The sequence below is a fragment of the Muntiacus reevesi genome, chromosome 9, assembly GCF_963930625.1.
Source record: "Muntiacus reevesi chromosome 9, mMunRee1.1, whole genome shotgun sequence".
NCBI lineage: Eukaryota > Metazoa > Chordata > Mammalia > Artiodactyla > Cervidae > Muntiacus > Muntiacus reevesi.
The window spans coordinates 15,605,362-15,749,540 of record NC_089257.1 but is presented as its reverse complement, the minus strand read 5'-3'; the positions used below and the strand labels follow the sequence as shown (position 1 = coordinate 15,749,540).

General features: G+C 43.2%; 4 protein-coding genes, 1 non-coding gene and 1 pseudogene across 13 annotated transcripts in view; 3 read left to right on the top strand and 3 right to left on the bottom strand.

Annotated features, from left to right (window-relative positions):
* Positions 1-16,167, bottom strand: part of ARHGAP1 (Rho GTPase activating protein 1) — an 18,319-nt gene extending 2,152 nt beyond the window's left edge. The window contains exons 1-7 of one of the 2 annotated variants that reach the window (XM_065944728.1): positions 16,037-16,167; positions 12,189-12,370; positions 11,840-11,935; positions 5,258-5,345; positions 1,101-1,232; positions 647-733; positions 355-453 (exon numbers count right to left, since the gene is read on the bottom strand). In XM_065944728.1, coding sequence (XP_065800800.1) covers positions 355-453; positions 647-733; positions 1,101-1,232; positions 5,258-5,345; positions 11,840-11,935; positions 12,189-12,321 — 635 coding nt within the window. In that variant the 5' untranslated portion in view covers positions 12,322-12,370; positions 16,037-16,167. Of the gene's footprint in view, positions 1-354; positions 454-646; positions 734-1,100; positions 1,233-5,257; positions 5,346-11,839; positions 11,936-12,188; positions 12,371-16,026 lie in introns of both variants that reach the window. The other variant, XM_065944729.1, reaches the window with a different exon arrangement.
* Positions 16,168-16,256: 89 nt separating this feature from the next.
* On the top strand, positions 16,257-22,118 carry ZNF408 (zinc finger protein 408). Its single transcript, XM_065945151.1, has 5 exons — positions 16,257-16,591; positions 16,878-17,155; positions 18,170-18,231; positions 18,455-18,714; positions 19,803-22,118. The coding sequence occupies exons 1-5, from the start codon at positions 16,543-16,545 to the stop codon at positions 21,323-21,325; spliced, it is 2,172 nt and encodes a 723-aa protein (XP_065801223.1). The 5' UTR covers positions 16,257-16,542; the 3' UTR covers positions 21,326-22,118.
* An 8,391-nt stretch (positions 22,119-30,509) lies between these two features.
* On the top strand, positions 30,510-44,830 carry F2 (coagulation factor II, thrombin). Its single transcript, XM_065945427.1, has 14 exons — positions 30,510-30,667; positions 30,986-31,149; positions 31,748-31,772; positions 32,006-32,056; positions 33,459-33,564; positions 33,669-33,805; positions 35,066-35,380; positions 35,685-35,813; positions 35,898-36,024; positions 37,005-37,172; positions 37,694-37,867; positions 38,108-38,289; positions 44,344-44,414; positions 44,548-44,830. The coding sequence occupies exons 1-14, from the start codon at positions 30,589-30,591 to the stop codon at positions 44,683-44,685; spliced, it is 1,866 nt and encodes a 621-aa protein (XP_065801499.1). The 5' UTR covers positions 30,510-30,588; the 3' UTR covers positions 44,686-44,830.
* A 3,039-nt stretch (positions 44,831-47,869) lies between these two features.
* On the bottom strand, positions 47,870-142,714 carry CKAP5 (cytoskeleton associated protein 5). Of its 8 annotated transcripts, XM_065945421.1 has the most exons (45): positions 136,492-136,564; positions 136,346-136,399; positions 108,736-108,829; positions 108,065-108,258; positions 106,095-106,301; positions 103,355-103,526; positions 102,620-102,752; positions 102,270-102,370; positions 100,313-100,426; positions 95,158-95,262; positions 91,569-91,658; positions 91,299-91,463; positions 90,677-90,805; positions 89,767-89,949; positions 87,085-87,198; positions 86,691-86,801; positions 85,628-85,720; positions 83,148-83,333; positions 82,567-82,661; positions 78,773-78,830; positions 78,563-78,688; positions 77,937-78,076; positions 77,636-77,810; positions 76,591-76,704; positions 75,403-75,531; positions 71,879-72,073; positions 71,365-71,500; positions 70,068-70,156; positions 67,756-67,881; positions 66,356-66,505; positions 65,668-65,871; positions 65,325-65,460; positions 64,427-64,620; positions 63,037-63,209; positions 61,694-61,867; positions 61,060-61,180; positions 55,073-55,252; positions 54,169-54,356; positions 53,575-53,650; positions 52,679-52,867; positions 52,449-52,586; positions 51,952-52,035; positions 51,703-51,862; positions 48,736-48,887; positions 47,870-48,585 (listed from the first exon to the last, which is right to left on the bottom strand). In XM_065945421.1, exons 3-45 carry the CDS (start codon positions 108,790-108,792, stop codon positions 48,343-48,345), a joined length of 6,099 nt encoding a protein of 2,032 aa, XP_065801493.1. In that variant the 5' UTR covers positions 108,793-108,829; positions 136,346-136,399; positions 136,492-136,564; the 3' UTR covers positions 47,870-48,342. The 8 variants fall into 8 exon arrangements, with proteins under 8 accessions (XP_065801493.1, XP_065801490.1, XP_065801495.1 ...); XM_065945418.1 differs by lacking the exons at positions 136,346-136,399; positions 136,492-136,564 and adding an exon at positions 142,632-142,714; XM_065945423.1 differs by lacking the exons at positions 136,346-136,399; positions 136,492-136,564 and adding an exon at positions 142,632-142,714 and having other exon boundaries at positions 47,870-48,582.
* Positions 56,488-56,654, top strand: LOC136176162 (U2 spliceosomal RNA; annotated as a pseudogene).
* LOC136176144 (small nucleolar RNA SNORD67) lies at positions 65,108-65,218 on the bottom strand. Its single transcript, XR_010664519.1, has one exon. It is a non-coding gene; the product is annotated as a small nucleolar RNA SNORD67 (small nucleolar RNA).
* Positions 142,715-144,179: the final 1,465 nt, after the last annotated feature.

Here is a 144,179-nt window from a genome sequence, read left to right as displayed (position 1 = left end):
CCCCCATGTCCACCAGGGAGGGAGGCTCCAGGATGAGGGACCTGTACTGCGTCCATAGAGCGTATTCACGGGGCTGTACGACAGAAACAAACACAACAGTGTGAAGCGGTCACACGCCACTTAAAACTAAAAAGAAGATGAAGATTCAGTGACAGCTGTTCAGCGGCAGATATGGGACCTGAACTGGCTCACTCTGACCCCATGTGCTGCCTCTTTCCCATTACATCTGCATCCTCGGTGTATCCTGGGGGTCTCAAGGCTGCTTCTCCCCTCAGCTGGCACGCGCTCCCCCCACAGCCATGACCTGTGTGTAGAGTGCCCGCTGGGCACACACAGCCCCCACCCCGGCCTCACTTGAGCACTTGGCGGGGGATCCCCAGTTGCTCCAGCTTCACATGCTCGCTCAGCTCGCTCAGGTAATTCACGTAGAAGATCTTCTGCCCGAACTTGAAGCTGTCAGTGGAAGAGAGCGCGTGTGGGTCCAGGGCAGGCCGGCTCCAGCAGGCCTTCACGCTCTCTCAGTGGCCCTCTCAGCTGCAAGGTAGAGGCCTGACTAGTCTGTCCCCAGGATGGTGGCTTCCTGGGGACCTGCGTCACAGCTCCCAGAGGGGCATGAGAGATCAGTGCCCACCCGGGACCCACGCACCTAATGATGGGCTTGAAGAGGATGAGCAGGGTCTTGATGAACATGGTGGGGTGCACGATGTAGAGAGCCTTGATGTTCTTCTTGTACCTGCAGAGGCGGAACAGGCGCTCGGGGGACAGGCACAGAGCCGGGCCTTGATGTGTTTCCTGACTCGATGACTCCCAGTAAGCTTGCCAGGTGTATGCCACTGCGGCACTATCTTACATGTTAGAAAACAGGCTCGGGGAAGTTAAGGAGCATGAAAGGTCACGGAGCGACTCAGCAGAGAAACTGGGATTCAAGCCCAGGCTGTTCCAATTTGAGAGTCTTAGTGTTCCGTCACCCAGGTCGGGGGGGCACCCACCTCCCCCGGGCATGGAGTACACACTCCTGCCTGAGCAGAGGGCAGCCCATTATAGGGCCGAGATGCTAGCCCCCCAGGGGCCCTGGCGCTTCCCCTGAGGCCCCCACCCACTTGCGGTCAAACTCCCGGTAGGCGTCCCGGAGCCAGCTGAAGGAGGGCTTGTTGTCGCTGGTGAGGCCGTGGTGTAGGTAGAGCAGCGTGTAATCACTCTCCACGTACTGGTCCAGGGTGTGCTTCAGGTACCTGCAAGAGACACCCCCACTCAGGCGTGTCCACAGGGGAGGCCCGGGTAAGATAGACCCCGAGCACCCAAGAAGCTGCCCCTCCCGCCTCCGCCCGCGAACAACTGGTCACCGTGTTGTGGTGGATGAGGAACAGCTGGGCTGGAAGAGGAATAACAGTAACAACAACAGTTCTCCTGAGCACTGACTAGAAGTTAGGAGACCAGGACTCTTAACTGGAGCCACCTCACATACCTCCAGTCAAAATGGGAATAGCCTTTCCCCTCACGGGGGTGCTGTGAGTCCATGGTGATCAGGATTAAGCTTTCAGTGTCCACCGAGCACTTTGCATACACTATCTCACGCCTTCCTCATTATAACGGAGGCTGACACTATTCCCTTCTTACAAGTGAGGGCAGTGAGGCTCAGAGAGGTCAAGCTTGTGGGAGAGCCTGGAGGTGAACTGACTCCAAGTTTGGCCGTGTTGATCATAGGACAGGTCTGCCTTTTACACCCGCAGGGCTGGCTACAGAACACTGTAAAAGGGGATCAGAGTGGATACAGAACCTCCTCTCCTGCTCCAGACCTTTTTTTTTTTTCAGGACATCTTGTGGACCAAGGACCCACAGTTCAAGTTCCCAATCCTCACAGCACAATACCTACCATCTAATACAAACACACACGTGGATGCTGGGCTCATCTGAGGTGGGGAAGTAGGAAGTGAATGAATATGAATTCCAGAGAGGGAGAGGAGCCCTGGGGAAAACCCTCATCCTGCCTGGCCAACAGCTCCCAGGTCCCAGGAGGAACGCTGCTCCAAGCTGGGAGGCTGGGCACGCAGGAATGCTAAGGGCTTCCAAGGAGATGCGGGGAAGGAGGAAAGGAGCCAGGAAAAGTGCCCGAGGATGGGACTAAGTGCCCAGACACAATCTGACCTAACCCAGAGAGGGTAACCTGAACACTGGTCCACAGGTGCCAGGCTGGGACAGCACTGGTGGGGGTGTGAGGTGTCTGATGCCAGATTTACTATCTTAATTCTGATCATCGTCACTGCACAATAATTTACCCCTCATACACATTGAGCACTTTGCAAGAAAGCTGTCACATAAAAAGAGGGCATTTTGCAACTGGAAAACAGCAAAAGTGAGGGACTTCCCTGGTGGTCCAGTGGTCAAGACTCAGAGCTTCCACTTCAATGGGCATGAGTTCAATCCCTGGTGGGGGAACAAAGATACTGCATGCCACAAAATTGATTTATTTACAAAGATAAATAAGTACAACAGCAAAGGTTGTAGTGAAAATACACTCATCCTTTGATAAATGTTAGGACATTTGGGAGGGCAATGAAGTGATGTTTATCAGAAACTGTAAAACATTCATACTGTTTGACCTGGTAAAAATGTGTCCAGGAATTTATCCCCAGTAACTAATCAGAGATAGACAGGAGTGTTTTAATAAAAGGCTGTTTATATAGCCTGTTTTATAATGGGGGGAAAAATGAGCAGCAAACTAAGTGTCCAAGAATAGGGAATTGGTTAAATAAATCACAGGACATCTATAAACAGAATACCCCACAGGATGCTTCTGCAGACAGACCCAATCTGTGAAGCTTGATGTGAGAACAGTGGTTACACTTTGGGGCAGTGACTGGAAGAGCGAAGGGAGGTTTGTGGGTGTGGATGATATGGGTATATTTAATTTTTGAAAATTTATCAAGTAGTATACATAATGTGCTTGCTTTCCTGGATACATATATATCAATAACAAATTTTTAAAAGGATGTCCTTGAGGAATGTCTAATGCTCAGAAGATAAAAACATTATGTAACATATAAAACTGACTATAGGGTACAATATATGTTACAGAAAAAAAAAACAGGACGTGAATACTAAAAATATTAACAGAGGTTTTTCTCTCCAGGTGGTTGGTTTAAGGGACACTTTATTGCACTTATACTTCTTAATCGCTATCTACATTTTTCTAAATCCTTGGAATCTGTGATACAGATGAATACAATAGCATTTCATGTATATTTTCTTACCTAAGGCCCACACCAACTCGGTAAGCACAATTATTTTTATAGGGCTCAGGAGAGACATGACCCAAGCACACAGCTAGTTAATGGCAGGGCTGAAGTTTCATTGGTCTTCTGCATCCAAGCTTCAGGCACTTTCTATTTCAACCCCCAGATCTGACTGGACAGCTGGGAAAAGCCAAGCCTGAGATAATCAGACTAGAAACAAGATGACAAGACTGATAAGAGATGAAAGTGCCTCCTTTCAAGGCCGGGTGGAGGGGGTAAGATCCTGCTGGGAAGGAATGCAGGACGGATGGATGGGTGACAGAGGGCTTCCTGAAGCCCCCAAGTCGGGGGCGGCCTTACCCAGCAAGCTCTCTCCTGAAAACTGGGTGCGTTCCCACCTTCCCTCCCTCTGACTTCCTCCTACTCGGACCATCATCCAGCCAGGGGTCTGTCCCATGCCTTGCCAGTTGCTGAGATGAAACCAGAGAGAAGGGCATGTGACTCAGCCCCCCTCAGGCGGGCCGCAGGACAGGCCCGGGCAAGGCTGTGCCTGCCTGCACGGCCGGCAGAGGAGCCCCGGGAGGAGGGCTCCGGAGACCAGAGGGAAAGCAGTCACACAGGACTGCAAAGACTCTGCAATCCACCACCCCCCGCCCCGCCCCCGCGCCTTTCTGCTGCCGCAGCCTCAGACTGTCCCGGACCCCACACCAGCCCCTCCACATACACAACCATTCAGGACCCCCAAAGAGCCAGTAAGGGCAGGGCAGACATTATCAACCACAGGGAGTGCTTTGAAGTGGTCAGGAAAGGAGGGCAAGATAGGAATCTGTGCACACACGGAAGAGGAGCCTCAGGAGGAGGGCAGCCATGGCCTTGCCGCTGGGGGTCCCGCATGCGCTGTGGACCCAGCGCAGGCCTGGTGGGGGCCCAGGGACCCACACTTAGCAGGACAGAGCCTGTCACACTTCCGCTTTCAATCAGCCTTCGAACTTGCCTCCGGAGATTTCCAGACCAACCAGAGCTATTTCATGTACTTAGCATTCAGAACCCACATAATCGTTTCACCAGATGTGGCACAAAATACAATTAATGGTAACTACTCATGTAAATGGTGAACAACTGCAACCGCCTCAGACTGATCATCATCTTAATCAGGCCTCGCGTTTGGACGGTATTTGACTTTTCAAAGTATTTTCACATGGGATATCTCACTCCTACGAGGAACGAGGGCTGTATCATGCCCTAAGAAAAGTGAAAAGAAGCTGGAAGAGATGAAGACACTTGCCAAGGTCACACAGATGGCTTCCAGGACTAGAAACCAGGTCTGATTCCTATCCCACCCACCCCCCAGATGTGAAACGGCTGGCTGAGGAGCTGCAGCTAGTGCAGCCTGTGCGCCCACGAGCCTGCGGACCACAGTAGGAGAAGCCACGGCAACGAGAAGCCCGTGCACTGCCAGGAGGAGACTACAGAAAAACCCACACGGCAACGAAGCCCCACCACAGTCAGACTCCAATAAAATTATTGAAATAAAAAAACAGGGCTTCCCTGATGGCTCAGTGGTAAAGAATCCCCCTACCACTGCAGGTTCAACAGCTGGTCTGCGAAGATCCCAGATGCCACGGAGCAGCTAAGCCCGTGCACAGCTACTGAGCCTGTGCTCCAGAGCCCGGGAATGCAACTCCCGAGCCCACGTGCTGCACTCCCGAAGCCTGGGCACCCTCGAGCCTGTGCTCTGCCACAACAGAAGCTACTGCAATGAGCAGCCCCTGCGCCGCCACCAGAGAGGAGCCCGCGCTTGACGCAAACAGAGAAAAGCCCATGCAGCAGTGAAGACCCTGAGCAGCCAAAGACGAATGAATAAATAAAATGAAACAGCCCCCTCAGCAGAAGAGGGGAGGCCTTGAGGGAGGTGGCTGGCTTGGTACTCCCAGGGCAGGAAGGGACAGGAAGGACAATGGCCTCCCGCAGCAGGAGGGATCCAGGCATGGGGCCCACCACTCCACCCCACTGTGGACACTCACCCCAGGAGCTTGCTGTGGTCCAGCTGGTGGCTCGGGGGCATTCGGCAGGCGCTGAACACAATGATCTTCCGCCCGTACTTGTCATCTCCTAGGTGTGGAGAAAGACGGAAGATAGCAGGTGCGCCATCAGCCACGAGAAGTCAGGCGAGGATCTGAAAGGGGCCAGGTCTGGAGACCCAAGCCGTTTAGCACTGGGGCCAGGCAGACAGCCCTCTGCACAGCTGCCTGCACTCGAGGGCGTGTCGCTGAAGAAAGAGGGACAAGGTGCTCTCAGGGCTGCTGACCCAGGGTACAAAAAAAACAATATGACTTTCTGAAAAGTCACGCCTGGTGGAAAACAACCCAAATGTCCGTCAGTGGATGGCTGGATAAAGAAGATGTGGTGTCTCTGTGCAATGGACTACTGCCTGGCAGTAAGAAGGAATGGAGCGCTGATGCACGCTAGGCTGTGAGTGAACCTTGACACCAGGATGCTCGGTGAAAGAACCTGAATGGAAACACGTGGTTTGGTTCCATTTATATGAGCTACTTAGGTAAATTTGTAGCAAAGGAAAGCAAATCAGTGGTTATAGGTACTGGGAAGAATAGGGACTGATGCTTATGGTTATGGGGGATTGGCATGGGTGAAACTATGGATGAAATGATGGAACCTTGACACCAGGATGCTCGGTGAAAGAACCTGAATGGAAACATGTGGTTTGGTTCCATTTATATGAGCTACTTAGGTAAATCTGTAGCAAAGGAAAGCAAACCAGTGGTTATAGGTACTGGGAAGAATAGGGACTGATGCTTATGGTTATGGGGGATTGGCATGGGTGAAACTATGGATGAAATGATGGAACTAGACAGAGGTAGTGGTTGTTCAACAGTGAGAATGTACTAAACACCACCAAGTTAAACACTTTAAAACAGTTAATTTTACGTTATGTAAATTTCATCATAACTAAAGAAAACAAAACAAAGTCACAGCCACCAAAGCAACTGCCCCACATCTTCTTATAATTCCACGATTATCCCAGAAGCAACTGCTCCGAGCAGCCTGTATGTGAAAAACTTTTTAGAGCCACCTTCTTAGAAAGCCTGGGGCCACCAAGGAAATCAGTCTGATGACTTAATAGTCATGTCTTGCTCTTGACTACTAAACAGCACTTTCTGATTTTTACTATCAGTATTGGCCACAGTTGATTGATCTCTGGGCATTTCTACAAATCATTTCTTTCTCATTAAGGATATTCTAAAGAACGTGGCATTCAGAGGAGTTTATAATGCTTTGGAAAAGTGCTCATGGTGTAAATCCCTGAGGAATGTCTGTCCAAAATGAGTCACTATTCTATGGTCTGACCATCTGGCCTTGTCATGAAGCCGGGGAGCTTCTGAGACACGAGACAGCCTCCTGAGGCGAGATGCTCTTCCAGGGTCAGTGTCGACCAGGGACCCCAAGCAAAGCCGGGTGGGGATAAGGCCCGGTCCCCCATCCCCCATGTCCCAGGGCCCTGCCCTTCATCTTTAGCCTCAAGCTCTCCAGAGTCACCAGACCACACTCACCTAATGCCCCTGCTTCAGAGGCAAATAAAAAAACCATTTACAGAGCCCACACGGCCTGTCTGCCTCTCACCTCTGAGGACTAAGGGATTCCTTGACACCTAACTACTGAGTGTCTTCTCCGTGTTTAAAGAACCATGGTCTTCATGATCCTTCCGGTCAGTGACTTAACCCAGGACTCAGTGCTTTTCCAAAGTGGTTGCCAAGGCTCTGCCCTTCTTCTCAAGGCTGAAGCAGGCTTCTGGAATGTGGGTGGCATGGCCTCAGTCTCTGCTGGGGGTCAGCCTGGTGCTTTGGCCTGAGCCCACATCTGGCTCCCACACCTGACTATCGTGTCCAGCCTCTGCATCAACCCCTCCAACAATCCCATCTCCACTCAGAACACTGCCAAGCCTCTGTTGGCCCTGAAAGGTGCCAGCTGGGACCCTCCCAGAATGTCCTGGGTCAGGTTTCCCATCCAGCCCAGAGACAGGCTCCGTTCTCCTTTTGAAACGGCCCCACCTCCCAGCCGTGGAGAATTAGAAACATCTCCCTGTGCCTGTCCCTCCTGCCGTGACGCCCCTTTCCTCCTGAACCCCATGCTGAGCTGTGTAAAAGCCCCTCAGAGCGCTCACAGGGCTCTCCAGGCTTGGCCCCATCTCCCCCCGCAGCAGGCTCACACTCCACACATTCAGGCCAGTGCACAACAGGCAGCTTTAGCATCTGCCTCTCATGCCAGACAGACAGGACTTCCTCCAGGCAATTCTGCTCCTCTCCTCTAGGCTATCTCCTCTGAACCCTTAAGACTCGTCCCAAGCAGAAGCCTGTGTGTCTCTTCCTTCCCTGGGGCAGGCAAGGGGTCACTGTGTGAGCTGTCATGACGATTTGACTCTCCTGTATAACTATCTTCGTGTCTGTCTCTCCTGGAGGTGATGAGCAGCTCAAAGACAGGTGCTGCCTTGTTCGTCTTTGAATGTCCAGTGCTGGTCCAGAGCCCAGAAGCGTGACGGGTGTTCACTGAGCGCCAGTAGCCTGGCACAGGTCAGCCCGGCGTGGTTCTATTTCCGAGTTTGCTCGCGGTGCTATCTGGGTTATGAGCCTGCTCTAGGCAGTCTCCCAAAGTGTGGGGCGGACTTTCTCCAGACTTCACGAGCCGAGCTCCGTCTGCAGGCGTTCCTGAGGCAGACACGGTGCAGCTCCGTCCAGCAGCAGGTCTATTTTGAAGGAGCAGGTGTCACCTGTTCTCCTTCACAGCCTGGCCCAGACCCTGAGGCAATGGGTTCCTTAGCGGCCAGCGGGGGGTGGCTCTGCTGCCTGCTCTGATTCACTTCCCACTGACTCCGACAGAAGGAAGAACAGGCTGGCAGGGGGCAAGGACGAAGGTGAGACTGGCCAGCCCAGCCGTGTGTACAGTCTGGAGCTGAATAAAGCCCTTGGCCTCCTACTAGGAGCCTGTGGCTGGGGGGCGGGGGAGGGGGAAGGAGGGTTTGGGGGGAAGGGGAACACATCATCTCTCTTCTCTGAATGGAGGGAACACCCAGGGTGCAGGGGAATGCTGGGAGGAGCATCGAGGACTCTGAAAGGCTGTCATCGCTGCCTTCCAACAGTAAGGTGACCCTCGTCGGCTGGTGGCTCAGATGGTAAAGAGTCTGCCTGCAGTGCAGGAGACCCAGGTTCTATCTCTGGACCAAGAAGATTCCCCTGGAGAAGGGAATGGCTACCCACTGCAGTATGCTTGCCTGGCAAATTCCATGGACAGTGGAGCCTGGTGGGCGACAGTCCATGAGATTGCAAACAGTTGGACAGACTGAGTGACCAACACACACACACTGGCAGACTTGAGGACTTCGGCAGGGCGGGAGGGCTGAGCTCACAGGGCTCTGGGATTTAAAGAGCTGGTAACTGATTTAGCAAGCGGCCGAGGTGAGAGGCCAGAGGCCCGTGGTTTCACCACTCAGCTGCCCCAGCACCTTGTAAATAGGACACTGGATCCTCAACCAGGGTTCCACCAATGGGCACCCACCAGCACCATGATGTTAGAGAAAAGATATTCCCAGCTCGTGCGTGTGTTTTCTGCAAAAGAGGGCCATACCTTTCATATCCCCAAGGAGGCCTCCTGACCACTTCAAGAACCACTTCACTGGACTGTACACTCCGTGAAAGGAGAAGTGTGCATTTTTCCTCAATGAATCCTCAGTGCTGACTACTGGGCTTGTTCCAGAGTAAATGTTTTACAAATGCAAGTGAAATCAGGATGGGGATGAGGGACAAAGCAGGGGGGAGGGTGCGATCAGGGAGACACAAGAATCTCAGACCAGTAAGGAACGAGACATGGGTAAGCCCAGGGCCCGGCCCCTGCCCTCTCCTCCTTGGAGTGGAGCCCCAGCTGCCCATGTCCTGCGTGGCTTGGGCATCTGCCAGTAGGCATGGTAACTGCTCCTCCAAGACGCATGCATAAAAAAGGCCTGGGAGTGCCCCGCTGATCTCAGAAGAGAACAGATTTCCACCCTGGAGGCTGGAGGGAAAGAAGGAGCTCTGTCCCCAGAGCACTGAGGGACAGGGCTCAGAGGGCAGGCCGGCACTTGCAGAAAAGCACCAGGAAAAGACCAGCTGCCTGAGAATGAAACCTCTGCCTTCCCCCGACACCGATCAGGAACTTCCCAGGGGCACCCGGGGGTTAGTCAGCCTCAGCGCGCCTCCTCCAGCAGGCATTCTTGGACAGGCCGGACCAGCACCTTCCCACAACCTGAGAGCAGGCCGCCAAGGAGATGGGAGGTGGCAGCTGGGGCACATTCGTGCAAAGGTTAAACTGTCGGCGATACTGCAAGCCAGTGATATCACTGTTGGTGGCTTGAAATCTACTGACAAAATTTGAAACTGCTACAAATATTACAATAACAGTTTTTGTTTTTGTTTTTTTCCTTTCTGGAGGGCCAACTATTAAACATTTACCAGCATGCCACTGGAAAGAACCCATGTGGACCAGTCAGGTTTGACCGTGGAGCATGCCACCCATGCCAGCAAGGACAACAGAGGACTGCAGAGGAGTTGGGGACACAACTCACTTTCCCTTGCAGGAGGGGCTCCAAGGCCAGGAAACTGGACTCCCCGGACATTGCCATAGGCTTCATCAAACAACTCTTGCTTGGGCAGTGCCAATCCGAACACCTCTTGGCAATCAGGCACACACATGGAGGATGCGCCCCCAGAGGGGCCCTGAGTCAGCACTCAGGCCAGGCCATGGCTCACAGCCAGCCCCATGACCCCTCATGGACAAGGCCCCCTCCGTCCTCTGGGGTGCCGTTCCCTTGGGGCTCTGCATGTGTCTCCCGGCACAGCCCCCACGCTGTCAAACCTCCTATAATCCTCTGCAATCTCCACACCGCCCCCCGCCCCGGCCCCGGCACCACCAGCTTCCAGCTCCCGGGAGTGGGGCTGTAATTAAGCTGGTCCCACCTGGCCTCCACCAAGAGCCCTTCTTGATCCACAGCCCAGAGAAGGCCAAGCACGGACAGCCAGCATCGCACCTACCTGGCTGGGCCCCCTCAGGCTCATCACACCCTGGAGAGACAGAAACAAGTTGCCGCTCTGCTCGCGGGGGTCACACCTGCAGGGGGCTGGGGGCAGCCTACCCTGCTCTGCCTGTGACTTGGGCACGCGCGCCCGGAGGAGGTCAGGAGACAGACTCCTTCACATCAGACACTCCCAACCAGGTCCATCTCTGGGAGCAGGGACAGAATGTTATAAACCTTCAAGGGAAACTGCCTGTGCTCAGGGCAGGACCAGATCACTAAAGAACTCTCGGCCTTGCTTTAAGTAGGGCTGAGAGAGGCCACCGCCAAGTTCTCCAACCTGGACCAGGGCAGGCGTCAGGGACATCGATGCCAAGGAAACACCTTGAAATGATAGGGACAACCCTCTCAACTTCCCCACCCCTCCCTAAGCCCAGCATTCAGGAGAGACAGGGCTCCCTGCCCCTTCCCTGTGGCCGGATGCCTCCAGGTACCCCTTGGCCAGCACGGCGCAGGGCTCCAGCAGCCAGAAGCCATCTGGCTCCCCTAGTCCACCCCAAGACCTCAGAGCAGGGCCATGCTGTCACCCTGCTTACAGCTGAAGCAAAGACAAAGGATCCCACAGTTTCAATTTCCTCTTTCAGCAGGAGGACTAAGGGCAGAAACCAGGTCATCTACGTCTCTGCTTCCTCCCTGCTGCAGGGGTTTTGTGGGCCCTGTGTTATGAACAGCAGGGCAGGCGCTCACTGCGGCCAAGACTCGAGGGAGCCACTACACCCGTTCTTCCCAGGTAGCACATGTGTGGGCAACCCGAGGCCCCAGGAGTCACATGGCTCCTAACTCCCACAAGGAGGCTCTGCCATTCCAGACTTCCTTAGAGTTGGGGTTTCCCCAGAGGGACTGGCACCTCCCTGGGACTCCTAGTAACTCCTGGGGTAGAAAAGTTGACCTGAGGGCAAAGGGAAGGGAAGCGAATGAACACGTGTTCAGGGCTAACTACGTTCTGGCTGTGGGCCAGGCCCTGACATATGTTCACCGCTATCATCCTCTCAGCAACCCTGGGAGGAGGAAAGGCGCTCAGCGAGCAGATCTGGGAATCACACCCAGGGCTTTCAGCATGCCTCCCACACGCCATCCACCAACAGAGACCAGGTCACAGGTCGGCAGGTGGCTGCGGGTGACCAGACCCAGCGGCCATCACAAGTGAGTGTGCCGCTGAAACTGCTGAGAGGGGCGAGGCGGGGGTGGGGGACGAAGGGAGGTCCGAGAGGGAGGGGGTGTGTGTATACACATATACTCCTGGCCGATTTCCGCTGCTGTATGGCAGAAACCAGCGCAACATTGTAAAGCAATCATCCTCCAATTAAAAAACAAAAAACAAAAATAAAGTGAACTCGAAAAGAAAAAAAAAATGGCACATGGAACCGGAAGAGCTCCCGGGTCAGGGCTGAAGCCTGCCCCTCCCCTAGCCGCTTGCCCTCAGGCAGGAGGGGCTGGCTTCCTTAAGCCAGGACTGTGGGGGACAAGGTGCAAGGCGGGGGGCGCTCACCTGCCACCTCCACGATCTGGTGCCGGGCGATGTCGTAGTAAGGGTCATCCCACTTCAGGTGTGTGACAGGCTCTGGGGAGCTGCTCTTGGAGTCATCTGAGGAACACAGCAACGTCAGGGGACGATCTGGGGGCTGGGACAACACCCTCCCCCGAGATTCGTGCTCTCTGGCCCTTCCCCAGGTAAGGCCTATGCTCCAGCCCCACCCTCATCTGATCTGATCAGCTCTGAGAGGGGGAGCTGATCTGTTTGCCCCCACCCCATCCTCGCAGGGTCTTCCTTCCACAGGAAGTGCAGGGGGTCTCCCCTTCTAAGGCTCCCAAGGCTGCTGCCATCCAGCCGTGCCCACCTGACTTGGGAAAGTCAGGCATTTCGTCTGAGGGCCAGTTCTTCTCATCGATGGAAGCTAGCTTCAGCTGGTTCAGAGCCTGGCTGGGGTCATCCAAGGTCAGGTCATCCTGCAGCTCTGAGAGCGGGTCCATGGCCAAGCCTGCACCCCACAGCTCCACACAGCAGAATCCAGAGAGAACCCTGAGAGGCAGAAGGGAATTGGCTGGTCAGCGAGACACTCTCTTCACCCACAACCTCTACGGCAAGCCCTCTGGCCCCACTCTTTGCTCCCCTGTTCTGTCCCTATTCCTCAACATCTCTCACCCGTGCCAAGAGCGCCATGGAGCGCCTGGCTTTCCTGGCTCCACGGTTTTCTGGCACGTTGTCAGGAAAGGCAGCTGGGGCAGAAGAGGCACGGCTCAGTCCCGCCTTCAGGGCCCTCCAGCTGGATGTGGAAGGGCTACGCCACACCCTGCACGGCCCATCACCCCGCCGGGTCAGCTGTGCCATCCCAGCTGCAGAGGGTTGAGGCCCATGCCCCTCTCCTCCAGGGTCATAGAGCACGGAAGCCTCCCAGACCCCAGCAGTTACCGGGAAGAGATAGCACAAGAATCTAAGGAGCACAGGGTTGCTCCAGACCCCTGCCTGAAATAGGTCAGTTGTGGTCCCGGGAGCAGGAGGTGACCAGAGGCAATAAGGCCGAAGGAAAAAGGCCACCGCCAAGGGGCCCAGCTGGCTTTGCCCCAGAACAGGATCGAGGAACAGGAAATGCAATCTGCCTGCCAGTCACCGCGGACAGTCTGCAGGCTCCTGGAGGCTCCTAAGCCCACTCTGCTCTGTGGGGAGTTCCTGATGCTGGTTTCAGACCACCTTCAGGCTCGGAGGGTACAGGTGGGGAAGGAGGAAGCCCACGATACCCAGAGTGCAGAGATCCGGGAGGCGGAAACTAGCACAGCAGCAGCCACAGGCGGGCAGGGAGAAGAGCCAGGACGTTGGGTCTGCTCGGGTCTGGGGTCTGGCTTTAGGGACGCGGCTGCCTGCAGCCTAGAGGTGGCACCTTCTGCCTTTGGCCCTAAAGAGAAGCCACCGCTTCTCCCTTCACCAGCTCACTAGATGTGTGAGGGAGGGGAGTTTTAATTCAGTCCATTCGGCCAACCCCGCAGGAGAGGCTGCTCTAAGTCCACTGCATTCCTGGAGCCCCGAAAAATGACATATATGGTCAGAGACTCAGCGGGGCAGATAAGGAGTGCAGACAAGACCCAGACGCGGGTAGCAGAGAAGCGGAGAGAACTGTGAGCCCAGATCCAGACCCTGGACACCTCTGAGCGACGTGACAACCTCCTGTGCATGTCTCGGCAAAGATTCTGGATGGCAAACCGGCGACTCCCTACTTCCTTATGTAGCAGCAACCTAGCAACAACTACCCTGTTACCGGAGCAACCACACTGCTTCAGTGGTAAAAGCTCTTTGAAGGTCTGGAGCCAAAACTGAGCCGCCAAACAACTCTCCTGCCCCACCCAAAAAATACACACCACAACTTCTTTTTCTTCCTCTTCCTGTCCTCTGGCCTTACCTGCTACCCTTATTCACTGCTTATCACCAGAGCACAAGTCCCTTCCCACAAACACAAGAAAGATGTCCTTTCTTGTTTGGGAATGCATTTCTCCCGCTGAGTGCTGCTGGACCCTCACCCCAGCTCCCTAATTCAGGAATAAGTAGCGCCCCAACATTCAGCCAGGAGGCTGTGAAGGCTCCCCCAGCGGGGGCCCCTCTGGCCAGGTATCAGGGGCAGAATGCAGCCCACAGAAACCCTCTCCAGGCCCAAGCCTTCTCTCCATCCCTTCTGCCGGGGTATTGCCCAGACACCAAGAGTTCCTTCAGCCTTGCCTCCAGCTGTTCCAGAGAAGTCTTCCTGCTCAGGGTGGGTATTTGATGCTGTGAAAAAGGCCTAGGATGAGATACACCGAGACCTGGGCCATAGAGCTGATTGGGTTGCAAAATGCTGACCAAGTCCTCTTCCTATCTAGGCCTAATTTCCTCATCTACAGAAGTGAAGGTTCCTCCCTGAAATGTAATTGTCCAGCATCCTAAAATACTTATGCTAAAGTGGACGCCGGGATAAGAAGAAACAGCTGGGAGTTGAAGTATGTGTGAGGGAGGGAGAGGGACACTTTCTGAAGGGGAAATGAGCTTAACCCCACCTCTTCCAGTAACTTCTATTTTGTCCGTTCTTCCAAACTGACCTCTCCCCTGCCCCATAACCTCTTTTTCCAGCACAACTAATCGTTCTTATTTCCACCTCCCAGCCAGTCTGGCCTCTCTCATCACTTTCCAACCAATAGCTCTTGCCCGAGTGAGCCCAGAAGCTCAGCTCCCATTCAGTGGGAGGGGATGGGAAGCTAGCACAGGAAAATTGGAACATAAAATAGTGGAAAAGAAGTATCCTGGCTGCCCAAGACTCCCCGTCGCTTAAAAGTCCTGCACCACTCTGCAAAATACTTCTTTTGTTGTTATTCACTCTTTTGTGACCCCATGGACTGCAGCCCGCCAGGCTCCTCTGTCCATGGGGATTCTCCAGGCAAGAATCGTGGAATGGGTTGCCATTTCCTTCTCTAGGGGATCTTCCCAACCCAGAGATGGAACCCATATCTCCTGCATTGCAGGTGGATTCTTTACCACTGAGCAACCTGGGAAGCCTTTACTCTCACAGTAAATTTTCCCTTCTCAGTTGGTAAAATGTCGACCTTTACAAAAACCTTCAAGAATCACTTTAGGCAGAAGTATTAATGTTTGGGAAGACCTGGAACTCTCTGAAATTCTGGAGAAATTAGTGGTTTTTTCCCTCAGCAAAATCAGCACGTGTGTGAAATCTTGCATGAAATTTAAGGGATTCACAGGCCCTCTGAGAATTCCTGTTTAAGACATCCTGCCTGACCTACTCAAAATTACATTTGGCACAGAGTAGATGCTCGGTTATTTTTTGAGTGACAGAACAAGTCAATTTGTATCCTCAAGGGAAAAGGGAACCAACCACCCATGAGCTGGATACAATTTATCTTTTCACAACAGCACCAGTGAGGTATGTAAAACAGGAGAGGTATGTAAAACCCATGACAGTTTGAGAAAACTAGCACCAGAAAAAAAAAAAAAAAAAGGCCATTGCTTAGGGTCATACAGCCAAGTCCAGATTCTAATCTATGTCTACCTTAACGCGGTCCCTTTGTGCAGGTCAATTCTTTCAATACTTCTCTAAGGGACTGCTATTCACGCGATTCTCAAAGTTCTACAAAAAGGGCAAAGTAAAGCTTCTTCCCTAATCTCCTCCGTGGACAACTGGAATAAACAACATGAAATCGTATTCTCGGGCGTTGGGATCGCCCTCCTCGGTGGGACTCCAGAATTGTGAAAACGCAAAACCCACACAACACAGCGGCAAAACTTCCAACTACAATGACATCTGCACAGAAACTCATGGTTTACCAAACCCGGCTTGGGTGTCATCATCCCATATCACGAATACGAAAATGGGACCCGAGAAGTGGCAAAGGTGGAATACTTCTTCCCCCAAACCTCTTGGTCTTACTGCTTGCCCAGATGAGACCAGGGAGATTTCCCCTCCCACGAGCTTGCTCGATGACAGTCAGCGAGGAAGCCAGGAACGAGGAAGTCAAGTCCTCTCACTTCAGACGCGAGCGGAGCAGAACCCGCGCAGCGGGAAGGCCAGGTTCCCAGGCCCTACTCCACCTTCACTCCCGTCCGCGGTTCTGCTCCGATCCTCCCCATCCGAACCCCCTTCCTTCAGAATATCTGACGGTCCCTTTCCTGCCCCCGTCACCCCCCAGGGAGACCCCGCGCACCGCAGCTCACCGTGGAGGGGCACCACTCTCCCTGCCACGCCTGTCAAAGATCGGCAAACATCCGGCTCCTCTGTCTCACGGGGAACCGCCCCCTCCCGGTCCCTTCACTCCCCAGCCACTTCCGCCACACCTCCAACCTACTTCCGACCTGCCAGTGGGTCCCAAAGAGGCCTGCCCGGGAGCTCCGCCCCTTCCGTACGTGCCTGCGTACGTGCCCGCCCGGAGGAGGAACAGTATCACTGTCCGACTGGTCCCTCCCGAGGGAAGCGCCTAGAACAATTAGTTCCTCTTCACCGGATACTCAGATCCCCGGGAGGACCTCCGGAATTCTAAGCTCGTATGGTTCTCGGACAGAGATTTGCCTCACCAAGTACTCCCAAACCCCCGGTCCTGTGTACCCATGAGGTCTGACTCTTTGGATTTCCCGAGAGGAAATTTGGATGTCCGTGACTGTTTCCGGGGGGGAGCTGAGGAGGCGAAGCTCACTTCCGGCGGAAGGAGGCTTTCTGACCCGGGATGGAGGCGACCGAGGATCTGCTTTTGGGGAGAGGGAGACTGCAATTTGGTGAGTGCCCTGCGGATATCTCCGACCGTCCGCCCTGGTCTGGCAACACTGAACGTTCTTTGGTCAACTCTTTCTTCCCTGACCCGTTTCCTCCCGAACCTGGCATCCCCCTCCGGTGCTCTTCGAATCGCTGGGGCCTTCTTAAGAGCCTTCGAGCCGCAGGCTCCTCTTAGAACCCTTAGAGATTCCTCAGACTCCTAAGGCCTAGCTGGACCTCGGGTTTCCCTCCTCATCCCACCTTTCGGCACCCCTACCACCTCTTGGACCGCTTCCTCTCTCCCCGCAGCCCCCGATCCACGCCTGGGCCCGGACTCGGGATGGAGCCCTCCCAGAGAAGACTGTGCACCGGGACTCAAAGATGTCCCGCCCGGACAGACCCGAGCCATCCTCGCTCTAAAGAACCTCCCTCGGGGCTTGGCCCTTGGCCCCTCACTCACCGCAGAACAGCGCTTGGGGGTCTGGTGTGTCGGGGAGCCCTTGCAGCCGGGACTGCTCTGGGGGCCGCTGGAAGAGGAGTCTGTCTTCAAGCAGAAGGGGAATGGAGTGGAACCAAAGCGGAAGGAGGTATTGAGGGATAGGGGTCTCCACATTGTGGTTGCCTGGAAAATCCCATGGACGGAGGAGCCTGGCAGGCTGCAGTCCATGGGGTCGCGAAGAGTTGGACACGACTGAGCTACTTCACTTTCGCTTTTCACTTTCATGCATTGGAGAAGGAAATGGCAACCCACTCCAGTGTTCTTGCCTGGAGAATCCCAGGGACCGTGGAGCCTGGTGGGCTGCCATCTGTGGGGTCGCACAGAGTCGTACACGACTGAAGCGACTTAGTAGCAGCAGAGCAGCAGCGTGGTTGAAAATCAGATGTTTCCAGATAACGTTCCAGTTTGTTAGAAGGTGCAGAGTATTTCAAGAGATAGGATGTGGTTTGTGCCCCTCTCTCAGGGATTATTGCTTCCCCTCTCTTTGGTAACCAAGGAGGTGCAAAAAGTTGTTAAAAGGTAGGTTAGTAGAGGGGACTGACGATCCAGAGGTTAAGACTCTCTGTTTCCACCGCAGAGGGGAGGGGTTTCATCCCTTATCCTTTGGGAACCAAGGTCCCACATGCCACTGTAGCACGGCCAAAATGTAAAAAAGAAAAGAAAAGGTGAATTAGTGGAGTGTCAGGAGTCCCAAAAGTTAAGAGCAAAGGTTTTTGGAACTACAAAGCCATAGAGTTAAAACCCAGCTTTGTCACATAACTAGGTCGATGCCATGCCTCATTGAACTCATATGTAAGTCTTACTGCTTGTGCTGTTCAGTTTAGTAATCCTCCACACCTTGGGAGGAGGTGAGGGGTAATTTTTTTTTGGCCTTTATTGAATGAAAACTCAAACAGTATAGTTCTGGAGAGTCAGACCAGTGACCATTAACCTTCCAGGGACTTCATCTTTTTTTTTTTTTTTTTTTTTTGGGCGCCTGAACAGGGAACTTCATCTTAGATCTGTCTCAGGAAAGCTTTCATCAGGGTTTTTTTTGTTGTTGTTTGTTTTACCCTGGCCCCCTTCAACACATAGGAGAAGGACTTTTGTTGGTTTATTTCAGGCCGTGTCACTAGACTCATGGGGAGACGTGTGTGCTTGTGAGCAGAGTGCAGGTTGGACTAGGTAAGTTACAGGAGAGTGTGTAGTGGAGATGCTCCTCTGAGGCCTGTTGTAGTGGCATGGGGTGGAACCGGAAGTGGTCTGTAACTCCCACCCAGGGATCTTTTGCAGTGAGTGTTCCCCAAGGCACGGGGTCCTGTAGGACTCAGACTGCTGAGGAGCTGGGGCTTCCTGGGAGGGCCGCTGGAAAGGGAGCTCCTGGGCTAGCCCATGCTCTGCTTTGCAGTTTGGTGCAGCGGGGCAGGCTGGAGGGCGAGGGGAACGTGGCCCCAGTGTGGATCAGCGAGAGGCTCCACCTGCAGGTGTCCCGGCTCGTGCTGCCGGGCTTTGAGCTGCGGCTGTGGCCCCAGCGTCCCTCTGAGGGCCTGAGCCCCACCCAGCCCAGGCTAGAGGAAGTGGCATCCTCAGCGGCAGTGACAGAAGTGGAGTCTGCTGTGCGGCCGGAAGTGGCCTCCCCCAGGGAGGATGCAGCGGAACCTTGCCCAGGTATGTGCCAGATAAACGCGGGCTTCCCACATTGTCACCTGAGCAACCTGTGTTGGTAAGACAGAGCAGAGCTCATGGTGTAAGACGGCAGGGGAGAACAGTAGCTTTTCTGAGGGGAAAGGGCAAAGCTTTGATGTTTATTGAAATTTTAAAGTCTGGTATAAGGTGGATTTTTCAGTGTGGGACTGGGGTGGGGCGTGATCAGGCTTGGGGTAAGGATCATGACTTATGGCAGTGGCTTAGGATCATGGATGCAGCAAGACTAGAATTTTCAGGTGAGAGGTTTGAAGAGTTTGGGCATGTAAACTGTCACTGGATGCTTCTTTTGATGAGTAATGAGTTTTTTCCATGGAAAGAACATTATAGTTGACTCTTGAACAACACAGGAGTTAGGGACGTTGGCTCTCTCTGGGCAGTCAAAAATCTGACTATAACTTACAGTTAGCTCTCCATATCCAATGTTCCATATGTGTGATTCTGCATCTACAGATTCAACCACGTATGATTGTATAGTGCTGTGGTTGAAATTTCTGTTGAAACAAATCCATGTATAAATGGACCATGCAGTTCAGAGCTATGTTGTTCAAGGGTCAACTGTATAGGTATTTGCGTGTTTTATCTTCCTGAGTTAAGTTTCCTGCAATAGTAAGATCGCCTAGATGAAGACAGCAAGCTGTGTGTAAAGTTTCCAATTTTCGTACATTTTTTTTTTTTCCTGTCTGGACTGGGGGTGTGGGTTCCTTTATTTTCAGATGAGCTAAAGTGAGGAGGTTGTGGTCTCAGCTCATCAGAAATGCCTGCCTGTCCCCAGAGGGAGCACAAGGGCACTTGGATGACCTTCCTCTAGGAATCACTCAGATGTCTAGAACACTGAGGTTCTTAGGAGAGCCTCCCCAGAAGGCCCCTGAGTCTGGCCAGAAGGATAAACAGAGCATGTGGCTCATGCTCCAGGGAAGAGATTGGTGTCATGGCTCCCTCCGCAGTTCAGGGACTGAAGAGAAGACGTATTCTTATAACTTCCTGGTGAGATCACCATGACCACCTGCTGCAGACTCTACTCAGCCCAGTGCCCTACTCTTGCCTTGCAGATCCTGGTCACTGGTCACCCCCCAGCATCCAGGCAGAGAGTGTGGTGAGCCCTGGACTTACGCCCCAGATCCTGGCCCCTGTTTCCAAGGAGAGACAGCCACTCAGCCCGCTGCCTAAAGATGGCCGCACGGGTGAGGAGGGCCCGCCCCAGACCCCACCTGGACCTCAGAGCAGCTCCGCTCCCCAGCAGGGCCCTGCACGGGGTGAGGCCGGTTCCGCTTCTTCTGACAGGGCCCCCCAGCTCTGTGCTCCCCTGGTCAAGAAGCTGCGGAGCCCCAGCAGTCCTCGCCCACCCAGGGGGAAGACCTTGGATCCTGGGGCCCAAGCGACTGCAGGCCAGCAGCAGGCTGGCTTCCCCGCATGCCTGCGGAGCCTCCCTGGCCCAGCGGGAGGCCCCCCGAAGCAGGGCCGGCGGCACCGCTGCGGGGAGTGTGGCAAGGCCTTCCTGCAGCTCTGCCACCTGAGGAAGCACGCGTTCGTGCACACGGGCCACAAGCCCTTCCTCTGCACGGAGTGCGGCAAGAGCTACAGCTCGGAGGAGAGCTTCAAGGCCCACACGCTGGGCCACCGCGGGCTGCGGCCATTCCCCTGCCCGCAGTGCGACAAAGCCTACGGCACCCGGCGGGACCTCCGGGAGCACCAGGTGGTTCACTCTGGCGCCCGGCCCTTCCGCTGCGAGCAGTGCGGCAAGGCCTTCGCCCGCCGGCCCTCCCTGCGGCTGCACCGCAAGACGCACCAGGCTGCGGCGGCCCCCGCCCCGTGCCCCTGCCCCGTGTGCGGGCGGCCCCTGGCCAGCCAGGGCTCCCTGCGGAACCACATGCGGCTGCACACGGGGGAGAAGCCCTTCCTGTGCCCGCACTGCGGCCGCGCCTTCCGCCAGCGGGGCAGCCTGCGCGGGCACCTGCGGCTGCACACAGGCGAGCGCCCGCACCGCTGCCCGCACTGCGCCGCCGCCTTCCCGCAGCGGCCGGAGCTGCGGCGCCACCTCATCTCCCACACGGGCGAGGCCCACCTCTGCCCCGTGTGTGGGAAGGCGCTACGGGACCCGCACACGCTGCGCGCCCACGAGCGCCTGCACTCGGGCGAGAGGCCCTTCCCCTGCCCGCAGTGCGGCCGGGCTTACACGCTGGCCACCAAGCTGAGGCGCCACCTGAAATCCCACCTGGCCGACAAGCCCCACCGCTGCCCCACCTGCGGCATGGGCTACACGCTCCTGCAGAGCCTCAGGCGGCACCAGCTCAGTCACCAGTGCGGGGCCCCCGCCAGCCCGCCCGGCGTGCCGCCCGCCACTGCCGAGCCCACCGTGGTGCTCCTGCAAGCCGAGCCAGAGCCGCTGGACGCGGGCAGCGAAGGGGACGGCGCCCCGACCCGGGACATCTTCCAGGTCACCATTTCCGAGAGCCAGGAGAAGCGCTTTGCGGCGCCTGAGGAGCCGGGCCCTGCCCCCGGCCTGGTGCTCGTCCACAAGGACCTGGGCTTCAGCACCTGGGCTGAGGTGGTGGAGGTGGAGACGGGGACCTGACAGCCTCGCCTCACCCCACAGAGCTCTGTAGGGAGGCTCGGTGGTCTGAGCTTGGGTGAACTTCCTCTCCGGTTCCCGATAGAGGCCAGGCTGTGAGAAGCAGGTCAGGGACTTCCCTTCCCGTTTGCAGACAACCACGCTGTTCCCCAAGACCCTTAATGAGGTAAACCACTTACGGATCTTCTGTGAAATTCTCCTGTTAGCCTACAGGGGGGCTTGTCCTGCCTCCTCCCTGGGGGCCTCGGCGTGCCTGTCTGATCACCGCGGAGGTGACCCTGCTCAGGCTCTCGGTGCCGGCCTCTGTCTCTCCCGTCCAGCTCCCTGAGGGTCGTGTACTTCTCTGTGGTCCTAAACAGAATGACTCTGAGGGTTAAAAGGCCAGAGAGACTCGGCTCACAAGTCTCTGAGTCAGACTGAAGGTTATTTTGGCAGCTTTTCTCACCCCTAAGGGCTGTGAGGGTGACTTCTGTGCTGAGCTCACCAGACTCGCTGGAGGTGCTTGGGGCCAGGTCTGCACTTTCTGTGCGTCTGGCCAAAGGCAACCCTGTGAAGGGAAGGAGCGAAGGACGAACGTGTTTTGAATCAGCTGTGGGCCTGGCCTGCCTGAGTTGCTGGGGACACAGCTGTGACCGAGGCAGAGCAGAGCTCTTTGTAGGGCTCAGGTCTGCAGGGGCAGAGAGCGCGGGATGAATGCAGGGAGGAGTGCTTCCCAGTGCTGGCAACGTGTTTAATGGGTGGGTCAGCTTGGCGTCAGGGAAGGTGCCCACAGGAAATGGCAATAAACATCCGTTTTTGTGGGCCAGTCCGTTCTGTGAGTGACTTATGTAATCCTCATAGCAGTCCAGTGAGGTAGCTAAGACAAAACTGAGGAATAAAGAACTTTGAGTGTCCTGTCCAGGGTGACAGAGCTGAGGCTCAGACCCACGGAGCCTGGTGCCGGAGTCAGGCTCTTGCCCTCCTCGCTGTACTGCCCTGCGTTTCAGCTGCCACGAGGTGGATGAGTTGGTGTGGGGGAAGGTGGGGGTGTGGGGAGCTGCGTGTGAAAATGCCCCGGGTGAGGGTCTGGGTCAGGAGCCCCCGAGATCAGCGTGGCTGGAACGGAACGAGGGGCAAGAAGGCAGGGCCAGGTCACACAGGCCTTGCTTTAGGAGTTTGGGGTTTATTCTTAAATAAACTTGTTGAGGGGCTCTTTGAAGGGTGGTGAGCAGGGGCATGGTGAGATTGGTATTTGAAGACACCCCTGGAGAGGACCGAGCGGGAGAGGTGCAGGTGTGGGAATCCCGTGGGGGGGAAAGTTGGCAGCAAACAGCGCTTCTTGTTCAGAGGTGGCAGTCACAAGATCTGTGTAAAGAGCCAGGGAACAAACACATCAGATCACGGTCCTTGCAGCGAAGAAGAGTAATGCAAGGAGGGGCTGGAACAGGGAGGAAGGCTCCACAGAGGGTGGTTAGGGAAGGCCTCCGGTAAGGTGACCCCGCACCTTGGGGAGGCGGAACCAGGTCAGTGTCTGCAGACAGAGCCGGGCTCCAGGCGGAGGGAGCAGGGCCGCCAGGGCCCCGCGAGCTCGAGCAAGAGCAAGGGCCAGCGTGGCCGTGGTGGGATGGGGAAGGAGGCGAGGGCTAGGCCTGTAAGTGTAAGTGGTGGCAACAGCTTGGGGTGACATGTTCTCTGGAAGGTAGAAGCGACTGAATTCAGAGAGGGGGAGAAAGCTCTGGGTCCAACTTTCTGACTTGGCAAGTTAGGTGGGCGTGGGGTGGGAGCAGGGTAGCTGTGATCTGAGCTGGGCAGGGTTGAGGACGGAGAGATTGCCAGTTAGCAGGAGTGGCACCGCCTGCCGGGAGAGGGGAAGCCCTGCAGGAGGGACTAAGGCAGCCTCTGATGAAACAGGAAAACCTGCCACGTGTGAGTCATGGAAACTGATGGAAGAGCATCTCGGCAAAGGAAGAAAAGGAGAGCACCAATTCCTGCTGAGAAGGTGGAAATTTGCAGAAGCTGCCAGTGAGCTGAGTGAGGGCAGCTGGAAGCCAGACTGGAGATTGCTCTGAGAGGGGGGAGGCAAGGGAGACAGGGGAGGTCACATTCTTGTTCCATCCTCCTCCTGTCCTGCGAATTGGGTGTCGTGCCCCCATTTCACAGACAGAGAAACCGATTCAGGGCAGGGTAGCATCAGCCAAGACCACACAGTCAGAGCCAGGATTGCAACGTGGCCTGCCCTCTGGCTCCCCATCACTCCATCACGGCGCCACAAAGCAGCCTTGTGTCTCCTGCTTGGCCACGGACTAATTCATCCACCCACCCAGCCTGAATAACTTCTTGGCAGAGCGTCATTCTGAGATTGTCCAAAGGAGAGGGAAGACAGCGAGAGACGGTGACGATCTGTGGAAAGAAAGCCCTCACCATCCAAAACCTGAAAAACAGCTTCTAATAATAGTTTTGAGTCAGCCAACCGCCTGACTCAGCCTGGTAGGTCTTATTCTTTTCTGTCTCCAGTTTCGGGCAGGTCATTCCAACTCAAGTGACCACTCAGCTGTGTCTAACCAGTGTTAGGTAACCTGGGATGTGACTATCACTTGAGATTGAAATGTGCGGGGAAACGGGGGTACTTTGGGTTGCTGGGGAGGCCTGTCGATGCCCACAACCATCCTCAGGCCAAAAGCTGGGGCGTTTATCTCCCCCTTTGGTACATCCTCAAACAGATGGGGACCTTTCCTCTCCACTGAGATTGTCACTGGTGATGCAGAGCTTTGTCAGATCATGTCACCAAATGCAGAAGCACCTGGATTAGGAGCCTGTCCTCAGCGCTAACAAGTGGGAATGGGTATCGAAGAGCATCGTCCAAATTCCTCCCATTTCAGATAAGACAGCAGAGGCCAAGAGAGAAGTCCCCCATGGAGGCATGAGACAGTGAAGAGCAGAACCAGGACAGAGTCCCAGGCCTTCTGAAGCCCACCTTAGTTCCTCTCCAATGGAAATAAAATACAGGGATAGTTCTTGGAAAAACTGATCACGGGAATATGGTTTGAGAAAATATCCCCTCCCCCATATCAAAATTGTTCCTGTTTCATTACAATGTTGGAAGTCCTTTATTCCCTACTTTTCTCCATCCACCGATGAAGTCACTTTGAACTGTTTGGTGTATTTAGCACCAAATTCGAGTGCTGCTTGCTGTAGAGCAAAGTTGCAATGAAAATGTTGCTGGAATCCTTTTTACAGATCTAATCACGCAATATGTATAGCTGCTGAGCCAAGCATCAGAAAGGGCGGGAGACAAAGGATCTTTTATCCTGACTTACAGCTTTAATACTGTGAGAAAAATCTTCACAATAGAATAAAATTTGATTCGTGGACTAGACAAGTGCAGGTGTGGATCACAGCTCCACCCTGAGCTAGCTGCATAAACTCAGGCAAGTTACTTGTCCATGCCTCTGTTTCCTCATCCATAAAAAGGGACTAGCCGTAGTTCCTGCCTCATCAGTACTACATATCTCGAGCATGATGAGCACCTAATAAGTTGCAGCTGGTTATTAATAGTATTAGAGGGACTTCCCTGGTGGTCCAGTGGTGAAGACTGCACTCCCAATGCAGGGGTCTGGATTCCATCCCTAGTCAAGGAACTAGCTCTCCCATGCTTCAACTAAAACCCGGTGTAACCAATTAAAAAAAAAAAAAAGTCTTGGAACCAGCCCCCTTCACGTGGAGGACAAGGTTGAGGTCCATGTTGCCCATAGGTAGTGCTTGTTGGGCAGGTCAGCATCACTCAGTACTGTTATATTCAGGTACACGTCCTGTGGATATACGGTAGTCCCCACACACACACCCCCCCCCCAACATCGGTTTCACTTTCTATGGTTTCAGTTACCTGCAGTCAACTCCCATCCAAAAGCATTAAATGGAAAATTCTGGAAGTAATTTGCAGATTTTAAGCTGTGAGCTCACTCTGAGTAGCACAGTGAAGCCTCTTGCCCTGCCACCCAGGGTGTGCGTATCACTGCACCCAGTGGAGACGACCTCCCCGTGAGTGTAGGGAAAAGCAGCATGGACAGGGTTCAGTGCTGTCCATGGTCTCAGGCATCCCCTGAGGGTCTTAGAACAGATCCCCCTCGGGTAAGTTTGTAGGCAGCTAGGCTCTACCCTGCCAAATGCCAAGACGGGGTTGTGTGAGGAGAGTGATGGCCCAGGAGGCAGGAAGTAGGTCCTGGTCCTCGCTGGATCACTACCTGTCTGTAAGACCTTGACCGTTAGCTTCCCAACTCTCAGGCTCCCTTTCTTCAATGACCTGGGAGAGGATCAGATCAGTGGACCCCAATCTCAGCTTCATCATGAAGCCTTTTTTGGCTCACTTTTTTTCTTCTGTGTGTCATATTTTTTTAAAAAATCTTATTAAGAGAAATTTATATATATTTAAATCAAAATAGAAAATGCGGATCAGCTTAAGGAAAAAAAGACAAGGCAACCACCTAAAAAGATATAATTTCAGCCAAAAGGGAGAAAATTCCTTTTTAATTTTTTGGCCACACCATGTAGCTTATGGAATCTTAGTTCCCCAATGAGGGATTGAATCAGGGTCCTCGGCAATAAAAGCTTGAGTCCTATCCACTGAACTGCCAGGGAATTCCTGGGGGAAAAGTTATAAAAATTACTTTTAGAATTTTTTGAGTTTTTTTTTTTAATATGCAGAAAGATAGGCCATCATGTAGTCCATACCCAGAGGCCTAGGTTTCAAAATATCTGGATTTAGTAATATCTGATCTCCTTTCAGGCTCTGAAATTCTGTAATTCTATGTCCTGGAACACAATTTGGCTGATTTGAGTGATTGTAGAGCTTCACTTTACAACATAATGTTGGCTTCAGCCATGATTTTCTTTGATGCCAACATGCAACCCCTCATTATGACCTTGTTCTCAGAGAAAAATTCAACCTGCTTGAAAGGTACACGTATGTGTTTGTGGTGAAAGCAGGAATGACAGGCTTGAGGATAGGTACCTCCTGGCCCCAGAGAATTCCAGGGAAAAGATCCCTGGAGGCTGGGCGGCTTGTGGTGGGCCCTGAGGCCTGAGCCTGTACTTAGTCTGCTGGGGTCCTTTGCCCATGGAGGTGCTACCCTGACCCATAGAACTCTCGGATCCCCCCAGAGCCACATTCACAGAGCGGCGTACTCCCCAAGTCCTCTCCACAAAATAGCGAGTGAGTGCATCTTGTGTTCACTCAGGAGAGCAGGGAGGCTGTCCAACTAGGACCCACTTGATAACCCTGGCCTCCATTTCTTAAGGAATTAAGCCCACTTTCACCATGAATGTTTTCAAACACAAAACAGGTAAAAGAATAATGTAACAACCCCTACTGCCCAGATTCAATGATCATTAACATTTTGCCCTGCTTGTTTCATCTGTTTATTATAAATCCCTAAGTATAATCTATAACTTATAAGGATTTTAAAAAATAAAACCATATGTCAGCTAACACTTGGCAAACTAAAAATAATTATTCCATATCATTGCATATCTAACCTATGTTTGAACTTCATTTGTCCGAAAATAGTCTTTTTACAGTTGATGTGTTCAAAGGTCTGAACCAATCGTGGTCATTCTGTTCCCCTGTGCATTTATTGTTAGGTCTTACGTTTCTGCTCTGAACAGTCTCTGCTGCCCACCCCTTTCATTTCCATGTCACGGATTTGCTAGAGGAACCAGGTCGTTTGTCTTGTCGAATGTGCCTCCTTCCTCGTGGCTGGTGTCTTATTCTTCTGTTGTCTGTCCTTCCTCTAAACTAGTAATTAAATCGAGAGGTTTGATCCAGTCCAGGTTACTCTTGTAGGAAGAACCCTTCATTGGCATCACTGTGGATTTCTTGTTGCATCATATCCCATAATCCATGCTGTTGATTGAGTGCTTACTGTGTGACAGGCCTTGTGAGACTGGGGGAGTAATTTAGTTTTGACTTTACACCAGTAAACTGAATCCAACTAGGCCTGGAAGGAGACAAGAAGTATTTGGAATTCAAAGAATTACAGTGAGAGCACAAACATAGCAGGATTTGAGAGCTGGGAGGTGGTCTCTGCAGGGACAAGAGGAACCATGGAGATAAGATAAAACACAAAATCAAATTTATCAAATGGGAATTCCCTGGTGATCCAGTGGTTAAGACTCTATGCTTCCAATGCAAGGGATGCGGGTTCAATCCCTGGTTGGGGAACTAAGATCTCACAAGCTGGGTGGCATGGCCAAGAAAATACTACCAAAAAAAAAAAAAAAACAGAATGACCAACAGTCTTCTTGTTGGTCTTGCCCCTGGCTTCAAGTGCTCATGGCCTCCACAGTATCTATGTGTCTCTCTCCTGACCAAAGAACCCAGTCTGGCCATCCAACTCATTGTTGTTAGCTGCGCTAACAACCAACCGAACCATTTGCATTGGGTCCAGCATTTGCCAAGGACCAGATGTCTGGATATGTTCAAAATGAAGTTCTCATCAGAAAAGTTCTCCCCCCTAAATGGATGTGGCTGTGGGTACTATCATGGCTTGTATCTTCATCCTGATTCATAAGTCCAGGAACAAGCCTGGGAAAGCAGGGATCCTTACACCCAAATCTCATATTTTCTCCTTGGGAACATCGTCTGAAAACAGCTCGAGGAAGGCATGGCCAAGTCTTGCCCCTGCACGGCCAAGTCTGTGCACGAGCGTGCCATGGACTCAGCAAGGCTGCAAGTCCGAAGAAGAGCCTGTGGAGAGGCCAGTGTGACCTGAAGCTTTTCAACAACAGCCTTGTGCAGTGAATGTTGTTAAAGTTCTGTCTTTACAGGTAGTGAGACCCAGGACCAGCCTCCCAGGCCAGCACTCTCCTGCAGGCTGCGGGCCTTGGCTGCTGGGATGGGGGTTTCTGACCGTGAGGGAACAAGGCAGGCGCTCGGCCGGACCTCTCCAGAGACGGGGGCCGCTGTCATGAACTGTGTCCTTCTCCTGGCCAGCACCCCCTCCTCCCTCTCAGGATGACTCAGCACTGGCCCTGGCTGCTGCTCTGCAGGAGGAAGAGCCCTGCCTCTGAGCAGGCAGGATGAGGACTTAGTCCAGGGGTTAAGACCACTGCAGGATCCGCAGGTTCCATCCCTGGTCTGGGAAGTTCCGCCGCCTTCAAAAAAAATCCAGGAAGGATGAAACTACATTCCTTTTCAGCTCTCCCCCTTTCCTTACTCATATGGAGTTTTTAAAGAAGTTAATGAGGTGAAATCTTTTCACCATTCCACTACAAGAAAAGAAAAAAACACAGAGTTGGCTCAACATCATAAGTCAACAGGGAATACAAATTAAAACCACAACGAAACACCAACACACCCCTCAGAATGGTCGCTGTAAGTGGATAGATGAGCTGGTGTGATACAAGCTGCTGAAAGTCTTCAAACATTGCTGGTGGGAGTGTAAACCAGTACAACCACTCGGGATGACTGTTTGTCAAAGTGTCTTAGTCAAGACAAATGCCTGCCTTGGGACCCATTCTTGGATCTTCTGTACACAACAGAAATCAGTGCTTATCTACACCAGAAGACCTGTCCACGAATATTCACAGCAGTACCAGTCATTATAGCCCCATGTGGAGGCCTAATTCTGGCTCCTCTGTCCTTGGGATTCTCCAGGCAAGAATGCTGGAGTGGGTTGCCATTTCCTTCTCCAGCAGATTTTCCCAACCCAAGGATCGAACCCGTGCCTCTTATGTGCCCTGCATTGTCAGGTAGGTTCTTTACCACTAGCACCACCCAAGAAGCCCACTGACAGGTGAATGTATAAACGAAATTACAATATTCATGCAATGAAATACTACACAGCTTTAAAAGGAGCAGATTGCTGATACACACAGCAGGAATGAACCTCAGAAACGTGCTGAGCCAGAGAAGCCAGACAAACAGGTATATGCTGGTGGTTTCCACTTATATGAAGTGCAAAAGTAGGAGCACTGATCTATGGTAATAATGATGGTGGTTAGAGTAGTGATTATCTCAGGAAGGACTCAAAGGAGTCTGTTGGGGGATGGAGACATCCTCTTCTTGAGCTGGTGCTAGTTACGTGGGTGTGTGCATAATAACAGTTTGAGTGAAACACTGTGAGTTGTTTCAACATTGTTGTATACAAGCTGAACCTGAGTTTTTAAAATACATAGAAAAATAGGAATGAATATAACATAAATATATATACGGTGGTGGAACCGGGCCACCCAGGAGCTGAGCTGACTCCTGGGAGCCCTGGTCCCTAGCTCCCAGCCACCCCTCATCCCCTGCTCTGCCCTGGGCCTCTCCGTGTGATCTTCCCACACTGGACATGACCCCAGTCCAGACCCCAGACGGCCAGGCCGGGAGGATGGGGAGGCGAAAACCTATGCTCCCTGCGTTCCTGCTCTTTGGCCCTCTGTCCTAATTAGACCCAGGACTAATATTTACCTTTCTACTGCAATCGGGAACTGGGGGAGGCCGGGCAAGGGGTCATGTGGGAGCAGCAGCCACTCGGGGCCGACAGGCGGGGGGAGAGCGAGGGCCCTGCCCTGGAGATCGGCGGGCGTGGGGGTCTGAGCTGCCCTGAGGGCCACCGGTCCTGGGCGACCTGGGAAGGAAGACGGACTGGAGGCCTGGGAGGCCCAGGGCCCGGCTCCTCCTCCCGGCAACCGCTGCACACGAACACGCCTCCCTGGCTCCCAGGCCGCGGGGAGGGGACGTGGGACCCTCCGTCCGTGGCCGGGTGGCCAGCCCTGCCCCGGGCTGTCCTGGGGTCACAGGGCAGCTCGCATCTGGCCGCACCCCCCCATTTCCTTATGCACGCACGGTGGACTCCACAGACCTCCCCGCGGGCTTTGCTGCACACAGCCACTGCCTACTCAGCTCCCCCTCGAAGTTCAGAATCTCCTTCAGTCTCCACAGCAAGACACTCTCCCCACCGCCCAGAGGCGGAGACAGGCTCACAGAGGTCAAAGCGACCATCACCGTGCGTTAGGATGAGGAGGAGCCTGCGGGAAAGCCCTGTGACCCCACTGACCCCGGAGAGCGAGGGGCTGGACGGTGGCAGCTACTCTGGGCTCCGCTCCGCGGCTTCCTCCCAGGCCCTCCGTGCCGGTTCCTGGAGGACCCGGCCGTCCTCCCGGATGGCGGGGGTGGGCTATGCATCTGCTTGTCCCCACGGCCCTGACCCGCTGACCTCCGCCTCCCGGCTGATTTCTTCACGTTGGTTCAACATTAACCTGGAGGGGTCAGGACCAGCCCGCAGAGCGCTGGGAGCGGACACACCATGGCTCATGCCCTCGGCCCGCGGCTGCCTGGCTGCCTGGCTCTGGCCGCCCTGCTCAGCCTCGTGCACGGCCAGCATGGTAAGAGGGGCGCTGGAAGCTGCGACAGGCCGGCGGACGGGGGTGCGGGCCCGCGGGCTGGGGTCTCCCCGGAGAGAAACAGGGCCGACCCCCAGGTCCCCGCCGTGTCCAGCTTAGACGGACACGGACTGCGGCTCTCAGGCAATATGGACGGCGGGCTGACCCATGAAAGGAGGGGGCTAGTGGGCTGCCTTCAGCTGCCTTCTGGGTCCTGCCGCCATCCCGGGGGCCCCCTCCCCCGTTTCGGAAGCCAGCAGGCCGGCCGGGCTTGCTTCCTGCCCCCACGGTGCCCGCCGTCCCACCCTTCTCCCCCTGCAGTGTTCCTGGGCCGTCGGCAAGCATCCTCGCTGCTCCAGAGGGCCCGCCGCGCCAACAGGGGCTTCCTGGAGGAGTTGCGGAAGGGCGACCTGGAGCGAGAGTGCCTGGAGGAGCTCTGCAGCCGTGAGGAGGCCTTTGAGGCCCTGGAGTCTCTCAGCGCCACGGTGAGGCCCGGGTGAGGCGAGGCCCGGCTCCCCCCAAGGGGTCCCCGCTGCAGGAACACAACGGAGGGGGCCGAACACGGCAGCTCTTTGTTGATCACGTCGTGTGGGCCCCGCTTCACTGGGCCGCTGGGATGGGCAGCTCAGTCTCTGGGGGAGGGCCCAGCGCCTTGGCTCTGTCAGGGCCCCAGGGTCCGGCGAGGCTCCAGGGTTTCGAGGGAAGGGGGTTCCTCAGTCTTTAGACGTCTGTCTACCTTGGGATCTCTGCAGCTGCTGGCGCTGGCCACATGTCTCAGCTTTAGCTCTGCTGGAACTTCTGTGCCCTCCTTGGGCGCTGGGGCCTCAGAGTCCCAGGAGCCCGGTGCAGCCTTCCCTTCCCCGGGGCTCCGCCTGGGCCGCTCCTTGCCTGTCTACCCCACCCACAGAAATCCCTTCCAGTCTTGGCTGACCCGGCAGGGCGGAGGGGTAGAGGCAGCTCACCTCACGTCCCCAGGGTGTAAGCAGAGGATGGGAAAGGGGGACGTGTAGGGAGAAGACTAAGCTGACTATAAAAAGCAAAAGGGATCCTGCCACAACCTCATACTCAGCCTTGTTTTTTCAGGATGTGTTCTGGGCCAAGTACACAGGTGAACACTCGGAAGACTTTGCTCTGGGAGGGGAGTCCTGGGGACCCCAGCTGGAGAGTGCTCCACCCCAGAGAATCTTCTGGTCCAACCAATCGCCCGCCCCTCCACCCCTGCCTCGTTTGTTCCTTCCTTCCTTCCATCCGTCTGCCCATTCCTCTGGTTCTGAATGCTGCCCCACCCTTACTTGTCCCATCCCTACCTCAATCTCAATGGTGTCTCTGGGTCTTTTCTAGCTTGTGAGTCAGCGAGAAATCCTCGAGAAAAGCTCAATGAATGTCTGGAAGGTGAGGCACTGACATGGGGGCGGGGAGACCCCCGTGTAGGACATGAGGGGTCAGCCTGAGACAAGCGCAGAGTAGTGGTGGGCGGTGGTGGCCTCTGGCAGCTGACATGGCCTTTCTGTTCCTGAGGTCAAGGATGCGTCTTTGCCCCTGGCTGTGTGCCTGGCAATCATCCATAGGATGATTCATTGTGGAGGAGGAAATGAATAAACGTGTCATGAATTAATGTTAAGGCCTCATTCTCAGCCAACCCCTGGACCATGCCAGTCTTCCCCGTGCCCCCAGGGCAGAGCTTCAATAAGGTCACATTCATTCCCCAGCACCGTCCCCATTGTCCCCAGAATAAAGCACAGGCTTCTTAGCCTGGTGAATTTGGTGGGTTCTGACCTTAACTTTCCCTTCTAGCCTTCTCTCCTATCGCACCAACCCTGAAGCCAGAGCCCCTGCTGCCTGAAAGCATTTCTCTAAACAGGCCAAGATATGTCAGATCCTGGCCCCTGTTAACACGATTATCTCCTCCGAGAGCCCTCACTGCTGAACCACCTCACCCTGCCCCGTCCTTCAAGAACCAGTGCAAATAGCACCACCTTGCTGAGCCTTCTGGGCACACCGTCCCTCCTCCACCGCATTCCGAATACGCCTTTAGTATGACAGTAGGCCCCTCAACGTGGCTTTAATCACGGGCCATGCTTTCATGGGTTAAGTAATTTATTCGGTAGACCTCTCACTAAACCTCTGCAATGTGTCAAGCTCTATGGTCAAGTGCTGGGAATTTTAAGAGAATGAGGGAGCTTTTAGTTTCATAGGAAAGCAAAAATACAAAACATCAAATTAATGGATGGAAAAGTTCTGTTCCAGGTGCCCAGAGAATTCCAGGAGAGGGAGTGTTTCGTTAGCTGGCAGAATCAAGGACCACTCCCCCGGAGTAGTTTACTTGTATGTGTAGGATGCACTGATGAGTAAATAGGAAAGCATTCCAAGGCCAAGGCCCGAGCATGTGCAAAGGCCCTTAGGCTTGAGGATTAAGATAACTGGACAGGCAGACCAGGGCCGGATCCTAAGGACCTCGTTCACGTCTTCGTTCTGCTGTGCGGAGCCACTGGACACGTGCTCCGTGGGGGCAGAGACCTACCGTGACTCTGACGGCCGTATTCACTGCTGTGTCCTTAGTACTGGGCACAGCGCCCGTCACATGGGTGTCACACGGGGCGCTCCGTGAACGTTTGGCACCTGCTGTTCAATGGACTGGAGCCCTGCTGGGCACAAAGGAAGTGCTGAGTACAGGCAAGCTAAGGGTCGCGGAGCAGAAGTAGCCTGGAGGGGATGGGCCAACAGGCCTTCACGAGGAGAGAAGGGCGGGTGGCCGAGTCCTCAGCGTCAGACACCCGGGCTGGGGTCTCCGCAGGAAACTGCGCTGAAGGCGTGGGGATGAACTACCGCGGGAACGTGAGCGTCACCCGCTCAGGCATCGAGTGTCAGCTGTGGAGGAGTCGCTACCCACATAAGCCGGAGTGAGTGACGGGCGGGCCTGTCTGCTGAGGCGCTGGGGGCGAGGAGACGCTGGGCGTGGGGGGGAGGCGGGGGAGGCTACTTGCTGAGCCACTTTCTGTTCCAGAATCAACTCTACCACCCACCCGGGGGCCGACCTGCGGGAGAATTTTTGCCGCAACCCGGACGGCAGCCTTACTGGGCCCTGGTGCTACACCACATCCCCTACTCTGCGGAGGGAGGAGTGCAGCATCCCCGTGTGCGGTGAGTGGGGGCGGCCGGTGGCCCGCGGCCACGGCCCATGGGTCTGCGCAGGCTGGCAGCGCAGGGCGGGGATCGAGATGCCAATGCCCTCTGACCAGGGTTAGTTACTGACACTTCCCGGTTAGTGACGTCAGGAGGCCAGAGCGAGTCCACTTTCAGCCTCCTCCTCTCCCTCCACAGCCTTTGCTTCCTTACGATCCAGGACGTGGCTCATTCTAAATATGCTTTCCTTCCTGCTCGGGGCCTTCTTCTCTCCAGGAAGCCCTTCCTAACCATCTCAGCCCACATGCCCTTTTTATGAGCACCAAGAGCAAGCCTCGTACAGTCCAGCCCTGCATGAGTCTCATGATTAATTCCCATCATGTGACAGCTAGCTATGGTCATAATAGTCCCGCAAAGTCCACAAAGTGACCAACAAACCACAAAAGCTTGGGGGCAGACACCAGTAAGCGTTTATTTTTTATGTGTCTGGGGGTAGGCTGGGGTGCTCTGCTCCTTGCAGCCACACTCAATCATGTGTCTGTGGGGTCCAGATGTAGGCTGGGCTCGGTCGCTTCAAACAATGGGTCTAGCTGAGCTCGGCTCCATGGGTGAGTGGATCCAGGTCTGCTCTTCCACAGGTGAGGGAGGCAGAAAGGCTGCAGCTTCTTCCATGGGATGGCAGAAATACCAAACAGTAAACAGAAGCACACAGAACTGGCAGAGTCAGTTCTGCCCACATGCCTTTGGCCAGAGCAAGTCAAGTGATCAAGGCCAAGGTCGAGAGGTGGATGCTACACTTTGTTTTTACAATAACAGGACAAAAAAATAAAATAAAATAACAGGACAGAGGGTGTGGAGATTCAGGCAGGGGTAACGAATTAGTGCCAGTAACTCAATCTACCAAACATGGGTTGCTCTCTTTTGCCATCCTCGGTGGATCCGGCTATCTGTCCTACTGGGCCTTTGTGAAAACACAGAATCCCTTAGACTCCGGGCGGGCCCCAGCAATGGAGTACAGATAGCTAGGAGGTGAAACCTGGGTACTATCCCTGGCTAGCCACGCCCCAGACACTTGCGCCAGATCTTTTGTTTAAATCTCAACAACCCTGCAAAAAAAACCTCATTAGTGATCCCTTTCGCAGCCAAGCGGACTGCGGCTCAGAGAGGTTAAGTGACTTGACATCATATAGGTCAAAGGTCACGGGGCAGAGCTTCGCCTTCTGTCTGGCTCCACTGTGGTCCGACGCTCTCTGCCCTCCGTGTCTCCTCGCCCACCAGGCCAGAACCGAGTCACAGCGGAACTGATCCCGCGGTCGGGAGGCTCCACCCAGGGGCAGTCGCCCGTACAGGAAACTTGCATCCCCGACCGCGGCCGGCAGTACCGGGGGCGCCTGGCGGTGACCACACACGGGTCCCGCTGCCTTGCCTGGAGCAGCGAGCAGGCCAAGGCCCTGAGCAAGGACCAGGACTTCAACCCGGCCGTGCCCCTGGTGGAGAACTTCTGCCGCAACCCAGACGGGGATGAGGAGGGCGCCTGGTGCTACGTGGCCGGCCAGCCTGGCGGCTTTGAGTACTGTGACCTGAACTACTGCGGTGAGAGGGCAGGGCCTGGCGGTCAGGGCAGGGGCAGTGCCTCCCCTGGTCGCGGGCTCCCCACGTGTGCAGAGGGCCTTCCTGACCAGCCCCACCTGGGCCAGGCAGGGGCCAGCCTGGCCGCTGCGCACAGCTGAGGCCGGTGAGGCCGGCCAGCTGCGGTGCGCTAGTAACCCAGGTGCGCCTGCACGCTTACCTCCACGCCACATGGCCCCCGCGACCCCGGGATGGGGGCTCGGGGAGGCCCAGGCGGCGGGCGAGGCAGGGCCCGGCCCAGCCGCAGCAGGTGTTTGGGTCCCTGCAGGGGAGCCGGTGGATGCGGACCTGGGAGATGGGCTGGGTGAGGACCCAGACGCAGCCATCGAAGGACGCACGTCCGAGGACCATTTCCAACCCTTCTTCAACGAGAAGACCTTCGGCGCCGGGGAGGCCGGTAAGGCGCGGGGGTCACGAAGTGCGGGCGGGCAGGCGGGAGCGCGGCGGCCCTCCGCTTGTCACGGTCCCGCTTGCCCCTTAGACTGTGGCCTGCGACCCCTGTTCGAGAAGAAAAAGCTGCAGGACCAAACGGAGACGGAGCTTTTCGAGTCCTACATCGAGGGGCGCATCGTGGAGGGTCAGGACGCGGAGGTTGGCCTCGCGCCCTGGTGCGTGCTCCTCGCCTCCCCCGCCCCCCACCCCGCGCCCCGGAGCCTTCTCCGCGCTCACAGACTTAGGCTCCACTGGTAACCTAGCCCGGCACCAGCATCGCATCGAATCCTCACTGCCTCCTATTTAGATTTGAGTTTCTTACTTCTCCAAATCAGATGGTGAAGCTGAGGCTCAGAGCGCTTAAGGGACTCGTCTAAGTGATGCTCTTAGTGAATGGGTTACATAGCAGGACTCGATTCCAGTTCTTCTGACCCCAGAGCTCTGCTAAGCTATGCCAACTCTGGCCTGGAAGAAGCTCAATGGGGGGAAGGAGAGGTGCAAAAAGCAGGTGGCTGCCCCTTGGTGTCACATGCATGCTCTGTCCCCAGGGGTAGCCAGGTCAAGCTGGGGTCTGGGCCCAGCCCTTAGCTCTGTCCTTAGTTCTTAAACTTAGGACTTTCTGCTTGTTCTTGTTGTTAATTCACTCAGTTGTGTCTGCTGCAACCCCATGGACTGCAGCACGCCAGGCTTCCCTGTCCTTCACACTCTCCCAGAGTTTGCTCAAACACATGGCCATTGAGTCGGTGACGCCATCCAACCATCTCAGCCTCTGTCATCCCCTTCTCCTCCTGCCCTCAATCTTTCCCAGCATCAGGGTCTTTTCCAATGAGTCAGCTCTTCGCATCAGGTGGCCAAAGGACTGCAGTGTCGGCATCAGTCCTTCCAATGAATATTCAGAATTTATCTCCTTTAGATTGACTGGTTTGATTTCCTTGCTGTCCAGGGGACTTGCAAGAGTCTTCTCCAACACCACAGTTCAAAAGCATCCATTTTTCGGCGCTCTGCCTTCTTTGTGGTCCAACTCTCACATCCGCACATGACTACTGGAAAAACCATAGCTTTGACTAGACAGACCTTTCTGCTTGCAGGGCTGGTGAATGGGGCAGCCCCCGACCCAGCCCTGCCACCTCCTAATGCTTCCCACTTCTTCCCTCAGGCAGGTGATGATTTTTCGGAAGAGCCCCCAGGAGCTGCTGTGTGGAGCCAGCCTCATCAGTGACCGCTGGGTCCTCACGGCCGCCCACTGTCTTCTGTATCCGCCTTGGGACAAGAACTTCACTAAGGACGACCTTCTGGTGCGCATCGGCAAGCACTCCCGCACCAGGTACAGAAGGGGGGCCCTGGGTGTCTGGCGGGGGTCTGAGTCCTCCAGAGGGACTGCGAGGGCTCCAGTGGCCCTGAGACCCCGGGGATATGTCTGTACGTCTCTCACGGTAGAAAACCCAGCAGTCTCTGCTGTAAAGTCTATTTTGGCCATGTCCTGACTAAAGCTTGGACCTGGGGACAGAGAAACTAAGCCTTCGCAGAGAACAGACTCCTGGTCTGCCCTTGGCGCCCTTCCAGGCATCAGGACGTGGCCCAGGTGTGACCCCTGAGTAGAGGCTGTTTGGGTCAGGGCCCGCAGCCCGTGTCCTCCTGCTACCTGCCTGGGCTGCCAGATCCTGAAGACTTGGGGCAGCTTCAGGCCGGGAAGAAGCTGCCGGGGGTGCTGCCAAGGCAGGAGCTGGCCCTCTGGTTACCCTGACTTCCAGCCCCTGAGGGCAGGCAGTTTGCCTCCGTGAGGAACCTGCCGACTTCCCTGGGTGGCCTGCAGCTTCTCTTTCTTCTCTGCTGGGGTCTGCACAGGTATGAGCGGAAGGTTGAAAAGATCTCCATGCTGGACAAGATCTACATCCACCCCAGGTACAACTGGAAGGAGAATCTGGACCGGGACATCGCCCTGCTGAAGCTCAAGAGGCCCATCGAATTCTCCGACTACATCCACCCCGTGTGCCTGCCCGACAAGCAGACAGCAGCCAAGTGGGGCAGCCAGGAGGGCAGCCGGGGGTGGCGGAGGGGGCGGCTCGTGGCTGATGGGGCCTGGGCTGGGTTCTGGGCCCAACTCTGACATCCTGTCGCCTTGCTGAATCTCCTTTCTGTTTCCAGGCCTCGGGCCTTCCTGCACGGGGGTCTTAGACTCGGGTCTCTAAGGGGTGATGCTGGGGCCGGGAGGCTCCTGGGCGAGTCTGTTCTCACTGGGTCCTTCTCCCTTCCCCAAAGGCTGCTCCAGGCTGGGTTCAAAGGGCGGGTGACGGGCTGGGGCAACCGGAGGGAGACGTGGACCACCAGCGTTACCGAGGTGCAGCCCAGCGTCCTACAGGTGGTCAACCTGCCTCTCGTGGAGCGGCCGGTGTGCAAGGCCTCCACCCGGATCCGCATCACCGACAACATGTTCTGTGCCGGCAAGTCCCCTGGGCGTGGCCGGGCTGGGTTGGGAGGATGAGGCGCGTTGACAGCGCAGGCCTGGGTTCAAGTCTGGCTTTGCTTTATTTGTTTACATATTATACATTTTATTTAAACATAGTTGATATACAATGTTAGTGTCAGGTGTACAACATAGTGATTCAGTGTGTTGATAGCTTATAATAGTTAAAGCTATTACAAAATAACCGCTGTGTTTCCCTCTGCTGTTCAGTGGATCTTGGTTATTTACTTTGTATGTGGTGGTTTGTCTGTCTTACCCCCAAGCCCCGTCTTGCCCCTCTGCACTTCCCATTCCCCACTGGTAACTCCTACTTTCTTCTGTCTGTGAGTCTGTTTCTCTTTTATATTCATCTGTTTTATTTTTGGCATTCCACAGATAAGTGATAACACAGTATTTGTCTTTCTCAGTCTGACTTATTTCACTAGCATGCTGCCCTCTAGATCCATCCATGTTATTGGAAATGGCAGAATTTCATTCTTTTTTAAGGCTAGTAATATTGTGTGTGCGGGTGTACAAACACACACACACACACATATATATATGCTACATCGTCTTCGTCTGTTCATTTGTTGATGGATGCTTAGGTTTTTGCCTTGAATTATTGCCCTTCCCAGATATTGTGTTTTTTTTTATTTTTTCCCCACAAATTGAAGGTTTGTGTCAAACAAATCTATGGGAGTCATTTTACCAACATTTGCTCACTTCACGTTTCTGTGTCACATTTTAGGAATTCTTACAATGTGGCAAAAATTTTCCATCATTGTTATATTTGTTAATGGTGATCTGTGATCAGATGCTACTATTGTAATTGTTTTGGGGCATCATGAGCTGCACCCATATAAGACAGCAAACTGTGTTCTGACTGCCCCTCTTTCCTCGGGCCTCTGTTCTCTGAGACACAAGACTATGGCAATTAGGCCAGTTAATAACTCTACCACAGCCTCTAAATGTTCAAGTGAAAGGAAGAGCTGCACCTGTCTTATTTTAAATCAAAAGCTAGAAATGATTAAGCTTAAGCAGCAAGGCATGTTGAAAGTCAAAGCCTAGGCCTCTTGTGTCAAACAGTTAGCCAAGCTGTAACTTCAAAGGAAGACTTCTGAAGGGAAAGTGTGATTCTAGAGACTTCCCTCGCGGTTCAGTGGTTAAGAGTCCATGCTTCCACTGCAGGGCGCACAGGTTCAATCCCTGGTCGGGGGACTAGGATGCTGCAGGCCATGCAGTGTGACCCCTCACCCCCCAAAAGAAGTGCTGTTATAGCGAGCCATAAATAGTAAGAAAGTAAAACAGCCTGACTGCTGATATGAAGGAAATTTTAGTGGTCTGGATAGAATTAGCCGCAACATTCCCTTAAGCCAAAACTTAGAAGCTCGCAGAGATTGATTCATGAGATTTAGGGAAAGAAGCTGTTTTCATAACATCCAAGTGCAACGTGAAGCAGTAAGTTATTCAGAGGATTCAGCTAAGATAATTTATGAAAATGACTATACTAAACCACTGATTTCCAATGCAGACAAAACCACCTTATATTGGAAGAAGATGCCCTCTAAGACTTTTATAGTTAGGATAAATCAATGCCTGGCTTCAAAGCTTTAAAGGATAGACTGGCTCTCTTGTTAGGGGCTGATACAGCTGGTGACTTAAAGTTGAAGTCAATATTCTTTTACCCTTAAGAAAATCCCAGGGCCCTTAAAGAGTTAGTCGCTCAGTCATGTCCAACTCTTTGCGACCCCATGGACTGTAGCCAGCCAGGCTCCTCTGTCCATGGAATTCTCCAGGCAGGAATACTAGAATGGGTAGCAATTTTCTTCAGAGGATCTTCCTGTCTCGTGGATCAAACCCAGGTCTCCTGCATTACAGGGAGATTCTTTACCACTTGAGCCACCAGCCCTTCAGAATTATGTTAAATCTACTTCCTGTGTTCCCTAATTGGAACAGCAAAGCCTAATGACAGCACATCTGTTTACAATATAGATTACTGAATGTTTTAAGTCCATTGTTGAGACCTGATGCTCAGAAAAAAAAAGATTCCTTTCAAAATATTCCTCTCATTGACAATGCACCCGGTTACCCAAGAGTTCTGATGAAGACATACCACAAGATTAATGTTTTCATGCCTGCTAACACATTATCCAATCTGCAGCCCATGGATCAAGAAGTAGTTTTGGCTTTCAAGTCTTATGATTTTAAGAAATACATTTTATAAGGCTATAGCTGCCATAGATGGTAATTGCTCTGATGGATCTGGGCAAAGTAAATTGAAAAGCTTATGGAAAGGACTCACCATTCTATATGCCATTAAGAACATTTGTGATTCATGGAAAGAGGTCAAAATGTCGACATGAACAGGAGTTTGGAAGTTGTTCCAACCCTCATGGATGACTTTGAGGGGTTCACAACATCAGTGTAGGAAGTATTAATAGGTTGATGCAAACGTAGTTGCGTTTTTTTTTTCTTTTTTTTTGCGGTTTTGGATCATGAATTTTAACTCTTTATAGCTAGGCTCAAACACATCTTTACTAATCGAAATTGGAGCCATTTCTATCAGCATATTTTTGTCAGTGAGAAATAAGTTTGCTTATTCCTGTAGCATACAAATCCATGCTTCGGGATTCAGTGAACTCTTAGAAAGCATCTTCTGCCTCCTGCTGGTTGTGGAAGTGTTATTCCCTGCAAAAAGTTTTTGAGATGCTTGAAGACATGGTAGTTGGTTGGCGAGAGGTCAGGTGAATATGACGGATGAGGCAAAACTTGAGCCCAGTCCGTTCAACTTTTGAAGCGTTGGTTGTACAGTGTGTGGTTGAGTGTTGTCACGAAGAAGAGTTGGGCCCTGTCTGTTGAGCGATGCCAGCTGCAGGTGTTGCAGTTTGGGTGCATCTTATCGATGTGCTGAGCATACTTCTCAGATGTAATGGTTTCTCTGGGATTCAGAAAGCTGTAGAGGATCAGACGGGCAGGAGATCAGCAAACAGTGACCATGACCTTTTTTGGTGCAAGTTGGCTTTGGGAAGTGCTTTGGAGCCTCTTCTTGGTTCAGTGTCTGAGCTGGTCGTCGCTGGTTGTCATATAAAATCCACTCATTGAGCACATCACAATCCAGTCGGGAAATGGTTAGTTGTTTTTGTATGGAATAAGAGAAGACAATGTTTTTGATTTGTGGTAAGCTCATGAGACACCCACTTATCAAGCTTTTTCACCTTTCCAATTTGCTTCAAATGCCAAACAACTGTTGAATGGTCAGTGTTGAGTTCTTCAGCATCTTCCCGTGTAGCTGTAAGACGATCAGCTTTGATGACCCTCTCAGTTGTTCTTTGTTAACTTGCAATGGCTGGCCACTACGGTCCTCATCAAGATTCGTCTCCTCTGCAAAACTTCTTGAACCACCACTGCACTGTACGTCCGTTGGCAGTTCCTGATCCAAATGTGTTGTTGATATTGTGAGTTGTTTCAAACAGTTTCATGTGATCAGGAAGGTTTGCATTTCTGTTCTGGTCATTATCTTTGGTCTCACCCCCTTTTGAAAGGCCTTTAGTTCTTTCTAGTCTTTTATTTGTTGTGTGGATGGGGAAACAATGGAAATGGTGACAGACTTTATTTTGTTGGGCTCCAAAATCACTGCAAATGGTGACGGCAGCCATGAAATTAAAAGACGCTTGCTCCTTGGACGAAAAGCTATGACCAACCTAGACAGCATATTAAAAAGCCTCTGCTTTTTACTTTACTTTACTTTACTTTGCTTTTTACATTACTTTGCTGACAAAGGTCCGTCTAGTCAAAGCTATGGTTTTTCCAGTAGTCATGTATGGATGTGAGATTTGGGCCATGAAGAAAGCTGAGCACTGAAGAATTGATGCTTTTGAACTGTGGTGTTGGAGAAGACTCTTGAGAGTCCCTTGGACTGCAAGGAGATCCAAGCAGTCCATCCTAAAGGAAATCAGTCCTGAATATTCATTGGAAGGACTGATGCTGAAGCTGAAACTCCCAATACCTTGGGCACCTGATGTGAAGAACTGACTCACTGGAAAAGACCCTGATGCTGGGAAAGATTGAAGGTGGGAGGAGAAGGGGACGACAGAGGATGAGATGGTTGGATGGCATCATCGACTCAATGGACATGAGTTTGAGCAAGCTCTGGGAGTTGGTGATGGACAGGGAGGCCTGGCGTGCTGCAGTCCGTGGGGTTGCAAAGAGCCGGACACGACTGAGCGCCTGAACTGAATTGTTGGGTAGTCAACAGGAGGGTGTTACAAGCCGTGAGCGCACTTTCTTTTTTCCTCTCGTACTTTTATTGTATTTTTCCTACTTGTTGGAAGTTAATCAGCCCTTTTGGTGAGGCATCCATCTCCTGGTTGGATGAACCTTGTACACTAGTAGATTTTTCAAGAGGGCTATGAGTAAAGAATTTCCTGAGTTCTAACCTGTAACTAACTGGTTTTCTGTAGCCTTGATACCTTAAGTTCAGCAGCATTGGATATAAAATCCATGGTTTAAGTTTTCCTCCCTTGAATTTGTTGTTACTTACTTTGTATGTTGTTTTCAAAGTCTGATGCCAAGTGTAATTCTTTTGCTCTTGCCAAGGGAGTTGGTTTTTTTGCTTGGACACCTTGAAGTTTTTTTCTTCATCTTTGAAGTCTCAGTTTTTTAGGATAGGTCTCAGAGTTGAGTGATTTAAATCAGCTTTGCCGGGTTCCCAGTGGATCCTTTCAATATGCACATCTGATCTTTTATTTCTATGAAGTTTTCTTGGACTATATCATACATATTAATTCTGTTTCATTGCTTCCTTTCTTCCCTTAGTCTGAGTTCCATTTCAACCACTTTCTGCTTTTAACTACTTATCATTGTTTTGTCTATTTAATTTTTGAATTTCTGATTCATTCTTTTTAATATACCAAAATTTTGCTTGAGGATATCTTTTCTTGTTTTTGGCCGGCCTGCAGGCCCTCAGTTCCCTGACCAGGGATTGAACCAGGGTCACGGTAGTGAAAGCCTGGAATCCTAACCACTAGGCTGTCAGGGAATTCCCCGCCTGATATTTACTTCAATCACAGTTTTCTTCCGATTCATGGTTGTGTTTGGGGAGTTTCTGTTAGCTGAGCTATTTTTGTTCATATTTGTTGTTGTCCTGTTATATCTTTGTATAGGTCTACTTAGTTTTCATCTATTCATTTTGCAGATTTGAGGTTATTTACAAGATTCCTAACTCATATGCATCTATTTCTTTGATCTAGTAGATATTTTTCCCTCCTCATCTCCACATAAGTTTTGATATTAAATGTACAGTTAGATACATTAGTAAATGTACATTAATTAATGTATCTAACTAACGGCTCAGATGGTAAAGAACCTGCAAATCTGCCTGCAAAGCAGGAGACCTGGGTTCAGTCCCTGGGTTGGGGAGATCTCCTGGAGAAGGGAATGGCAACCCACTCTAGTATTCTTGCCTGGAGAATCCCATGGACAGAGGAGTCTGGTGGGCATCAGTCCGTGCATTCGCAAAGAGTTGGACACAACGGAGTGACCAACACTTTCACCTTTAGATACATTAAAGCGGTTTGAAGTCTGGGTGCTCTCTGGGTTACACTTAGGTTGAAGGTATAGTTTTTGTCTAGCTTTTGTTGTTCTTTGAGTTCCTTTGCATTGTTTGTGGAGGATACTTGGGGATGTCTGGATAAAGACAACTGCCCTTATTCTCAGCTACCTGTCAGTCTGACGTGTCTTGTAAGTCACTCGGCCTGTTGGGTGTAGCCTGGATTGTAGGCAGCGAAAGGAGAGGGAGAGAAAGCAGCGGTTCGGGGGAGAGTGGCATGTGATGGGCCCGGGTGCAGAAGTGGTGAGGAGTGGCGGGACTGGGGCTGTACGTTGAAGACAGAGCTGACAAAATCTGCCGGGGTTTGGCTGTGTGGGGTGAGGCCATGAGCAGAGTCAGGAGGGCTGGAAGCAGTCGGTGGGCACTCACCTGCAAGATCTCTGGAGGGGAGAGTGGCTGGAGTGTGAGCTGGCCCCTCCCTGAGCACTGCGGTTCTCTCTCAAGGTTACAAGCCTGGTGAAGGCAAACGAGGGGATGCCTGTGAGGGCGACAGCGGGGGACCCTTCGTCATGAAGGTAAGTGCCTCAGAAGGCCCGGAGCTGGTGGGTAGATCCTTCTGGGCGGACAGGGAGGGACCTGAGTTTTCAGGAACAATCGCTTGACCCTACCTTGGACTTGACTCTTGGAAACCCCATGTTTCTTCCTCAGAGCCCCTATAACAACCGCTGGTATCAAATGGGCATCGTCTCATGGGGTGAAGGCTGTGACAGGGATGGAAAATACGGCTTCTACACACACGTCTTCCGCCTGAAGAAGTGGATACAGAAGGTCATTGATCGGTTCTGAAGTTAGGGAGCCACCCACATTCCAGGCTCCTCACTGCAATATCACAGAGGCCAATCCAGTGAAAGAATTATTTTTGTGGTTTGTTCCTAAAACTATCTTTCTCAATAAAAGTGACTCTATCAAGGAGCCTCGGGACTCCCAGTGCTGTTCATGGGGCAGCTCAGGAAGAGCCAGTCCCACCACTGGACAAGCGGCACACGAAAGATCCGCCACCCCTAGAACAGGGCCAGGTGAGAGGGAGATGGCAGCCTGAACTTAGGAGCATTTCAGATGTTCCAGGCTTGCGGCCTTCATGGATTATGTCATGTAGTCCTCACACAAGGTAGTAAACTGAGACTTGCAGAAGTACCTTGTCCAAGGTCACATGGCTACGAAGGGTCAAAGTCTGACTTGAAATATAGGAGATACTGAAGCCTGTGCTGGACTGTGAAGAGCTTGTCCTGGGACAAGCCTCCAGAGAAGAGGCTGGAGGAGGGCAGGCTAGTGAGGGGTGAGTAGTTACATCCATCTAATGTCATTAAGGGACTTCCCAGGTGGTGCTAGAGGTAAAGAATCCACCTGCCAATAAATGCAGGAGAGGCAAGAGGCAGGGGAGGGGGGAGTTCGATCCCTGGGTTGGGAAGATCCCCTGGAGAACCCTTCTCCAGTATTCTTGCCTGGGAAATTCAACTGGCTACTCTGTGGGGCTGCAAAGAGTCAGATGTGACTGAGCACAGATTATTAAAATATCAGATCTACGCCCCCAAAGGCTCAGTATTTTAAGTGTCTTCACTCTAAAGGGTTGTGGGATAGCAAATTGGAGTAGGGGCCCTAGCATCAGACTGCTTGAAGGTGTTAGTCGCTCAGTCGTGTCCGACTCTTTGCGACCCCTTGGGCTGTAGCCCACCAGGCTCCTCTGTGGAATTCTCCAGGCAAGAATACTGTAGTGGGTAGCCATTCCCTTCTCCAGGGGATCTTCTCAACCTAGGGATCAAACCCGCGTGTCCTGCACTGCAGGCAGATTTTTTACCATCTGAGCCACCTGGGAAGCCCATATTTGGGTGTCAGCCTTAAAAAGGATAATCATGGAAATTTCCTGGTGGTCCTGTGGGTAGGACTCTGTGCTTACAATGCTGGGGCCCAGGTTTGATCCCTGGTCAGGGAACTAGGATTCTTTAAGCCACTAAGTACAGGCAAAAAAAAAAGGGGGGGGGGGGATAACCATGGTTAAGTCACTTGCCCTCCCAAGCCTCGGTCCCCTTGTGCACAAGATGGATAGAATGACGTTGCTTACCTACTAAGGCTTTGAGGGCTAAAGGCGGCTGTTGGCGCTGTGCACTCAGCAAAGCGTCTGGCACCTGGTCAGCTCTCCGTGGGTCACCGCTGCCCTTGTTCTGCCTGCTGCCTAGCGTGGTGCAAGTTCCTCGGCCACTTCCCTCTCTGGCCCCTGAAAGAGCCCAGTGGTAGGGTTGTTGCTGCCTGGAATTTCCACTCCCACAGTGGTTATCAGACTTGAGTAATTTGTTTTCCTAAGAAATGGGAACAAGAGGTTGTGGAAGTGGATTCTGAAAGAGTTTGGACTCCTAAGAGCCACAGAACCGTGAAGGTGTCTTTTTAAGGCACATGCTTCGGTGTGCCGTGGTCGGAGGGCGGTGGTTGGACGGCGCGGAGCTCTGACACGTCGTCGCCCTTCTGTGTAGCTCTAGTTTCTAGCTGAGCTCGGCGTGTTGGGTGCATGTATGACTCAGGGAAGCGGGCACTATAGCCTGTGATACGTGTGGCAGGGAGTTGCCTCTGTGAGATGCTGATCTCTCGGCAACCACCTGTAGGACACGGAATTCTCAACCCCAGGCTCCGGGGGGGTGCAGCATGGGTGGTCACCTTCTGGCCTAGGAGCTAAGGTCTTTAGACTTCATGGTTTAAAGCTGGAGGGGACCTAAGGTAGGTATCTTTACCCACCTCTCCCCTTCCTCTCCTCTTTTCCCATTCTCCTTTTTAAAAATACATCAAGGAAGAATTAGGACTGAGTTCCTCATTCTTAGGTTCCAGTTGACCAGAAAGTAGGATATAAACTGGAAACTCGGTGAGTGTGCAGGACCTTGGCAGCCCAGAGCTTTAACCCAGAGCAGGGGGATGGCATCAGGTTAATTGTAGTACCCCAAATCTGCTTTTTAAACAAGGGCGCACCTTCTCACAAGACTGATGGCCACTTTGGTTTTTCAAATTAGCTGTGTTAGTTCAGGATCCAAGCACAGCCAATCTTTGTAAATACGTTCCTTCTCCTCTGTCTCCCTTTCAGCGAAAGGCTTGCTTCTATATATATTCCCAATAGAAGGGAGAGGCAAATTTAATTTTTTGTTTCAGGCAGCATGTGGACCATCTGAAGATCATGACTAGAATCAACAGAAGATTAATTTCTCATCACCCTTTCATTTCTTGAACACCAGTTAAGTAAGAGGTGTGTAGAAAGGTTCCTTTGACTTAAATGTTTTCTGACTGTGGAAGGGGGCCTTGTGGAATGTGCTGCAGAGGTGAATCCTCAGTTTATTTCTAGCTTTTTTTTTAAAACACGATTTATTTGACTATCAGATCTTAGTTGTGGCTAGTTGTATTTTTAGCTGCGGCATAAGGAATCTAGTTCCCTGACCAGGGATAGAACCTGGACACCTTTGAACTGCGGAGTCTTAGCCACTGGACCACCAGGGAAGCCCTATTTCTAGTCTTTACTGAGACAGAGTGTGAAGCAACTGTCCGTCTAGATCCAGAGACTCGGCTGGCCAGGCAGGAAGCCCTGTGCTCTCCGTGTCCCTTTAGTAAGGTGACCGAGTCTAGCTGCGGTGTGACGGCCGCAGCGGCCCAGCTGACCCCTGGGCACAAGGTCACATGCGCCTGAGCAGCAAGGTGGTAGGAGACCTGAGAGCTCTTTGGAACCATGGTGATGATGCGATGGAAGTCGAGACCAAAAATCTCAAAACAAGGAAGAAAGATTTCTTTGCTCCCCTAGGAGCTGCATGTGGAAAGCAGGAGAGCTGAGTTCCTCTTATTCCAAAGGAGAGAAAGCATCAAGCCTGTGGGCCAGGAAAACGCAGAGCTCCATAGGAGCGATGATGACCCTTTCTCTACCTGGCTGAGCACCCAGCGGGTCCCAAGAACCGGCAATGGAGAGCTGCCCAGCACTCCCCGACAGGAGCGTCTGGGAACGCAGTTATAGTTAATGCAAACTTTATTTATAAAAGACTCTTAAATTAGTTGTATCATGCCATGCATTCATACAGAATACAGTGACCCTTCAGGGCTACAAGGAGAAGAGCTCACAAACTCAAAGGAAAACTAGTCAAGAGTTTCTAATAGTTAAAAGCTAGGAAAGATTAGGACAACTTTACAAATGAGCAATTAAAAAGAAAAAGGATATGGAAACTAGTCTGAGCTGAGAGGAGGCCCGCTGTTTACAGGTCTGTACACTAAACTAAGACACAGACAGTCTTCTAGAGAGGCAGGATGCTGGCGGAGAGAAGCGGACGATGTGCAGAAGACTTGTGCCACGACGACTCCTCCCCCAGGCCCACAGCATGATACACACGGCCAGTCTGTGTACACTCGGCCTGCCGAGGCCGCCTGAACTATGAGGACTCCTAGTTTAGTCAACTAACGCGGCAGGGCGCCCGCAGTGGGGCGGCTTCATTTGCGACTGCTCTTTATTCTCTCCAGTCTCTTTTTCAAGTCGTCGATGTTGGCTGTGGAGGGGGAGGAGGTCACGGGGCCTGTGGGGTGGGTCTGGCTGGGGTCCGGGTCCGAGTGCTGGTGCTGCTCCCGCGACTCGCGGAGCTGGGAGAGCTTGCTATGCAGCATGTCTGTGGAGGAGGCCACCGTGGGAACTGCCGGTTTGGAGAGCAAAGAGCTCAGCGGGGGCCGGTCATCCTGCTGTCGAGAGGAGGAGAGATGCTGTCAGGCAGGGTGGGCCTGACCTCGGGGCAATACCCTCCGAGGCTGGGTCGTGGCCTCTCTGGCCAGCCTGGCCTGACCTGCTGGTCATCACCCTCCCTGCCCCACGCGGAAGGAGACGAGCAGTACCTTTGTATTGTCCAGACCGCATCGCTGTCGGAGAATTTTCAGTCTCTCTAGGTAGACAGACGGTCCCACCTCTTCTCCATTTGTGTTACCTAAGGAGGACACTGTGCTTGTAGCGGTGGGCACACACGTGACCTCCATCTGAGGGGAGATGCCTAAGGGGGAAACGTAGGAGTATTCAGATATATACCCCCTGCCCTGACTGCCCTTGTTAGATCTCCCACCGAAGGGAACAATTTGGGCCTTGATTATCACCACTCTACCTGATGATTACCTGGCATTGGTGATAAAAGGTACTCTGAAATATATAAGATATACTTAATGAGAACTTCCAAAACTGATAAGAGAAAAGCACTGAATTTTTTTTTTTGGCCTCATCCTGTGGTTCATGTGGGCTCTAGTTCCCTGAACAGGGGTTGAACCCATACTCCCTGCAATGGAAGTAAGGAGCCTTAACCATGGACCACCAGGGAAGCCCCAGAAGAGCACTGCGTGTTGAGTTGGGCCCTCCTGCTGCCGTCTGAGCTCTGCAGGGGTTTACCCTTGTCACCCCTGGCTGAACTGGGCAATCCCAAGTGCCTGAGCTACTCCTGAGTAAATGCTCAGTGCCCAAGTGAAGAATCTAAAGGACTTTAAATACTTTCAAGAATCAGACTTGATTTCGATCAGGTGATACCCAGGGGAACACTCTCATTCCAACCAGGGAGGACAGCAAGGAGCTCAGGAGGAAGAGGAGAAACAGGTGTCCAAAGAGGAGCAGCAGGAGCTGGAGCAGATCAACATTCTGGGAGGAGTGGGGAAAGCCAGAGCCAAATCAAACCAAAGCAAAATCTATCACAGTTCTAAATTTCTGAGCAGAACCACCACAAAATGCAAGCATCTAAAATACCCAATTTGACATCAATGAAAAGGCATCATATAAGCCAAGAGCACTGGGAAGAAAACCCTCTACGGTAAACAGAACAAAGTAAAACAGGCTACTCCCGAGAAAAAGGGATCCTCTCAGGTACAGATGAGAATACTCTGAGAGGGTGAAAAGTGAAGAGTAACGCAGCGATGCAGGAAGCCTGAGCACTTCCAGGCGTTCAGTTCCCGGTGGGGTCACATGCCTGCGTTGCAAACACTGAGCTTCCTCAGAAAGGACTCTGGACATAAGAGACGGAGGCCTTGTCCCCATGACCTCAACTAGGAACGCCCGCGCGTGGCCTCTGACACTGCTCACTGCGCTTCCAGGAGGGACTCTGGGTCGTGGAGAGGCGTAACTTACAGGGTTTAAAGATAAGACCAACTATGGGGAAAGCAAAAACAAACCAAAAAACCCAGTAACAACAAAAAAACAACAAGAAACAAGAGAAGATAAGTGACACTGCAGGCTAGAAAGGTACGTGGTGTGAGGGACCCTGACCTGAACCGGAGACGCGAGGAGGGACCGTTTCACAGGCACAGAGTTTCGGGCTAAGAGTAGGTGAGCGTCACTGCACCGGGAAAGAACTAAATACAGGACCACTGAGAGGGCTCTGCCTGGTGAGCGGCCTGCAGCAGTTGGGCCTTGTTTGGGTTTAAGGCTCTGGACAGCTATTTTTTGTCACTGATACCTCCGAAGTCTTCCTTTTGTCTCTAGACCCTTGAGCAGTCACTCTCTAATTCAGGTTTTCTCACCGTGTGGTCAGTAACGTTCCAGCTTAACAGCAGGGCGGGCCTCACTCACATACAAAGTGCTACTGAGTGCTGTCATGTGCCAGGCAGCAAGAAGGATAGAAATCTTTACCCCTGTGAATTTTAGATTTTAGCAGAAACCAACATCAATCAGTCACTCTAATGAACAAGATGTTCTATGGTGTGTCACGGGAGGTAAAGTACTAGGGGGAGTGAGGGGCAGGTTGCGAGTTGTAAGTGAGGCCCCCCTGGATGACACAGATGAGGAGGAGGAAACAGGACTGCCGTGGAGAAGAGCAATCTAAAGGCAAGAAGAGCCAGTGCAAAAGCCTTAAGGGGTGTGCCTGGCGTGTCCCAGGAACGGCGAGGGGGCTGGTTAAGCCGCAGTGGAACCGAAGTCAAAGAGGGAAGCAGGAGGGAGACAGCTCTAAAGGCATCAGGAGGCCACGGCACGTCAGACCGCAAAGACCTTCGTGTGAGGCTTTCTGCTCCGCTGAATGAAAGGAGAGCCTGTGGAAAGCGCCTGAGGAGCCTCTTTAGATGCTCTGCGGGGGACGTGACCATGGGCGATGGGAACAGAAGTGGGGGTGGCGGGGAGGGTCACCAGTGGGGGTGGACCCTCTGTGTGTCTGGCAAGGGAAGTCAGAAAGTTCTCTGTTTCTTTCCTTGGCTGTAGGCAAGGCAAGTGGGCTCTTAGTGCCCCAACCAGGGACTGAACCTGCACCCCCTGCACTGCAAGTATGGAGTCTTAACCACTGGACCACATGACAAGTCCCTCAAAAGGATTCCCTGACAGAGGGGAAGAGAAAACTCAAAAGCTGGGGGCTGAGCAAACCGGAAGGACAAAGTCGCCATCCAGCAAGATGGAGAGGAACGCAACTGGAGCAGGTTTTGGGGACCACCAGCAACTTGGTGTCTGATGTCAGGCACAGGGAGGAGAGCTGAGCTGGACAACAGAGAAAACTGGGCCTTGCTGGCACAGAAACTGTATTTAAAGTGCTGGGAGAAGAAGTTAAGGGGGTGAGGGTGAGAACCCAGGGCGACAACAACATTAAGAGCTGGAGCGCCCTGGGGGCAGCAGTGAGGAGGAGGGGACCGAGATCGTGGAGGCCCAGGGCCCGGGGAGAGGCCGTTTCCAGGGACAGAGAGCGCGGCCAATGCCAGACCCTGACACGGATCGAGGCTGAGTGAGAGCTGCCACTCTGCCTCACTGTGGCCGTTAAGACTGAGAGGCGTGGGCAGAAACGTAAGCCCGGCGGAAGCCCGGGTGGCCGAGGCGGGAGCGATTCTGAGCTTTTCCTGGAGTCACCGTACCTGCTGAGGACGGAAGACGGCCTTTGCCCTCCCTCTCCATCTCAATCACCCGAAGGCCTCTCTCAACGTAGCTCTGGAAGAACTGGGAGGAGTTTTTCAGAAACGGTTCAATGTCAGCGTCTGAATATTTCTTCTTGTACTCATATAACTCTGCTAGGCCCTGGTAAACAAGGAAAAGGAGGTGGAGACAGATGTTAGTAACTCTTCCATAAAGCAGATCCCCATCTGGGTCAACCTTTTCCCTCTCACCTCTTTAGTGTTCTCTTTAGAGCCAATCTTCTTAAAAATCTCAGCTAAGAAATCATTTACTTTGGCCTTTGATGATTTTTCATCCTAAAGACACAAGGAAGGAATCATTGGTTAGATCTGAGTTATTAGGTAGGAACCAGTGGTTGGATAAGAACTGAAAACCTTATCTCAAACTTCAGCCCTTCCTTGTATGTTGCAGATAACAGAAGCCGCAGAGCTGCAGAGGCTGCACAGAAACATAACAGTCTCAGGTTTTCAACTAAACTTAGGGAGGAAAGTCCCTCCCTAAATTTATCTAGAGACACAGATGCCTTAGGCATGGACACAGAAACTTTTCTTAGGGACAAAAAGCACAAGGTTAGAGTATATATTTGAAAACTTCAAGGTGATTGAACTAATCCCTGAACCTTCACCTTAGGCCCTAAGAAAGACAGGCTCCGGTGACTCATCCCTTTGGCAAGACCACTGCTCGCAGTCTTTGAAGTCAGGACACTCACAATCCGAGAAGCTCCCTTCTCTGTTTCCTTGTCAGACTTGCTCCCGGTCTGCTCCATGCTGTGCTTCATCATCCGGCAGAGGTGGGCCTCCAGCTCTGACTCGTTCTTGTTGTCAATCATAGTCAGGTGGTCTAGAATCTGAGGGACAGACGTGTGCGTTGAATAGCAGCGGTCCCACATCCGTGATGTTCTCTCAAGCTACCACGGGAATGGTTGCTCTTCTCACTCACCTTGGGCCCTTTTAGTTTGCATAGAGTGTGCAGCAGCGTTTTTAGGGTCCTTATGGGAAATTCACTTTTGCATTGCTTGAGTTTTTCTTTGGGGAAGACCTTCATGAAAATGTGTATATCCAGAAGAATTCTGTCCAGATTAATGCTGTTGATGGTATCAGGCAGTAGTCGAACCATCCTCCAGAGACACTATTTAAAAAGGAAACGAAAGTCAGACAGAGTCACTGAAGAATGAGGATAATCTCTGTCACCATTGTTTTCCCTAAGCTCTGAGATCATCTCTAAAGGATGGTCAGGGATATGAAAGTGGCACCTCATGAACCTTCGAGTTCAGCGGCTAACATGAACAGTATCATTTACTTCAACCATGTCACTGGGTAAAGTGTGACAAGTCATCCACCTGACCACCTTCATTCCTCTCCCACACCCTAGAGATGGGACCTTAAATGATAAGTAAATGAGGAAATTCTGTCCTGGGTTTGTTTGATTCCTGAAAGTAGTTCATATTACCTAATCAAATCTACTCTGAGGAAACAAAAATATTTTACACTATGACAGCGCAGTAACAGTATTATAATGTTACAGATATGTTCATCTGCAGTTTTTCAAAGAGACCAAAATATTGTAAGTCTATACATATTTTTTCCCCCCATGAGAAATGAAATTTGTCTCATCAAACTTCTTGCCTTTAGATTCTAGGAAAACAAGATATTCACAAAATAGTTCTATCCTTTCATTGTTTGAGACCAGGAATTTTTTTAGGCCTGAACTGGGGGTACAGAAGGAAAGGAAAAAATGGAGAACAACTATATTATTCAGGTGTGCCTGGCTGACTTACTTTCAATCCTCTTTCCCTACACTTTAAAAGAAAAGAGATCAAATTATGTCAACTTCACCTTCATAACAAGCTCTGAGAATTTGGGAGAACTGGCTGTTGCTAGGAGGCTGTCTTGCAGCAAAACAAGAAGGGCACTAGAAAACAAACCCAACACAACAGCATTAGTAAGTTTCAAGCCTGCATTCCAATTAAAGTCAGTAACTGAAAGGCCAAGTGTAAGCAGTCTCTATCCACCCGAGAAATGAAGAGCTCATGCATCAGGAACTGTCCTTGATTACTCAGTCATTAAGAAAATAAACATCACTGAAGCTTAGTAAGTTACCAGTTGGTAAATGGTAAAGCTTGTAGCTATTTCTCACTGTCACTGGTAGTTAAGAAAGGAATGTACATGAAATGAAATGTATACCAAAGAGGAGGTAACTGACAAATTCCATGGTCCTATTCTAGAAAACTCGTAATATTGGCTGGCTTCTTGAGTTGTTACTTACTATAACTTCTGTCTCAGGTTGGAATAACTGGTTCTTGAGGAAGAGAAGAGTAATAATTTATCAGACAAACCTAAACTTACAACCGATCTAGTACCTTTTGGTTTCTATGTGTAGACAAAAAAGAAAAGCTGTTCCAGACTCTAATGCTCATAGTACAAATATACCTCAGGATGTTAGTCTGGTCTGACTTCTCCAGAACTTTCACCACCAAGAGGTTCACAGAGCGGATCACCTGCTGCCCTTCCTCCAGATCTTCAATTCGAGAATCCAGCATTAAGGTGATGAGGCCATGCATCAAGTCTTTCAAAACTCCAGTGGAGGCCTCCCGGGCGAGGCTTTCTATCTGAAACAGCTATCCAATGATAATTCTGTTAGAGAGGTGTGAAACTCAACATACACAGTGAGGAAGAGAAACATGGGCGGCATAGTCTAATAAACGATTATACTGTATTTATAAAAATTCAAGAGGGAGGCAGGAGGGGGGATCAGGATGGGGAACACATGTAAATCCATGGTTGATTCATGTCAATGTATGGCAAAAACCACTAAAATATTGTAAAGCAATTAGCCTCCAATTAATAAAAATAAATGGAAAAAAAATTAAGAGTACTAGGAAAAAAATAAAGATCACTACTCTCCCAAACCTCCAGTAATAGTGAAAATTAATTGGCATGCTTCCTACTCTTATAAAAAGTATTTTTAATGTGAACACATACTTCCTATTCACAACTGTAAAAAAATCTTATTTTTATGATTACATAAATTACACCCTGAGACAATCATTACTGACAAATCAGTTTCTGTAAAAGCCAACCAAGGCCCAACCATGACAGATGAAGAAACTGGCAAAAAGCAGAATTCCAGGTAGTCTGTAAGTCTCCTCACAATAAGATGAGCTGGAATGTTGTCCAGTGTCCAGTGGAAGCAGTCAATAGCTTACACGGAAAAATCCCACAAATGATATATGTTTCCCACGTTTCACTAGAACATCAGAACCGACTCAGGCTTGAGAACCTGGGTGGGATGAGAGACTGAAGGGAAACTCAGGATCTGCAGAGGTAGCCTTACCGAAATCATGTTGCCAATGATACAGCTATACAACTTGATGATTTCATCCTTCTCCAGTTTCTCGTCTGCCATATGCGTGTTGTAGATGAGTCTCAACTGCATGAACGTAGCTATGAGGAACTGATCAATATGGCCAGACATGGCTTCGGCTTTGTCTTCCTGTCTCAGGACCTCATCGATCTGATAACAAAAATCCAAGATGTATTTTCCAAGCTTTATACTTCTAGGTAGCAGGAAGACACTACAAGTCTTTCCAATATTTATTAGCAAAGCATTTCTAATATCTTAACTTGAAAAAACTCAATCACTTAACAGACAAATAACTAGTCCTTAGGGACTCATTCAATAAATATTTACAGAGCAAGATACTACGGTGTGAATTAACTGTAGCTCCTATTCTAAGAGGTTTGCTATCTAGTTTAGGGGATAATAATCCTTGTGTTTAAATGCTAATTTATTAAAGAGAGAGTGTTTTTATACCCATTATGTCATTTGATTATTCCAACAGCTCTGAGAGGTAGAAACAGACAGGGCTGGATGTAAGATCTTCATTTACCAGATGAGAAAAATGAGGCTCAGTAAAATCAGGCTACTTAGTTCAAATTCAATACCCAAGTTTTCCACATCTTGATCCAGGTGTTTTTGGTTCAGCAGACTGGCTGTCACTAATAATAAAATATTACTATGGGAAAAACATACACTTCCTATTCACTACTGTAAAAATATCTTATTTTTAAGATTACATAAATTACACCCTGAGACAATCGTTACTGACAATTCATGACCACTTTTTCCTGCAAGGCTGCTACACTGCACAAGTCCAGAGGGCACCGTCTGTACAAAGTGCAATGTGACTGGTGCCGTCCTGGGTTGAGAAGCTGGTGGTCCTACTTTAATTTCTTTACGCATGTATACCCATAAGCACATACAATTTTATATAACTGGAACAGTTTAATAACACTTTCAACATGGACAAAATATTTTAAAAATATAATATATATATTATATACATTTTAAAAACACATATAACCATACATGCACACATACATAGGGTCAAGGTTTAGGGCACTGTTTATTCCATATTTATAGTATATACAGTTCTCTGCATCTAGCTTTCCTAACAGAAAATTATAAAAATCCTTAAAGTCAACAGAAACAATTCTACTCTTAAAGGCTGTATTATACAATCCACATACAGACACACCAAAACTTCATCATTCCCTGACTGATCAACTAGTTTGGATATCTTGTCCACTATAATTTTATAATAAACATCTTTGTGTGTATATATATCCCAAGGTACTTGTCTTTTAGTTTCTAAAAAAAAAAGTGTGCCCAGAGTTTAACTTTTTAGGTTGAAGGATAAAACATTTAAAATTATGCTATGTTGTTTTCTTTAAAAATGCACTAACGTAATCGCTTCTCGGCCTTTTGGCTAAGATCAAGTGTAAAAATGCACTAACGCTAATTCTCATTTCTACATGTAATGTGTAAGAGTACTGTTTCTTCAGTGTCTCTATCAGCTGGAAGTATTATTACTCATTTTACTTTTTATCACTCTGAAAGTTTAAATGTGATGATCTTATTATTTTAATGTGCATTTCTATGGTGGGGAGGTGCTGGACATCTTTTCACAGGTATTTACTGGCCATTTGGATATCTTCTGTGATTTGCCTATTCTTATCCTTGAGTTACTTTCTTTTTTTAGGTTCTCTTTTTCTCAAGAGTTAGTAAGAGTTCTGCTTACTGTAGTTATTGGTCCTTTATTGGTCATAAGCAAATATATCCTACAATATAACACTTGTTTATTGAAAGTATATAGTAAATTTCTCCAAATTAAAATCTTAAAAATTTTTATATGATTAAATTTGTCTTTTCATTTTAGGTTCTGGGTTTCCTGCCTGAAAAACCGTATTTTTCAATGGTTTCCCCAAATTCCTTGGTTATTTCAAAAAATTGGGATCGGGGATCAGTTGAATCAAGTTTCCAGAGAGTTGCATACATGCTTAATCACTTTAGGGTTACATGTGTGTTATCTTATTTTTTAAAAGAATCTCTTCCACATCTATGGTTAGTTCCTTTTTTACCCCGGTACTTATACTTTTGCTCTCCAATCAGGCTAGTAAGGGATTTTTCATTTTAAATCTTTTTTTAAAAATAAGAACTGGCTTTTAGAATTTCATGAGTTTTAGCTATATTACCTACTCTCAAATTTTTTATTTTTTTATTTTTCTACTTTCTAAGTATAAGTACTAAGTTACTTTATTTTAGCCTTTCTTCAATAATAAATGCACTTCAGGCAATATATTTTTCTGAGTTCAGTAACTTCAGTACAGTTGTAGAGGGAAATTATTTCCTTTAAGAGTTTTGATTTTTTTTTTCTCTTGTTTATTTTTTAAACTATGAAAGTATGATAACACATTTACAGAAGACTTGGAAAATACAGAACAAAGTTACACATAGTGCCCCAAATATTACAATTACTTTTTGAGCCAAATTAAGATTTTTAGTTGGAGTTTCAATATCAAACTTTCAAAAGTTAGTAGAAAGAATATACAGTAAAAGCAGGATATAGTAGACCTGAAAAGCACTATGAATCTATTCAATATAATTAAGATTCATACAATTTTCATACAACAGTAGGATAGACATTCTATTTAAAGTTCGCATAGACAGTAAACTAGCAGACACTGGAACATATCCAGGGACATAAAATAAGGTGAAAGTTTCAAGGTCTAAAGGTGTTGAAATCATAGTCTGTCTCTTATCACTGTGGAACTATGTTAGAAATCAATATTAAAAGATATTAATAGCCCACATATTTTCAATTTCAGTGTGACATTTACCAAAGGAGATCTTTGACTTAGCCATTGAAAGCCTCAATAAAGTTAGAAGACTTAAAAAACAGAGGCATGACTGCAGATAACAAAGTGTTTAAATGAGAAATTAACATAAAAATGAGAAGTTAATATTAAATACACTTTAAAAACTCCATGTATTTGGAAATTAAAAGTCCACTTTTAAATGATGGTATACCTAAGAAGCTATAATATAACAAGGAAAATCAGAAAATATTTGTAACAGAATAAAAATGATAAGGGAATTTACCAGAATCTGTTACGTGCAGCTGAAGCTGCTCAATGCAACTAAATACAATGTGGAATCTTGAATGAGGTATGAAAACAAATAATGGACACTAGCCTAAAATTTTGTGGAATCTGAACAGAATCTGTACTTTAATAATACTTTATCATATGTTAATTTTTTTTTTAACAACATAATATTTCTTTATATTTTCAGAATTGAATTAGAAATTTCAAGCCTCAAATTTTTTTAAAAAATCACTTTATCAATATATTAGATGCCAAAATGTATGGAACAATTTTGAGAGTGAATATAAATAAAAATCTTCTGTGATATTAATATTATTTATTAACAATTTTGCTGGGTTTTCAGCAAAGAATTTGGTCAGTATATCTTCTACTTTTTACATTTGTTAAGAGATATTAATGACTCCTGTGCTTTAAGTTTCCTATAGATGTTCCATCCTGATGGTCTGCCTGCTTTTCCTTGGGCCAGTACTATGCTGACTTAATTACAGTGGCTCTGTCATCACTGCTAATACCAGTGGTTTAAGTCCTTTCTATTGTGTTTTTATTTTAAAACATTGTCTTAAAACTGTCTCTGCTATTTTTAGGCCCTTTGATTTCCCACATAAATTTTAGAATCAGCTTCTCAACTTCAGAAAAAAAAACTTAAGATTTTGATTGGAATGGCATAGAATTTACAGATATAACTTGAGGAGAAGCTGGCATCTTTATAACATTGAATCTTGAGAACACAGTATATTTCTGTTTATTTGGAAATGTCACAAAATAATGTCATTTAACAAAACTTAAAAACCATCATCACTATTTCCAGAACTTTGCCATTATTCCAGACAGAATCTGTACCCATTAAAATAATAAGTCTCTATCCATCCACCTGCCCAACCCCTAGGAAACTCTAATCTAGTTTCTTTATTTGGCTATTCTAGGTACCTCATGTAAGTGGAATCACACAATACTTGTCCCTTTGTGCCTGATTAATTCTATATAGCATAATGCTTTCAAGGTTCATCCGTGTTGAAGCATGTGTCACAATTTCGTTCTTCTTTATGACTAATATTCCACTGTGTGTGTGTATATGTATATATAAATATATATACACACCCAATTTTGTTTATTCATTCATCTGTTGATGGACACTTGAACAGTTTCCTCCCACCTTCTGGCTATTGTCAATAATGATGCTGTGAACTTTGGAGCATAAGTATTTGTTTGAATCTCTGCTTTCTAGGAGGGGATCTGAGGATCCTATTGTAATTCTATATTTAACTTTTTGAGAAACCACTAAACTATTTTCCACAATGGTTATAGTACTTTATGTTTCCACCAGCGATACACTCAGGTTCCAGTTTCTCCATATTGTGGCAAACACTTGCTATTTTTCACTAAAAAAAAAATTCTAATGGCTGTGAAGTGGTAACTCACTGTGGTTTTGATCTATATTTCCCTAGTGACTAATGATGGTGAGCATCTTTTTACTCACTTATTTGCCATTTGTATATCATCTTTAGAAAAATGTCTGTTCATGTCCTTTGCCAACTTTTGAACTGGGTTTTATTTTTTTGTCAATGAGTTATAGGAGTTCTTAAGTATTCTGGATAGCTATTATATATCTATATATGCATGTTATCTGTAACATTCATTTATTATATATCACATATATACATATGCACACCCATTTATTTCTACATCTGTGTATTGAAAAACATGAATTCATACTGATGCATCTAACTCCAGTCCAATAGCAGAGTTCATTTTCTTTTCCTGGGCTTCCATATTTTATCACCCTTCTCTGGCCCCCATTTTCCTTATTATATCTATTTGACCAATCCCTTTATATGTAACCAATCTCCCATCTCTGCCATCATCTCTGCTTGGTTCCCCAGGCCAGCCTCCACTGTTAGGGCTCTGAGTCCCCGTTCTGAGCCACCCACGAGCTGTCCTGCTCCCCTCCAACACACAGGAATGTCCTCTTCACCCTGCCTGGGGTCTGCTAATACCACGCCATGTCAGCTCCCCGTCAGGGACATCTTCTTCCGGCTTTGGCTCTGCTTCCTGGCTCTGAGTCATGCCTCCCACATGACATCCTCCTCACAACACCTGGGCTTGGAGACCCTCACACTGGGCCCCTGTGGCTCTCTACTCCCACCCCGTGCCACAAGGTAGGTGTCTTCCTTGTGCTACCCTCCTCCTGGCTGTATGACTGGACCATTAGGAAAGGGAAGCAGAGGAAGAAGAGAACGATTTTTAAAAAACATGTAGTTTCTCTCTGCTCAAAAGTCTCTAATGACTTCCGACCACACTGAAAATCCAAACAGCTTACCGCTGGGCTTTTACAGCTCTATATGATCTGGCCTCTGTCCACCCTTCAAATGTCATTCTGTGCCATTCTCCCTCTTGCCAACTATGCTGCAGGCACATTGGCCTGTTCTGTTTCCTACTCTAGAGCTTCTGTACTCCAGCTTTTGTATTAGCTGTCCTCTGCTTGAGGCCCAACCACCCATCTAAGCAACGGGCACTTAGTCCCCTCTCTCCCATCCCCCACTTGAGTTTTATTTGCACAGTAGTTACTATTGGTATTTTGTGTTTGTCTCTGTCCACTGAAGTCTAAGAAAGCTCCATGAAAGCTGGTTCCTACCCATTGCTATGGTCCAGCCTCGGGTGAAAGAATGCAGCTGTAAACAGCAAGGCTCTATTAGAGCTCTCCCTATCTACTTCCTCTGCGCAGCAGGTGATGTCTGAGAGCGGGCCCTGCGCATGGGGTCGTCAGGGTGGCACTGAGCACTGCCCGCCTGCCCTCAGGCTGTCCTCAGCGTGCAGCCACCACTATCACTGCTCTGCAGTCACCCATGGGGTCACTGCCATGGGCAACACCATTACCTGTGTCAGAGCCTGGATGCTTGTGTTGATGTCGCCACTGGCTACTTGGGAGATAATAAAATTGATTGTGGATGCTGTATTACTGTGCATATCATCAAAGTGTGGAGAAACAGCCCGGATCCTAGAGAGCGGAGCAAAGGAAAACATTCATTTATTACAAAGTATCCCAATGAGTTGGAATTATGCAATTCCCCACTAGATCCATGTTTCAATAAGGAACCACTATTAGCCAGACAGTAATCTATTCTAAGGGAAATCAGTCCTGAATATTCATTGGAAGCACTGATGCTGAGGCTGAAACTCCAATACTTTGGCCACCTGATGCAAAGAACCGACTCATTTGAAAAGACCCTGATGCTGGGAAAGATTGAAGGTGGGAGAAGAAGTGGACAACAGTGGATGAGATGGTTGGACGGCATCACCAACTCAGTGGGCATGAGTTTAACTCTGGGAGTTGGTGATGGACAGGCAGGCCTGGCGTGCTGCGGTCCACGGGGTCGCACAGAGTCGGACACGACTGAGCGACTGAACTGGACTGAATCAAATCTAAAAAGCTGTAACTGCACAGAGAACCCTCTTCAGTACATACACCCCGATGGTCACGAACCGCTCACGCTGAGACGGACTAACTCACTTGGGCTCAGGAATGAGCACCGGCTCGAAAATGTCGTCCAGCTTGTGCTGCACGAGTTCCGGCATCTCGCAGCGCACCGCAGCGCTGTCGCTCTCGATCTCGTCCAGGTCCAGCTGGAACTCCCGGCGCACCATCTGCGTGGCCTCGGGGTGCCCACTCATGCCTCGGGCTTGGCTACGGGGAGCAAAAGGAGGCTCCTGAATCAGAGAGACTTCTGAACCTGAGGGCAACAGCAGCACTGCCAACCTCCCCAAAGCTGCACGACAGACGTTCAACTTCTGGTTTCAGCCCCCCTGAATGATTTAAATCCTTGCCTCTAAGCAAGTGTCTTCAATGGGCAACAACGCTGGTTCATGAAAATCCTGAGAGAGTAGATTCACTTGTACTTATAGTACTGCCAAATTATAAGTATTCTCTCTAGTTCACCAAAGCCAACCAACCTTGTACAGCTATTCCGGTTGTGGCAGTAAACAATAAAGAATATTTATATTGACTCAAAGGTCACGACTTCTGGGCAAAAACCTAAGGAATATCTAGACTGCCTGGATTTTTTCCACCAATTTAACCAGTGTTTATGTTTTTCTAATTACAAGCATCATCCCATGCAGTGTTCAGTAAATTTTATACTTCAGGGACAATCACCTCTTTTAAGGAATATTCACTCTTGACGAGTTGGGACCAGCATTACATCTAAGCAGTAGATATTCAGTTTCCAAATTCAAACTGGTTAAAATTACACTCATGATATGACCCAAAATAGAGTTATCTTGCTTAGAAGGCAGTTTTTTGAGTCCCTAAGCCAATTCTGGGTGGCATGCATTTTACTCAGCTTAATGAGAAGAATAGGAGCCTGTGCATGACCAAACAGAACACAAGGAAGAAGGCGAACCAGTGCTTTGGCCACATGACATTGAGCTGACACTTCTGCTAGCCAGTGGACTTTCAGGGAAGGCTTGACTCAAAGCTACTTGAACACCCTCCACCCTGGTTATAAACTCTACACCAGTGGCCCTCCAGAGGGGATGAATCCAAGTCAGAAGTTAGAAAGATATAAGAGCCCTGCTAATGAGAAATTAGCAGGCAGTACTTACATCCTATAAGTGCGATACATAATTCTGTCCACGGAAAAGCAGTGAAAGAAGGCACAAGACTATTTAGAAGTGGTTTTGAGACAAAGACAATGAAGACTGAAGGATTAAACATTTGGTTACAAGACATATACCCAGACACTGTGTCATGCATGATAATGGCTACAAGAACTCAAGATTATGTCACAGGATAAGCTCTGAGCACACAGGCAAAGGCCACAGAAGCACCTCGGGCCAGCACCTCGCCCCACATACTTGAGTTTGGAGGACATGTCCTCAGCTGGCCCCTTGCGCAGCATGTTGGTGTTGCAGCTTATGCTCTGTGTGCGCTGAGGTTTCTCTTCCACCTGTTTCACTGGTGCAGCTGAAGGCCTTTTTGCTGACCGCTTAATCCTCTCCTCAAGCATGCTCATATCTTTTTCAGAAAGCTGTTAACAGAAGCCACATTTATTAGCTCACCTCTCTACTAGAATTTCAGAGAATTAAAAACCTCATATGGTGGTTTAGTCACTAAATCGTGTCCGACTCTTATGACCCCATGGACTATAGCCTGCCAGGTTCCTCTCTGTCCATGGGACTGTTCAGGTAAGAATACTGGAGTGTGTGGCCATTTCCTTCTCCACGGGGTCTTCCCAACCCAAGAGTCAAACCCAGGTTTCCTGCATTGCAGGCAGATTCTTTACTGAGTGAGATATGAGGGAAGCCCAAAAACCTCATATAATCTTCATATAATTGGAAGACCTAAGAATTAATTTCCATTTTCATGCTGAAGCAAATAGGACCTCCTAGGTTAGGGTATGTTCACTTTCAAACACTACCTATACTTTAAAATCAACTGTTGCTAAAAGCTGACTTGCTTTAGTAAGAGAACATATGAAACAAGGAAAGGATACAAAAGAAAAGGCCTCATGAATAACTACAAATAAAAAGGTCAAGAATTAAACAAAACTTCCTCATTTTTGTGGTGTCACCACTAAACTAGTGGTGTGGCTATGGGCAAGAAGCCTCACTTCTGGTCATCTGTAAAATTCCCATCTGCTTTATCTCCTTCACTGGCCTTATAGTGAGGATTAAATGAGATAAATGTAAATAAAAAAATAAAGCACAGGATAAATATATGTGCTACTAAGAGGTAACTGGAGTGAAGAACGGGTCCAGTCATGGTAGTGATTGGCTCAGAGGAACTAGGAGTCAAAAACAGAACCTTCTATGTTTGGAGAGTCTGGCTAATGGCTGTAACTCAAGACCTTTTTGATCTGACAGGTACCAGAATCCACATTATATACAAATGAGTACTTACTCACTAAAAAATAAACATAGTAAAATTATCAAGGAGACTGCCAGGCACAATTTAAATCCCAGACTAGTTCAAATTTCTTGATTCAAAAATAGTTTTCATCTAAAGCAAATTGATAAGAGGGGAATGCTTAGAAAGAAAATCTAACTTCTGGTAAAACATAGCCTTAAGTGTCCTAAAGTAATCAGATGCACCATCAAGGGTTTATATGGATTTCAGGACATATCAAGAGGTTGAGTTTTAATAAAAAGTGGTAAAAACTTAAGAATTGAGATGGAATGAAATTTGTCACCTACGTGATCTTTCAATTCACAACATGCTGAAAATGTTCAGAGAAAAGTGACTCACGGTTCCAATCAGCTTGAACACTTGATCCCCATGCACATTGTACACTGTGACGATGGTGTTGAGCGCAGCATTGCGCACAGCGTTGTCACGGTCTCCTATGTGAATTGCTATCTCCTTTAAGGCTTTTCCCGGGGTTGGCTGGCAAACATTCATGCCATAGGACTCGACCAGACACCCCAGTTCTTCCAGGCACTCTGATGGGGAAGAAAAGCTAGATTAAGGACACTCAACACACATTCGGAGAAGGCAATGGCACCCCACTCCAGCACTCTTGCCTGGAAAATTCCATGGATGGAGGAGCCTGGCAGGCTGCAGTCCATGGGGTCGCAAAGAGTCGGACATGACTGAGCGACTTCACTTTCACTTTTCACTCTCATGCACTGGAGAAGGAAATGGCAACCCACTCCAGTGTTCTTGCCTGGAGAATCCCAGGGATGGGGGAGCCTGGAGGGCTACCGTCTATGGGGTCGCACAGTCGGACACAACTGAAGTGACTTAGCAGCAGCAGCAGCAACACACATTTGGCACAAAGACCTACGTTTACTGGATACATTTCCCTTGGCATACATGAAGGGCTAAAGTCTTATTCTGGCTCTCCCTTGAATTTCTCCTTGTTTATTGCCTTCCACAAAATATACAATGAAACAATGGTGCTGCAGCAAGTGCTCCAGAAGGGATGCCTGTGAGTCAGATGGCCCCTGTGCACTTGATTGTGTCACCAGGGAGGTGCTGGGCAGCGCCTGTATCACCTGATACCGTGGCTCCACCAGTGTGCAACTCATCACTCTCACAGTCCAAATCAGAGGGCTGGAACCAAGAGACTTCCTGGTTCACCTATAAACTATCTCTTTGAGAGGTCACTGCTGCAGACATAGGCATCAATTAATAGTTGCTTTACCTGCTCTCTGCTTGGAGTTTTTGGATTTGGTTCCTTCCATGATGAAGGGGAACATCTTGCTGGCTGGGTAGACAAGGCACATCCGGTTCAGGATGGCACGGACATCTTTACGAATGACATCCTTTGGTTCTCCGACCTGGTCAACAAGGAAAATAATAATAAAGTGAGGCACTGTCTGAGTAGCAAACACACCCCCTTGTGCGTTACTACATCCGAAAGAAGAAAATGAGTGGTGGAAGGTTATCATCATACAATAGATGGAAGACGGGAGAGGGAATAAAAATACAAGAACTGAAGTAGCTGGGAGCTTGAGTAATCTTCCAGAGTGAGAACAATGTCTTACCTTGAGGATAAGATAGGGGATGAAGGAAGATGCTTCGTTCTCAGTAAGATGATATTCCTCATCACTTAGCAGTGTGAAGAGCAATTTTAAATATTCAAGGGTTTTCATGAGGACGCTTGTATTGGTGTCAAAAAACCGCAGCGTAACCCACTTTAAGATAAGATCCAGGCAGCCAATGACACCCTCTTTCTCGCTCTCCAAGTGCTTGAAAGAAAATGATACAAAATCCCCCAAAATTAGACTGTATAAAAATTTAATTTCTATTAGACGAGTAACTCTTTTTTTTAATTTAATTTTATTTATTTTTTTATATTTATTCATTTATTTGGCTGCACCAGGTCTTGGTTGCAGCATGTGGGATCTAGTTCCCTGACCAGGGATCGAACCTGGGCCCCCTGCATTGGGAGCTCAGAGTCTTAACCACTGGGCCAACAGGGAAGTCCCGAGGCGAGTAACTCTTAAATTTTACTACAGTCCCAGAAAAAAGATGATAGATTTTTAAGCCTCCATTTAAGACCCCAAATTATAGACATGTAGTCATTTATTCAATCAGATAATAACAAAGTTCTAAAAACAGAGAACATGGTGTATTCTAGTTCTCAAGTCATGCAACCTCCTGATTATTTCACAGAGCTCAGTATTTTCACACGTCCAAGATTCACACCTAATAATTTTGTTGCAAACTTACATCAACCATGACAGCAAGGGCCTTGTTATGATGCTGAAAGTCTGGGTGAAACATCTCATCTTGTAACCATTTAGCCACACAGCTAGACATCTGAGTTTTTAGTTGCTCAATGTATTCATCCCGTGGAGTAGTAAAATTCCACTTTAATACCTGAAACAAACAAACAAACAAACAGTGAAAAGGGGCTGTAAGGGGTTCAACTGAAATGCACAGAGACATTATATTTAAAGCAGCTGCAGGAATCAATTTAACAGGATATTTTAAAATTCACCAAGATTAATTTGTAATTAAATATGAGTGCAAAGTGCACTTTCCATCTGTCATACACTGGAAGCTTAATTCTTAAAATCTTTTAGGAATAGAATTTTCAGCAATTTTTACTAGAAAAATCAATGCTCTGTTATCATACAACATGGTGAATACTGTTGGCATAATTTTAATAAGGGGAAAATTTGAAATATGTATAAAAATTTTAAATATGCATATCAGTCTAGGCATTTATTATAAATATATTTACATACATGCACAAGTTGACATTCAAAGATGCCTATGGCAGTATAGTTTATAAGAGCAAATACTTAAATGTTTAGCATAGTGGGTTGAGGATAAAGACAGGTACACACATACGATGTACTAATAAACTGAAAACACACATACATTCAGATATGGAACAATCTTCAAGACAGTATTTCAAATACCATTAAAAGAAAAAAGTAAGATTCAGAACAAAAAGCATGGCATGTTCCCACCACTTGTGCACAAGGAGAGCTATATATTTATACATATATGATTGTATAGGAATGGAATATTATTATTTTTAGAGTAATAAATAAAAAAACTGGTATTTTTCCTGTTCAGGGAGACTGGAGTAGGAGACATGCTTTTCATACTTTCTGTATTTTTTTTGTAGTTTTAATTTTTAAAAATTTATGTACTTTGAAAAAAGTTTAACTGATTAATAAAACCAAAACAACATCAAAATATAAATTATTGAACTAACTATAGTTATCAAACCTATCTTTTAAGGTATCAGGTATAAGAAAGATTAAAGGAGTAGCATATTACATATGCGTTAATTGATAAAAATCAATGACTACTTTCCAGTCTTTGATTCTAAACAAAATAAAGCCCCACAAACCCACCAAACGCCTGAAAACTTCTACTTCATTCTACTGGGAGAAAAAAAAGGCAACAGCTCCATTCCATAGTTTCTTTGGAAGGAGTTAATGCTGTAGGATTTCATACTTTCATAATGTAGTCTTAGAGAAACAAGATATAATTCACAAGCAAAAGACTTAATTATTAGATACTTCACAATGCTATGAATTTCAGACAGAAACTTTAATTCTTGATTATAAAACCAAGCAAAAACTTCCTGAAGATTTTAATTCTTTCCTTACCTTTAGTCCTTTCTCATCTTTCATTCTTTGCTCCTTTCCATTTGGAACAACAATAAAGATAGGACCAGATTTGTCTTCATCCTCCTTCAAGCTGGTTTTGCTCGGAACTTTCTTTCCTTGTGCAGTCTACAACCAAGGTGCAGGGAATACTGATTAGATAGATTACTTCTCCTTAGGATTTCACCGTTACCGCCTATTAAAAGGGTACCGTGTAAACCTTTCCCTTTTGTATCTTTTTTTATCTTTCCCTTTCTATATCACATTCCAAATGAAAGAAACAAATGAATAGAATCTTGCATTCGATATGTTTGTGCACAGGTTTTCTAGCAATGTTTCTGATAGCAGGCTTAAGTAACTGTTGGTTAGTGCTTGGGCTGGCATGTGATGTGGTTGGAAAAGCTGTATCAATGGTCTGGGTCACAGGTTATTTTTGTTTATTGAACAATTCTTTAAAAAAAATTGAGAGATAAGTGACATATAAAGCTATGGTTTTTCCAGTAGTCATGTATGGATGTGAGAGTTGGACTATAAAGAAAGCTGAGCACTGAAGCATTGATGCTTTTGAACTGTGGTGTTGGAGAAGACTCTTGAGAGTCCCTTGGACTGCAAGGAGATCCAACCAGTCCATCCTAAAGGAGATCAGTTCTGAATATTCATTGGAAGGACTGATCCTGAAGCTGAAACTCCAATACTTCGGCCTCCTGAGGTGAAGAACTGACTCCTGATGTGAAGAACTGACTTTGAAAAGACTCTGATGTTGGGAAAGATTGAAGGTGGGAGGAGAAGGGGATGACAGAGGATGAGATGGTTGGATGGCATCGCCAACTTAATGGACATGAGCTTAAGTAAACTCTGGGAGTTGGTGATGGACAGGGAGGCCTGGCATCCTGCAGTCCATGGGGTCACAAGAGTCGGACACAACTGAGCAAATGAACTGAACTGAACGAATAGTTCTTTTCTTTCTTGAAATCTTCATCACTGTTTATAGCTTTCCATATTAATGACGTTTTGAACAGCAGTCACACGTTTAGTATCACTTAGTTGAGAAAGCTTTTCTGTTTCTCTGCATATAAAAATCTCTATCACATCATTCTAACTGGAGACACTTTGAGAATCTGCTTCTAGAGAAAACTGCTGAAACATTTTAAATACTTAAGTTATTAAAGTGGCTCTTAAAAATAATCCAAGATTTAGAATCTTTGTATCAGATGGAAAGAAACTGTAAACATATAGTATACATATTTAAGGTAAAATCTGAATTTCATTACTGGAATTATTATTATAGTAAATGCAGCAAAAGTCTGCTATTTCCAGGAGGCCAGCATTTCTTTCTATTTCAAAGACTGAAATCATTTAGTCAAAACAAATAAGAGATGAGTAATGTCAAATTGCTTTGTAAACTGCAAAAGTCTGAAAAAAAAGTGGCATTAAGAATAGAGTCAAAAAATACCTTAAAGCACTTGTGATCAAAAAACTAAAATAAGCACTTGTTAAATGTGGGATGAGGAGAGGAAAGAGGACAGGAAAAGAACAGTTTCATTGGACAATTCGTAAGATAAATACCTGTTTAAATTAACTCACTGAATTGAAGGACCCAAGCACAGGGAAGGAAAGTGAGTAATTAATACTTAGAAGGATGGCCACAGGATGGCCCTGCTATAGTGGGGAGGTAACAATAAATGTACTAGATAATAAAACATGTCCTCCACTGACACATCTTCATCAGTTACATGTAGTTAATAAAACAGTTCTCTCTAGATTTACTATTGATTGCACAGTTCTGCAATTTCCCTTCTGTAAATATAAAATAGTCAATACTCTGAATACAGTGACAAACTCTGAATATTGATACAGAAATTGATGACAATTTGCTGTGATTAAAAAACTTAATTAAATGAAAAGACACCCGAGGATACTTAAGGCTAAGCATTTGAAAACATTTCTTTAAACTGTTCAATTCTGCATGGATGCTAAAGGACTGGTGATCCATCAAATCTCACTGGTGTGGGGACAGAAGGTCCTTTGAGTCTAATCAGAACACCTCGTGGTACGATGACTTAACAGCCAAATGTGGAGGAAGTTGCTTACTACTGAAAATCTCCCCCAAATACCTGGATGACAAAAACCTTTGCAGTAGCTCTTGAGAGTAGGATGCCTCTGTTTCATGGCATCATTAAAAGTGAGCCACAGAAAGTTGTACAAGCACTTCACAGATAATATCCTTCCATATGTAGTATATGTCTTAAAAGAATGACTTAGTGTAAAGAAATATTTAAAAGCAACTCTACACTTGAGCTGCAGAGTTAACATACCTTTGTTTTAGAGGAAACTCCTAGAGCCTTGCCCTTTTTCGAATCAGGCTTGGATTCTACAGTGCCAGAAATAGAATCTTCAACAGGAGCTTTGAGAAAATAAAAAGACACACTGTAAATACAAACTCTAACTATTATCACTATATTCTGAGCAGGTTCAAAATACAATGATGGTGAGAAAGCCTACAGTTTTTAATGTATCCCTTTCTAAAGTATTTAGATTTTTTCCCCCTAATCTTTTTTCTCCACAATTTCCTCTTTAAGCACAACCTCATGAAATTAGTTCAGGAAATCTACATCTGCTTTATCAACACTTAAACTGCAGTTTAAAAACTATTTTCTAAATAGCAATTAAAAATTAATTAATTAATTTTAAGCAGTTAATAGCAATTAAATCCGTCTACCTTTTTGCTAGACGGATACTTCTTCAAGAGAAGAGTCTATCACCTCTGAAACTACAGGAAATTATATATACCAATAGCAAGATTCCAATAGATGTTATAACTGAATATACACTTTGATACTAACAATTTTACACACATAAATTTTCTAACTTTTTAGCACCCCACTAAACAGATTATTGCTTTGTTTAAGCACTAAGTTCAGCAAAGCAGTGGTTACAGGTTAGTGTCTGTTTATATGTTATGGAATTTTAACATTAGGATGAAGAAGTCAAGAATTTTTCCTTGACAAAGTTGAATAAATATTTGAATGCTGCTTTTTTTTTTTGTCGTGACCAGTGGGGATTGAACCAGTACCCCTTGTTTCACTGGAAGTATGGAGTCCTAACCACTGGACTGCCAGAGAATTCAGTAAATATTAGAATCCATCAGCAAACAGCCAAGTGCAAGGGAACGAGAACTCATTTGTGAATGAGGAAGCAGAGTCCTCTGCTGGTTCAGACACTGACTTGACTGTTTGGCCCTGTGCAAGTCACTTAACCTTTGGTATTCCTTGTCTGTTAATAAAGAGGATTCAGCTAGATGGCCCCAGTTGCCCCTCTAACTATAATATCCAACAGCAGAAAATAGTTATGGAAATCTTAAAAATAAGATTGAGCACTTGCTTTCTGGAGTATTTCACTGTGCTACTCCAAAACTGCTTTTTGGAGTTGGAAATCAAGTTAATTATCTTCAAACCTTCAGCACAGTTACTGGCAGAAAACAGGCAATCTGAGGAGTTGGAGGGAGAGCTTGGGATCTAAGCCATGAGAAACTGTAATTTAAAAATGAAGCTTAGATTTAAGAGTTCCCTTGGCTATTGTAATTCCCCTATAACCCATTCAAAATAAACTTACCTGAGGCAGGCTGGAATTTGGCTGGAGCTGACCCTCCCACTGGTTTGGATGTTGCTTTAGCAGGTGCAGTGGGCTTGGCTGGCATGTTAGCTTTGGCTTTCTCTAACATGGCCAACACCTGATCTTTAGAAGTTGGCTAGGGAGACAATATAATAGAGGTGAGAGGCCACAGAAATGATATACTCATACTATGCTTACTAACAGATCTGCTATCAAACAAATCTTTGAGCTCCTGGTTTTGAAATACCAACGAAGGGACGCAGCACATAGTGCAAGAGAAGTAACACATTATGAAGTCACACTAAGTTAGCTGCCATTCTAGAAGGTCACAATTTTTATCCCTGTAAAGCCAGCAGATTCTTTAGAAGTTCTACACTAGTAAATATTTGATCTGTGCTCTCATTGGGATTTCAAGGTGAAACTCATAGGAAGTAATATAATCTTTTGCCTCTATAAATTCATGTTCAGTATTTTTCTAGTGGCTTTTAACAGCAGCAATAATAAGTAGAAGTACTTTTAGTTTCCCAGTAGCCTTGGCCATTTTCTCATATCCTAAGTGCATCATGAAGAACGGCAAGGCATCCTGAGCCTTCTTTCGAACGTCTCCATTGCGATCCTCTAGGCAAGAATAGAGGTGAGGAACACAAAGGATGAGGTCTGTGGGGGTGGAACGAAGAGTCGGTAGTTTCTCAGCCAGCCAGCCCAGAAGCTGTCAAAAGAAATAAATACCAGTTACATAATTCATGTAGAAAACGGTTATTATTTCTGACCTTAAGCTTAATGATTTCATCAGTACCAAACACTAAATTAGTTCTCACACTGCAACTTTCCAATACAAAATCAGCTATTTTCTTGTTCAATGAAATAATAAATTTAAAATGCTGACAACCAGTTAAAATAAGGACAAAGTTTTTTGGACCATATTTGAGCATTCAGCTATAAAGTTTTAATTGTTCTTAATGCATTTGAAAGAAGAAAAACTTTCACACTTCTTTTTAATTTCAATTCTAAGAACTATTCAGCTAGAGAAGATCCAAAATATTTATTTGATCAGATGACAAGTTCTACCAGGACTTCTGTTTTCTGCCTCACATAAGAGAGTTTTTCCCTATACCTCTAAAATAATTCATATTTGTATTTATTTTTAATTGAAATATTTATCCAGATGATTACAGTTTCACATGCAGTTATAAGAAATACTACAGAGAGATCCCATGCACTCTTTATTCCATTTCCTCCAACAGTAGCCCTTTATGAAACTATAACCACCAGGATTCTGACATTGATACAATTCACTGATTATATTTAGATTGTTCCAGTTGGACTTTTTCTCAATTGTTATGTGTGTATATTTAGTTCTCTACAATTTTATCATGTGTTAATGTATCCACTACCACTGTCAAAATTTTGAACAGTTCCATCCCAAGAATCCCACGTGCTGCCTCTTTTATAACCACACTCACGTCCTTCCTCCCCCTCCTCCTCTCTAATCCCTGGCAACTATTAATCTGTTATCTATTTCTAAATCACGAGATTTCAAAGTTATCTAAATGGAATCATATGTAGTATGGAACTGTTTGGTACTGGCTTTGTTACTCAGCACAATTTCCTGGAGACTTAACTGACTTGTTGCATGTATCAGTGATTTATTTCTTTTACTGCTGAACAGTATTACATATGTGGATATATAACAGTTTGTTTAAACATTCACTTGTTGAAAGATATCTGTTTCCAGGTTTTGGTTATTTTGAATTAGCTGCTATAAACAGTTGTATATGGGCTTTTGCATAAACATAAATTTTCTTTTTTCTGGAATAATTGCTCAAGATTTGTTGGGTCATATAGTAACTACATGTTTAGTTTTATAAGAAACTGCCAAACTACTTTCTGGAGTGGCTATATCATTCTACATGTCCACCAGGAGAGTGTTCAAGTTTCTCCACATTCTTGTTGATGTTTGGTGTTATCACAACTTTTAATTTTAGTAATTCTGGTAGTTGTCTATCTCGTTGTAGTTTTAATTTGCATTTCCTTGATGACCAGTAACACTGAACATCTTTCATGGGCTTATTTACCATCTGTAATCCTCCTCAGTGAAATGTCTATGTCTTTTGCCAAATTTCTAATTAGATTTTTTTAACTGCTGAGTTTTGAGTTTTTTAATATATACATTCTTGATGATAATTCTTTATCAGATACAGAGTTTGCAAATATTTTCTCCCACTCTAGCCTGTCTTCTCATGTTCTTCACATGGTTTTTTGCAGAGTAAGAGTTCTTAACTTTGATAAATTGTAGTTTTGGTGTCAAGTCTTATGAATTCTTTGCCTGAAGAATTTCTATATCCTGAAGGTTTACCCCTATGTTATCTTTAAAAGTTCCATAGTTTTATGGCCAGTGTTTAAGCCCATAATCCACTTTGATTAATTTTGGTGCAAGATGTGAGATTTAATTCAAAGTTTAATTTTTTGGGTCTCTGGAAGTCAACTGCTCTAGCATCATGTGTTGAAAAGGTCACACTTCTTCCACTGCATTACTTTGGTAACTTCAAACATAGTTGTTCATATTTGTGTGGGTCTATTTCTGGGTTCCCTCTTCAGTTCCACCTATCTGGGTCTATCCTCCACCCTCTTTACCCCTGCAATCACTTTTTTTTTCTTTCTGACCACACTGCTTGGCTTGCAGGATCTTAATTCCCAAACCAAGGATTGAACCTGTGTCCTTGGCAGTGAGAGCATGCAGTCCTAACCACTGGACAGCCAGGGAATTCCCCACAGTGTTTTGATTATGTTAGCAATTTAGTAATCTCTAGTGTTCTTGCCTGGAGAATCCCAGGGACAGACAGGGGAGCCTGGTGGGCTGCCTATGGGGTTGCACAGAGTCAGACACGACTAAAGCAATTTAGAAACAGCGACAGCAGTACATGGTACAAAGGTTCTTTCCATTTTTTCCCTTTGTCAAGATTGTTTTAGCTAGACTGTAAGTTTTAAAATAACCTTGACTTTGTCCATGGAAAAAAAAACTTCCTTGAATTTTGATAGGAATTACATTAAATTATGTGAACAGAACTGACATTTCTATTATGTTAAATCTTCTAATACACAAACATATCTTTGGGTCTTCCTTGAATACTTCATCAGCATTTTGGAATTTTCAGTATACATATTTTGTATTTGTTTTAAGTATATATCGACGGGTTTCATTTTCTTTAGAGTGATTGTACACTGTACTGTTTTTAACTTCAGTTTCCATGTGTTCAATGTATTTGACTTTTGTCAAATATGATTATGCTTATTTTGTATCCTGCAATCTTACTGAACTCATTTATTCATTTTGGTTATCTGTAGGTATCTCGGGATTTTCTATGTAGACAGTTATGTTATCTGCAATTAGGGATAGCTTTATTTATTCTTTCTCCAGCTATATGCCTTTCATTTCTTTTTCAGGTCTTACTGCAGTGACTAGAACTTCTAGTTCTATGCTGAGTAATAATAATGAATGTGGACATCCTTGCTTTGTTCCTGATCTTAGGGGGAACGTGTTCAATCTTCAACCACTAACAGTATCATTTACAGAGGTTTTATGAAGATGCTTTTTTATTTAAGTTGTAATTCTCTTGTATTATTACTAACTTACTGACAGTTTTTATTATCAATAGGTGCTGGATTTTCTCCTTTTTTTGTGTCAGTAGATAGGACTGTATGACTTTTCTTTAGTCTGCTGGTATGATGGATTACATTAATAGATTTTTGAATGTTGAACTGCATTTTTATGTCATGATTAAAACCTCTTATTTTACTATTTAAGAGTTGAAGAAAAGAGAAAATTTCACAAATTTGAGAAAATTATCGCTAACAAAGCACATGAAAAGGAAAAAAAGAACCATGTGAATAAAAAAGCTCCAGGAATTTGGTTTCATTTTATTGGCTATTTTGTAATGGAACTCATTCTATCCATAACACATATAATTTATTAGGTAGGCTCAAGCCTCTAGGATGGTAAAAGACATGAGTAAAGCACATCATATTTGTAGTACTAACCTCTTGCCTCAAGAAAGGATTTTCCTTTTTGAGCTCTTCAGAAAGATCTTCCCCCTCCAACCATTCCTTCATGCCAGTCTGTTCTGCCCAAGCATTCACAGTTGCTAGGGCAGCGGATCGAACATTGTTCTGAATGGAGGAGAAAATCAGTAAACTATCACTATGGTTTGGAGGTAAGGAGTGAAAAGTGTATTACTTTGTAAACATGAACAACAGAGGTTTCTCTACAGGTCTACAATAAACATACTTGAAACATTCTTCATCTTCTCTGAAACAACTAGATCTATGGGTATACTCCAAAGTAAAGTAGAAACGAAAACTCTATAAATTTTAACAATCCTATACGTAGTTAATTTGGCAAAACATTGAACTGGGCATAAAATAACATGTTAGGGGAATAAACTCCTAGGTTTTGTTTCCTGAACCTCTGGGGACTCTCATGTCCCTGGTTATTTACTAAAGGATATAATTCTATGTGTTAGAGAACTCATAATGGTTAGCTTGAAATGATTAACAATTTGAATATTTTGTTTTTATATTAACTTGTACTCATAGAATGAGAAGGATTTAATGACATGAAAAATATTAAAAGTCCAATTCCTCAAATTAAATGAATTACACAAAAATAGACATATTCAAATATTCAATCTACGGATACATATAAGAGCTTGTAATTTTCAATGAGACAAATTCTAGGACTGTGCAACTGCCAATATCTTACTGAAGTACTAGAAGATTGTACTCCAGTTCAGGGGAAAAGGTAGAAAATAAAATACATTATCCAAAAATTTTTGTTTATTCACTCTTTATACCAACACTTTAAACAATGATATCACAATAGTAACAATTTTTTAGTATGTACTATATGAGGCAGATACAGGTACTTTATGTACAGACTCTTATTTAATCCTCTAAGAATTAAATTCCACAGATAAAGCACTGAACCTCAAAGAAGATAAGGAACTTACCTAAGGGTCACAAAGCTAGTAAGTGAGGTATGTGGTCACCTTAATATTGCCTGGGAGGTAAAAATGTTTTATTATTTTCCTTCCAATAGTCTCTTCTCTACAAAAAGTTTAAGACCGTTTACATGCACTCTTGCATTCATAAGAAAAGGATTATTCTTAGCCTAAGTATGTGGCTGGCTGTTCCAGAATGCAGCTGTGGTGAAAAGAGAATCAGGGATACCTTGCTGTCTCCAAGCACTGTGATGATAGGGATGCCTAAGTTCTTCACATGTTGCTTGATGTTTGGGCCCATGGCTACTGCCAACTGCTGGAGGATAGTCAACGTCTGCTGCACCTGAGTGGGAAGAGCCAACACCTTATGTTCAAATCACAGCACCGTGTGTTCAGAGTTTCGAAAGTTTGCTGCTATATGGTCAATGCAGTAAGAAGTTTCTGGCCTAAACAGCTGGTTATGATACTAATCACCTTATGAATAATTTTTAGGTGATGGCCTCTCCGTTAATCATCAGTTCATAAAATTGGAGTATTAGAATTTTAGACTAGATTATAATGCTTTATAATTTTAAAGTAAGGTAAAGCCTAGTTTAAGAAAAATGTGACATAAAAATCCAAATCTAAAAATTAGAAATTAAGCTTGTTTACATTACAAGCAGTTTTATATACAAATACTTAATAATATCAAAGGTCTTGTAAACAGCAAATCAGGTTCATGAAAATTTGATTAATAAACTTGCCATCTACCAACAAAACTTGAGGCACACTCAGAATGAAAGGAAGCTATTTCTAGTTCAAAGAAATAAAGTGATCATTCTCTTTTTTCTTTTTTTCACTGGTGAAGGTTATTGGAAAGGAGCCCCTTACAGAAGGGGAAAGGGGAGAGAAGAACAGGCATATGGTCTTTTTTTTTCAATTGGAGTATAGTTGCTTTACAATGCTGTGTTAGTTCCCGCTGTACAGCGAAGTGAACCAGCTGTATGTTTACATGTATCATCTCTTGTTTGGACTTCCTTCCCATTTAGGTCACCACAGGGCAACGGAGTAGGGTTCCCTGTACCGTGCAGGAGGTTCTCTGTTTTAATAAATTGGTTCTGTTTATTAAAATAGATACAGCTAGGTATTTTATACATACATATATATATATTAAACGTCTATATGTCAATCTCAATCTCCCAAGTCATCCCACCCCTCCCTTCCTCTTCGGTGTCCATATGTTTGTTCTCTACATTTGTGTCTCTGTTTCGAGAAGAGGTATATGTTCTACGTACCAAGATTTTATTTGAATCATTGAGTCGACCCTTCAAGGCTGTTGGAAGTTCACCTATGTTTGGCTGGATGAATTTTGCTTCATTGATAATAGCTGCTACTTCATCAAGGCCTTCTTTTCTGATCTTCCAATTCTTGTCACCAATCTTAGACACCAACTCTGAAGTGATTTTATCACTGAAAAAAAAAACAGAAGACAGAATCCTTAATTCCTGACGCCTAAAAGAATGTCAAAGAAGTCCCCTTGACTAAGAAGCAGAAGGCATCATTAAGAAATCATCAAAGAAGTCATTAGCAGTAAACCTGATTTCTGTTCTTGGCAAAAGATCCACAGCATCACTGCCCCCGTCATCTGGTTCATCTCCATCTTCCCCTTCATCTGTCCCACTTGTGCTGTGTTTGGAAATCCCTCTGGTTGGAGCCGGTGGGTTCTGTCCCTGCATCTACACACAGACAAGTTAGTGAGGCTAATGAACTCGATGAAGAATGTGAGAGCAAACTGGTGAGAGAATGGTGCTTGTGTCAAACTTCCATATTCCCTCATAACACAATGTTCACACAGCACATATTTTAATTAGACTTGGACTTCAATTCTGAGACTGTGACAAAAGGTCTATTCAAGGAAGGAAAAGTATATTTTTAAAAAACTGTTACACTTAGTGTGCTTTTTGAATATGTAGTTCTTTCAAAATGTTTGATATGTCAGAGCTACAAAGGATTCCAAGGGGAAATGTCCCAGTCTATACTATAGCTATCTTGTTCTCTTCCTCACAAGGTCATCCATTTCTTATGAACTCTTCCCAGTGATACTTCATATATATAAATGCAAATACATACATATTCTTCATTCTAAATATTTAAAAGTTTAAACTTAACCATATGAGCATTCTCAAGTCAACTATGGATTGAATCATCTGTGAAACCTTTACCTTCTCAAATTCTGCATCTATCTGGGATAGGAGAGCAGGCTTCTCATCCTCAAAGAACATTCGTAAAGAGGGACCAACGTACAGATACATCACACCAAGCAGAGTGATGGCAGAAGTCCTCACAGCCTGGCAGAACAAAGAAAACCTTTCAGGTCAGAACAGAACCACGAAGATCGTTGTACTGTCCTATACATGCTGCTATGTACTCACTGGGTTTGTTGCAGCAAGAGCTGTCTTCACATTGCTAATGAAAGCTTTCACATTCAGTCTAGAAGAAATAATATTTAGAATTAAAAACAAACAAATGAAACCATCAAAAACACTCACGGGGGTTTTATAAAGCTAGACTTCAGAACTGGCTTCCTTTAGATATGTCCTGAGTTTGACTTATTCTCTTTCTGCTGCTGCTGCTAAGTTGCATCCGACCCTGCAACCCCATAGACGACAGCCTACCAGGCTCGCTTGTCCCTGGGATTCTCCAAGGCAAAACACTAGAGTGGGTTGCCATTTCCTTCTCCAATGCATGAAAGTGAAAAGTGAAAGTGAAGCCACTCAGTCGTGTCCGACTCTTCTCGACCCCATGGATTGCAGCCCACCAGGCTACTCCATCCATGGGATCCTCTAGGCAAGAGTACTCGAGTGGGTTGCCATTTCCTTCTCCATACTCTCTTTCTACACTCATTTAAAGTAAGCTTTAAATACTATCAATGTTAATTTATGCCTAAATCCACAGAATCGAATATCCAACCAATTTTTTGACATTTCCATTTTTATGTCTAGTATATGTCCTATATCTGTCAAAACCAAACTCCTGACTGTCCACACCCCAACTCCCAAACCTGTTCTTCTCCTCACCTTCTCTATCTCGGTAAACAGTTACTTCATCCTTTCAGTTGCTCCCAGCCTTCATTGACAGAGTCGTCCTTGACTCCTCTCTTTCTCTCAAGCCCAATATCCTTTTTAGTTTTACTTTCAAAATATATTCTAAGTCATAATACTTCCAAGTCAATATAATTCCTTGACAGAATTATTTCAAGTCTTCTAATTAGTCTCCCTGCTTATGTCCTTGATCCTACCTATTCTGACAGTAGTCTAAACAACCCTGTTAATCTTCTGCTCAAAACCCTCTAATGGTTTCCAATTTATTCAAAACTTTGAGGCTCTACAGGACCTGCCCCCTGTTCCTCCTTTGATCTTTCTTTCTTTTTTAAAAAAAATTTATTTATTTTAGTTGAAAGCTAATTACTTTACAATATTGTAGTGGTTTTTGACACACATTGATATGAATCAGCCATGGGTTTACAAGTGTTCCCCGTCCTGCTCCTATGATCTTTCTCTCCTACCATTCCCATCTCCCTCACTCATTCTGCCCCAGCTGCATTCTGAAGGGCTACCAGTCTGTTACTGTCAGCCCCTCATGTCCTCAAGGTCTATGTCTCAAAGGCATTATTTCAGAAAGGATTTCTGTCTTACAGGAAATAACACTACACCAAACCCTCCAAGGTGTTACCACTAATCCCCTATCTGGCTTTATTTTTATTCCGTTGTTATTATGCTTTCTGATGTATTTTTTTATTGTTTACTGTCATCTCCCCTTACTCAAATAAGCTCCATGAAAACAGGAATTTAATCTTGACCATACTGTATTCCTGAGGGTCTGGAACAAATGACTAGAATATCACAGGTACTCAATATGTAGTTGTTGAATAAATGACAGATCACAGATGAATTAAAAAAAGGAAAATATTCACATGGCTTTTATGTCATTCATGCCAAGAGATAGTTTTCACATCAACAATTATCTAGTTAAGAAGGGATTGCAACAATACCCTCAACTATAGGAGGACACCACAGATACTGACATAACAAATAATTCTTTGCCTGAATAACACTTAAATGATACGTTCTAGGGAATCCCCTGGTGGTCCAGTGGTTAGAACTTGGCACTCTCACTGCCAAGGGCTTGGGTTCAATCCCTGATCAGGGAGCTAAGATCTTGCAAGTCATGTGGTATGGCCAAAAAAACCTAATTTCTAGAGTACTGTGTCTTCGTTTGGTGGAACTCAGAACACTGCAAGCAGCCTATTGAGAACGTGTGAAAAGCCGCAGGGGACAGAGAGAGGCCACACAGAACATGAGTTAGTCTTCCCTCTCGGAACCAGAATGCCTGGGTTCAAATTTTGGCCTTTGCCACTTTCTAGCTGTGACTTGGTCAGATCACCTTCTGTGCCCTAGTTTGCTCATCTATAAAAGGAAGAGAACATACCTCACATGGTTTTTATGATGAGTAAATCAAATGAGTTATTATTTGAAAGTGCCTGACATAAAGTAAGCTGTATAAAATTTTGTTAAATCAAACACTGTAGTCCCTCCTTATCTGGGAGGGATGCATTCCAAGACCCCTCAGTGGATATCTGAAGGTATGGATAGTACTATATATACTATTTTTTCCCCTGTACATATGTACCGATGATAAAGTTTAATTTATAAATTAGATGCATTGAGATGAATAATAATTATAGAACAATTATAACAATATACTGTAATACAAGTTATGTGAATGTGGTCTTTCTCCTCAATCAATTTTTTCAACTCTACCAGAAATGTGGCAGCAGCTGCTTCACTGGTAAACACAGCCACTCGAGTAATTATTATATTTTTCAGTCCAAACCTGTTTGTGAATCCATGTAACCATTCTTACTTGCAGTAAATGGCTTGGTGTCAATTGTTTCATGGCATTCCTTACTGAAGTCCTCATATAGACTCCATGCTTTTGGGTGGAACACATTCCCATCAATGACATTTTCTGCTCATGACTTCCATCCACAAATTTAATGCTGTTTCTATCTTAACTAAGCAGTTACAAAGTTTGCAGTTTGAGGTGTGAAAATTCTTTTTCCTTTACAATTTATGGATAGAAGATTTGTTCTTACTGTAGATCTTAGCAACCTTAGCACATTATTTTCTTTTTTCCTGAGTTAAGAGATTACACTTTGTCATGTAAAGGAACTTCTCTCTGGCATTTCCAAATTGCCAGCATCTCTATTCTTGCACTTTGGGACCATTATTAAGTAAAATAAGGGTTACTTAGACAGGAGCACTGCAACACCATAGAGGTGATCTGATAACTAAGAAAAGTTCCTCAGTGACTAATGGGGAGAATCCAATGGACAAAGGCATGAATCATATCCTGAGCAGGACAGAGTGAGATTTCATCATGCAATTCAGAATGGCCCATAATTTAAAACTTATGAAGTGCTTATTTCTGAAACTTTCCATTTGGTATTTTTTGACTGTTGGTGATGCAGGTAACTAACTGCGGAAGGAGAAACCACAGACAAGGGGAGACTGCTGTAAACCAACGTGTTCAACAAGCAAACGACTTTGGGAAAGAGTGGGTTAAACAAGCGTCTGTGGGAATTCCCTTGGGATCCAGAGGTTGAAATCCACTGTGCAATGCATAGGACGGGGATCCAATCCCTGGTCGGGGACCTGGGATCCCACGTGCCGTGGAGCAACTAGGCCTGCACACTGCAGCTGTTGAGCCTGTGGGCTTGGAGTCCACCTGCTGCAATGAAAGATCCTGTGTGCCACAACTAAGGCCTGACGCAGCCAAATAAATTAATAAAAATAAAGAAACGAGTGCCTTTATTGCAGGACTTCTAAGAGCCTTTAATTTTCCAAAGTGCACTACAGAGTTCTAAACAAATGTGATTTTATATAGTAATCTCCAAATGTATTTAACTAGAAATCCTTGGAACTGGCTTTTTGTGGATCAATCATAAAATACTGAAGAAAAATAACTTAGAGAACCCTGATGTTAGTGGATATCAAAATGCAGGAGAACAAGCCAACACAGGCTTTTTAGGAACAAAGGTAGATTTTTTAATATAAATTAGACAATTGAGCTCTGGTTTCTCAGAAATACACAGAGACAGCTACAACAAATATAATCACCAGTTAAGACAGTGGCAAAACAAGTACTTGATTTCTTTCTGACTTACCCAGAAAAACCAAATTCTTTTATTGCATTTGATAGCCAGTTCAGAGTTTCTGATTGATTCTTGGGATTCTTCTGTGAGAACGCCATTGACATAACCTGGAACAGAAAAACAAACATACAAAAAACCAAACAGATCTGAGTTTTCGCTCATATTTCTTGTAGAAATATACCTTGACATTAAGGCAGAAGTGGATTGAGCATGCCTTTTCTGATGCTAAAGCAAAGACAAGAATGCCATAGCAATGTTTAACTTGAGAAAATGAGGTAAGTGACAGTATTAAAAGCATTTTCACAGTATTGTAAATCGACTCTACCTCAATAAAAAATTAAGAAAGAATTTTGGACAGTGTACAACTTTTCATTGGTGGTCTCTTATAATGTCTTAAGAGAAAATTACTCTCATCCTTAATAGAATATTCTTGACTAAGACAATTTTAATTATCATGCAACAGTTATTACCAAAGGTAAAAATTTAAATAAAGTATCAGAGTGGTTTTACTTGAGGAGAAGAGAACTAAAGTTTAACTAATAACCTCAAGTTAAAACTGGGGAAACTTGCAGAAACGGCACTGTGTCACTGACCTGTTCCGCCGTCCACGGCAGCAGACAAGCTTCAGCTATTGCTGTCATAGCTTCTTTTGCGTTGTTCCCACACTTCACATCGCCAATCTTGTCCACAAGTCCATCCAAGACGATCTGTGCTGAAGTTTTGGAAAAATTTCCCTTCTGGGCAATCAAAGCAACTATGTGAAGTTTCATCTGCATCACCTGAACAAGGGTAAGTATCAGAAAATTACAAGTAAGCCAAAGACATCTTTCTTCTTCAGGCTATGCCATGTGGCTTGTAGGATCTTAGCTCCCTGATCAGGGATTGAACCCAGGCCCGCGGCAGTGAGAACACAAAGTCCTAACCACTGAACCACCAGGGAATTCCCCCTAAATATTTATCTATTTACTTATTTTTATAGTAGCCTGAAGATGTAAATTAGGGACAGCTGAGAACATGACCAAACTAGAATCAAGTTTAAACAAGAAACAAAACAATTTTTAACCTTTAATCATTACCAATTAAAGTAGCTGACTTTAATAATCAATAAAATTTATTATTATCAATTTTAAAGTAGCTAAGAGAAAAAACCAAACCATTTAATGTTTTAAAATACTAACAAGCAATGTTACTGTGTGAAGTTTATGAATTAAAAGACATACAGTAATTTCTATATTCTCCTCCTCTTATGGTTATTTGCATTCAGTACTGAGTGCACATCCCGAAATCCATAATAAATGACCATACTAACTCAGAGTCCTAATAAGAGTTGCCCATAAAAAAATTACAACCCTCATGTATACACAAACACCGACTCCTCCAGAAATTGAGAGAGTTAAAGAACTTGTATATTTTTAAGAGGAGGAATGGAAGGAACTGTGAAAGATAATTTAAAGATGTTAAACTGATGATAGCAGATGTTTGGGATTGCAGACCCTTTTGACCATAAAAATTTTCCCTTGTCCTGTTTGAATATTTAAATAACAGGTGTTGGCAAGAAAGTAGAGAAACAGGAACGCAACACTCTTGCACTGCTAGTGTGAATAAGGTTTGGCAGTTCCTCGAGAAGTTAAACACAGAGTTATTATAAGCCTTAGCGGTTCCACGTCTAGGTATGTACATGTGTTCACATGAAAACCTGTACATGAATATTCACAGCAGCATTACTTGCAATAGCTCCAAAGCAGAAACATGGAAATGCCCATCAACTTATGAATGGGAAATAAAATGTTGCATATCCACACAAGGAATATTGTTTAGCAAAGGAAACTACAGAGTTGATACATGCTGCAATATGGATGAACCTTGAAAACATTATGCTAAGTAAAAGTCAGACACAAAAAGTCACATTATCCCATTTATGAAATGTCCAGGAGAAGCGATGCACAGAAAAAGCAGATTAGTAGTTGCAAGGGACTGGGGGTAGAGACTTGGGAAGGAATGGTGAGTGACTGCTGATAGGTATGGGGCTTTCTTTGGGGGGGGGGGTGGCGCGATGAAAATATTCTAAAATCATATAGTGGTAGGAGTTGCAGAGCTATGTGAATAGACTAAAAACAGCTCCACTGTACCCTCCAAAAGAGTTCTATATGCTCAGGAAGTTGTTATAAAGAAAAAAACCCATGTAAAATGACCTCTTGTTATGGATCTAACACCCAGAGGGTTATCAGCTCAAGTCAGGTGTGCAGTTTCAACTGTCTGAGAAGCTGCATTGGGAGAACTTTAAGAGTGGTGGTGTGGGGGGAAGAAGGCAGCACAGGAGCTGCTTGGCGTGGGAAACCTCGGAGGCACAGATGAGGTGCCCTAATGCAGCGCTGAGGAACAGCGTGCTAGGGAACCAAGGATCCTGAGCGGAGGACAAGAGGCGGCAGAAAGGAAGTAAAACAGAGACTAGCAGGAGCCCAAATAAACCTGCTACATTGCAAACTTTCACTTACCATCTAGAGGAGGAGGAGAAAACTCTTCTCATTCTCCTTCATCTATTACTTTCCTATATCTCCCTTTACACCTACTTTTTAAGACTAGAAAACGGTAATGCTCAACTTCATCTCTAGTATCAGTTAATGAGTTAAACTGACTGTGGTCATTTTTTATTAGCAATTTAAAGACTCCATTTATTTTTTATCCAGAGAAATAAGAAGGCTATCTCATCGTTTATCCTCTCTAGAAGACAGCAAAAGGCTTCCAGGCCTAAATAATGAGAAAAATCCATATATATGAATTAGCAAACAGTAAGTATGTCTGTGTATGTACACACACAAATACACACAAATACTTACTGTTTTATACATATACACACGCACACACAAACTCCTAAATGTACAAAGTTAGAGTTAAGTGTTTAATCAAAATGCATACATTCTATCATTCATTTAAAATTAGATAACACTTGTCTGAACGACTTAAAAAATAAAAGCTAAACATCATTACCGAACTATACCTCTCTAATACTCCATAGGATGATGTAATGAAAATTACTTCAATAAAAGACAGTACATCTCTAATTAAAAAATACCTGAAAATTAGTTTCTTTCCATCCAGGTTTCTTGGCTAGCATCCTCACTAATGCCTGGCATGGCATTTCAGTTCGGTCCATTAATTCAACAGCCTTGAAGTAACACAAGATAGTAAGAGAATTAGGGATTAATAATGAGTTCCAAGAGAAGTGCATATCCAAAATCAAGGAAGTGTTTACCTCCAAAGGAGGGAGGGGAATAGAAATGAGGTGGGTCATAGAGAGAGCTTATTTACTTTCTGTTATAATGCTTTGTTTCTTGAGGTGGATGTTTGGTATATGGTTGTTAACAGTGATGCCACTGAAACTCTCCCCCCACCCCCAAATTTCAGGAATTCACAAAGTTTGCCCCATGGAAAGTAACATTAACAGCTTCAATTTGCGTAGTATATGGCAGAAACTGCTTATATATATTTTTACTTATTTGGTTTTCCTAAAAACATAGCATAGTAGAGTAGGTTAGATGTGTATAAATACAGGTTTTAAAGAAGCACAAACTCAGGTCTAAATCCGAGTGGTGGATGCAGGACTGGAAGCCAGGTCTCCTGGCTCAAGTCTCAGGATTCTTTCAATTTCTCCACAGCGCTCCTCATTAGAACCAAGGAGTGTGTGCCAAAATGAACCACTGTGCTCCTGTCCAACACAGATTTTTTTTTTTAAAGAAGCTTCTCATACCAAGTAATCATGTCTACTCTTCTAAGAATCATGACAACAAAAGGGAAACATAGAAAATCGATGAGGAGTGGTTTAAGTGAAGAGGCCTGTTTGACAAGTAGGTTTAATACCATATAATATTAAAATCCATTTAAGTCTTATAATTCAGAACAAACCTAAGTAAGCACTAAGTTATGAACTGACAGAAGCCACAGAAAGCAGATGTTGAAAGATAAACCCAACACAGCTAAAAAGGAAACAAAAACCCTGCCTCATCTTTAGTTAGCATCCATCAAACATGCTCACTGGTTATAAAACACAGCAATTAGGACTACTCCTTCACCGGCCAATTCATCACTTCTCTATAATGTAATTTTCTTTCACATTCAACTCATCCTTGTGTGCCCACCTTCTGGAACTCTTCCATACAGGCCAGCCTTTCCTTCCAGTTACTGCTGTCGAGAAGCTGTATACAGGTAGCAGGAAGGACAGCTGAAGCTTTTTCTTCACATACTTCAATCTGTAAGATACAAAACATTAACATTAATAATTGCTTAAGGAAACAGAAGAAAAGAAAGTAGGAAAACTCCAACTAAAACCACAAGGACACTCCTATAGGTGTGCTTTAGTATCTGAGGATTCTATTATACCACTATAAAGGGGAAGTTTGTCCAAGGCATAGTTTCAGTAAGTTAAAAAGGTATCGATTAACCATATGTTATAGAGCTCAGCAGAGAACTCGAATCTCCTTGCAGGCACTGACTTTGTGCTGCCCTGAGTGTGAGGCAGGTGGTAAGACTGACCGAGAGCTCAGGCTCCACCATTTCTTTAGTCTCTACTGCTTTCTTGTTCCTGGTCCCACTGCCTCCTGTGCCTCCTTGAGCAGCTGGTTTTCCCTTCTTTGGTGGCCCGCCAGGCTAAAAGCAAAGAGAAAAACATTAAACCAGGTAAAGATTCAGAATAGTGATTCTCAGACATTCTTAGACAAATTTGATTAAAATGAGGCATCACTCAACCAACAACAACAAAAAAACCATATTTTTTTTGCCCACAGAATTTAGCAATTTCAAAGGTAGACTGACCTCCTGAAGATCATTCATGGGGAAATCTACAGAAGCAGTATTAAGAACCTCGAATTCTAAATGAGCTAATTGAGACTAATAAAATACAAATGATGAACTGGTTTTATACTATATATATATTTACAGATTAATTTGAGAATTAATATTTGACGCCTAAAATGCCTCTAGATCTTTCCTACACTAGTAAAGGACAGTTCCTGAGTTACAACACTTACTCAGTATTTGACCACAAGGTACTCCAGTAACATGAGATTATATTTTTATTCAATGTAGAACTATCTACTTTGTGAAGGAAAAGAGGTGCTATGCCAATTTCAGTTGAGTGTTCTAGTTATGTTGAAGATGGCCATCTCACTGAATTTCTTTTATTGTTTTATAAAACAGTTTTCCAGGTGACTTGCTTGGGTTTTCTAAGAATATACTCATATAATCTATAAAAATGATATATTTAATCATGTCAAAGTTCCATCCATTTCTATATGGTTAAGAGTTTTTATCAAGAAGACACGCTGAAATTTATTATGTTCCTTTTCAATGTCTGAAGTTAGATTTCTTTTGATCTATAAATTCAGTGATCTTCCTAATATTAATATCCAACTATCCTTGCAATCATGGAATAAACTTCAGTTGGTCATACTTTTTATTGTACCCATTGGATTCTATCTGCTAATATTCTATTTAAGTATCTTGATTTAAATTTATTTCACCCCAGTTTTGAATGGTCGCAAGAAAATAGCAGTTTATTATAAGGTACACAGTCAAGGGCAGTAACATGAATATGGCAACACACATCACTCCTATCTATTTTGGGTATTTGTTAAGCAATGACTAAATGTTAAGAAATGCCTAAACCAAAAAGAAAAGATAAAAAGACAAAGGATCCAATTAGTCTTGAACATCCAGACCTGTTCTGAAACCATTGTTATCTTGAACATATTCTGAGCTTTTAAGTGGGGTAATAAGCAAAACTAAGATGCTGGTTTTTAATCAAAGAAAACCTCTAACTCTTGTCAGTTCACATTAGCAGTATGACTGTGTTGATTCATAGTAACTACCCCATAAAGAGAGATTTAATTATTTTCTAACTGTAAAAATAGAAAATTTTACACTCTGATTTGTTATAACACCTCTTCTGGATCCTTTCCCATAAGAGTACGCTGTTGAGAGAGGTAACTCAGTTAACCAATCTCCTACTTTCTATTTTTAAAACACTTACACATTTATTGGCTTAGTAGATTTATTGGCTGATATTGTACTACTTATTTTTTCAAAAGAACAAAAGCAGGTCCTCCCTACCCCATCCACAGCTTCCTCTGGGGGGAAGGAAAAGAATCCCTTATAAGAGAAAGCCAGCTAACATGGTAATGTTCGGCAAGATAAGAAAAGGTCGTAAGGTGTGGTGCCCAGGTCACTGTCCAGAGAGGCAGGAGCTGGTGAGAAAGGAGAAAACAGCTGCCAACTCCCTGTACTAGAGTACTGAAGAGACCGCATAACATGAAAGATAGCACACAGGCTCTGTAGCTAGACACCTGGGTTCAAACCCCAGGTCTGCAACTCTGGACATTCAACAAATATAAGCAGAATTCCTGTTGTATGCCAGAGCCTCTTCTATGCACAAGGGGTCAACCCATGACAAGCTCTCTCTCCTTTACGGTTTGTAACACAGTGTGGGGAGACAGAGTAAACAAACAAGTGAACTGTAAGAGCATAATGTGCAGGACACTTAATCTTGCTGAGTCCTAGTTTGCTTTTCTGGAAAAACAGGGATCACAAAACACTTATCTCAAGGGTTATTATGACAATTAAATGAGATTAAGTAGGTAAAATGCTTCACAAAGTGAGGTTCACTAAATATTAGCTCTTTTCTCCTAACTCCAGGCTGGGGTTCAGGGTAGGAAAGAGAATCAAACTTCCAGCATTTGCGCAGATAACTTTATGCTTAAGAGAATCCAGTCCAGGAAAAGTGTTCACTGTAAGAAAGTCATATTTGCCCTTGAGCATTTCCCCCTCTACTACACTACAAGGTGAAGGGTTGAGGTGGGGGGCTTGACCGAATGGAAACTCAGTGCAACAACTTTGGAGCATTATTAGCAAAATGACCAAGGTGATGTTATTAATGCTAAGTGGCCCGTCACACTATCTCATTATTTAATGATACTTTCTGAGGCCTTAAAATATATTTCCATATCTTCATTATCATTTTTATCTCTATACAAGTTTCAAATAACCAAACGTACTATTGGAATATTCTGTCTTCATTGAAATATGCTCTGCTGTATTCTGAATGCTGTAATGAGTTCTCTCAAATAAAATCATATTGAAGAACGACTGTGAACCTGAGATTTAGACCCTACCTTACTGAATTCTGATTTTTAAACCACATATCCCAAGTCATTTATTCACCTTAGCAGCAGGCACCTTTTTTAAGGGTCCTGGTTTGGGTGCTGACGTGTCCTTTGTGTCCTTATCTCCCGCAGCCCCTGAAGCAGTCGCCCTTCCGGGCACAGGCTTGAAATCCTTCTTGTCAGCTGCAAGTCCAGCTTTCTTACCATGTACCAGCTCTACTTTTTCTGAACATTCTTTGATCTGGAAAACAAAATTGAGATAGACATTACTGAATCCAACTTTGAAACACAATCACCACATTACTTAGTAAGTCATTTCTAAACCACAACTACATGAGAATTCAGAGAAAAAAGCTTCCTTTTCAACAAAGATAAACTATCCATATTTTCTCGGCAGTAGATATACATGAATGACATCTTACACTATATTTCTACGCAGAGAAAAGTTTACGAAGCTTATAATAATCTCATTTTTGTAGAAAACAAGTTTACATTTCCTGGGGGAGACGGGGGGATAATTTGGGAGACTACTACATAAGAACAGGTGACTACTGAGGACCTCCCGCAGAGCACCGAGAGCCCCACTCTGTGCTCAGTAATGGCCTTCATGGGAAGGAATCTAAAGAGGAGCGGGTATATGAATGAGTCCCTGTGCCGTACAGCAGAAACCCACACAGCACTGTAAATCAACTACACTCCAATACAAAATTTAAAACAAACAACAGTCACACTTTTGGTGGTAGACATTCGTATTTACAAAGGCAATTTTCCAGATATCAGAAATGAAATTAACTTAAGACATCATTTTTACTTCTTCTAAAGATTGGTCCACTCAATTTTATTTTTTATAATTTGAAAATATTTCTACTAATCAAGAAACTCTGATCAAAAGGACACCAGTAGAAAAACTTAGAATGCACAGAGATAGTACTGTTACCCAATTTCATTACAATCCATTACTAACCTACCTTATCAAGCTTGAGTTTGTCTACATCAGCTAAGAATGGGTTTACTGCTTTCTCACCAACCACCTTCAAAGCAGTACCTAAAGCTTCAAACGCAGCATCTCTGACTTCAGGAGCAGAATCATTGATGTGCTATAGTCCGGAAGTAAACAGAATGATCTTAATACAAGGTACATCAGGTATTACTAATTCTACTTCAGACTGAGAGTTGTCAGATGAAGAATTTGCTTTTTACAATTCATAGAAACTAAGCTTAGCTTTCTTTCTGCCAATTAACAGTTACTCTTCCTCTTACCCTCTATCCAGAATGCCTCACAAGCAGATTATCTTCAACTACTCTAAACTGGATGCCTGTGTTTGACCAGATTCAGCTTCATAGCTGATATCAGTTTATGGGCCAAATAAATATAATTTTTAGTAGTTAGTGGAATTATAAATTTATGCTTTTCTTCAAGAATGGGAACATAAATGGTGTAAGACTTTGGATTCAATTTCCAAAGCTACAAAGGGTCTGCTCCTCAAAAGACAATAATCTACAGTCACGTAGTCAGTGCACACAATTAGTAGAGAAAAAAAATCTTGCCTAGGTATAAAACAATCCCCCCATTTCAAAGAGAGTCTATACCTTAAGTAGAGCAGCACAAAAGGGCTTTAGTAAGCTCTTTGGCAGGGTAGAAGCAGTGCAGTGGCGGAAGCTTCTTGCAATAAATAGAGATGTCTGTTGCTTGATGGTTGGATTTTTATTATCCATTACTGCTAAAACATCCTCACTGATGTTCTGTAGCGTGGTCTTCAGAAAGAAAATGTGGTCAATAAATTTTTTTCAATTGTAAAGAACAATAAAAATATCACATTGACAAATTTTACTTGAGACAAAACCACAAACTCAACTTACAGTAAGGAAGATTGCATCAATTGCCTCCTGAAGGGCTTGTACCACTTGAGGCTTCTTCTCTTTGAATTTCTCCAAAATGGTTGGTACAACCTTTACAAGTGAACAGTTGAAATATATTCGGGAAAAAAAATGACATACTGATTGACACATGCTACATCATGAATGAACTTTGAAAACATGTTGCTAGAGAAAGATGTCAGTCATAAAGGAGTACACCACACGTGTATTATTCCATCTATGCAAAACATCAGATCCACAGAGGCAGAAAGTATACTAGAGGCTGCCAAGGTCTAGAGGGAGGGGATAATGGGGAGTGACTGCTCACGGATATAGTTTCTTTTTGGGGTGGTGAAAATGTTCTGGAATTAGTGGTGATGGTAATACACCCTTATGAATATACTAAAACCACTGAATTATATACCTTGAGAGGGTGAGTTTTATAGTATATAAGTTATATCTTAATAAAACAATGTTTGGGTCTATCAATATAAACAAAAAAAAGTAAAAATCTAAATTGGATTTAAAAATCACTTCCTTTCTTGAAGGGTGCCAGAATCTTATGCCAGAACAGTCTTATGCCTGTACCATCACAGCAATGCTTCTCAACCTTTTTTTTTTTTTTTTCCATCTGTACCTTACATGCAACTTTATAATCATTTTTTATCAGTAATAACTCTTACTGGACAAAATGATTTTCAACTAAGTGGATTTAGGGTAGGGGAACAGGTATAGTGTATAATTCTTCCTCCCCACTCAAGACTCTGGTAGACCTCACTTGGACTGAGATGTCTCCTGCCCCTTTACTACACTAAAGAAAAAAGAAATAGTACCAAAAATTATAGCAATTTTTATCAGAATTATATTTTCCTATTCAAGTACTAAATTTAGATAAGTAAACTGAGAATTTTTATAATGTTTATTCTGTCTTGTAAATTATCAATAATTCCATTAAATATTTAGTGACTCCCAAGAACATGTATTGAATATATGTAGACAGGCACTGTGCTAGCAGGCAAATTAAGGTTATTTTTTAAGATCTAAAACAATATATAGCAAAGCTCAATGGCACCTCCTGCCACTCGATTTTTTATAAAAAAATTTCACAGAAGTGATACAGAAGAATACAGTTTCCATGGAAAAATATAAAACTATTTGTTTTTACTGTTTAATAACATTATCTAAGTTTCATGTGTACCACATGATAATTTGACTTATATATACACTACAGCATGCTCACCACCAAAAATCTAGTTTTCATTTGTTACCATACAAATGGATAGTTTTATGGACAAAATCCCATGATCACACTAAGCTATCATTTAGATTTGTTTGGGGAAGGGCATTTTTACAGTTGGGACTGAACCCCACGCCCTGCGTGTCCCATCCATCACTTGAGACTTCACTTCCATTAAGTGCATGTTTGTTAGAGAGCAGGGTGTTAGGCTACAGTATTTGTTTAGCCTCCCTAAGAACTATTCAAGGTATCTATCCTGAAAGCTGCTAATATATGGTCTAGCAGACTTACATTATATACAGATAGTAATTAACTGGGAATATAAGAATAAGTGTAACACAAAATAGCAAACTGAATGCTTCACCAATGGCAACCCAGAACTGTCCCCTCACCCCACCTCTTGTAGGGAGGCAGGGATTATTTTTGCTGTTGTGTTTTAAAAGCTGGAACTCAACTGTGCCATATTTCCCACTGCTGCTGAAACCACCCATAGAAGACACGCTGCCTACGTGCATTGTCACATATTTTAATGTCAGTCCTTTGCTTTACATCACATAAAAAAAGTTCGTGGTTTTGTTTTAGTGTGGCAGAGGTTTTGGTTTTTTTTTTTGCTTTTACAGATGGTAAAGAGTCTGCCTGCAGCGCGGGAGACTCAGGTTTGATCCCTAGATGGGGAAGATCCACTGGAAAAGACAATGGCAACCCACGGCAGTATTGTTGCCTGGAAAATCCCATGGACAGAGAAGCCTGGCTACAGTCATGACTTCACTTTTTATCCATTTTGCCTTTCACCAACCAAAAAAATCAAGATATTTTAATAGCTGTAAAGCTAAAGTTCACTTTTATATATACAGCTAAAAGACTGTTTATAAATAATTAAAGAAAATAAAACTGAACCACTCTAACATGCTTGATATCAAACACAGTATATAATTTTAAGGGGGGACAAATACCCCAAACTATAAAGCACGACAGTCTTTATGCTGCACACAAAAATCAGAAAGCCAGAATCAGAATTCAAACTAGAGGGTAAGGTAATCATCTATAATCAACTACAAAATTAGTAAATTAAAATGTATTTTAAGAATTGTTTTCCAGCTGAAGAGTTATTTCTAATACAAATTATAAAATATTCTAAGCAACACAAAACTGATCAAATCAATACATTTGACAGCACACACACAGATACTATGTAATACATAATGAATGCTATAAAATACTGAGAATAATTTTACTCCAGTTTGTGATTTACATGTCTAAGGGTTGTATAGACCCTTATTTTTATTTCCCTGGTAACAAGCTAGTCATGATTTATTTTTACTTGGTAGTGTCTTGTTTTTTTTCAGTTAAGTTCTCCAAAATTATTTTTAATCTATGAGTAAGCAACCTCCAAAGACCATAACAAAGTGAGGTTAGATGTTTGCTTCACAGTATAAACTGACACATGACTACAGACTGTTAGGAGACTCTGAAGTCAATCTAGGGAATCAAATGATCTAGTGGCTAGCAAGTTAAACCCTAAAGTTCAGTACAGTCAATTTACAGGAGGCTTAGCCAATCTAAGTAATACAGATAAGATTTAGAGATCAACCGACAGATGCCGGAATTAAAGAAAACACTGCATTTGTTAAAACTGTTCCCAAACTTGATTGCTTCCAAATTTATATTCAACAAATGTCTCTAGTCAAGAGTTTCTTATAATAAACTGATATATTACCAACAGTGTAACCTACATAAAATATCCCAAGTATGTGAAAATGAAAGTCGCTCAGTTGAGTCCGACTCTTTGCGACCCCATGGACTATACAGTCCATGGAATTCTCCATGCCAGAATACCAGAGTGGGTAGCCTTTCTCTTCTTCAGGGGATCTTCCCAACCCAGGGATCGAACCCAGGTCTCCGAATTGCAGGAAGATTCTTTACCAGCTGAGCCATCAGGGAAGCCCATCTCAAGTAAACTATTATTTTTTAAAATAGAAAAACACTATACATTTTATACATTAATCTCATTTCTGGTTTTATACTGCCTTTCCTATTCTCATTTTAACTCTGTTCTGGGTACCACAAGTCATATTTCAATCTGTTATACTGTACATCGTATTTTAAGAGCAAAACAGGATATTAGTAAGTAAATGAATAAGCAAATCAACTCAATTAAGTACTTTAGGTCAAGTGCCTGATTTTCAGTTGTAAATTTAGTTACAACTGATATCTTTATTGTAAAATAAATGTTTTAATGAGCTATGCTTAGTACTAATAAAATTTATGCCAAAAGCTGTTTTAAAACATAAAGCAAATTAGCCATCCATTCTTGATAACACTGTTAATCTGTATCAAAAAAGAAGTGTTACTTACATGTCCTGCGTATTGTCCAAATTTCTTTCTTAGCCCAACAGCCAGGCCAGTAAGACATTTTGCTGCCAAAGCTACCAACATGACATTGGTGTCCTTTCCAACAACCTACAAAGGGTGGAAAAAAAGGAAAACAAGAGAGTCACAGTCCCAAAGAGTAAAAATTTACTCTTAAAGGAACTCTGAAAGCTATTATGTAATGGATAGCCAACTTTGTTCTGTACAAGAGGAAATATTCTTTGACAATATAAAATTTGGGAGCTTCTCTTCCTTATGTTTAGTCTTCTACCTTAAAGCTCTACCAACAAAACATACATACAACCACATCAAATCTCTGACTCTCCACTGGTGGTAGTCTGGGCTGTCAGCACTGCCCAACTGCGCAGGTGACTCGCATAGTGGCAGGAAAGGTGGAGGCCTCTTGACTTTGCTTTGGGGCAGGGAAAGTCAAAAGGCAGCATCTCTGACAGACACCACAGAGCAGCAGCTCTAACACTGACACCCAAGAAGCACCAGTACAAAGTGCTGTCGGTACTCTCACAAGCTGATGAGATGTAAACTATTATATGTAGGATGATAACAGCAAGGTCCTACTGTATAGCAGGGAACGATATTCAGTGTCCTGTGATAAACCATAATGGAAAAGAATGTTAAAAACAAAAAAAAAGGAAGTTGACGAGGATTCTAAACTGCAAATACCTCTGCAATCGTTCCTCACGGCCTTGCAGCTGCCTTTTAGTTGCTAATGACCGTCTGATTTGCATTCAGTCTCTCACCAGAGTGTCCTCCAGCAGTGTTAATACTACCACCCTCCTAGAGCGTACCCTGCAAAGTCCAGAACTTAGCAAAACTCACAGGCAGTAGCTCCATTTGTGTCAACTTAGCAAGACAGTGACTACTATGTCTCAGTTCCTTCCTGCAGATTTTACTGTGGTTTACTGTTCAAGCCGGCTGATGCTAAAAAGATGCTTTACTTTTAAGTGCCCCAAAATCTTTCCTTTTTCACACTTTCCCCAGGTAGAAGAAATACTTTCATTCTATTTTGGATTTTATCCCTAAGATCTGGTATTTCACAAGCAGAACATTTCATTCCAGATTCCCTGAATTAAAGAACCCTTAATGCACAGCATTATGCAGAGCAAGACAGTCCTATATATATACATTCCCTACTGAGGAGTAAGAATTAAAAGATCAACATTTATTAAAACCAAATTAGATCCTATAATTTTATAGGTGCTTTATAATCTTTTTTCAATTTTTGCTCTATAAAACTAGTACTATTATTATCTCAATTTTGTGGATTTCAAAAATTAAATAGAGAGTAACATGTTCAAGGTCACAGAGTTAGCAAATGGTAGTGCTGTGATTCAAACCTAGATCTGCTTTGACCCCAAAGTTTTTGCTATCTTTACTAAAGCACATTCTCCTTCTAAACTCACGGCAAATTTACTTTCCTTATGAGAAGATGAGATCAGGGTCTTAATAAATGTTTTGTTAAATCGATAATTACTAAAAGTCTAGGTATTAAAATTCTATCCATTTTTGTATTGAACATATTATTGGCATTTGTGTCTGGATTATTTTTCCTTATTAAAACATCTCTCAGGTATTATTTACATGCTAGATTTTGTATTTAGCATCTAAACATATATTCTAGGAAAGGTCATCAAAAACACGCTAGACCCCATTCCAAGAGATCCTACTTCAATGAATTTGGGATGGGAGTTGGACATCAGTACTCTAATACAGTTCAAAGGTGCTTTTGTTATACTGGCCTAGTTAAACGACATCATTCAATCCAGTTCTTAAGAGACAAACATTACCATAAGAGCAGTAACCAGTGGAAATTGAATCTTAGACACTGATGACCCTAATGCAAAGTTGTGAAGAGGATCTTGTCAACCTGTTATAGTTCAGGATATAGCAGAAGACTGAGTGCATTTATTGGTAAGTGATGAACCAGGCACCCAGTACAATATTTGCCCATTAACACTCATTCTCACACATCCCAGTTTGACTAAATAAGTGTTTCTTAACTGGGAAACAGGAATGGGGAAAATGAAAAAGTGCTTATTTTTAAGAAAAATAGTGTACATGAAGGGACGCCATTTCAGAGTTGAAGAAAAAGTCAGTAATTCTGTTTGAGATCAGGGAAAGAAAAGTTTTATCTCACAATGTTAATTTAATCTAAATAATGGGAACTACTCTATAATTAAAATTGCTGTCACTGCTACTTAATTAATTTTAAGTAATAATCAATTACTACTTATCTTTAACTAGTAATGTGAGCCACTAAACAGTAATCAAAACAAAAACACTGCTGACAGACAATACAAACAGGGCCGTGGCCACCAGAGGTCTGCACACCACAACGAAGCGTGGCCCCTGCCACCCTGACTAAAGGGAGCCCTGTGCAGCAATGGGGATCCAATTCAGCCAAAAACAAATAACAATTTTTTTTTAATTTAAAAAAGAAATCATTTCAGGAGCATTGTGAGGAATTTCAAAATGAGTAGCTTTTTACTACCTGTATTAAGGGAAAAAACTGGGAAGCTAGTAAGATTACTTGATAAAGACGACAGAGAGAAGAGAGTATGGAGGGAGGAGGGATGGGCCCGCAAAGGCCAATTAGGTCAACATAACACAGGCCTGGGGCTGGACGCGGGGCGCAGGGAGGGAGGACTGAGCCGGACTAGCAGATGCAAGCTAGCATACAGAAGACAGCAAACACGGTGCTACTGTACTGAACAGGGAACTATATTCAACTTCTTGGGATAAACTATAATGGAAAAAATACTAAAAAGAATATATATACATATGTATAACTGAATCACTTCACTGTACAATAGGGATTAACACAACACTATAAATCAACTATATAATAAAACAAAAACAATATGGATATGAGGTTTATTTTTGTCTACAAGTAATTAAAATAGAAAATACAAAAATAAAAATGTCATGTTTCATGTTAATTTATATTGACATTAATTTTTCATGGTTTTAAATATTTTAGCCACAAAATTAAGTTTCTTTTTACTGGTCTGTAGCCTCTGATTGACTGCACTGACTCCACCATGTGAAGAAGGAAAGAAGTGCCTCCTGCTACCATAAGATCTCACACAGATCCACTGTTTATGTCTACCCAAATATAAAAATCCATGACCTTCTCTGTATAGAATACAGTGAGAGTTTAAATTCAGTCACAAAGCCAATGGAAATCTTAGAACAGTTAACCATCTGAAAAGCTAATATCCTAAGAAAATGCACGTAGAGAACATCAATTATTAACATTCCTGATTCCAATTAACATTCCTGATCATTACATAAGGAAAAATAGAAGCTTTTATTTGAGGCATTGAGAATTCAGTGGAATATATCATGTTTCCATAAGATTCCTGATTAAAAAAATTATATGCTAGAACTTAGAGAATCTGAAGCTCTTCAAGGACACTAGAATGCCTCTTACTGCCTTCTACCCTTCCTCTTTCCTCCTAGGCTCCAGGTTGGTGAATCTTTTCCCTAGGGCAATTCCCTTTTAATGACAGTCAGTCCTTTGTAACTGCAGATTCCTGAGGCCAACAGTATTCACTGTACTATGCCTTTTTATACAAGGAACTTGAGCAGATTTTAGTGTAGGTGGGAGCTCCTGGAACCAACACTCTGCCCTCCTCTTCCCCCAACCTGGGGATATTGAGAGATGACTGTAGTCTTGCCTTGGTCTTTGGCTCTTCAAGATAGATGACAGAGGAACAATGATTTTGACAAATTATATCCCTGTCTCCAAAACCTACTTGGAGAAAAGCAAAGGAAGACTAACTGTGAGAAAATACAATCCAGCCTCATGATTCATGAATTTCACATTTGCCAATTCATCTACCCATTAAAATTAACTGATAAGCCCCAAATCAATAATTGAGGCACTTTCCTGGTTCCTCACAGATAAGCACAGAGCTGGGAAAAATCTGAATTGCCTGATATGCACATTCCCAGCTGAGATGAACAATGCAATACTCTGCCTTTGTCTTTTAGCTCTCACACTGTAAACAAGTGTCTTTTTCATAGTCTAGTTTACTGCCATGGGTTTTTTCCTGCATTTTTGTGCTTTTGGCTGATGCTTCCACTGTTTAAAATGACCCACAAGTATACTGCTGTTGGCTGTGAGTTCAAAGTTAAGGATCAATAACATAGTGAATAAGACATCTTCAAACAGAATAAAGCAAGGTCATGCACTGATCAGTTGATGAAAATGTGACCATAGGGCTGCAGGACCTTAACCCTGTATCTTCTTTTGGAGCAATGGTTCAGCATTTGCTAATTCAGTGTTTGTGGTGACATTACAGAACATAACTACCACGAATAATGAGAATTACTCTACTTACATATACATATAATTAAAGAGTAACCTCCCTCACCGCCCCCCATAGTGATCCTCTGTACTTTCAAGCTGAAGAAGCAAATAAAACATTTTATCCTTGCTATATTCAAGAAGACGTCTTCAAAAAAAAATAAAAGGAAGATGCCTTCAGAGTCTGCTCTTAAGCTCTATTAAAACAACATCCACAAGTGTCTGACCTGACTTACAGATTTTATGATAAGCCACTACATACAAAAATATCCACCCCAGCATTCAATTTGCTTGGAACTAAGTAATACCAAAGAGTATTTTCTAAAATATTTCTTTCTTATTTAGTACTTACCTGCTTTATAACTGACCACATATCCCCAGGTCCTACGCTTCACTTTACATGCTAATAGGGAGGTATCACTTACTACCTAATGAAAAATACTCTACATATTTAATATTTGTTCCATTAAATAGACCCAATTTAAAAAGCTCATTCTGTAGAATTATAAAACTAGAATATTTGGCTCTAGATTAGCAAGATTCTCTATTTCTTAATGTTTGTGTATGCTATCAAATAACATATTTAGTCAAAGTGATAATTAACAAAGATTAAAAACCAATCCCTCTAAACTAACCTAAGACCGATCACTTTAAATAACCCTTAAAAAAACATGTATGCATATAATTAAAAAACAATCAACAGTGTTCCCTAAATAGTGGTGTTAACTGTGATAAAAAAGATGACTGATAAAGAAAACCAATGACCTGGGCTGCTGATGGTATACCAATGCTAAAACTCTTCATATTTACCTTCTTCAAAGCTTTGACTAAATCTGCATAATCGCCTGCTTCCAGTTTGGGGTTTTTCACTAGTACTTCCACAGCTTCCAGGGCTTCTTTTCTTTCCTGCCATTTTTTTGCCTCCTATAAGACACAATGTGAGTCACTTGGAGAACAGAAAATAAGAAAGCAAAACAAAAGTCTATTTCTTGCATGCTACTAATTCAAAGATATCTATTTTTTTGTTTTTTAGAAACTTTTGAAAGCTAGTTAGAAATCAACATTACAAAACTATGTAGCCAAGCAGAATGTTAAGTTCATGTGTATAAAATTTTGTTCATATGTAAAAAGTACTCTTGTAATATTCCATAATCCTAATGTTCTACAATAAGTAAGCAGGATGAAATACCATAGATTGTTCTTCTCATTTTCCAGGTAAATTTTAAGCAAGTGTTAAACGGAAAACACTAATAGAAAGCATTTCTAGCATATCTCACAGTAGCACATCCACAGGAGAGAGGAATTTCTATACTGATAACATTAGAAACACCAGACAAGAACTAACATATAACCAACAACCAATATTGTTCTAATTCTGGATGTCAGTTTTCCAAATTGTATGTATAGCATTTTTTTGTTTGTTTGTTTGCTTTGTGGTCATAAAGCAGAAAATGCTTCACTAGAATTTGAATTTGAATATTCACTGTTGGAAAGAACTAGGAATACAAAGATGACAAATGTGTCACCTTGGAGGAAATTATAATTCACTTCAATTGATCAAATATGTATGTATTAATCAGAAGATAACAGAATACTCAAGGAGCTGACAGTAGAGGTAGATCTTCAATAAGTAACTATCAGGTCATGACCACTGGGAATGGAGAAGTATAAGCTGCCTTGGGATAGCAAAGGATTTAACTCAGTTTGGGTTATCAGGTAAGACCTCCTCCCAAAAGTGATGCTTAAGGTGGGATCTGGATGATGAAGAGCTATTATGGGGTAAATGGGGAGGGGGGGGGAAGAGTGTTATAGGCAGAAAGAACAGTGTATGTCAAGGCCCAGAGTTTAGGGTGGAAAAAAAGTTTGGTGCATTTGATATCAGGAGAAATTCAGTATGACTGGAGCATGGGAAGTGACAGCAATTAGAGATGTGGCTGGAAGGTACATGGAGGCCTCAAAGGTACCATAGATTGCCTCAATGACTATAGTATGATTTCAAACATCATCTTAAAACCCATGGAAGCCATTGAAAGATTTTAATGAGGCAATAATATAGGAAGATTTCCATTATCAGAATGAAAATGACACCTCTAATTATACTATGAAATATAGTGGGAAGGAGGCAAGAGCAGACAGGGAGTCTTGTGGAAGATACTGCAGCATATATGACAAGAGCTGATGGTAATGGTTGGGACAAGACTTTCTCAATTGGGGATAATTTTGACTCTTGGGGTATACTTGGCAAAGTCTGGAGACATTTGTGATTGTCATGACTTGAAGAATGGTGGTATTAATATTTGATTGATAAAGGTCAGAGATGCTGCTAAACATCCTACAGTGCACAGACAATCCCCCAAACAAATATCTGGTCAGAAAAGGTCAACAGTGCCAAGGTCAAGAAACCGTGGAGAAGCAAAAAAATAAATAAATAAATAAAAGCAGTAATGCTTGGGTAGAGAAGAAACCCTGGGGATGGAGAAAAGAGGATGAATTTGAGATATATTTAAAGGTAAACCCAGACAGAAAAAGAGTAAAATTTAAAAGTCAAGAATAATGTTTGGGTTTCTGGCAAGATGTGAAAAAAAGGACTAACGTAGGCACTTATTCAAACTAGTATGGGAACAAAGAAGAAACCACTGACTCATTCTAACAGGAACGATATGGTGGAAGAGGGTGCACCAGGAAGAGGGCTCAGCAGAGCATTCTCCAACTATATTCAAGTAACTGTTAAACATGAAATAAATGAAAGAAGTTTACCATTACTTACAATTTTGTCATAAAAGTCTTTGGGAAGCTTGGAAAGAATTTCTACTGCTTCCAAAAGCTCATAAGCATCTATCTGTGGTACCTCATCACCATCGTCACCACCTTCCAGGAGGAAAACAAAATAAACCTTAAAAATGGATGAAATGGTTTTACTTATCAAACAGTTGTCAGTTGTCCTTTCACACTCCTGATGCAATATTGCCACAGGAGGGACCAGAATTATTAATCTTACAAACAACTTGTATTTTATGAAATGACGGTCCTATAAAATTTACCTCGTGAACACAAGTTCCTGTTACAGGGCCAGTCTTGCTAATTTTTTATAGAAACCAGTGTTGGTAAGTGTCTTACCTCCCTCAGCATCTCCGCCGGCAGACTGCTGCTGTTCCAATTTAGCTTCTAGTTCTTGCTGGGAACGCAAAAACCTAGTTGGTTTAGGAGCACCTGTTGGCAGTTTGACCCACTCTTCTTCTAGTTCTTTCAACTGCAAATATCATAAAATATTTTAAAAACATATCTATATCTCTGCTATTAGAGAATGTACTTATATTTACTAATAGAGCAGAACCTAATTTCTTATTTATGTGGCTTTAATAAGGCAAATCAGAAAAGATAAATTTAAACTGTGTACATTTTGTAGTAAAAGTCAAACCAACTTATATCGACTATACTGAAGATGTGTGACTAACCAGTTAGAAAAAAATTAAATCTACTCTTTAAGACACTCTTATTATTTCATGAATTTATATATATTTGCATCAAATAGTATCTCTAAAACCAAATGAAATATAAAAAATAAATAGAATCCATTCTGTCCAAATGGATATTAAGTCCTACAGTATTATAAAAGGATCTTTTAAACTGTTACAGTTTTGATACTAACATACTGGTATCACAGAATACACAGTATTTAACTTAAGTGGACAAAAGTAACAGCAGAAACAGGTATGTCTGGAAAAAACTGATTTCAAAATAAAGAATGAAGAATAATTATTTGTAAGGACAGAAATATCAACAATAACGACAGGAAGGAACTATCTTCATATTAACCTTCTATAAAGGCAACCAAAATACTTAGTGCCTCACCTGGACGGAGTTTATATTTTGTAAAGGGGGTCTCAGAGCATCTCGAATCCATCTATAAATCTCTACAGCAATTAATTTGGCTTCATCTCGAACAGCCTTCTCTCGAGACTCAAAGAGTTTTGGCAATACTTTGATAATTGGCTTCAGTAAGATGATTTTGGAACCAAATTCACTAGAATAAAAAATTGGGGGGAAAAAAACCTGTCACCATGCAATATGCTTGGGTAAAATATTAACTTGAACTCACTCAAACTCAGTTTTATATCTATATACAATAGGGTCATATATAGGTCAAGTTTTTTTCAGGGAAGAAGAAAAAAGGGACTTATAACAACATCTGTATTTAAACGCCATTCTTCCAAGAATATTATTTAATGTCCAGAGTCCAAAATAATGATACCGTTTAAAAACTTTGTAGGTAATCAGTCTAGCAAATACTTAAATCTAAAACAGACCAACACTCACGTAACATCTTAAATATATATATGTATATACATATAAAAGCTTAAAATACAAAATCAATTTACAAATATTTAAATAAGTGAAATCTATTTTTAGTAATCTTTTATTAACTGTTCTATGTAATTACGGGGATTCACTCTGCTTGACAGATCACTAGTCCTGGCAGTGCGTCTTTCATTCCTGACTCGAGGCTATCACACTACAACTTCAGACAACTTAAATCTCTCTTTGCTTCACTTTTCCATGAGAAAAACAGTTGCATTCTGACTTCTTCATTTGGGATCTCTTAATCTTCCTTTGCATTATTACTGTTTCATTTGATTTTTCTGTTTTGCTATCCTGGCCTACTTCTGAAAGATACTTAAAAAACAACAACCGATGGAGCAGGTCCAAGGGGAAAACAGACACCATAACAACACAAAACATAATCTTAATACTACACATATTACTATAGGGGGGATAAAAAAGTGTTCGAGAAGCCCATTTTAGGGGCCACAGAACATTTTTGGTGGTTAAAGCGTCTGCCCGCAATGTGGGAGACCCAGATTTGATCCCTGGGTCGGTAAGATACCCTGGAGAAGGAAATGGCAACCCACTCCAGTATTCTTGCCTGGAGAATCCCATGGAGGGAGGAGCCTGGTAGGCTACAGTCCACGGGGTTGCAAAAAGTCGGACACGACTGAGCTACTTCACAAAGCTAACGTAGACAGCTTGAAGAAGCTCTGGAACCAAGGACTGAACAGTTTGGCCCGAAGGTTCCATAAAGTCCCAGAGAGCTATCTAGTAGTTCTACTATAGATTCTGAGATGCTTTAGAAAAAATACAGAACCATACAGAGATGGGAATATACAGCAACATCTATTAGAAAAACATAAGACAGCATACCTAACTTGTTTTTTTTTCTGCCTTTACTCTCCCAGTCAGCTTAAAAATGAAATAGCCAGAGTTTACAGAATCCCAGATTAGAAACTTTTAATTTTAAGGTAGAATATAGTTTATGATATATATATTTTTTTATTAAGAAACCCATTACTAAGGATAGAACAGATCATTAAGACAAACACAATCTGACTTCCCTGGTGGCTCAGACGGTAAAGCGTCTGCCTACAGTGCGGGAGACCTGGGTTCAATCCCTTGGAGAAGGAAATGGCAACCCACTCCAGTATTCTTGCCTGGAAAATCCCATGGACAGAGGAGCCTGGTGGGTTACAGTCCATGGGGTCACAAAGAGTCGGACACAACTGAGTGACTTCACTCAATCTTGACAATGCAGTCAATTCACTAAATTTCTAAAATGATAGTACATCTATTACACTATAATAGGCGAGGAATGAGGAAAACTTTATCACAAAAGAATCTAAGTAAAAGCCAAATTTTATGAAAGAACACTATGAACGAAGTGAAAGACAAAGTTTAGACTTATAAATTTAAGATAGCTTAATAAATTTAAGAATTTTGATACTTTCATGTAAGATAAATATCAAAGGAAGCATATTCTGCAAGAAATAGGTCATATACAAAATCAAAAGAGAACTGAATTGGGAAGATCTTCACACCCATAGGTCACACATTGAGGATTTCACTAGAGCTGCTTTCTGAAGTATCTCATGTGGCGGTTTTGGGGACAGGATATCAGATGAGAAGGACTGCCAGATAAGAACGAACTAGTGGTTTGTCTAATTCAGATTTCCATACAAAATTACAGCCACTTGTTCCTGAAAGAGATCCCATTCATGAAAAACTTCACTGTCAAACAACATGAAATTCTAGGGTTGAAAATAACTTATTACATAAAAGTTATTTTCTATTTCTGTTGCTATGCCTCTGTTTAAAAGCGTACAGCATTTCCTTCTATTTTATTTTAAAAAGCACATAAACGAAGGTTTGCTTTAGCCAACAACTGTGTCTTTAGCCAGCATTTCAAAGTACATACATTTACGCTTGAGGATAGGAGAAAAAAAGCTGTTAAATACCCTGAGGAGTGCTTTTCCAGGAAAAAGTCAATTCATAATCTTGAAACAGGTCAAAAATATCCCCCACTCATCTTCCTTAGAAAGAGATTCAGATAAAATAACTATGCAACACACTTAAAAAGGCTAAAATTACTGAATACAAAGTATCAGCCTAAAGAATGGCTCTGGTTTTTCCAGGTCACTTTTCTGGTTAGGATGGCCTGCCAAGTCAATCCCAATAGTTTTCATTTCTGTTTAAACCAGGTAGCCAAACTCAATTGAGAGGCTCTTGTCAACAGAACTGAGGCAAAAAGAAAAGGTCTTACCTTAAGGCTTTCCTCAGTGTCTCTATACAGGCCACAACAATCTTGGGGTTCTTATTGTCCAGGCCTTTCAGCAGCTCCTCTTGTACAGCCTCTCCCTTCTCAATCTCTATGTACATCAGACAAATCTCAATGCCTAGCTCCTTGGCTTTGGCTTTGGGTTGGTTGAATACTTTACTTACAACACCTGACACAACTTCTCCCGTGGTTCTGTAATATATAGATTATAAACAATAACAACCATACACATAAAAGCACACTTGAGTGGAAAGAACTGGAAAGGGTCATGGAAAGTGGGGGAAACAAATTCTTTTTTAAATAAATGCTTAGAAATAACATAAATGAGACTATATCAACATTTATGTTCAACAACATTAAAAAAAAAAAACTTAAGCAAATTATTTTAAGACATGTCACAATAGTTTCTATTTACACAGAGAAGAAATTTAAACAAGCAAGCAAAAAAACCCTTGAAATCTCACTACCCAGAGAAAACTACTTTAAACTTTATGATATCCATCCTTCTAGACTTTTCTATATGCATAGATTAACAGATAGATACACATACATTTTATAAAAATAAGATTACAGAGTTCTTGCTTTTTGGAAAAGATTTTAAGTCATTCGAAACACTTTTTAAGACAGAGAATTTCTTCACAGAAGGAATGCATATGCACCTTTAATAACAAAAGGCTGCTCCTGACTCAGTGGCAAGACTTTACAGTATCTTTATTGCTTTGAGTCTCTTCTAACTTAAATAAAACCTGTACTACTGGAAATTAGAGAAACTGAGTGGGCTGGGATCACACACAGCATTTATCAAAAAGTTTCTAGTATCAGAAGAAAAATGAAATTAAAAAAGCAACTGTCTCACTGATGGCAAGGGAAAGTGGTGATGCTAATTAACAAAACTGTCAAGTTAATGCCTGTCTTTCTAGGTATAAATTGTGAGGTGAGTCAAGTACATATTGGTGTCTTCTTTATCCATGGATTCCTCAACTGTGGATTCAACTGAATTCAGATAAAATATATTTGGAGAAAAAAAATTCTGGAAAGTTCCAAAAAGCAAAAGCCAAACAGCCAGCAACTACTTACACATCATTTACATTGTAGTTACAATTGTTTACACAGTATTTACATTGTATCAGGTATTAGGAGTAACCTAGAGATGAAAGTTGGATGTAGGTTACATGTCATATGCAAATATTAGGCCATTTCATGTAAGGGATTTGAACATGTGTAGATTTTGCTACATCCTAAAGCATGGGGGTATGGACTTTTGTCCTGGAAGCAATTCCCCTGGAGACACTGAGGGGTGGCTATGTGTATTTCTTGTGCAATTAGGTCAAGGGTCTCCATTTTTTTTTGCGGTATGGAGGACTCCTTTCAATGACATAAAGACTAGTGTTGGAAAAGTCATGTTTATGAGGTATGGGAGACTAGAGTGACTAGATACATCTATCAACCAATAAGCTGGGAGTTACAGAGGTTGTTTAGTTAGCCTTATCCTCTCCTAAGAGATAAAAACATCTAATGATCATAGGGAGAAAGATGTGACTTTAAGATGACACAGCCTGGAACCATTGTAAGAAAAAGATTTTAGTAATGCTCAAATGTTTTCAGTGAAATTCTGATGCCTTTACTAACCACCTCAGTTTCTTCTAAAAATTTTTCCTCTTAGAGTAATTCTCATATAAAAATCTCAGCAGGAGAGAATCACTTGCTCATCAAACCCTAAGGAAAAAACTCAGTATCTGATTTCTAATTTGCTCCTCTCTAAAGATCTCACGTACCTTTTAGACTTCTGAGAGGAGATAAAGACTGAGTGAAAAACAAGGGTCAAGGAGCTATGAAAGTTACGAAACTAATATGCTCTAAAAGTGCTGAGCACAGTGATCCATAAAAATACATAATTAATCCATGTAGCACCAGACAGGGGTTTTTACCAGAATAGTTGGAAAGAAAGTACTTACTTTCCTGCTACATGGGCATTTTCAACATAAACAAGTGCAGCTTCTAATCCTTTCAACTGAACCACTGCATTGGAATCCGTCACAAACTTTTTGATCAATCCTAAAAATTTGGACCATTCTGGGCTCTTCTCATCTTTTATTTTCTGGAAGATCTTCAGGGCTTCTTCATACCCACTTAACCTTGCTTTCCACAGCTAAAAGAAAAGTATTTTGAAACAAAACAAAATTTACTGGTATTATCATGTACTATTAAGAGGGGGTGACTATCTTATACCAGGTAATTTGAACAAAGGATCCCATATTACAAACAAAAACAAAGCTTAAGAAATCCAGATAGTTGATTTTTTTTTAAAAGATTAGCTAATAAACTTTTTTTTGTGTTTAATATTAATGATACTCTTCCAAAGCTTTCTAGAATTCATAAACTGGCCACTATAAATGTATCGCATTTTGTATCCAAGTATTAGTCATTATTTCTTTGTAACAGGACATTAAAGAGGTAACGATTCAAACATGAGACAGTTTCCTGCTGAAAGTGTCCAATCTCCAAAGCAGGCTGTTTTTCTGGCTGTATTGTGTAATCATTAGGCAGCTTTATACTATACTATACAGTATAACTGCTGACAAAACAAGCCAATGACAGTAAAATTTGAGTTCCAGAAAAGCCTTACCTTGTGTTCACATTTCTGATCAACCGGCAGTTTCATCCACTCACTGTCATCTCCCATTGTGCTTCCAGTTTCTCCTTAGAATTAACAGTAATTCCTGGTCAGATAAAAATCGGAATCCATTAACTCTAGCAACCAAGCTGTCTCTCTTTTATCAAGCACACACCAACAAAAGAATCTCATTCTTTGGTCAAATGCCCATTTAATTCCCTAATAGAACATTTAAAAAGTAAACAAAAAGTTAATAAAAAATCTAAATAAATCTAGAAAGGACAGATACTATTTTTTAAAAAAGATGCTTATATGTATTTTCCCAAATGAGAACTTCTTAGATCTATGACAAAGCTAGAAAAAAACAGAAGAGCTAAACTACTCGGCCTTTTAAAAAAGGCAAGAAAAGAGTTTCAAAGATAAGTCATACTTTTAACTCAAAATTCAGTAAAGCAAATAATCAACATGAAAAAAACCTCAATGCTACCTAACTCTCTACTTAATCCTGGTAAATAAACATGCCTATATAAACTAAAGGAAATCAACCCTGAATATTCATTGAAGGACTGAAGCTGAAGCTCCAATACTTCAGCCACTGATGTGAAGAGTTGACTCAATGAAAAGGCCCTGATGCCGGGAAAGATTGAAGGCTGAAAGATTGGGAAAGGAGAAGGGTGTGGCAGAGGATGAGATGGTTAGATAGCATCAACAATTCAACGGACATGAATTTAAGCTAACTCCAAGAGGTACTGGAGGACAGAGGAGCCTGGAGTGTTATAGTCCATGGGACTGCAGAGTCGGACACGACTTACTGAGAGAACAAGAACAACAAAATATAAACTAGCAAAAAATTAAATCCCCCCAATAAACTAATTCTTCATAAACATTAAATCATTTTTTAGTTACTGAGATTTGTAGTCAACATCCCTTTAGCAACTTTATGCTATTCATTTAGATAATATAGCTGTAGAAAATCTCCAAAGTACAGAAAATATATAAAGAAGGAAAGTACTAAAACACAATTTCACGCCAATTAGTAACCATGATGAACACTGAAATGTATCCACTTGAATCTTTCTAGATTTCTTTCAATGTACATGCAATGTATAAATTATACAAAAAAGGGCTAATCATCTTGTAATTTTTTTCTTACATGGTCACAAACACTTCCTCACATTTGAGAACATGATGTTTAAAGGTTGCATTGCACTTTATATGTGTGTGTGTGTGTGTGTGTGTTAGTCACTCAGACACGTCCAACTCTTCGTGACTCCACGGATTGTAGTCCGCCAGGCTTCTCTGTGCATGGAAATCTCCAGGCAAGAATACTGGAGTGGATTGCCATTCCCTTCTCCTGAGGAACTTCCCAACCCAGGAATCTAACCCTGGTCTCCTGCCTCGCAGGCAGATTCTTTACCATTTGAGCTAAAGTCTAAATGCATTGCATTTTATGAACGTACCATAATTACCAATTCTAACGATGGACATTTAAATTGTCTCAAAATTTTCAATATTATAAATAACACAAAAGAGATCCTGTTTATCTCTCTGTCCTCAAGTCACATCTGACATAAAATATGTCTTCAATCAACATTTATTTAATGAATATATGCCTTGATACTGTCTGCTATGAGTCAGGCACTGTGAAAAGTACTTTTTAAAATTGTGGATTCATTACACTAACCACAACTACATGAAAGAAAAATATTCTTCCCACTTTACACACTAGGCTCAATAATTTGCCAAAAACAACAAAACTGGCAGGCATTAGCTCACGCTAAGATTCAGTCTATGCCTCTTCCTTTACAACTTGTTGCCTCCCATTTAAATGCAGAAACTATCCCAGGAAAAAATATTAGAGATTGAATTGTTAAAGTTTATTAGAGTAAATGAAACTTCCATTAAGACATCTCTTCAAAATCCCCAAGACTCTGTGAAACAACAGCACTGTGTTTTGGAGGAGGAGTCAGAGAATCTATGAGAAGGCTAATAAAGCAATAGCGAGAAAATACAAGAGTTTGGAGAACAGTATGATGTTATTTAACTTGAAAATGCACATTCTCTACTATCTGGCAACTCCATTCCTAGGGACATACGCTAGAAACTGATGCCAACTGCACCAGAAGACCTGTATAAGGATATTTACAGCGATGTTGGCCATAAACATCAAATGTTGAAAACACATTAAAATTCATCAGAAAGAGAATGAACAGTGGTATATTCACTGGATATAATATCACACAGCAACTAAGAGAACTGAAAGTGCTGATAGTAGCTACTCCAACAAGTACATGAACATGCCAAAAGTTAACCCAAATGTCTACTGGTGGATGAATAAACAAACTGACACGTACATACAAAGGACTGTTACTCAGCTATCAATGAGAATGAAGTACTTACTGATACACGTTACAACATGGATGGATGTCACAAACACGACGCTAAGTGAAGGAAGCCAAACACGAAAGGTCTGATGTCACACGATTCCATACACAGGAAATATCCAGAATGTATCAACCCATAGAGACAGATTCAGATAAGTGGTTGCCAGGAGTTGCAGAGAGAGGAAGAATGGGAAGAAACTGCTTAATGAATAAGTAGTTTTACTGTGATGTGATGGAAATGTTACTGTTTTGGGACTAGACAGAGATGGTGGTTGTACAACATTGTGAATGTGTAAAATGCCATTGAATTGTTCACTTAAAATGGTTGATTTTATGTTACATGAATGTCACATCAATAAAAAAAATTTAAGTTCCCAGGTGATTCTAACAAGCAACCTGAGCTAAAAACCTCTAACGTTATCATCTTGGCACAAGTTTGAGCTACAAAAGCAATCTTTACTATCTGACTGATTTTCAAAGAGAAACAGTCAGTGAGAGCTTTTAAAGCGTTTTCCAACCAAGAGAATGTGAACAACATTCAATTGTTGGTATTCTGTGAATTCAGCACAATACTTTTTTTTTTTCTTGTTGGTTTTTTTTGAAACATGAAGAAAAAGGTGATCCAACCTTTTTATATAGATCCAACTGCACCATATAAAATATTGCTGTCGTTGTGCTATGTTTTCTGAAATGGCTTCTACTACTTCATAGCCTCAGTTTAAAAAAACTACTGGTTTATGATTTTGTTGCTTTCCATTCAAAGCAAAGGCTTGGTTCATACCAAAATTTTCCCAGGCACTGAAATAATGGATAGTATTTTGTGTATACGTGTGAAACTGAAGACTCTTGCTTTGTTTTTATCTTTTCTCAGATTAATATGCTAAGAAAAAAAAGGACTTCACTAATTTTTCTCCATAATTAATTTTAAAATTAATTTTATAATTTAATTTTTTACATATCTAAGAAAATATATACAATATATGTTTTAGGAGGCATTACAATAAAATTGATATACTGACCTACAATCCAAATTAAAAATTAGAACTTTACCAATATTATTGCACCAGTGCAACTCTTTCCTACCCCCATCCTTCTTCCCAAAGCAGCACTTTCCAGAAGTTTGTTTGGTTCTATGCTGTGGTCCGGAGAAGGCAATGGCACCTCACCCCAGTACTCTCGCCTGGAAAATTCCATGGACAGAGGAGCCTAGTGGGCTGCAGTCCACGATGTCGCTAAGAGTCGGACACGACTGAGTGACTTCACTTTCACGCGTTGGAGAAGGAAATGGCAGCCCACTCCAGTGTTCTTGCCTGGAGAATCCCAGGGACGGCGGAGCCTGGTGGGCTGCCGTCTATGGGGTCGCACAGAGTCGGACACGACTGAGGCGACTTAGCAGCGGCAGCAGCAGCATGCTGTGGTCAGTCACATACTCCTAAACAAAATTAACTGTGCTTGCTTGTGAGCCTTAGAAAATGTTATACTGTTGTATAACTTGCCTTTTTCATTAAATGTTTCATTTGTAAAATTCACCCATGTGGTATACTATAGTTTAAATCTACTAAAATTGTGGTCGAAAGACTTATGCTGACACAAAACCTTACCATTCCAAGATAAGTACAGAAACAGAGATAAGTGTTTAGAAACTGCCATAGCAGCTATTCTAACTTCTTTTATTATGGTGGTCTAAAGAACTGAAAAATGTTGAGTGAGGCTAATGTATAAAATACAACAAGAAAAGTAAGGGAGGACAGAGAGTAAGGCTGGGAGGTAGTCTAGATCAGGCCCTGAAAGGTCTTGTAAGTGATGTTAAGAAATCTGGACTTTAGCCCAAAGGAAGGAGACTCTGATTGAAGGACTGTAAACAGAAAAATTTGGTAAGGTATCAAATCTGCATTTTTCAAACATCATATAATGTAAATATAAAAGCAATATAAAGAATGTCCTGGAAGGCAGTAACAATGGAGGAAAATCAGAAAACTGTAATCTAAGTGAAGGATGATGATAACTTGGAACTAAGAACAGTAGCAGTGCAGGTAGAGAAAAGAGAATGGATTTTAGAGACATAAAGAATGTCAAGGACTATCTTTATTGAGTGACTACAGGAGTCTAAGATCAGGATAAAGATGAAGCTTTGGACAAGCTGTGTCTGAGATGTACATTAGACAAGGGTAGATGTGGAAAGCAGTTGGAGATTCCAGCCTGGTACTCAAGAGACAGAACTGGTCTGGAGATAAAAATTTAGTTAGGAGTTTTACCTGTGTGGCTCAAATGGTAAAGAATCTGCCTGGGAGACGGGGGTTAGAACCCTGGGTCGGGAAGATCCCCTGGAGAAGGGAATGGCTACCCACTCCAGTATTCTGGCCTGGAGAATTCCACGGACAGAGGAGCCTGGTGCGCTACAGTCCAAGGGATCGCAGAGTCAGACACGACTGAGTAACTAACACACACAAGGGGTGGATGAATAGTACCGAGGGAGGGTGCATAGTGAGAAGAGCCCCAGGTTAGAGTTTAGATGTTTCAAGTTTAGCAACCAGAATCTATAGGACCTTAGTCTATCATGTATAGTGCCGGATACACAAAATGATCAGTTAATGTCTGCTGGGGGAATAAAAAGAAAAAACCACAATAATCCAAAGTGCAGTAAACAGTCTTATCAAATTTGAGTTTTTGTTACTTAAGGGAAACTTTGTTACTTTCAATTTCTACCTGCAAATCTAAATTTAAAAAAAAAAGAAAAGGAATTCTGTATCTTCAAAACCACTAATTTAAGGTTGAGACCTTAGGTAAGTTACTTACCCAAATGTACACTGCCTCAGCAAGCTTGTGTGTGAAGTGGGAATAAAAGTACACACCTCAGAGGACTGTGTGGATTAAATGAGTCAGTACATGAAAAGCTGTTATACTAGGTACTTGGCATCTAGGTACTTGGCTCAATAAATGCTAGCAATTTACTATCATTATTTGGCATTTCAAATTTGAAAATATTTATCTCATCTCTAAATTATAGTTGACTTTATTTTGGAATTGCATAGCATTAAAAGAGCAAGTCTATAAGCAACTTAGAATATTGCTTAATGTGTAAGATACATGATTATATTAAATCTGTCATGTTGAAATACAGTATTAATATAAAAGTATTTTGAAATGTGAGCATATGAGTTTCTACATTAATACATTAAATAAAACATAGCAGCATATTTAATAACTACTGTAATTCTGAAGTTATGATGAATAAAAATATTTTTATATGCTATATGACTACAGATGATTTCTATTGGTGACAGAGGTGCATGTTCTTCTAATATCACTGCTAATATCACTTCTAATATCTAATATTAACTGAAGAAAATGTCAAAATTTCAGTTAAAAGGTTAGTGAAAGTAAGATGTAATTATTTTTCCACATAAATGTACAGAGTCCCTGAATCCTAACACAGGTTAAAATCTCTTAAGTCTACAACCTTTCAAATTCTATGATCAAAGACTTTAGGGCACTGCCTACAATCATCTCAAAGTCCCTTGTTAAAATAAGTTAACACCCATCCAATACTTCAGTGGCACTTTAACAGGTATTTTTATAATCATTCATCTTCTATGTATTTCATAATGTAAATGCAAGCACACTATCTCATTTGGGTTTATTTTCTTTCTTTTTTTATATTCTTTTTAGTTATGTGGCTCTTTCTTACTAAACTGTAAGATCCTCTTGAGCAAAAAAGCCTTTTGTCTTATTAATCTCTATCCTCACAAGGTTCAAATAAATAAAGCATCACTATCCTCTTTTCTCAGGTTTCTTTTCTTTCTTTTTTTAATATTATTCTTAGTTAGGTAACTCTTTCTTACTCAACCATAAGATTCTCTTGAGCAAAACCTTTTTGTCTAGTTAATCTCTCTTTTCATGAGGCTCAAATAAATAAATAAAGCATCTTTATCCTCTTTCTATACATGGGGGGAAAAGAGGTTCAGTGTCCCGCCAAAGGTCACTTAGGTGGAGGAGAATGGTCTAGAGGAGATTTCTTGATTCTTAGCTTGGTGAATTTTCCATGACTTACCTACATATGGTTTCTATATGATCTATAGTGAAATCTATTCACCCTATATCTATTCATATAGTATAAATATGTTATTTTGGTGATTATCTAACTCAATAAAAATATAAACAGCAAATAAGAGTATATGTGAAAGACAAGTTCACTTGCCTCCAAAGGACTTAAGGTAATTTAGAGAAATTTAAAATAGTTAGTTGCTGATCATCCCTGATCAGCAGCTGCCAAATAATCAAGCTAAGTACCTAGCTGGGTCTCAGATACTGTTCACTTGTCTTTGCATAAGAAATAACTCAGTTTTAATTATAATTTGGGGTTATTCACAATACTTATTCCACTGAGTATTGACTCTACCAGTTGAAAAAGAAGATCTTTCCTTGAAATTGATAAAAAAAAAAACCAAAAGAGTAGCAGACTATAATCTACAGTTCATACTAGTTTTAAATTTATAACTACAATTATAGAATATTTGTGGGAGGGTAGGAAAAAGGTCGGAGAAGGAAATGGCAACCCACTCCAGTGTTCTTGCCTGGAGAATCCCAGGGACAGGGGAGCCTGGTGGGCTTCCGTCTATAGGGTCGCACAGAGTCGGAGACAACTGAAGTGACTTAGCAGCAGCAGCAGGAAAAAGGTCATTAAAGTGGCCACTTGTTTACATAAAGTTAAACTATGCCTCTATCTGCACATTTTAACTAACCATTATCAGACAGGCCTTAGGAACATTCAGAACATATTCAGGAAGTAATGCAGAGGACCCTCAGAGTTCATAAAATGAAATATGTATAAAATAAACCAATAATTTCACGAAAAGTCATACAATCTAAAGGCCTGAATAATCTCTTCTGAGAAATGTAGTGCTATTTTCAAAACACACAGCAAACTAAAACCAAATAAACATTCATAATAGCTAAGAGTGGAAACCACCCAAATCTCCACCCACTGCTGAATAGATAAATAAAATGTGGTAAATCCATAGAATAGAATATGATTCAATGATAAAAATGAGGTACTATAAAGAATTCCTAAAATTCAAAAACAGGCAAACAATGTGATTAAAAAGTGGGGAAAGAACTTGATTAGACACCTATCCAAAGAAGACAGACAAATGGCTAATAAGTGTATGAAAAGCAGCTCAATACTACTAAATATCAGGGGAATGCAAATCAAAACTATGAGAGACCACTTCATACCTATTAGGACAGCTACTGTCAAAAATCCAGAAAACAGCAAACGATGGCAAGGATATGGAGAAACTGGAGCCCTTTAACACCGTTGGTGAGAATGTAAGATGGTACAGCTACTGTGGAAAACGGTATGGTGGTTCCTCCAAAAATAAATAATATGGTCATATGATTCAGCAATTCCATTTCTAGGTATACTGAAAGCAGGGTTTGGGTTTCCCAGGTGGCATGAGTGGTAAAGAACCTGCCTGACAATGCAGGAGACATAAGAGATGTGAGGTGGATCCCTGGGTCGGGAAGATTCCCTGAAGAAGGAAATGGCAACCCACTCCAGCATCTTTGTCTGGAATCCCACAGACAGAGGAGCCTGGAGGACTACAGTCCATGGGGTTGCAAAGAGTTGGACACAACTGAAGGGACTTAGCAAGTACAAAGAGATCTCTGTACACCCGTGTTCACAGCAGCATTATTCACAACAGTTAGAACACGGAAGCAACCCACGTGCCCATCAATGGATGAACGGCCAAGCAAAATGTGGTACGTACACACAACAGAGTATCACTCAGCTTTAAAAAGGAAAGAAATTCTGACACAAGCTTATAACCTGGGTGACGCCTGAATATACTGTTAACCGAAATAAGCCAGCCACAAAGACAAATGCTGTGATTCCACTTATGTGAAGTGCTTATTGTTGTTGTTCAGTTGCTCAGTGACCCCATGGACTGCAGCACACCAGGCTTCCCTGTCCTTCACCATCTCCAGGAGCTTGCTCAAACTCATGTCCATTGAGTCAGTGATGCCATCCAAACATCTTATCCTGTCACCCCCTTCTCCTCTTGCCCTCAATCTTTCCCAGCATCAGGGTCTTTTCAGTGAGTCGGCTCTCCACATCAAGTGGCCCAAGTCTTGGAGCTTCAGCTTCAGAATCAGTCCTTTCAATGAATATTCAGGGTTGATTTCCTTTAGGATGGACTGGTTGGATCTCCTGGCAGTCCAAGGGACTCTCAAGAGTTTTCTCCAACACCACAGTTCAAAAGCATTAATTCCTCAGCACTTAGCCTTCTTTGTGGTCCAACTCTCACACCCATACATGACTACTGGGAAAACCACAGCTTTGACTACATGGATCTTCGTTGGCAAAGTAGTGTCTTTGCTCTTCTTAGAGTAGCCAAACTCATAGAAATAGAAGCTAGAATAGTTGTTGCCAACAGATGTAAGGAGAGGGGAATAAGGAGTTGCTGTTTAACGGGTATAAAGTTTTAGTTCTACAAGGAGAAGAATTATGGAAATGGATGGTGGAGGATACACATTACAAATGCATTTAATGCCACTGAATTGTACATTTAAAAATGCTTAAGATGGTAGATTTATATGAAATGTTCAGAACAGGCAAATCTACAGAGACAGAAATTGGATGAGTGGTTGCCCACGACTAGAGTGTTTGGGAATATTAAAAAGTGTGAAGGAGGGTGGGGTTTCTTTTTGGGGTAATGAAAAATGTTCTAAAATTGACTGCGGTGATGGTTGCACAAATTTATGAATATACTGAAAGTCACTGAATTGTACACTTTAAAAATGGGGGAATGGTATATAAATTATATATCTTACTAAAACTGTTGAAACAATAACAACAACAACAACAACTAACAACAAAATTTACTTAAAAAGAAGTCCTTGGGAAATAAGAATGATATGTAAAAGCTGCCAATCATTTTACACCTGCATGGGCTGGCTATAATGGTTAGAATCCTTTCTAATAATAGGATCTAATACTCCAATTTTACCTTAAGTATTCACTCAATGAATTTCCCATTGGGCAAACCATGATGGTTCAACGAGTTTACAGGAGTAAAAGTAGATACCTAAACAAAGAACCATATCCACTTGAAACTAGCACAACACTGTTAATTGGCTATACTCCAATATAAAATAAAAAGTAAAAAAAAAAAACCAAAAAACACAATCCCAAACAACCATAATACAAAATGTGGTATATGTGGAAAGTGCCCTAAGCAAGAGACAAATAAGGGTTAGGGAGATCAAAGATAGGATCACTGCCAGTGAGTAAGGGATGGTCAATGAAAAATCTTATAGAAAGGATGACATCTGAGCTCAGTAATAAATTATAGGTAGATTAACAAAAAACAAACAAAAACAAAACCAGGAGTGGAGAAGAGATACTGAAGTGAGAAACACAAAGTCTTGGAAGTAGAAAAGCACTAAGCATGTTTAGGGAACGCTAAATGGCTCCACTTAACATAGACCAGAAAGATAGACTGAGGTCAGATCTTGTATATTCTTGAGTATTAAGCTAAACAGCAGAGGATGCTGATGATCTGAAGCAGGGCAATGACATGATCCTATCCACTTTAGAATGCTAAATCTATGTAGAATGAATTGGAAGGGAGAGAAAGTAGAGTCCTGATAAGAAATTATTGCAGTACTCGAGGACAAAGCTAAATAGAAGCCAGAACTCCTAGGAATGGAAAGGATGAGCAGAGGAGACTACATTAAAGAAGGGAGTTACATTAAAGAAACAATCAGCAAGCCTTAGCAACTAAGGATGTGGGAGTAGGAAGAAAAATCTAGTAGGAGGCTCCAGTCTACATGACTCAGAGAATAGTGGTGCTAATGACAGAAAAATGTCAGAAGAAAGTTCTGAGAGTTGTTTGTTTAGGGGGAGTGGAGGAGAGGTTAAGAATACGATGAGTTTGGTTTTAGATTTGAAATTCAAGTGGGTGGAAATGTGGCACCAGGAATCAACAGAGGGCTCTGGATTTTATAAACAGGAAACCAAGTCTTCATTACATAGCAAAGCTTGATGTTTTAAGAGTGCATAACACTGCCAACAAAGAGAAGCATTAATAAAATTAATTTGACCTATATATGATGTTTGCTATGGTTCATTCAAGTTAGTCCATACTACAAATACTCAGAAATTTCAAGTTCATTATCATTATGGTTCATTCAAGCTAGTTCATACTACAAATACTAAGAAACTTCAAATTACTCCGCATTGTTTTTACCCTAGTCTAAAACAGAGGCAAACTAAATCTGTTCCACAGAAATATTATAATTTTAATACCACTGTTGTATCTAAAAATGACTTCTAAAGAGCTCAAATACCATATAGTTCACACTATTGCTGAAGAATGTTTATATGTAATTATTTATTTTTAGACCAGAGATTAGGAAATGTTTCCAAAGTCACACATAAGGCCACAACTTAGAATAAACTCTGAACTTAGAACTGATTTCAGTTTAGTGTCCAATTAAATATTAAATGTGCATTATGTACTATCATTAGCATACAGACCTCAGCAGTCTATGCATTTCCTCTTTCATGAACCAGCTAAAAGCAAGGCACTGAGAAAGCCATCAGTAACAACAGTAAGGTCAGACCTGGGGGTAGAACCTGTATCTCCTATTCCTCAGTCCACCATTCTTCCCCGTCACTCAAGGGTCCATATAGTGTCCTTTTACTTTAAATTCCTGTACTATGACAGTTAATAAGAACATTTATACAGCTACTAAACATACTGTTTTAGCTTTTGACTTGGGAAGAAGGTATGGCAGTGAAACTATCTTATGGCTAGCTCCCAAACTCTTGACCTACAAAAGTTCTTCACTATCACGATACAAGAGATCTGGATCTGATTCCCATTCCTGGACTCCTGACTTCTGTCTAAGGAAACGCTACTGCAGAAGCATAGAATAAGTCTGAGGGAAGTCTGAGGAAAAATTCTCCCCACCCAGAAAGAAACTCCTCTGAACGATTATAATAAAGAATGATGTGAACTTGCTAAAAAAAAAAAAAAAAAAGGAAATTATAAGACAAAATACACATACATGCCCAGAAATCTTTACTCAAAGTATGTCTAAGAAGGACAACTGGATTAAAGAAGTATAACAATTATGTAACTGTCATAGACAATTTTAAAATGTATTACCTGGCCAAGACAGACAAAATCTCATCACTTAAGTAGCCAGTAACAAAAACGACAAAACTTTCCCTCTAACTTAAAAAAAATGCACTGCCTCCAGGTAATTCTCATTAACAAGGACAAGTGTTAACCTCTTATTGGAGTATTTTGCATATGGGGGCAGAAATGGGAACTGCTCCTCTAGTAGGTTATCTCCACAAACTTGAGTGGGCTTGCTGTACTAGTCCTGGGATGGTGGCCTCCCACCAATTCCTTCAGAGAGGGGCAAAAGAGTGGACTCTTTCACATTTTGCTATTCATATCAGTGGGAAAGGTTAACTGGACTCTCCTCAAAAGATGATCACTGTTAAGTGTCTCCAAAAGTGGGGGATTCGATAGCAACACAGGCCTCTGGTGAGACAGAAAGCTACACCGGGCTGTGAATTAGGTCAACTTTGAGAGTTACTGCTCAGTTGTACCAAGACAGCTGAAAATCTAATGCTTACTCATCTCAGAGTTAGCCAAGTCTCCAAATCCCAGGCTAAGGACCCAAGGCCCAGGACCCTAGATTCCAGATCCACCCATCTAGCTCAGCGGGATTATACTAGGCAAAAGCAATCCTCTCTTCAATTCAAGCAGGAACCAGACGGGGGCAAAGCTAGGCTGTGAGCACAGCTCAACCACTGCATATCCAAACCAGCACCCTAGGGCCGCTGTCACCACCCAGAAGTAGAGCAGATGCCCCAGGCTTTAGCTCACTGCAGCCGGCATTGTTTACGCTCTTTCGCTGCCTTAGCCTCTGATAGGCCAGGAAAGTCCCCTGTACAGTCCACCAGGACTTCTGGCATGGGCGCGGGATGCTTGACCCTCGCACGCAGTTTGACACTTACGCTCCCGGGCAGGGAGAGATCGCAGCCCTACGGTTCGAGGCGGAATCAGCAGGAATACCGGGCGGGCGGGGGCGGTGGCAGCATTGGTGCCGAGGGCCGCTGGGAACCGCCTCCTCGGGGGCGGGGCCCAGAGCGCACTGTCAGAGTGCCCGCCCTACCCCGGCCCTTGCCCCCGCCCGGCACACTGACGGCTTAAAGGGGCCGCACATGCCTGTGCTCAGAGGTCTGCAGGACTCTGGGCGCTCCTTCCATCCCACAGGGCTCTCAAAGCAAGAGGCTAACGAAGGACCAACTAGGAACACTCTACCTCGGTTAGGTGTGGGCCGGGCCTCTTTTTGTGTGTGGCAACACAGATAATGTTCCAGAAACAAAGGAGGTGACCTGTTCTTACTATCACAATCTTAATGCCTCCATCAGGGGTGAAAAAAATTGCGGCAGGAAACAGTCAAAGCATCAAGGTAAATATATAGTCCCCACTATCTTAGTGGCTTATTCCATTAACTGCTTATTAACTCGAGCAGTTAGCGTTTTTCAAATGGCAACTCAAAGACACAGAAAAGAATTCTGAGAGACTGCATTGCTTCACCTCACCCTTTCACTGACTTCCTTCTCTTCGGTACAACGAGGAATCCTAGACAATGATAGAAGATGGATGTGCATGCATGCCAAGTTGCTTCAGTCATGTCCCACTCTGCGACCCCATGGATTGTAGCCCACCAGGCTCCTCTGTCCATGGGATTCTCAGGCAAGAATACTGGAATTGATTGCCATGCCCTCCTCCAGGGGATCTTCCCAAACCAAGGGATCAAACCGGGGACTCCTGCATTGCAGGTGGATTCTTTACCATCTGAGCCACCAGGGAAGCCCATGTAATAGGAAGAGTTCTTGAGAAAATCGTAGTAGAAACTGGACTAAAATCTCAAGGAGTTAAGTAATGGTCTCTGATCTCTCTGTAGGTTATTAAAGAATTTTAAATTTCTTTTCATAGGAGGAATTTTTCCTCAATCTCAACTTACAAGGTTTGTATGCATTTTGTGTCTCCTTTATACTGTCAGGAAAGAGATTTATGTGTTTATTAAGCCTGTATTGTTGTTGTTCAGTCACCAAGTTGTATCTGACTCTTTGCGACCCAATGAAATGCAGCATGCCAGTCCTTCACCTTCTCCTTGAATTTGTTCAAACTCATCTCCATCGAGACAGTGATGCCATCCATCTTATCCTCTGTCATCCCCTTCTCCTCTTGCCCTCAATCTTTTCCAGTATCAGGGTCTTTTCCAGTGAGTCAGCTCTTTGCATGAAGTAGCCAAAGTACTGGAGCTTCAGCTTCAGCACCAGTCCTTCCACTGAATATTCAGTTGATTTCTTTTAGGATTGGCTGATTTGATCTCCCTGCTGTCCAAGGGACTCTCAAGAGTCTTCTCCAACACCACTGTTTGAAAGCATCAATTCTTTGGTGCTCAGGCTTCTTTTTGACCCAACTCTCACATCCATACATGACTACTGGAAAAATCATAGCTTTGACTACACAGATCTTTGTCAGCAAAGTGATGTCTCTGCTTTTTAATAGCTTTTCTTCCAAGGAGCAAGCGTCTTTTAATTTCGTGGCTGCAGTCACCATCCATGTTGATTTTAAAGCCCAAGAAGATGGTATCTGACACTCTTTCCACTTTTTCCTCATCTATTTGCCATGAAGTGATAGGACCGGATGCCATTATCTTCGTTTTTTGAATGTCGAATTTTAAGCCAGCTTTTTCACTCTCCTCTTGATGAAGGTGAGCTTCATCAAGAAGCTCTTTAGTTCCTCTTCACTTGCTGCAATTTAAAGCAGTATCAATCTTGATTCCAGCTCCTAAGTCATCCAACCCAGCATACTTTCATCTAATCTTGATAAATAAACATACCTTATTAAAACCTTAAGTCACCCTAAACCTATTTAGGAATCAATTTAGTAAAGCTAAAGACCATTTATGGGCTTCCCTGGTGGCTCAGTGGTAAAGAATCTATCTGCCAATGCAGGGGATGCAAGTTCAGTCCCTGGGTCAGAAAGATCCTCTGGAGAAGGAAATGGCAACCCACTCCAGTACTCTTGCCTTGGAAATCCCATGGACAGAGAAGCCTGGCAAGCTACAGTTCACGGGGTCACAAAAGAGTTGGACAAGACTTAGCGCCTGAAGAACAACAACAAAAGACCATTCATAAGTGCCCGAACATCTCCCACCCCAAATAGGAGTTCAAGTGGAAATTTAAATTCCAAAGGACAGGCACAAAGACTGGCTGGGCCATTTATTAGCTGTATGGCTTTAGACAAAAACTCTTATCTCTGTGCTTCTGCTTTCTATTTGTAAAATGAGGAATTTTTTACCTTACTGGGTTAATTAGGAGAATTAAATGAGTTGAGTTTATTATACTTAAAAAGTGCCTAGAATTAACTGCTGAACATAAGCAGTAAATAAAATACCTAACGCTCAACAAATACTGTCTGCCTTTTCTATCACATTCCTCCATTAAAAAGCAAATGGATAGCCCCTTCCCACTGACTGCTCCCTGTGTTCCTCCTAGCTGTCAGAAGCTACCTGAGGATTAGAGGAAGAAGAGGTCCTCCAATGCAAGAGCTTTTAAGTCAGGTTTACTGAGGTATAACTTACACATACTAAAATTTACTTTGAAAAATTCTTTCTTGGAGTAGAGTTGATTTACAATGTTGTGTTAGTTTATACTTCACTCTTTAGTACACAGTTCCATGCTCTCCGACAGAAATACAGTCATGTCTCCATCACCACAGTCAAGAACATCTCTACAAGCCCTGCAAATTTTCTTGTGCCTCTTCGTAACTAACCCCTCTCCCCCAGACCATCACTGATCAGTATTCTGTTCCTACAGGTTTGGTTTTTCCACAATGTCACATAAAAAGGACCACATAGTGTGTAGTCTTTTGAGTCTGGCTTTGTTCACTTAGTACAACTGAGATTATCCATGTTTATTCACATATCAGTAGTTTGTTCACTTTATTGCTGAGCAACATTCCACTGTATGATCTAACACATACTGTTCATCCATTTACCAGCTGAAAGACATATGAACTGTTTACAGTTTTTAGCAATTGCAAAAAAAAAAAAAAGAAAATACAAAACCCAAAACTGATGCAAATTTTGGTATGAACATAACTTTTCATTTCTCTTGGGCAAATATCCAGGAGTGGGAAAGATAGGTGAGACGTTAAGTACGTCATTAATTTTATAAGTAACTGTCAAATTGGTTTCTAAAGTGTCTCTTTGTACCCTTTCATGCTCTTCTACTAACAATAAGTCAAGGGTAACTGGTTTATTACTTACTACTGAATTTCAGTATGAATCTGTATTTTTATACCTACCAATTACAATCAGTTCTTTCTGCAATTTAGTATTAATGGTGTATAATTAGTCTTCTATTTATGAAGAATCATTGATCACTTGACATGAATCTTAAATGTTACTTTATAACACATTCAAAGGGAAATATCAATGAAAATTACTTTCAAATCCCATCCAAGAGTAGTCATATATGTTAATTTTTTCTGGATCAGTAAGCTATAAGAATTAACAAAAAGTACTACTAGTAACTAAATACATTAGGTATACTTCTGTCAATCAAACTTGCAACATTCAGACAAGAGTTTCCAGAGCCTAAATAAAATTTCTCAACAATGTATATAGCAAGTATTATTTAACATCTTTAGCAAAAGTATAATTCTCCTGATTAGGAAGCAAAAAGGATGCATACAAGAAAATGTTTGGAAACTCATTATAAATATTATGTCCAGAGACTTCCCTGGTGGTCAGTGGCTAAGACTCCACACTGGCAATGTAAGGTGCTCAGGCTTGATCCCTGGTAAGGGAACTAGATCCCAGGGGCCATAACTAAGACCCAGCACAACCAAATAAATAAATATTATAAAAAATAAATACTAATCCAATATTACAAGAAAATGCTGCTGCTGGTTATGTAAATTGGCACATCCAATTTGGAAAATATTTGATATTAACAACCCATTCCCAAGAGAATTGAAAGTCCACACAAAAACTTGTATATAAATGTTAACAGCAGCATTCCTCATAATAGTCCCAGGGTGGAAATAACCCACAAATCTATCAACTGATAAATGGGCAAAACAGGTTGTGATCTATCCCTTCAATGGACTATTATTCAGCCATGAAAAGGAATGATATATCCTACAACATGGGTTAGCCTTGAAAATACTGTACTAAGTGAAAGAAGCAAGACACAGAGGGCCACATATTGTATGATTATGATGATATGAAATGTCCAGGTTAAGCAAACGTATAGAGACAGACAGAGAGCCAAGGGCTGGGGTGAGAGAGCAGGGAGGGAAATGAAGAATGGGGAGTGACTGTTAGTGGGTATGAGGTCTCTCTTCAGGATGATGAAAATGTTCTGGCATTAGCTAGTGGTGATGGCTGCACAACTATGTGAATATATTAGGAAACCACTGTACACTTTAAAAGAATAAATTTTATGCTGTGTGAATTACAACTCAATTTTTAAAAAACCCATTAATAGGAGATAAATAAATAAGCTATAGTATATTCACAGAAAAGATATCATACAGCAGTGAAAATAAATGAAGACAGCTATTAAGTTAAAATACGCATAATATCACAAACCATGCTGAGAAAATAGCTAGTTACTGAACAACATACATTATGATTATTCAAACCCAAATAATATACTGTGTAGGGATAGATACATTTGTAGTTAGATTTAAAAGAAAAGTATGAGGATGATATCCTGAAAACAGCAAAGCAGAAAAGGTAGAGATGCACTCAAGGAAGGGTGCACAGGCTATTGATATGATCTATTTCTTAAACTGGAGGTAGGAATACTAATGTTTCTTTTTTAAAGTTCACAACCTAGACAGTATATTAAAAAGTAGAGACATTACTTTGCCAACAAAGGTCCATCTAGTCAAAGCTGTGGTTTTTCCAGTAGTCATGTATGGATGTGAGAGTTGGACTATAAAGAAAGCTGAGTGCCAAATAATTGATGCTTTTGAACTGTGGTGTTGAAGACGACTCTTGAGAGTCCCTTGGACTGCAAGAAGATCCAACCAGTCCATCCTAAAGGAAATCAGTCCTGAATATTCATTGGAAGGACTGATCCTGAAGCTGAAACTCCAATACTTTGGCCTCCTGATGTGAAGAATTGACTCATTTGAAAAGACCCTGATGCTGGGAAAGATTGAAGGTGGGAAGAGAAGGGGACGACAGAGGATGAGATGGTTAGATGACATCACCGACTCAATGAACATGAGTTTGAGTAAACTCCGGGAGTTGGTGGTGGATAAGAAGGCCTGGAGTGCTGTGGTCCATGAGGTCGAAGAGAGTCAGCCATGACTGAAGGACTGAATTGAACAAAAATGACTTATTATATTTAAAATATACTAAATATCCCAAGAGTTTCAAAATGAAAAGGGGAAAAAAAGCTCTGCCTCTAGCTAATAAAATTCTTAACTGTAGTGTTCAGGCAGAAACTTGGAAGATACTTTTTATATCCCCAAATCCCTGCTCTACTTAATTAGCTGTGAAACCTTATGGAAGTCATTTAATCTTTGGGGGCTTTGGTATTCTCACGCATAAAGCAGATTTTATGGAACAGTATTTCACAACAATGATTTATACATAATAAACAGCAGGCTTCTGCAATTCCAAATTTTTCAGTACCAGGATATATGCGGCTTATGTTCGATGTGTGGAAAGTGCTTTTGCTCCATGGTAAAAACCTCACAGTCCCATTTCCTTTGGTCCTTGGTTAAATGACAACAAAGAAAGGTAGTTTGCTTTATGCTAGTATCACAAATGTAGTACTAATTCAAAACCATAGTTTGCAAAAATGTGGGTTCCACTATCATTTTCCTTTTTCAGGCATTATAACCCTGGTAGAAAATATTTTCTCCCCAGATTCAAAAAGTAGAGATTCACACAAGTCACTCAAAAAGCAAAAATGTACTTAGCAGCTACTTATGCCTGGCAAAGAAAGTAATGTAAAAAGTAAAAATATTCATTCAAAAAGTCAGAAATTTGAATTGTATTTCTTTCTCCTAACACTCAGTACTGAGAAGTGACTTACTAAGTTATCTAGTCACATCTATCTCAATCTGTAACACCACATAATCAGAATCACATACAGAGCAGGCCTTCCTATAGCCTGTACTCAGGGCACCAACTGCTGAACTTTCACTATCAACCATCACTAGAATGATATTGAAAGTAATGCATTAAAAACCCCAGACAAGTGGCTTCACTGGAGAATTCTACCAAACATTTAAACATTTAAAGAATTAACACCAATCCTCCCAAAATTTCCAAAAAATTAAAGAGGATGGGACACTTCCAAGCTCACTGTAGGAGGAAACAATTACTCTGCTACCAAAACCAGACAAAGACACTGTAAGAAAACTACAAACCAACATCACTATTAAATACTGGGCAAAAACCCTCAACAAAATACTAGCAAGCCAAATCCAAAAGCATATTAAAAGAATTGTATACTACAACCAAATAGGATTTACTCCTGGAATACAAGGATGGCTCAACGTACCAAAATCAATGTAGCACACCATAACATTGCCCTTCAATAAGAGAATGAAAAGATGAAAACCACAAGACCATCTCAACTGATCCAATAAAAAGCAGCTGACAAGTTTTAACACCTTCAATGATAAAAACACTCAAACTAGGAAAGAAACTACTAAATAATCATAATCATAATCGAGGCCACTTAGGAAAAGTTCACAGCTAATATACTTGGGGTGCTTTCTGAATGGCTCAGCAGGTAATGTGCCTGCAGGAATATGTCTGCAACACAGGAGACACAGGTTTGATCCCTCAGTCAGAAAGATCCCCTGGAGGAGGAAATGACAATCCACTCACTCCAGTATTCTTCCCTAAAAATCCCATGTACAAAGGAGCCTGGCAGGCTCTAGTCCAAAGGGTCACAAACAGTCAGACATGACTGAGCACACATAACATCATACTCAAGAGTAAAAAACTGAAAGCTTTTCCTCCAAGAGTAGGAACAAGGCAAGGATGCTTGTGCTAACAATCCTATTCAATATAGAATTGACAGTCAACGTTCTCTGCAGGAAAAAAAAAAAGTCTTATGCAGAGAAATTAGGCAAGATGAAGAAACGACAGAGATCTAAATCAAAAAGGAAGAAGTAAAGTCATATTTGCATATGACATAATCTTATTTGTAGAAAACCTTAAAAGATTCCACAAAAGCAAATTGTGAGAATAAATGAATTCAGTAAGTGAATAAATTTTGTGAGCAGAAATGAATTCAGTAAATGAATGAATTTTGCAGAATACAAAATCAACACACAAAAATCAGTAGTTTTTATATACCACCAATGAAAAATATGAAAAGAAAATTAAGAAAAAAACTCCACTTAAAATAATCTATAGATTCATTATAATCTATCAAAATGCCAACAGCATTTTTTGTAAAAGATAGAAAAATTAATTTTAAAATTCACATGGAATCTCAAAGGACCCTGAATAGTAAAAATATTTTTGAAAAAAAAAAAAAGAAGTTGCAGTACTCTCTTCCTGATTCCAAATCATATTAAAAAGCCACAATGATCACAACAGTGTGGTAATGGCAGAAAGACAAATAGACCAATGGAACAGTGTAGAGAACCCAGGAATAAACCCTTGCATATAGGGTAAAATGATCTTTGTTTGACAAGAGTGCCAAGACCACTCAATTGGGAAAGGATGGTCTCTTCAACAAATGATGGGAAAAACCAGATAGCTACATGCAAAAGAATGAAGGTGGACCCTTATCTTACATCATACACAAAAACTAATATGAAATCATTAAAAATCTACATGTAAGACATAAAGCTATAAAACTCCTAGAAGAAAACATAGAGGAAAAGCTTTATAACACTGGAATGTACAATGATATCTTACCTATGATGCCAAAAGCACAGGCAACCAAAGCAAAAAGGGCCAAAGGGGATTATATCAAAGTTAAAAACTTTTGTGTATCAAAGGACAAAATAAACAGAGTAAAAAGATAACCTACAGAAGGAAAGAAAATATTTATCAATCATTTATTTGATAAGTGGTAAATATCCACAGAATATCAAGAACTCCCACAACAAAACTCCAAATAATCCAAACTAAAATGGGCAAAAGACTTGAATAGATGTTTCTACAAAGATGAGTATTTTGTATATTTATTGAAATTCATTGGAAGGGCTGACACTGAAGTTCCAATACTTTGGCCACCTGATGCAAAGAGTCAACTCATCAGAAAAGACTCTGATACTGGGAAAGACTGAAGGCAGAGGAGAAGTAGGGGCATAGGATGAGATGGTTAGATAGCATCACCAACTCAATGGACATGAATTTGAGAAAACTCAGGAAGATAATGGAGGATAGGGGGGCCTGGCATGCTGCAGTCCATGGGGTCACAAAGAGTCCGACATGACTTAGCGACTGAACAAGAACAACAAAGATGATATACCAATGGCCAATAAGCATAGGAAAAGATGTTCAACATCACTCATCATCAGAGAAATGCATGTCAAAATCACAATGGGATTATCTCTTCACACCCAATAGAAGAGTTACTATTTAATAAGCAAATTTTTTTAAAAACAGAAACAACACATGTTGGCAAGAATGTAGAGAAATTGGAACACCTGTATACTGTTGGTGGGATTGTAAAATGGTGCAACAGCTACAGAAAACAGTATATGGAGGCAGCTCAAAAAAAGTAAAAATAGAGTATTGTACTATCATATAATCCAGCAACTCCACTTTTAAGTGTATGTGTAAGTGTGGGTATATATATCTCTCTCTCCAGAAGAACTGAAAACTGGGACTCAAATTTATACACTCATGTTCCAAGCTGCAGAAGCAACCCAAATGTCCACTAAAGAATGAGTGAATGGAGAAGCAAAACATGGTAAATACATACAATGGAACATTGGCCTTAAAAACGAAGGAAATCCTGTTATATGCCACAATACGTATGAACTTTGAGAATATCATGCTGAGTGAAACAAGTCAGCCACAAAAAGACAAACACTGTGTGAGTCCACTTACAGGAGGTACTAAAGGAGTAAAATTTATAGCAACAGAAGGCTGAATGGTGGTTATCAGGGGCCAGGGAAACAGGAAAAGAAGAGCTGCTTAATGGATACAGAGTATCTGATCTGCAAGGTTAACAAGTTTTGGAGCTGTGTTTCACAGCAACTGAATGTAACCATTAGTTTAAAATTATGATGGTAATTTTTATGTTACATGCTTTTTAAAAAATATTAGTTTTTTAAAAGTGAGACACTCATCTGTTCAAAATGTTTTGTAGGTATTTGAAGAAAAAAAGATAAAGACTAAAGAAAATATTTAAATACTGATGCAGAAGAAATCTATTATGAAGTTTTAAAAAGAGTTTTGGAAGCTAGCACATGAAGTCTCCTTTTTTGTGTGGTTAGTAAAAGTATAAAAACCGGGTCATACACATTGGTGGTAGGCTGATAATGACCCCCAAAGATATTGGGCTGTAATCCCTGAAAACTATAAATGTTTTATTTGGGAAAAAGGTCTCCACAGATGTGATGAAGGATTTTGAAATGGGAAGATGATCTGGATTATCTGAGTGAGACCTGAATGCAATCACATGTATTCTTACAAGAGGGAGACCGACAAAGAGCTGACACACTCAGAGGAGACGGTGATGTGAAGATGGAGAAGAGCAAGACTGTAAGAGGCCAGAGTGATGCGACACAAGCCAAGGGATGCCACCGGCCGCCAGCAGTGGACCAGGCAAGAACGGGGCTCTCCCCGGGGCCTCTGGAGGAACATGGCCATGCCTCGCTATCAGCCTCCAGTAAGCCTCATCCTAAATTTTTCTAAAATTCTTACTGAAATATTGTTGATTTACAATGTTGTGTTAGTTTCAAGCATACAGCAAAGGGATTCAATTGTGTGTGTGTGTGTACAAAAAATATTTTTTCCATTATAGGTTATTACAAGTATAGTTCCCTGTTGGTTATCTTTTATGTATATAGTGCAGTGTATATTTTAACCCCAAACTCCTACTCACCATAAATTGTAGACTCAACTCCAGAACTGTGAGAGAATAAATTATTGTTGTTTTAAGCTTTCAAATGTGTGGTCATTTGTTTTGGTAGTCATAGAAAACCAACACATGTTTGAAAGCACATAAAAATTTTCTGGATGGATCCACAGAAAATTATTAACAATGACCACTTTTAGAAGAATGTATATGGGACTAGCTAAAGAATTTTTACTTTTCATTTTAATACATAGCCTTGTCTTTTATTTTAATGAACAACAAGCTTCAATATATTTTATCAAAATGTTTTTAAAACTCTAAAACTTCAAAATTCCAGGCTGGCACCTTGAAGCTGAATCTGTCTATACATATTCCATAAGCCTTACTTCCTTCTCTTAATATTTTTTGGACATTGTATCTCCCTTGAAAGAGAGATCTGAATCTTATTTATTACCCCAGCATCTAGCAGAATGCTTTGTCCTCTAACACATAATTCCTAAAACAGCACAATTTCATCAAATTATAGAACTCTTAAATATACAATAAATGTGTTCTGAGTTTATAAATAAAATTTTGCAGGCTGAATGTATTTAAAATGTGAAAAGGAAACATGATATAATTAATAAAATTCTAAAGCAAACCCTTTTTCAAAGTGAAAAATTATTAAGTAATAGATTTCAAAAATTTAGAAGACTTTTGTCACTGTTTTCTTAGTACCTACGTTTTGATTATAAAATCCATTAAAAGGAGGAAATTTTAATTTTAGAATCGTTTGGTAAAGTCATGGCAGGAGAGCAGCTGCTTGCAATAAATCTTGTACAGCACCCTGGTCAAAATTGTATATTGTCACCCTGCTTATTTAACTTATATGCAGAGTACATCATGAGAAACACTGGGCTGGAGGAAGCACAAGCTGGAATCAAGACTGCTGGGAGAAATATCAATAACCTCAGCTTTGCAGATAATATCACCCTTACGGCAGAAAGTGAAAAAGAACTAAAGAGCATCTTGAAGAAAGTCAAAGAGGAGAGTGAAAAAGTTGGCTTAAAGCTCAACAGTCAGAAAACTAAGATCATGGCATCTGGTCCCATCACTTCATGGCAAACAGATGCGGAAACAGTGGCTGACTTTATTTTTCTGGGCTCCAAAATCACTGCAGATGGTGACTGCAGCCATGAAATTAAAAGACGCTTACTCCTTGGAAGGAAAGTTATGACCAACCTAGACAGTATATTAAAAAGCAGAGACATTACTTTGTCAACAAAGGTCCGTCTAGTCGAGGCTATGGTTTTTCCAGTAGTCACGTATGGATGTGAGAGTTGAACTATAAAGAAAGCTGAGTGCCAAAGGAATTGATGCTTTTGAACTGTGGTGTTGCAGAAGACTCTTGAGAGTCCCTTGGACTGCAAGGAGATCTGACCAGTTCATCCTAAAGGAAATCAACTCTGAATATTCATTGGAAGGATTGATGCTGAAGCTGAAGCTCCAATACTTCGGCCACATGATTCGAAGAACTGACTCATTTGAAAAGACCCTGATGCTTGGAAAGTTTGAGGGCCAGAGGAGAAGGGGACGACAGAGGATGAGATGGTTGGATGGCATCATCGACTCAATGGACATGAGTTTGGGTGGACTCCGGGAGTTGGTGATGGACAGGGAGGCCTGGCGTGCTGCAGTTCATGCTGTCGCAAAGAGTCAGACATGACTGAGCGACTGAACTAGTCAAAATTAAATTCAACGAAAACTGTCAAGTTGGATGTTAGAGTTAGATCTGAGTTCTAGCACTTGCTTTGTCACACACTACCTGAGTTTCAGTTTTATCATCCATCATTACAGTACCATCTTCATGTGGTTCCTTATTTAATACACATTTCCTGAGCATTCATGACGTGCCAGGCAGTATTCTAAGCACTTCACATACATTAACTCATTTATTTCTCGTAACTCTGAGATTGATGTTATTATTCCATTTTACAGATGAGAAAACCCCCCCTGCCACACAAGTGCACTTAGTATGTAGCTAAGTCCCTAATACAGAGTAGCGTGAGATCATAAGATGTTACTCTGTATTACGCACTTAGCTACATAGTACAGGAAGTGAAATACAGTAGCCCAGTGGCAATGTAGTATGAGGGTGTAACAGAGGCAATTAATCTAGAGTGGAGGGTCAGGGAAGGTCTCCCTGAGAAAGTGATATTTAGACTGAGAACTAAACGAAATAGCGATTAGCCAGACCTAGGCACAATGACTAGATATAACAAGAGAATGTTTCAGGCATGTGGGTGAAAGCTGACAAGAGCTAGACAAGATAAAAAAAGAACTGCAACTTATGTGGCCAAAACAGAAGCTGAGAAATAGGGCAGACTGAAAAGGGTCCGATCATACAAAGCCAGGGACTTTACGCAAGGAAGTAGTACTGTGCTTGTATTAGTTGCTCAGTCATGTCCAACTCTTTGTGACTCCTTGGACTGTAGCCCTCCAGGCTTTTCTGTCCATGGAATTCTCCAGGCAAGAAGACTAAAGTAAGTAGTCATTCCCTTCTCCGAGGATCTTCCTGACTCCAAGGATTAAATCCAGATCTCCTGCGTTGCAAGTGGATTCTTTACCATCTGAGCCACCAGGGAAGACCCATCATGGCAAATAGCAAGCACTCAAGAAACAGTAGGTATCATTACTATATTATTATTATAAGCATCATCTCAGAGTCATTTAGAGATCTTAGACAGACTTCAGTTCAGTTCAGTCACTTAGTCGTGTCTGACTCTTTGTGACCCCGTGGACTGTGGCACGCCAGGCTTCCCTGTCCATCACCAACTCCCTGAGCTTACTCAAACTCACGTCCATTGAGTCAGTGATGACATTCAACCATCTCATCCTTTGTCATCACCTTCTCCTCCTGCCCTCAATCTTTCCCAGCATCAGGGTCTTTTCAAATGAGTCAGTTCTTTGCATCAATTGGCCAAAATATTGGTGTCTCGGCTTCAGGATCAGTCCTTCCAATGAATATTCAGGACTGATTTCCTTTAGGATGGACTGGTTGGATCTCCTTGCAGCCCAAGGGACTCTCAAGAGTCTTCTGCAACACCACAGTTCAAAAGCATCAACTCTTCCGCGCTCAGCTTTCTTTATAGACCAACTCTCACACCCATACATGACCACTCACTGGAAAAACCACAGCTTTGACTAGGCAGACCTTTGTTGGCAATGTCTCTGCTTTTTAAAATGCTGTCTTCAAATTTAATCAAACCCACATTTTAATCTTCTGGTTCAAGAAAGGCCTAAGTTAGCTTAGGGTTCTTAGGACCGAGTAAGGTAAGTCTCTGATCTAAAACAGTTTTTTATCCTATAGAAAGCAGATTTACTGAAAGTTAAACAAGTAAAGCCTGAATAATTTAATCAGTAGAGCACCAGACTTTTGACTTCCCTGGTGGCTCAAATGGTTAAAAAAAAAAAAAAAAAAAAATCTGCCTGCAATGCAGGAGACCTGGGTTTGACCCCTGGAGGAGTAGGAAGATCTCTTGAGGAAGCAAATGGCTACCCAATCCAGTATTCTTGTCTGGAGAATTCCATAGACAGATGAGCCTGACCAGTCACAAAGAGTCAGACATGATTGACTGACTAACACTTTCACCTTTCAAACAAGTAAATGTCATTTTATATTACTCAGGAGGCTATCCATATTTCACTTGGAGGAATTCCCCATATTAAACGTAGGTCAAAATAAGCAGGCAGTCCTCTAAAGCATAAAAGTCTGTTTTCCTTTACTGCCCAGAGATTTCTGATATGGGATTTGATCTTTACTCACAAATGAAGAACTCATGCTAGTTGAGGACGGGGGTTTTCACGAGACTTTTTTTTTTTTTTTTTTTTTAAGGAATGTATCATATAAGAAAGGGCCAAAAGAAAAGTGTGGAATTACAGTACTGAAAAAAATATCTAAAACACAAGAATGAGAGATTTCATATAGCAAATCAATAAGGACACAAAATGATGAAAAACAAACACTCCAAATAAATACATAAAAGAAATAAAACAGCATAATGAATTAAATAAGATGTTCTAGGCAGCCAAGTTTGCTAGAGGTTTGTCTCTGAAATATCAATTATTTTATATAACTTTTTTCCATGTAAAATAAATCTAAGAAAATACATAAGCTTCACACTCTTCTTAAACAAAATCGACTGATAATTATTTAAAATTTTCAGGATAATCCCTTTGAGCAATCAATGTAGCAATACCCTCAAGATGTACTGGCAAGGAGTTAGGAGGGTATCTTGTATCGAAATCAAGTGGTTCCAGTGTGACTTTTTCGAATTTTAATGTTCTGCAGCTTTCCTTCCTCAAACTTCCTGATCACACTAACACTTCTAGTTAACTTGTAGCAGTGCTATATAATTTTAGCTCTTGATTTAAAGAAGCAAGCAGGGTGAAAACGGTGCATAAAGAGGGAGCAGGATCTACTTGAAGGAAATCAATAAAATTTAGAATGCAGAAAAGACTTTTTTGGTTTATTTCCTGGCAGTTAACATTCAGATAAATAAAATGTGACTTTAAGTCTTACGATTGAAAAAACAAAAAGACGACTGATTAAACAAACATTTTCAAGACATACTTGAGACTATTCAACTTTTTTCCTCATCTTCATAGAAAGAATTTAAAACTCACTTTAATTAATAATCTCTAAGAAATATAATCAAGATGGAGAAGGAAATGGCAACCCACTCCAGTATTCTTGTCTGAAAAATCCCATGGACAGAGGAACCTGGTGGGCTACAGTCTATCAGATCACAAAGAGTCGGACAAGACTGAGCAACTAAACAACAACAACAACAAGAAATATAATCAAGATATTGAAGAAGTAAGTTTCTAATCTCTTAATAAAATAAAAATCACTTTTGAAGAAACAGAGGTCACCAAGGCTTATCTGACATCATATCTATGCCAAAAATGTCTGACCATTCCAACAAACTCAGAGTTTATACTTTGCATCTCTGAGCAAAGATCATATTCCAGGAATAAGCAACTGCTGTTAGCAATTAGGTGAAAATAATGTTTTCTGTGGCACTTAAAAGAGTTATGGAAGAAAAAAGAAAGAGCTCAGTAAAAAGCATACCTCTTTGGAGGACGTTTGTTTGGGACATGAGTTTCCTCGGAAACTTGGAGAGACCTGTATGAAATCATGTTTAGCTTAATACAGATGGAAATAAACAAAAACAACTATATATGTGTGCATATGCATGAGTTAGTATACATACATACCCAGCTGTTTACTGAGAGGACCTTGGAACAATGACACTCCAGAAATAAGCACATCTAGATCTTGGTTTCTATCAATAAATATCACAGTCTCATAAAAGGAACCAGGGCTGATGCTACGGCTGGGATGGGGAAAATACTATATTGGTCTGGATCATCTTGCTGTACCAGAAAAGTGCTCAGAATGAGCTAAAATAAATAAATAACATAAAATCAGATTATAAAAGATATTCATATTGATATAGATAACTGGTTAAATAGAAAAATAAATGGGGGAGAACAAATTTTTGTTACAAAATTCCAAACAGTCTATGTAGATACTGTTGCAACTTAAGTAAGCAGAACTTATGCCCCCCATCCACTTTGAGGATGGGCTAGACTCAGAGACTCACTTCCAAAGAATAGGTATAGAAAGGAAAAAATAGTAACTTTACTACTCAACCTGGCAAACACTACCTTAACCAAGTGTTCAAGTTAACATCATCAGTGATATCCTATATTTCCTTGATAAGAAATGATGATATTCTGTGACATTCTTTCCAAAAACACATAACCCTTGTCTAATAAAGAAAAAAACACGGGACAAACCCGGAAGAAGAATATTCCACAAAATAACTGACTAGTACTCAAAACTGTCAAGACCATGGAGACAAAGACTGAGAAACTGTCAAAGACTGAAGGAGATTTTTTACAAAGAGATGACAACTAAATGCAATAGGTTACCCAGGACTGGATCCTGAAACAGAAAGGTGATATGAATAGAAAACTACAGATATCCCAACAAAACCTGGAGTTCGGTTAAAAGTAATGCATCAATGTTGGTTTCTTCATTTTGACATATGTTCCATGTAAGATATTAACAATAGAGGAGACTGGGTAAGAGGTATACAGGATGCTATATCTTAGCAACTTTTCTGTAAATCTTAAATTATTACAAAATAAAAAAGGTTATTTTTTAGAGGTTTTGTCAAAACAAAAGCAAAAAAAAAACCCTGAAAAACAAAAAACCCTATCATTTACCTTCAAAAAAGTCATGTCTTGAAAAACAAAATTTTTTCAAAGTGCGATACCTCAGACCTACTAGAATGGCTAAAATTTAAAAAAAAGAAAAAAAAAACTGGTGAAATTAAATGCCAACACAGATGTGAAGCAGAAAGAACTCCCATTCACTGCTGGTGGAAACGCAAGATGGTACAGACACTTTTGAAGAGTTTGGCAGTGTCCTACCAAGCTAAACACTGTCTTACCCTACGGCCCAGCAGTCACACTCGTAGGTATTTACACAGGAGAACTAAAAATTTATATGACACACACAAATGTTTATAGCAGCTTTGTTCGTAATTGCCAAAAACTAGAAGTGATCTAGATATCCTTCAATAGGTGAATGGATAAATGGTGGTATACACACACAATAAAATCTTATTCAGTAATAAAAAGAAATGAGCTATCAAGCCAAGAAAAGACATGGGAGAACCTTAAATAGATACTCCTAAGTGAAAGAAGCCAGTCTGAAAAGGGTACATAGTGTATGATTCCAATTATATTACATTCTGGAGGAGTCAAAACTATGGAGACAATAAAGACATCAACACTGCCAGAGGGTGGGGGAGGGAGAAAGGATGAATAGGTGAATTATAAGAGATTTTTAGGGCAGTGAAACTATTCTCTATGACAGTATAATGGTGGATAAATAACATTATAAATGTCAAAACTTACAGAAGTTTACAACATAAACAGTAAACTTTAATGCATGCTAATTTTAGAAAGTCATTTGGGAGACTGAGGAATCCCATAAAATGTGTGCAACCATCTCATTGAAGTGGGTGGGGAAAAAGAACTGACTTAAGCAACTTTGGAAATGAATGAACTTTAACATGAAAGGCGAAAGGAACTGGACATAAGCACTGTATCAGTGTTGTTTAGTCGCTCCGTCGTGTCCGACTCTTTTGCAAGCCCATGGGCTGTAGCCTGCCAGGCTCCTCTGTCCATGGGATTTCCCAGACAAGAATACAGGAGTGGGTTGCCATCTCCTTCTCCAGGGGATCTTCCCGACCCACCCATATCTCCTGCTTGGCAGGCGGATTCTTTACCACTGAGCCACCTGGGAAGCCCTGAACTTCTAGTTAATAAAGTTGTTTTCTATGGGAGTATGGATTAAAAATTCAGATACTGCTATACATGTCTACTGGAGCTGAAGAGAACTCCTGTTTAATTTGGTACAGAAACAGATAGCAACATATAGGACTATCTATAGATGTCTATACACACCAGTTAGTATATATACCTGTTAGTTGAGAGTGCCTAAAAGAAATGACACCCGAGTAGCAATGAGAACACTTACTGCCCAGATCTTGGTTTTTATTACCATTCTCCAATAAAAGGTCCCAGGATATCCAGGAGAAATGACTAATTCTAGCACGGTGACAAGAAATATACAAGATGAACCTATTGCATCTTGTAGTGTCAGAAAGTCGGGAAGTGCTAAAAAATAATAGTAATAATTAAATAAAACACACACACACAGATGTGTCAATGTTAAAGGGGAACAAGAGCCAACTGAAAGAATACTCAATGGATAAAGCTAAACAATTTGAGCAACAAAGTAAAGCAGTACTGGAATATAACTCAAAGTATAAAATACCCTTCAGTTTATACTGATATAAATCCTTGACTAAATTAATAAATGGGGAACGAGAGACAAATTTCCCACACAGAAGAAATTCAAATAAATTATCTAGCTATTCCACCCCAAGCACAGGGAGCACAATCCCTCACTTCATAAGTGGGCTGTTCCTTCCGAAGACCACAGTATAGAAAGGGGAAAAGAGTAACTCTGTAGTGGAGAAACCAGACAAACACTACTTCAGCCAGATGATCAAAGTCAATACCAACAGTCATAAATCACGTTGATAGTACCCTTTATATAATGGGACGGAAATGGCATTCTCTATGTGATCTTCCTCCCCAAAACACATAACCCCAGTCTAATTATAAGACAAACATCAATAAATTCCAATACATGAACATTCTACTATATGCCTAAACAACACCACTAAAAACTTCTATAGATTTGCAAGTTTTTTTTGTTTTTTTTTTTTAGATTTGTAAGTTTTTAAGAACAAGAGGGAAACAGTGAAGTGGGGAAGCCAGATCTATTTTCTCTCTCAGTCAACACAAACATAAAACTATCATTTTTCCATGATTCTTAGTTGAAGACTTTCCAAATTAGTCTGCTAAGATATTGCCATATCCAAAGACACAGAAACACTGGTTAGTTGCACACTTTATTACATGGAGAAAACTATGCCAGTTTTGGCCAACAAATATTTTCTGGTCACCTTATTTGTCCTAAGCACCACCTGAAGCATTGAAATAACCTCACAGATTTAAAAATAAAAAAAGCTCCTGTGTCCTGCTTTCATTTCTGTGAGGAAATCAGACAATATACAAGCAAACAATAAATGACCTATCATATAGTAATAAATGCTATAAAGTTTAAAAAAAAAAAAAGTGAGGTAAATATGAAAAGAGAACTACACCAATTGGAGCTTGGCAAATGCTTCTTTAAGGAGATGATATGTGAGTTGAGACCTGAGTGATGCCTATATACAAAGACAAGCTTGAGGCAGGGTAGAGCAGGTGGGAAGTTCCAGGCAGAGAGAACACACACAAAGGCCAAAAACAGTAACTTTAAGTATTTGAGATAAATCAAGTGGGCAAGGCAACTGCCCTGATACAAACAAGGTAAGCAATAAATCCTGAACTCTACAGGTACTAATATGCATTTAACATTAAAATAAAATTTTAAAAAAATTCAAATCTCTCCAACACTGATCACCAGGAATTCATCAATTAAAATTAGATCCACATCTAAACTCTATGCCCCCATTTAGTCCTATCTCCCACTGTCACAACTGTCCACCTCTCATATACTAAATATGATATTTTGACTTGTTCTTCCACCTTCCCTCTAAAACCCACCATGCCTGTGGTTCACATTTCATTGTGTCTCTGACAGAAGTATTTAAGAAAAAAAGGCAAGAGGGAGAGTCTCCCCAGAAAATGACCCTGAATTCTCCCTAACAGATCTCACCACTTCACAAAGTACAACCAGAAATTCTGGGCAAAGGCACTTAGACAGACTAACTTGGGTTCAAACTGAAGTTCTATCGGTTGTAAGATTTTGAACACGCTGCATAAGCTTTCTAAGACTCAGTTTCCTCATCTGTAAAAGGTTGTGAGAATTAAAAAAGATAAAATGTGGCACCCAGTGAATATTCAATAAATGTTAACTACTGCTGGTAGAAGTAGCTGAGCATTTATTTTGTTCAAGGACTAGAGCTGGCCAGAGGGATTATAGAAACGACAATTTGCTACAGCAAGTTGTTTGAGAGATAAAATTGTCAAACTCCCTTAGGTCAGGGGCTTTGTCTTTTTCTGGTTCACCAGTGTATTCCCAGAATCTAGAACAATGTTTAACACATGGTAGGCTTCAATCTCAATATTTGGTGAATGAATGAATGAGACTCCATTAAGACAAAGGAGCATAAAGGAACTTGACTTTGCTCGAATATAAAGAAAACGTTTCCTTCTCCATCAAGATTTTAAACAATAACCTAAGGCACTGTTAAAATACATTTATTACTTTTAATTGCTTTCCCAAAACCTGAAACAGTGTTGATAATATTAGGGAACTCAAATTTTTATCGCAGTTAAAACTCTATTAAAATTAAGCTGCCTGTTAATCAAAAACTTTAAAATAATAAATTATACAGTTTATTGTTAAGGAATATTTTTGCTTGCTGTTGACTGAGTGAACAAACTTTAAAAACTTGTGTAAATTTTTTTCCCATGGTTAATTTATGTTGCCAAATATATATTGATTTTACCTTTCTCTAAGTCATTTTATAAAAACATTACAGTTTATCCAGTCATTTAAGAAAAATCCAAATCTTTTACAATCTCTTAAGTTTCAAAGATTGTTACCTTCATTATCAGCTCTTTAGGTCAAAGAAGGACTTTTCAGGGTGATAAAAATGGAGAAAGGAGGAGTTCAACTCTCTCAAAATGAGTTTTCAATTACTATAATTATGCATAAAATAAGGCAGGGAGCATTTCTGGGTCAACACTTGAAGCCTTGAGTCCCATAAGAATTACACTGGAACCATGCATAAATTTGGGGCAGTTCTGCAAAAACCTCTTCTTCCTCTATTGCCGCTGAATCAAAAACTCATTGCTAAGATTCATCAACACGAGTGTATTTTCTAACACATAGTAGCCGCTCTGGCAACACGACTTTAACCATATTCTATCCCAGACACAAAAAACATACGCGTTTAAATCCGGCCTGACAATTACCACAATGGCAGGACAGCTATCTCGACAGCCACAGTGGTTAAGAGCTTAAAAACTAAGAATCTAGTTTACCGAGCCCTCAGCTTAAAGTAGCAAGGCCTGCTTAACCCACACTGCTGGCTATTGTATGTGTCCCCCAAAGCTTCAAAGCTGGAAATATACCTGAACTCTACTGACACCTTCTGAGACAGAAAGCCAGGCGGAAGGGCGGAGCGATGCGATCCGAATCGTTTTAAATCGCAGCAAGTCGGCGAGGACGCAGGTGCGCGGGCCGGGCACAGGTGCGCGGGCAGGCCCCGGGACCACTGTCCTTGTCACGCTCTGAGGCGACCAGAGCCCTTCACAACCACCACAGCCCACGGAGGTTCTCTCTCATTCATTCATTTGACAATTACGCGAGGGGCGCCGTAGCAGGGCCGGCTCGTAGGCCCCCCGGCCCCAGTACCCGAACACCCAGAGCCGCCAGGCGCGGCCCTGCGCCTCACGCATCCCTCGGGCGCGGCCGCCAGCACCCCGCCGCGCCGCGCTCCGGTCACCCGGATCCCGGCCCCGGCCTCAGCCGCACCCGAGCGCCCACGCCCCCCCCCCCCCACCCCGCCCTCCCTGCCGCCAGTCCCCCGGCCTCCGCCCCGCTCCGCCGCCTCAGACCCGCCGGTTTGTGGGGCGAGGGAGGCGCGCGTCCGCGGAAGCCCCCCGCCCCCCGCACCCGGGGTGAGGGGACGCTCCGCGCGCGCGACTCATGAACCTGAGAGGCCTAGGCGGGTGGGTCGGGCCCACAGTCCACTCACCTCCGCCGGGCCAGAACCAAGAGGTTCCTCTAAGCCGTTTGAAACCGCTTGGGCCGCCGCACACCCCGCAGTGTCCTCGTTGTTTATTGGTCCTGGGCGGACCGCCCATTGCCCTTCCATTGGTCCGTTTGAAAGAACTGTGGGCACGCGCCGCCCGTAGCCTTAAAGGGGCCGTGCGCAGCCGTGTTTCCCTTGGAGCCTGGTCCTGTGGGGAGGTCACGGGGCGGGGAGCGAAAGACTGAGACTATCCTGGAAGAAAGGTGTGTGAAGAGCTAGCTGTGCCTCCTGGGTGCTCAGCAGGTTTGCTTTACTTAATTGCAGGTATTTAAACTACTGTCAATCCATTTAGTCGCTCAGTCGTGTCCAACTTTTTGTGGCCCCGTGGACCACAGCATGCCAGGCCTCCTTGTCCATCACCAATTCCTGGAGCTTGTTCAAACTCGTGTCCATCGAGTTGGTGATGGCAATCCAACCATCTCATCCTCTGTCGTCCCCTTCTCCTCCTGCCTTCAACCTTTCCCAGCATCAGGGTCTTTAACAATGAGTCAGTTCTTCGCATCAGGTGGCCAAAGTATTGGAGATGCAGCCAATACCTGGCAATTTTTTTTCCCGAGTCATTTTATTCACAATTATTTGAGGTGTAGCTGAGTGTGTGAGGGAAACCAGAAAGGCAACTAAGATACAGTGGAAGGAGGATGAATGGAGCCAAAACGATGGATCCTGGTCTTGGACCTGTTCTGAGTAAAAAGCACTTTTCTCAGTAAATCATCTGGAACTTAGTTTCCTCATCTGTGAACTGGGTTAATGATGTTTCCCTTATAAATTTAGTGTGTTGAAATAATATAACTAATTGAGTGTCTAGAAACAGGCTTTTAACAGTAATGCGTTCTTCAAAGACTTAATACTCTGGTTATTTGTAAAAATGAGAGACTTGGTTAATATGATTCCTGAAATTCTTGTTTTGTCTCTACATTCAGTGTTTCCATGAATAAGACCTGATCCTAGCTTCCAAGGAATTTGCAAACTACAGTTGTTAGAGGAATAAAGCATATAGAACTAGTCACTAAAATTCAAAGCAATATGAGAACAATATAAAAGAAAAGCTGTAGATGTTTAAGGGAAGGGAGAAATTAGATGGGGAGTGATCTGTGAAGGGGATGTATTTTTAATCTGAGATTTAAACAATATGTAGCCAAGAGGGTAAGAAATGTAGAAGGGATGGGTGAAAGTAACAAAACAATAGTTTTTGTTTTAATGTATCAAATCAGCAAAGATGAAAAAGGTTAACAACTTTTAGTTAGCTGAGAGTTAGAGAAATAGACATTCAAAGTCACTTGTTGATAAAGGTATAACTGGTACAAACTTTTAGAAGGCCAATTTAACAGTTATTAAAATGTAAAATGTATATAGTCTCTGGCCAAATAATGCTACTGATGGGAATTTGTCATAGAGATTTACTCATGTATGCAAAGAAAAATGTACAAAGACATTCACTACAGCACTGATTTAGAAAACAAAGACATCAATAACAAAAAATCCTGAAAATTA

Coding starts and splice junctions, on each gene's coding strand:
- ZNF408 (XM_065945151.1), top strand. CDS start 16,543: ATGGAGGCGACCGAGGATCTGCTTTTGGGGAGAGGGAGACTGCAATTT. Junction 17,156..18,169: donor TGGAACCAAAGCGGAAGGAG/GTATTGAGGGAT, acceptor GGTTTATTTCAG/GCCGTGTCACTAGACTCATG. Junction 18,715..19,802: donor TGCAGCGGAACCTTGCCCAG/GTATGTGCCAGA, acceptor CTTGCCTTGCAG/ATCCTGGTCACTGGTCACCC.
- F2 (XM_065945427.1), top strand. CDS start 30,589: ATGGCTCATGCCCTCGGCCCGCGGCTGCCTGGCTGCCTGGCTCTGGCC. Junction 31,150..31,747: donor TGGAGTCTCTCAGCGCCACG/GTGAGGCCCGGG, acceptor TTGTTTTTTCAG/GATGTGTTCTGGGCCAAGTA. Junction 38,290..44,343: donor CGACAACATGTTCTGTGCCG/GCAAGTCCCCTG, acceptor TTCTCTCTCAAG/GTTACAAGCCTGGTGAAGGC.
- CKAP5 (XM_065945418.1), bottom strand. CDS start 108,792: ATGGGAGATGACAGTGAGTGGATGAAACTGCCGGTTGATCAGAAATGT. Junction 91,464..91,568: donor TTGATGCAATCTTCCTTACT/GTAAGTTGAGTT, acceptor TTCTTTCTGAAG/ACCACGCTACAGAACATCAG. Junction 66,506..67,755: donor AAGATGAGAAAGGACTAAAG/GTAAGGAAAGAA, acceptor TGTTTGTTTCAG/GTATTAAAGTGGAATTTTAC.